This window comes from Salmo salar, chromosome 13 (assembly GCF_965601325.2).
Source record: "Salmo salar chromosome 13, fSalSal1, whole genome shotgun sequence".
In the NCBI taxonomy this organism is placed as follows: Eukaryota; Metazoa; Chordata; class Actinopteri; order Salmoniformes; family Salmonidae; genus Salmo; species Salmo salar.
In genome coordinates, this window is record NC_138303.1 from 10723336 (window position 1) to 10852500 (window position 129165).

At 42.7% G+C, this 129165-nt stretch overlaps 3 protein-coding genes across 5 annotated transcripts in view; 1 reads left to right on the forward strand and 2 right to left on the reverse strand.

The window, feature by feature from the left end:
* Positions 1-201: 201 nt before the first annotated feature.
* Positions 202-28710, forward strand: LOC106566369 (guanine nucleotide-binding protein G(t) subunit alpha-2-like). Of its 3 annotated transcripts, none has more exons than XM_082959816.1 (10): positions 202-481; positions 3132-3268; positions 11319-11361; positions 11628-11769; positions 19618-19778; positions 21698-21826; positions 24925-25054; positions 25353-25506; positions 26826-27030; positions 28123-28710. In XM_082959816.1, the coding sequence occupies exons 2-9, from the start codon at positions 3157-3159 to the stop codon at positions 27011-27013; spliced, it is 1059 nt and encodes a 352-aa protein (XP_082815942.1). In that variant the 5' UTR covers positions 202-481; positions 3132-3156; the 3' UTR covers positions 27014-27030; positions 28123-28710. The 3 variants fall into 3 exon arrangements, with proteins under 3 accessions (XP_082815942.1, XP_082815943.1, XP_082815941.1); XM_082959815.1 differs by lacking the exon at positions 202-481 and adding an exon at positions 2869-3101; XM_082959817.1 differs by lacking the exons at positions 202-481; positions 26826-27030; positions 28123-28710 and adding an exon at positions 25903-25949 and having other exon boundaries at positions 2867-3268.
* Positions 28711-30771: 2061 nt separating this feature from the next.
* Positions 30772-103917, reverse strand: gnai3 (guanine nucleotide binding protein (G protein), alpha inhibiting activity polypeptide 3). The gene is made up of 9 exons (XM_045692881.2): positions 103060-103917; positions 58019-58061; positions 56873-57014; positions 54285-54442; positions 46918-47046; positions 45310-45439; positions 43514-43667; positions 38132-38342; positions 30772-36283 (listed from the first exon to the last, which is right to left on the reverse strand). Exons 1-8 carry the CDS (start codon positions 103175-103177, stop codon positions 38152-38154), a joined length of 1065 nt encoding a protein of 354 aa, XP_045548837.1. The 5' UTR covers positions 103178-103917; the 3' UTR covers positions 30772-36283; positions 38132-38151.
* A 7799-nt stretch (positions 103918-111716) lies between these two features.
* Positions 111717-129165, reverse strand: part of LOC106566362 (G-protein coupled receptor 61-like) — a 19638-nt gene continuing 2189 nt past the window's right edge. Inside the window, exons 2-3 of the mRNA XM_014134296.3 lie at positions 116423-117190; positions 111717-116114 (exon numbers count right to left, since the gene is read on the reverse strand). Of these exons, the coding sequence (XP_013989771.1) occupies positions 114640-116114; positions 116423-116489 (1542 nt within the window). The 5' untranslated portion in view covers positions 116490-117190 and the 3' untranslated portion in view covers positions 111717-114639. The remainder of the gene's footprint in view (positions 116115-116422; positions 117191-129165) is intronic.

Here is a 129165-nt window from a genome sequence, read left to right on the forward strand (position 1 = left end):
GTGTGTATGTCCGTGTGCGCCTGTGTGTGTGAATGTCCACTCGTGCGCCTGTGTGTGTGGTTGGCCTAGTCCAGCCATCCACGCCTTAGAGACGTTCATTGGATTGGCTAGATGATGAGGCCATGATTAGCTGACGATGGAAGCCTTTGGGGATTTGGCTCTGGAGTAAAGTAGCTAGCTGTCACATAGCGTTTCTGTTAGGGGAGATTCAGTGACGTCCATCTGATGCTGACTATCTCAGGAAAGCACTTGAGTCGAAAATGGAGAGATGCAAAATGTAGCCTTGGATCGGGGTTCCCTTCTGCTTTTTAGGGATAAAAGTGTTCTCCCGGAGAGGTTGCTAGGGCTTTTGAACTGCGTCAGGGTTCTGCCAGGGTCCTACCATGGTTCTACCAGGGTTCTGCCAGGGTTTACCAACTCCACTCCTGTAGTTGGCTTTGTCACGGGCGGGAGCTGAACCCTGGTCTAAGGTGTAGCGGAGGTGAGTCAGAATCACACTCTCGTGATGAGGTAGGTTAACCCTGGTCTAAGGTTGTGATGAGGTAGGTTAACCCTGATCTAAGGTCCTGATGAGGTAGGTTAACCCTGGTCTAAGGTCCTGATGAGGTAGGTTAACCCTGATCTAAGGTTGTGATGAGGTAGGTTAACCCTGGTCTAAGGTCGTTATGAGGTAGGTTAACCCTGGTCTAAGGTTGTGATAGGTAGGTTAACCCTGGTCTAAGGTTGTGATGAGGTAGGTTAACCCTGGTCTAAGGTCCTGATGAGGTAGGTTAACCCTGATCTAAGGTCGTGATGAGGTAGGTTAACCCTGGTCTAAGGTCGTGATGAGGTAGGTTAACTCTGGTCTAAGGTTGTGATGAGGTAGGTTAACCCTGGTCTAAGGTCGTGATGAGGTAGGTTAACCCTGGTCTAAGGTCGTGATGAGGTAGGTTAATCCTGGTCTAAGGTCGTGATGAGGTAAGTTAACCCTGGTCTAAGTTTCCTGATGAGGTAGGTTAACCCTGGTCTAAGGTTGTGATGAGGTAGGTTAACCCTGGTCTAAGGTCGTGATGAGGTAGGTTAACCCTGATCTAAGGTCGTGATGAGGTAGGTTAACCCTGGTCTAAGGTCGTGATGAGGTAGGTTAACCCTGGTCTAAGGCCGTGATGAGGTAGGTTAACCCTGGTCTAAGGTCGTGATGAGGTAGGTTAATCCTGGTCTAAGGTCGTGATGAGGTAGGTTAACCCTGGTCTAAGTTTCCTGATGAGGTAGGTTAACCCTGGTCTAAGTTTCCTGATGAGGTAGGTTAACCCTGGTCTAAGGTCCTGATGAGGTAGGTTAACCCTGGTCTAAGGTCGTGATGAGGTAGGTTAATCCTGGTCTAAGGTCGTGATGAGGTAAGTTAACCCTGGTCTAAGTTTCCTGATGAGGTAGGTTAACCCTGGTCTAAGTTTCCTGATGAGGTAGGTTAACCCTGGTCTAAGGTTGTGATGAGGTAGGTTAACCCTGGTCTAAGGTCGTGATGAGGTAGGTTAACCCTGATCTAAGGTCGTGATGAGGTAGGTTAACCCTGGTCTAAGGTCGTGATGAGGTAGGTTAACCCTGGTCTAAGGTCGTGATGAGGTAGGTTAACCCTGGTCTAAGGTCGTGATGAGCTAGGTTAACCCTGGTCTAAGGTCGTGATGAGGTAGGTTAATCCTGGTCTAAGGTCGTGATGAGGTAAGTTAACCCTGGTCTAAGTTTCCTGATGAGGTAGGTTAACCCTGGTCTAAGTTTCCTTATGAGGTAGGTTAACCCTGGTCTAAGGTTGTGATGAGGTAGGTTAACCCTGGTCTAAGGTCGTGATGAGGTAGGTTAACCCTGATCTAAGGTCGTGATGAGGTAGGTTAACCCTGGTCTAAGGTCGTGATGAGGTAGGTTAACCCTGGTCTAAGGTCGTGATGAGGTAGGTTAACCCTGGTCTAAGGCCGTGATGAGGTAGGTTAACCCTGGTCTAAGGTCGTGATGAGGTAGGTTAATCCTGGTCTAAGGTCGTGATGAGGTAGGTTAACCCTGGTCTAAGTTTCCTGATGTGGTAGGTTAACCCTGGTCTAAGTTTCCTGATGAGGTAGGTTAACCCTGGTCTAAGGTCGTGATGAGGTAGGTTTAACCCTGATCTAAGGTTGTGATGAGGTAGGTTAAACCTGATCTAAGGTTGTGATGAGGTAGGCTAAAGCAGTGCTGGATCAAAAGCCTGCACACACCCTTCTCACACAATCGTACCGACCTGAACCATACTGTGCTAGCTCGGAAATGTTTCTTTCACATTGTCCTTTCCAGCATGGTTTATATAGACTATATACAAGAGCTCTTAAAAGGGAAACCTGCAGTTCAAACAATAACAACGCGGTTAAACAGCTGAGGGACGGGGCTGGAGAAATGTAACCACTCTCTGCTAGACAGAGATATGATACAAGGATTGACCATCCATGATATCAACTTTATAGTATGAAACATGTTTTCAGGCCATACAGTGTTTGTTTACATGTACTGTGTTTTACAAACATTGGAGTAAAACAACAAGCTCATAAGGCATTGAGTTATACTCTTCAAGAATCAATGGCTATATATCTATATATATACATATATATATATATATTTCATTTTAAAGTCCTCTAATGGAGGTACAAATGCTCTTTAATAAATAATATACAGTACAAATCCTCTGAAAGATCATTCTCTGGTGTCAAAGTTACAGAAAAACGGAACAGTCAGTGCATCTCTCCATCTCAAATCCCTAACCAACCGTAGAGGAGCCAAATCGGTCGTGTTTTGGTCTCTTCAGTCCAGGCCTGATTAGCTGTGTTAATAGGATTTGGCTTCTGGTTCCATGTTCTATGACATGAGCTTTAAACCACAGAGACTACCCGAGTGACATTTAGCACCTGAACCCGCAGAGGAGCGACACTCTGACTCAACTTTTGAACAGTAGCCTACCTAGCCAACAACGACCTAACGTTCTAACTGATTGTTCCTTTATCTGGACGATCACACATCGTTTAGTGAGTGAAAGGGCTGTTTCTGTGTAACTACCTAACGATCTAACTGATTGTTCCTTTATCTGGACGATCACACATCGTTTAGTGACTGAAAGGCTGTTTCTGTGTAACTAGGCACTCCGGACAACTAAACACCAAAATGTCGATGGACGAGCCTGAGGATCTGGAGATGGAGGGAGAGGAGGGGACAGACTCCAAGGAGCTGAAGAAGCAGCTGGCAGAGTCCAAGGCAGTTAAAGTACTGATGCTGGGTAAGTGAACTGAACTGAACCCATTGGTGTGAATGCATCGGAGGTGATTTGAAAATCATTATGTTATTGTGAAGAGTTAGTTCCTGTCTGAGACTTCTAAGCCAGAAGGATGTCCTTTCGGTCTAACGGCTAAGATGTTAGGATCCTCCATTATATTTTTTCCCTGTTCATAGAGAAACTGAAAGGATATATTTCAACTAAATAACCATGGAATAATGAACAGGATATTTGTTGTGGCATATGATGTGATGTCAGAGGTTTAAAGGGGGGGGGGGGGGCAACATTTAACACAACACATTTGGCCTCCGGATAGCACTACAACTATTTCAAATTAAATTGAGATTACCAGATGTCACCTGTTTGAAAAACATCTGTAATTTGCACATTTAATGTTTCTGCTGTTGAATATAGTCCATCAAATGATATGATACTTTCTCTATGGTCCAATTTCAATCAAACACAGACAATGAAGTCCTGTTTTTGTCTGTGAATTGATTATTCACTTTGTCTGAAGACTGACAGTTAAAAGCAGGGCTGCCCAACCCTCTTCCTGGAGATCTACTGTCCTGTAGGTTTCCCTAATTTAGTGTATCTGATTCAGCTAGTTAAGGTCTGGTTGAGCAGCTAATAAATAGAATCAGGTGTGTTAAATTAGGGTTTGACTGAAAACCTACAGGACGGTAGATCTCCAGGAAGAGGGTTGGACTGAAAACCTACAGGACGGTAGATCTCCAGGAAGAGGGTTGGACTGAAAACCTACCAGACTGTAGATCTCCAGGAAGAGGGTTGGGCTGAAAACCTACAGGACGGTAGATCTCCAGGAAGCAGATTGGGCTGAAAACCTACCGGACTGTAGATCTCCAGGAAGAGGGTTGGGCTGAAAACCTACAGGAAGGTAGATCTCCAGGAAGAGGGTGGGACTGAAAACCTACAGGACGGTAGATCTCCAGGAAGAGGGTTGGACTGAAAACCTACAGGACGGTAGATCTCCAGGAAGAGGGTTGGACTGAAAACCTACAGGACGGTAGATCTCCAGGAAGAGGGTTGGACTGAAAACCTACAGGACGGTAGATCTCCAAGAAGAGGGTTGGACTGAAAACCTACAGGACGGTAGATCTCCAGGAAGAGGGTTGGACTGAAAACCTACAGGACGGTAGATCTCCAGGAAGAGGGTTGGACTGAAAACCTACAGGACGGTAGATCTCCAGGAAGAGGGTTGGACTGAAAACCTACAGGACGGTAGATCTCCAGGAAGAGGGTTGGACAGCCCTGGTTAAGAGCAACACTTTGTCTGAACATTGACAGTTAAGAGCAAACAAACACTGATCAAGGCATAATGTTCTTTCTCTTAGAATGTTTTAAGATATATGTGACTGAACCTAGAAAATAAGGAACATTGTTAAAGTACAGACTAAGAGCTTTAAGGTACATTGAAGTACATTTCTCCCTGAGGTACATTTCTCCCTGAGGTACATTGAAGTACATTTCTCCCTGAGGTACATTTCTCCCTGAGGTACATTGAAGTACATTTCTCCCTGAGGTACATTGCTCCCTCCCAGAAGAGTTGTAGTCTAGGGGATAGTCAGGACACAGTGAGGTGCTGAAATAATCACTACTTTAGGTCCAAGTCAATCATGTTCCCTTGCTGATGAGAGGCCAAGCCTATTACTCTAACTGGCTTAGTCCAGTCTCAGAATCCAGTCCAGATTGGTGTACCCATCCTCTCGTCAGACAGCATTTAACCTTTCACACTATCATGCTGACCCAATCCAAACTGTACTTTCACACAGTGGTGGAAAATGTACCCAAATGTCATACTTGAGTAAAAGTAAAGATACCTGAATAGAAAATGACTCAAGTAAAAGTCACACAGTAAAATACTACTTCAGTAAAAGTCTAAAAGTATTTGGTTTTAAATATATATATATATATATATAAGTATCAAAAGTAAATGTAATTGCTAAATACACTTAAGTATCAAAAGTAAAAGTATAAATAATTTCAAAGACTACTTTTGTGTGTCAGGAAAAATGTATGGAGTAAAAAGTACATTATTTTCTTTAGGAATGTAGTGGAGTAAAAGTAAAAGTTTTCAAAAATATAAATAGTAAAGTACAGAGACCCCCAAAAAACATCTTAAGTAGTACTTTAAAGTATTTTTATTTAAGTACTTTACTCCACTGCTTTCACATCATTCCAACCCAATCCAAACTGTACTGTGCTGGCTCTGACTTACAGTATTCTTTTCACCTAGTTCCTCTTCCAGCACCTATGATGTAGGGGTTCAGATGGGTTCTCAGATCAGCAGGGTTCAGATGGGTTCTCAGATCAGCAGGGTTCAGATGGGTTCTCAGATCAGCAGGGTTCAGATGGGTTCTCAGATCAGCATGGTTCAGATGGGTTCTCAGATCAGCAGGGTTCAGATGGGTTCTCAGATCAGCAGGGTTCAGATGGGTTCTCAGATCAGCAGGGTTCAGATGGGTTCTCAGATCTGCAGGATTCAGATGGGTTCTCAGATCTGCAGGATTCAGATGGGTTCTCAGATCAGCAGGATTCAGATGGGTTCTCAGATCAGCATGGTTCAGATGGGTTCTCAGATCAGCAGGGTTCAGATGGGTTCTCAGATCAGCAGGGTTCAGATGGGTTCTCAGATCAGCAGGGTTCAGATGGGTTCTCAGATCTGCAGGATTCAGATGGGTTCTCAGATCAGCAGGATTCAGATGGGTTCTCAGATCAGCATGGTTCAGATGGGTTCTCAGATCAGCAGGGTTCAGATGGGTTCTCAGATCAGCAGGGTTCAGATGGGTTCTCAGATCAGCAGGGTTCAGATGGGTTCTCAGATCAGCAGGGTTCAGATGGGTTCTCAGATCAGCAGGGTTCAGATGGGTTCTCAGATCAGCAGGGTTCAGATGGGTTCTCAGATCAGCAGGGTTCAGATGGGTTCTCAGATCAGCAGGATTCAGATGGGTTCTCAGATCAGCAGGATTCAGATGGGTTCTCAGATCAGCATGGTTCAGATGGGTTCTCAGATCAGCAGGGTTCAGATGGGTTCTCAGATCAGCAGGGTTCAGATGGGTTCTCAGATCAGCAGGGTTTGACTAGGTTCTCAGGTCAGCAGGGTTCAGATGGGTTCTCAGATCAGCAGGGTTCAGATGGGTTCTCAGATCAGCAGGGTTCAGATGGGTTCTCAGATCAGCAGGGTTCAGATGGGTTCTCAGATCAGCAGGGTTCAGATGGGTTCTCAGATCAGCATGGTTCATGGGTTCTCAGATCAGCAGGGTTCAGATGGGTTCTCAGATCAGCAGGGTTCAGATGGGTTCTCAGATCAGCAGGGTTCAGATGGGTTCTCAGATCAGCATGGTTCAGATGGGTTCTCAGATCAGCAGGGTTTGACTGGGTTCTCAGATCAGCAGGGTTTGACTGGGTTCTCAGATCAGCAGGGTTCAGATGGGTTCTCAGATCAGCAGGGTTTGACTGGGTTCTCAGATCAGCAGGGTTCAGATGGGTTCTCAGATCAGCAGGGTTCAGATGGGTTCTCAGATCAGCAGAGTTCAGATGGGTTCTCAGATCAGCAGGGTTCAGATGGGTTCTCAGATCAGCAGGGTTCAGATGGGTTCTCAGATCAGCAGGGTTCAGATGGGTTCTCAGATCAGCAGGGTTCAGATGGGTTCTCAGATCAGCAGGGTTTGACTAGGTTCTCAGGTCAGCAGGGTTCAGATGGGTTCTCAGATCAGCAGGGTTCAGATGGGTTCTCAGATCAGCAGGGTTCAGATGGGTTCTCAGATCAGCAGGGTTCAGATGGGTTCTCATATCAGCAGGGTTCAGATGGGTTCTCAGATCAGCATGGTTCATGGGTTCTCAGATCAGCAGGGTTCAGATGGGTTCTCAGATCAGCAGGGTTCAGATGGGTTCTCAGATCAGCAGGGTTCAGATGGGTTCTCAGATCAGCAGGGTTCAGATGGGTTCTCAGATCAGCAGGATTCAGATGGGTTCTCAGATCAGCAGAGTTCAGATGGGTTCTCAGATCAGCAGGGTTCAGATGGGTTCTCAGATCAGCAGGGTTCAGATGGGTTCTCAGATCAGCAGGGTTCAGATGGGTTCTCAGATCAGCAGGGTTTGACTAGGTTCTCAGGTCAGCAGGGTTCAGATGGGTTCTCAGATCAGCAGGGTTCAGATGGGTTCTCAGATCAGCAGGGTTCAGATGGGTTCTCAGATCAGCAGGGTTCAGATGGGTTCTCATATCAGCAGGGTTCAGATGGGTTCTCAGATCAGCATGGTTCATGGGTTCTCAGATCAGCAGGGTTCAGATGGGTTCTCAGATCAGCAGGGTTCAGATGGGTTCTCAGATCAGCATGGTTCAGATGGGTTCTCAGATCAGCAGGGTTTGACTGGGTTCTCAGATCAGCAGGGTTTGACTGGGTTCTCAGATCAGCAGGGTTCAGATGGGTTCTCAGATCAGCAGGGTTTGACTTTGTTCTCAGATCAGCATGGTTCAGATGGGTTCTCAGATCAGCAGGGTTCAGATGGGTTCTCAGATCAGCAGGGTTCAGATGGGTTCTCAGATCAGCATGGTTCAGATGGGTTCTCAGATCAGCAGGGTTTGACTGGGTTCTCAGATCAGCAGGGTTTGACTGGGTTCTCAGATCAGCAGGGTTCAGATGGGTTCTCAGATCAGCAGGGTTCAGATGGGTTCTCAGATCAGCAGGGTTCAGATGGGTTCTCAGATCAGCAGGGTTCAGATGGGTTCTCAGATCAGCATGGTTCAGATGGGTTCTCAGATCCGCAGGGTTCAGATGGGTTCTCAGATCAGCAGGGTTTGACTGGGTTCTCAGATCAGCAGGGTTCAGATGGGTTCTCAGATCAGCAGGGTTCAGATGGGTTCTCAGATCAGCAGGGTTCAGATGGGTTCTCAGATCAGCAGGGTTTGACTGGGTTCTCAGATCAGCAGGGTTCAGATGGGTTCTCAGATCAGCAGGGTTTGACTGGGTTCTCAGATCAGCAGGGTTCAGATGGGTTCTCAGATCAGCAGGGTTCAGATGGGTTCTCAGATCAGCAGGGTTCAGATGGGTTCTCAGATCAGCAGGGTTCAGATGGGTTCTCAGATCAGCAGGGTTCAGATGGGTTCTCAGATCAGCATGGTTCAGATGGGTTCTCAGATAGCAGGGTTCAGATGGGTTCTCAGATCAGCAGGGTTCAGATGGGTTCTTAGATCAGCATGGTTCAGATGGGTTCTCAGATAAGCAGGGTTCAGATGGGTTCTCAGATCAGCAGGGTTCAGATGGGTTCTCAGATCAGCAGGGTTTGACTGGGTTCTCAGATCAGCAGGATTCAGATGGGTTCTCAGATCAGCAGGGTTTGACTGGGCTGAGTTTCAGTAGTGTGAAAAGGGTAATTCCCTTAGCCTCTCTGCATGTAGCCACTTAAAGTCTCAATCAAGGTCAAAGATCAGATCCAGAAACAGTCAGTATATACAGTGCCCTCCTTAATCATTGGAACAGTGAAGCATTTTTCTTATTTTGGCTTTATATTCTATACTTGAAATCAAACAATGACATTAAAGTGCAGACTGTCAGCTTTAATTTGAGTGTATTTTCATCCATATAAGTATTTGGTCCCATATTGTTAGCACAGTAATGACTATATCAAGCTTGTGACTCTACAAAGTTGTTGGATGCATTCGTTCTTGGTTTTGGTTGTGTTTCAGATTATTTTGTGCCCAACAGAAATTAATGGTAAATAATGTAGTGTCATTTTGGAGTCACTTTTATTGTAAATAAGAATAGAATATGTTTCTAAACACTTTTACATTAATGTGGATGATACCATGATTACGGATAATCCTGAATTAATCGTGAATAATGAATGAGAAAGACATTCTAACCTCACCATTTCAATAAGGGGAGGTTAGCATTTGTTGCTGGGGTATGATATTTGTGCGTCTAACTTTCTCTTAATCTTAAACACAACCAAAATAATGAGCAAATGCATACCAAGCTTGATGTAGTCAAAAGCTTGATGTAGTCATTGCATGCTAGGAATATGGGAGCAAATACTACACTTTTTACTACACATAAGTGAATTTGTCCCAATACTTTTTTGTTAGCCCTCTGCAGTAAAGCCTAGACATTAGATTGGGGATGCGAAGCTAACACAAGTTTTAAGGTCTCTTTTCTCAGGTTGATTGTTGTTTTATTACGCAGGCAGTGATATCTCTTGATCCACAGTGGCCAAACGAAACGTTTCCAGGCTGACGAGCCGGCTGAGGCATCCACGGTTGCTTCGGCAGCGGCAGTTGGACCTGACGTCACGACCAAATAATTATAATAATAATAATATCCCTTATGCTTCCCCTTGGTGAGGCGTTATTCTGTAACGTGTACGCTGGGAGTCGGGAAGCAAATACAGGGAGTGCAAATTGAATAATAAATAGAACATAGTGCAAAACATGAAAAGCGTACAGACACGAAACAGAAACAGAGTCAATAACGCCTGAGGAAAGAACAAAGCGGAGTGACAGATATAGGGGAGGTAATCAGGAAGGTGATGGAGTCCAGGTGAGTGTCATGAGGCGCAGGTGCGCGTAACGATGAGACAACCGGCCACGTCGAGCTGCGGAGAGGGGCAGCGGGAGTAGACGTGATGGGTAAAAGAGAGACCTGTGGAGAGAGTCTTTAAGCTGAGCTGAGAGCCTGGCACCAGATTGTTTGTGTTGTATAACCAATTCCTATCTATGTCCGTTGTCCTGCCGCTATAGCCATGGCAAGACAGCACAAACAGAACTGGAACCAGGCTAGTGCTGAGCATTATCTACTAACATACAGGCTGGGTGCAGGGTGGGGTCCGTACCATAGTGTTGACTGACTGAATTTATGGGACATTTGAAAGTAGTAGGTTGATCCAGCTGGACACAGCATTACAAACATAAACAGTTAGCGAGGCTAAAAACAATAAAGCCCGAGGGCTTCTTTTAAATATGGTGTTTAAATAAAGGGTTTAAATAAAGGTTTTAAATAAGTGACACCAAGGCCTTTGTCCTGATCTGCCTGAGAGAACCAGGTCGCGTCGCAAACGGAACCCTATTTAAGCAGTAGTGCACTATGTAGGGAAGAGGGATCCATAGGACTCTGGTCAAAAGTAGTGCACTATGTAGGGAAGCGGGTTCCATAGGGCTCTGGTCAAAAGTAGTGCACTATGTAGGGAAGAGGGTTCCATAGAGCTCTGGTCAAAAGTAGTGCACTATGTAGGGAAGAGGGTTCCATAGGGCTCTGGTCAAAAGTAGTGCACTATGTAGGGAAGAGGGTTCCATAGAACTCTGGTCAAAAGTAGTGCACTATGTAGGGAATAAGGGTCCATCTGAGCTCAAAAAACGAGCTGAGCTGTACTGCACTGGTCTGGTTACATGTTGAGGTCTGCACCCATAGTATTTTAGAGGTTTTAAAATAAAGGTTTAAAATAAAGATTTTAGGTGACATCAAGGTCTTTTTATCCTGAAGTCTCTGAGAGATCCAGGCTGCCTCTCAAATGGTATCCTATTAAGCACTGGTCAAACAATAGCGTTTAAAATGAAGGTTTTAAAATGAAGGTTTTTAAGTGACATCCAGACCATTGTCCTGGTGTGTTCTGAGTCCCAGTAAGGAGATGTCATTGATCTCCACACAGCCTGTTCTGTCAAACCGCTCTATTTTCAACCTGTCCCATAGGGCTCTGGTCAAAATTAGGGCACTATATAGGGAAGAGGGTGCCATTTGGGAATAACCCTATGTTTCGTTGGCCACCAGGTCCAGGAGTATTATGATATTTTATTGTCACGTACACAGGATAGTGTAGTAGAATGTGTTGTTTTACAGGGTCAGTCTTAATAATACAACACCCTTGGAGTAAATTAGGGTGAAGTGCTTTGCTCAAGGGGACATCGGCAGGTTTTTCACCTTGTCAGCTCGTTTTTTTTTTGTTGAGCCAGTCACTGATGAAACCCTTGTAATTTAAAATGACATTGTTGACATTTATTTAACTGTTGTAATAAATTGTGTATTTTTGTTTTCTTTTTCAGGTGCTGAGGAGTCTGGGAAAAGCACCATTGTAAAACAAATGAAGTAAGTTAAATTAGAAATTAAGTACGCTTTTGGGTTCTCTCTCACTGTTAATGTGGGGCAGCAGAGCAGTGAGCTGCATTGCCACAGAAATACCACTAGGTGGCAGTTTGGATAATTGAGCCACAGGGAAATTCCATCAGAGTGATACTGAGACAGATGTCACAAAGTTAAACAAACCATACAACTCTATGCACAAGGACTACGTTAAACAATTTTTTAAAAGTGGAATTACTATATACAAACCCAATACTTCTTCTTCTTCTAAGAATCCTCCACCTGGGTGGTTTTAATGAGGAGGAGAAGGTGACATCCAGAGGGGCGATCTTTGGTAACATCTTGCAGTCAGCTCTGTCCATCGTCAGAGGCATGAGCATCCTGGGGATCAAGTACGGATCACCGGCCGTGGAGGTGGGTACTGCAGGCTGGGTGTTTGCGTGTGTGTATAAGTGTGTGATGTGTGCAAAACCATGCTATAATATATAACAATATACTGTACTATATTGACATGTTATACATGTTATACTATACTGTATGAACATGTTATACTATACTATATAGACATGTTATACTATCAGGCATGTTATACCATACTACTGTTATACTATATTATTATACTATACTGTAAAGACATGTTATACTATACTACACTGTTATACTATATAGACATGTTATACTATATAGACATGTTAGACAATACCATATGGTATACTATACTGTTATACTATACTATATAGACATGTTAGACTATACCATATGTTATACTATACTATATAGACATGTTATACTATATGTTATACTATATAGACATGTTATACTGTACTATATAGACACGTTATACTATACTGTTATACTATACTGTATGAACATGTTATACTATACCATATGTTATACTATACTGTTATACTATACTATATAGACATGTTATAATATATGTTATACTATACTGTTATACTATACTGTTATACTATACTGGATGAACATGTTATACTATACTGTTATACTATACTGTATGAACATGTTATACTATACTATATAGACATGTTATACTATACAGGCATGTTATACTATACTGTTATACTATACTATTATACTATAAAGACATGTTATACTATACTACACTGTTATACTATACTATTATACTGTATAGACATGTTATACTATATAGACATGTTAGACATGATATACATGTTATACTATACTATATAGACATGTTATACTATACTATATAGACATGTTATACTATACTATACTGTTCTACTATACTATATAGACATGTTATACTATACTGTTATACTATACTATATAGACATGTTATACTATACTATACTGTTCTACTATACTATATAGACATGTTATACTATACTGTTATACTATACTATATAGACATGTTATACTATATGTTATACTATACTATACTGTTCTACTATACTATATAGACATGTTATAATATATGTTATACTATACTGTTATACTATACTATATATACATGTTATACTATACAGGCATGTTATACTATACTGTTATACTATACTATTATACTGTATAGACATGTTATACTATATAGACATGTTAGACATGATATACATGTTATACTATACTATATAGACATGTTATACTATACTATATAGACATGTTATACTATACTATACTGTTCTACTATACTATATAGACATGTTATACTATACTGTTCTACTATACTATATAGCCATGTTATACTATATGTTATACTATACTATACTGTTCTACTATACTATATAGACATGTTATAATATATGTTATACTATACTATATAGACATGTTATACTATACAGGCATGTTATACTATACTGTTATACTATACTATTATACTATACTGTAAAGACATGTTATACTATACTACACTGTTATACTATACTATTATACTATATAGACATGTTATACTATATAGACATGTTAGACATGATATACTAAACTGTATAAACATGTTATACTATACTTTATAGAAACGTTATACTATACACACACGTTATACTATGCTGTATAGATACAGTATACTATACTATAGCGTATAGACATGTTATACTATACTGTACAGAAACGTTATACTATACAGTATAGACATGTTAGACAGTATAGACATGTTAGACAGTATAGACATGTTATACTATACTGTATAGGCATGTTATACTATACTGTATAGACATGTTATACTATACTGTATAGACATGTTATACTATACTATATAGGCATGTTATACTATACTGTATAGGCATGTTATACTATACTGTAGACATGTTATACTATACTGTATAGGCATGTTATACTATACTGTATAGGCATGTTATACTATACTGTATAGACATGTTATACTATACTGTATAGACATGTTATACTATACTTTATAGAAACGTTATACTATACACACACGTTATACTATGCTGTATAGATACAGTATACTATACTATAGTGTATAGACATGTTATACTATACTGTACAGAAATGTTATACTATACAGTATAGTCATGTTACACTATACTGTATTCACATGTTCTCATATGCTGTATACACACGTTATACTATACTGTATACACACACGTTATAATATATTATACTTTAAAGACATGTTATACTATACTGTATAGACATGTTATACCACACTATACTGTATAAACATGTTACACTATACTGTACAGACATGTTACACTATACTGTATAGACATGTTATAATATATTATACTGTATAAACATGTTATATTATACTATAGTGTATAAACACGTTATACTATACTGAATAAACACGTTATACTGTACTGTATAAACATTATACTATACTGAATAAACATACTATACTATGCTGTATAGACATGTCATACTATACTATATATACATGTGTTTTACTATACTGTATAGACATGTTATACAATATAGACATGTTATACTATACTATATAGACATGTTATACTATACTATATAGACATGTTATACTATACTATATAGACATGTTATACTATACTATACTATACTGTTATAGTATAGGGTATAAACATGTTATTCTAAACTATGTTATACTATACAGACATGCTATACTATATTGTATATACAGGGTATACTATACTATACTGTATAGACATGTTAGATATGTAATACTTAAGACATGTTATACTATACTGTACAGAAATGTAATACTATATTGTATATACATGGTATACTATACTGTATAGACATGTTATACTATACTGTCATACTATACTATATAGACATGTTACAATATACTATATAAACATGTTATACTATACTGTCATACTATATAGACATGTTATACTATAGACATGCTGGGGATCCCGTGTGGCGCAGCGGTCTAAGGCACTTTTTCTCAGTGCTAAAGGCGTCACTACAGACCCTGGTTCGATTCCAGGCTGTATCACAGCCGGCCGTGATTGGGAGTCCCATAGGGCAGCGCACAATTACCACAGCGTTGTCCGGGTTAGAGTTTGCCCAGAGCAGGCCGTCATTGTAAATAAGAATTTATTCTTACCTGACTTGACTACTTATATAAAGGTTAAATAAAAAAAATTAAATAAGCATGTTATACTATACTGTAGACATGTTATACTATAGACATGTTATACTATACTGTAGACATGTCATACTATACTATATAGATATACTATGCTATACTGTTATACTATACTGTAGACATTTTATACTATACTGTACTGTACAGGCATGCTATACTATACTGTAGACACGTTATACTGTAGACATTTTATACAATACTGAATAGACATGTTTTACTATACTGTAGACACTTTATACTATACTATACTGTATAGACATGTTATACTATATAGACATGTTATACTATACTGTAGACACTTTATACTATATTGTATAGACGTGTTATACTGTACTGTAGACACATGTTATACTATACTGTAGACATTTTATACTATACTATAGACATTTTATACTATACCATACTGTATAGACATGTTATACTATACTGCAGACATTTTATACTATACAGGCATGTTATACTATACTGTATAGACATGTTATACTATACTGTAGACACTTTATACTATACTGTATAGACATTTTATACTATACAGGCATGTTATATACTGTAGACACATTATAGTATACCATACTGTATAGAGATGTTATACTATACTTTAGACATGTTATACTGTAGACATTTTATACTATACTGTAGACACTAAATTACACTATACTGTATAGACATGTTATACTATATAGACATGTTATACTATACTGTAGCCACTAAATTATACTATACTGTACAGACATGTTATACTATATAGACATGTTATACTATACTGTAGACACTTTATACTATTCTATACTGTATAGACATGTTATACTATACTGTAGACACTTTATACTATACATACATGTTATACTATACTATATAGACATGTTATACTATACTGTAGACACTTTATACTATACATACATGTTATACTATACTATATAGACATGTTATACTAAACTATATTGACATGTTATACTATACTGTAGACACTTTATACTATACTGTATAGACATGTTATACTATATAGACATGTTATACTATACTGTAGACACTTTATACTATTCTATAATGTATAGACATGTTATACTATACTGTAGACACTTTATACTATACATACATGTTATACTATACTATATAGACATGTTATACTATACTGTAGACACTTTATACTATACATACATGTTATACTATACTATATAGACATGTTATACTAAACTATATTGACATGTTATACTATACTGTAGACACTTTATACTATACTGTATAGACATGTTATACTATATAGACATGTTATACTATATAGACATGTTATACTATACTGTATAGACATGTTATACTATATAGACATGTTATACTATATAGACATGTTATACTATACTGTAGACACTTTATACTATACATACATGTTATACTATACTATATAGACATGTTATACTAAACTATATTGACATGTTATACTATACTGTAGACACTTTATACTATTCTATACTGTATAGACATGTTATTCTATACTGTAGACACTTTATACTATACATACATGTTATACTATACTATACTATATAGACATGTTATACTATGCTGTAGAACTATACTATACTGTATAGACATGTTATACTATAGACATTTTATACTATAGTATACTGTATAGACATGTTATACTATACTGTAGACACTTTATACTATACTGTATAGACATGTTATACTATACTGCAGACATTTTATACTATACAGGCATGTTATACTATACTATATAGGCATGTTATACTATACTGTAGACACTTTATACTATACTGTATAGACATGTTATACTATACTGTATAGGCATGTTATACTATACTGTATAGGCATGTTATACTATACTGTATAGGCATGTTATACTATACTGTATAGGCATGTTATACTATACTGTATAGACATGTTATACTATACTGTATAGACATGTTATACTATACTGTATAGACATGTTATACTATACTGTAGACACTTTATACTATACTGTATAGACATGTTATACTATACTGCAGACATTGTATACTATACAGGCATGTTATACTATACTATATAGGCATGTTATACTATACTGTAGACACTTATACTATACGTATAGACATGTTATACTATAGACATGTTATACTATACTGTATAGGCATGTTATACTATACTGTATAGACATGTTATACTATACTGTATAGGCATGTTATACTATACTGTATGGGCATGTTATACTATACTGTATAGACATGTTATACTATACTGTATAGGCATGTTATACTATACTGTAGACACTTTATACTATACTGTATACACATGTTATACTATACTGTATAGGCATGTTATACTATACTGTATAGGCATGGTATACTATACTGTATAGGCATGTTATACTATACTGTATAGGCATGTTATACTATACTGTATAGGCATGTTATACTATACTGTATAGGCATGTTATACTATACTGTATAGACATGTTATACTATACTGTATAGGCATGTTATACTATAATGTATAGGCATGTTATACTATACTGTATAGGCATGTTATACTATACTGTATAGACATGTTATACTATACTGTATAGGCATGTTATACTATACTGTAGACACTTTATACTATACTGTATAGCCATGTTATACTATACTGTATAGGCATGTTATACTATACCGTATAGGCATGTTATACTATACAGTATAGACATGTTAGACAGTATAGACATGTTATACTATACTGTATAGGCATGTTATACTATACTGTATAGGCATGTTATACTATACTGTATAGGCATGTTATACTATACTGTATAGACATGTTATACTGTATAGGCATGTTATACTATACTGTATAGGCATGTTATACTATACTGTATAGGCATGTTATACTATACTGTATAGACATGTTATACTATACTGTATAGACATGTTATACTATACTGTATAGACATGTTATACTATACTGTATAGACATGTTATACTATACTGTATAGACATGTTATACTATACTGTATAGACATGTTATACTATACTGTATAGGCATGTTATACTATACTGTATAGCCATGTTATACTATACTGTATAGACATGTTATACTATACTGTAGACATGTTATACTATACTGTATAGGCATGTTATACTATACTGTAAAGGCATGTTATACTATACTGTATAGACATGTTATACTATACTGTATAGACATGTTATACTATACTGTATAGGCATGTTATACTATACTGTATAGACATGTTATACTATACTGTAGACATGTTATACTATACTGTATAGGCATGTTATACTATACTGTAGTCATGTTATACTATAATGTATAGGCATGTTATACTATACTGTATAGGCATGTTATACTATACTGTATAGACATGTTATACTATACTGTATAGACATGTTATACTATACTGTAGACATGTTATACTATACTGTATAGGCATGTTATACTATACTGTAGACACTTTATACTATACTGTATAGCCATGTTATACTATACTGTATAGGCATGTTATACTATACCGTATAGGCATGTTATACTATACCGTATAGGCATGTTATACTATACTGTATAGGCATGTTATACTATACAGTATAGACATGTTAGACAGTATAGACATGTTATACTATACTGTATAGGCATGTTATACTATACTGTATAGGCATGTTATACTATACTGTATAGGCATGTTATACTATACCGTATAGGCATGTTATACTATACCGTATAGGCATGTTATACTATACTGTATAGGCATGTTATACTATACTGTATAGACATGTTAGACAGTATAGACATGTTATACTATACTGTATAGGCATGTTATACTATACTGTATAGGCATGTTATACTATACTGTATAGGCATGTTATACTATACTGTATAGACATGTTATACTATACTGTATAGACATGTTATACTATACTGTATAGACATGTTATACTATACTGTATAGGCATGTTATACTATACTGTATAGACATACTATACTGTATAGACATGTTATACTATACTGTAGACATGTTATACTATACTGTATAGGCATGTTATACTATACTGTATAGGCATGTTATACTATACTGTATAGACATTTTATACTATACTGTATAGGCATGTTATACTATACTGTATAGGCATGTTATACTATACTGTATAGGCATGTTATACTATACTGTATAGGCATGTTATACTATACTGTATAGGCATGTTATACTTTACTGTAGACATGTTATACTTTACTGTAGACATGTTATACTATACTGTATAGGCATGTTATACTATACTGTATAGACATGTTATACTATACTGTATAGGCATGTTATACTATACTGTATAGGCATGTTATACTATACTGTATAGGCATGTTATACTATACTGTATAGACATGTTATACTATACTGTATAGGCATGTTATACTATTGCAGAGTTGCTGGAAGTTCCGGTTGTCAGGGGAAATGGAATGAGAGCCTTTGACGGGACTTAATCTTTTTGGATGTTAAGAAGGCGAAACTTCATCTTAACTCTTCCTCCACATTCACTGGATTGGTTGAACAGTGCAGAAGAGAACCCCCCCCCCCCCCCCCCAGTTTTTTTTGTATTCTCTTCAAGACCAGAATGTGTGTAAGGGGGGGGGTCTACATTAGTTTCAGGTGTTTCTTTTATGCCTGGTTATGTTACGTTATACTATACTGATGTATGTATGGGTGTTGTTCTCTGTGTGTCCAGGATGAAGGCACGAAGCTGGAGAACCTATCCAACTCTACTGAGGAGGGAACCATGTCTCCTGAGCTGGCTGAGTGCATCAAGAAGCTGTGGCTGGACCCTGGCATCCAGGAGTGTTTCGAGTCAGCAGCTGAGGGCTACCATCTCCTCGACTCCGCTCACTAGTGAGTCTATGGCATGGCTCAATAACCAGATTCAGACGCGGGCCGTTTTTTTCCTTGATTGGATGGTCAGGGGGCCAGAACATAATTACAAATCATTCGTAGACTGCAAATTGACAGCAAGAAGCCCAAGCAGATATAATATTTGACTGAAAGACAATTATTTCAAATCTTTCTGACATTTGTATAAGATCACATATCTATGTTATGCATGAGAATACTTTGGAACAGATTTCCAAAATGAAAATCACTTTGCTGGTGTTTTTACAGTCTTATACTGAACAAAAATATAAACGCAACATGTAAAGTGTTGGTTTCATGTTTCATGAGCTGAAATAAAAGATCCCAGAAATTGTCCATACGCACAAAAAAAAAAATTATATCAAATTTAGTGCTCACATTTGTTTACATTTCTCATTTGCCAAGATAATCCAGCCACTTGACAGGTGTGGCATATCAAGAAGCTGATTAAACAGCATGATCATTACACAGGTGCACCTTGTATTGGGGACAATAAAAGGCCACTCTAAAATGTGCAGTTTTGTCACACAACACAATGCCACAGCTGTCTCACGTTGAGGGAGCGTGCAATTGGCATGCTGACTACAGGAATGTCCATCAGAGCATTGAATGATAATTTCTCTACCATAAGCCACCTCCATTGCCGTTTTAGAGAATTTGGCAGTACACCCAACCGGCCTCACAACCGTAGACCACGTGTAACCACGCCAGCCCAGGACATCCACATCCGGCTTCTTCACATGCGGGATCGTCTGAGACGAGCCACCCGGACATCTGATGAAACTGTGGGTTTGCACAATGGAAGAATTTCTGTAGAAATTTTCAGAAACCGTCTCAGGGAAGCTCATTTGAGGGCTCGTTGTCCTCACCAGGATCTTGACCTGACTGCAGTTCCCTGTTGTAACCGACTTAAGTGGGCAAATGCTCACCTTCGATGGCCACTGGCACACTGGAGAAGTGTGCTCTTCACGGATGAATCCCGGTGTAGCGTTGTGTAGGCCAGCGGTTTGCTGACGTCAACATTGTGAACAGAGTGCCCCATGGTGGAGGTGGGGTTATGGTATGGCATGCAGGCATAAGCTACAGACAACAAACACAATTGCATTTTATGGATGACAATGAGATATCGTGATGAGATCCTGAGGCCCATTGTTGTGCCATTCATCAGCTGCCATCCCCTTTTCAGCATGATAATGCATGGCCCCGTCTCAAGGATCTGTACACTATTCATGAAAGCTGAAAATGTCCCAGTTCTTCCATGGCCTGCATACTCACCAGACATGTCACCGATTGAGCCTGTTTGGGATGCTCTGGATTGACATGTACGACAGCGTGTTCCAGTTCCTGCCAATATCCAGCAACTTCACACAGCCATTAAAGAGGAGAGGGACAACATTCCACAGCCCACAATCAACAGCCTGATCAACTCTATGTGAAGGAGATATTGTGCTGCATAAGGCTAATGGTGGTCACACCAGATACTGACTGGTTTTCTGATCCACGCCCCTACTTTTTTTAAATTAAGGTATCTGTGATCAACAGATGCATATCTATATTCCCAATCATGTCAAATCCATACATTAGGGCCTAATTTATATGAACTGTAACTCAGTAAAAATCTTTGAAATTGATGCATGTTGCATTTATATTTTTGTTCTGTGTTTTTTTTTGTTGTTCAGAAAAATTGAGGGGCCAAATAAAATCAATCACGGGCCAAAGTTTGGCCTGCGGGCCGCCAGCTGAGGATCCCTGGTCTATGGCCTCTGTGGATGCTAGACAGTGCTGTTGTCTTTGGGTTCTAGTTACTGTAAAGCACTCTGTGATAACTGCTGATCTAAAAAGGGCTTTATAAATACATTTTATCGATTAGTTGATTGATTGACTCTGCCTCTCTCCCACAGCTTCCTCAGTGACCTGGAGCGCATCACCCAGGCTGACTTCACCCCAAATGACCAGGACATCCTTCGGTGCAGGATCAAGACCGGCGGGGTCAATGAGGAGAGGTTTATCTGCAAAGATGTCAATTTCAGGTGATGCTACAGTAGCTAACTACCTGGCTGCTTTGTCACAGTACATTATAGTTCACCCGCAAAGACGTCAAATGAAGGCGAAGTAGTGTAACTGGTGCGATTGAACCAGCGACTTCTTACCCAACACCTTAACCATTAGACCAGGGGTCTCCAACCCTGTTCCTGGAGAACTACTGTCCTGTAGGTTTACACCAGAGCTCTCCAACCCTGTTCCTGGAGAACTACTGTCTTGTAGGTTTACACTAGAGCTCTCCAACCCTGTTCCTGGAGAACTACTGTCCTGTAGGTTTACACCAGGGCTCTCCAACCCTGTTCCTGGAGAACTACTGTCCTGTAGGTTTACACCAGAGCTCTCCAACCCTGTTCCTGGAGAACTACTGTCCTGTAGGTTTACACTAGAGCTCTCCAACCCTGTTCCTGGAGAACTACTGTCCTGTAGGTTTACACCAGAGCTCTCCAACCCTGTTCCTGGAGAACTACTGTCCTGTAGGTTTTCGCTCCAACCCCAGTTGTAACTAACCTGATTCAGTTTATCAACCAGTTAATGATTAGAATCAGGTGCGCTAAATTAGGGTTGGAACAAAAACCTACAGGACGGTAGCTCTCCAGGAACATGGTTGGAGAGCCTTGCATTAGACCAAGAGAAAATCCTTGTGATCTGAAAGCAGCATTTGGGCTTACAAGTCTAAGGCTGTGTTTAGACAGACAGCCCGATTGTGTTATTATTTTTCACTACTTGGTCTTTTGACCAAATCAGATCAGCTCGTTTGCCAATAACTGGGCAAAATATCAGAATTGGGTTGTCTCTGTAAACACAGCCCAACTTAAGGCAGGGCTACGTCTTAACGAGAGCGTGATTCCAAATCGCCTCTGCTTCACTAGCTACTGTTGGGACATGGCTGCTGAAGTAATGTGTTTACTGTAGCAACGTAGCAGTGTTAAATCAAATCAAATGTTATTTGTTACATGCGCTGAATACAACAGGTGTAGACCTTACAGTGAAATGCTTACTTACAAGCCCTTAACCAACAATGCTTTAAGAAGTTAAGAAAAATAAGTGTGAAGTAAAAAAATGTAAAATAAAAGTAACAAATAATTAAACAGCAGCAGTAAAATAACAATAACGAGGCTATATGCAGGGGGTACCGGTACGGAGTCAATGTACGGGGGCACCAGTTAGTCGAGGTAATTGAGGTAATATGTACATGTAGCTAGAGTTAAAGTGACTATGCATAGATAATAAACAGAGATTAGCAGCAGCATAAAAGAGGGGTCTGGGTAGCCCTTTGACTAGCTGTTCAGGAGTCTTATGGCTTGGGGGTAGAAGCTGTTAAGAAGCCTTGTGGACCTAGACTTGGTGCTCCGGTACTGCTTGCCGTGCAGTAGCAGAGATGACAGCCTATGACTAGGGTGGCTGGAGTCTGACAATTTTTATTGCCTTCCTCTGACACCGCCTGGTATAGAGATCCTGGATGGCAGGAAGCTTGGCCCCAGTGATGTACTGGGCTGTACGCAACACCCTCTGTAGTACCTTATAGTACCCGTACGCAACACCCTCTGTAGTACCTTGCGGTCGGAACCCAAGAAGTTGCCATACCAGGCAGTGATGCAACCATTCAGGATGCTCTCGATGGCGCAGCTGTAGAACCTCTTGAGGATCTGAGGACCCATGCCGAATCAGTCTCCTGAGGGGGAATAGGCTTTGACGTGCCGTCTTCACGACTGTCTTGGTGTCCTTGGACCATGTTAGTTTGTTGGTGATGTGGACGCCAAGGAACTTGAAGCTCTCAACCTACTCCACTACAGCCCCGTCGATGAGAATGGGGGCGTGCTCAGTCCTCCTTTTCCATATTTACTGTAGCAACGTAGTAGTGTCTATACCGTAGCAACGTAGTAGTGTCTATACCGTGGCAACATAGTAGTGTCTATACCGTGGCAACATAGTAGTGTCTATACCGTGGCAACATAGTAGTGTCTATACCGTGGCACATAGTAGTGTCTATACCGTGGCAACGTAGTAGTGTCTATACCGTGGCAACGTAGTAGTGTCTGTACCGTGGCAACGTAGTAGTGTCTGTACCGTGGCAACGTAGTAGTGTCTGTACCGTGGCAACGTAGTAGTGTCTGTACCGTGGCAACGTAGTAGTGTCTATACCGTGGCAACGTAGTAGTGTCTTTACCATGGCAACGTAGTAGTGTCTTTACCGTGGCAACGTAGTAGTGTCAGTACCGTGGCAACGTAGTAGTGTCTTTACCGTGGCAACGTACTAGTGTCTATACCGTGGCAACGTAGTAGTGTCTATACCGTGGCAACGTAGTAGTGTCTATACCGTGGCAACGTAGTAGTGTCTATACCGTGGCAACGTAGTAGTGTCTATACCGTGGCAACGTAGTAGTGTCTATACCGTGGCAACGTATTAGTGTCTATACCGTGGCAACGTAGTAGTGTCTATACCGTGGCAACGTAGTAGTGTCTATACCGTGGCAACGTAGTAGTGTCTTTACCGTGGCAACGTAGTAGTGTCTTTACCGTGGCAACGTAGTAGTGTCTGTACCGTGGCAACGTAGTAGTGTCTGTACCGTGGCAACGTAGTAGTGTCTATACCGTGGCAACGTAGTAGTGTCTATACCGTAGCAACGTAGTAGTGTCTGTACCGTGGCAACGTAGTAGTGTCTATACCGTAGCAACGTAGTAGTGTCTTTACCATGGCAACGTAGTAGTGTCTATACCGTAGCAACGTAGTAGTGTCTATACCGTGGCAACGTAGTAGTGTCTATACCGTAGCAACGTAGTAGTGTCTTTACCATGGCAACGTAGTAGTGTCTATACCGTGGCAACGTAGTAGTGTCTATACCGTGGCAACGTAGTAGTGTCTGTACCGTGGCAACGTAGTAGTGTCTGTACCGTATGTGATTCCTGCTGGAGTTGAACCATCCATCTTTGTATTGCAAGTGCCACGCTCTCACCATATACACCAACTATGTGTAAAAAGCACACAGTGGAGGAGCTCATGATACTGTACTGGAGTTACTGACCGCTCCTCTCCTGTAAAAAGGGCTTTATAATTGATTGATTGTTGTGTCTCTCTAACGGACAGGATGTTTGATATGAGTGGCAGAAGAGAAGAGAGGAAGAAGTGGATCCACTGTTTCCAGGGCGTCCATTGCATCCTGTTCTGTAGTTCCCTCAGCGCGTATGACCTGGTGCTGCTGGAGGACGAGGAAATGGTGAGTGCCCCACGTTCCCCCCCACACACACACACGTTCCCTCCACACACACGCACACTCCCCCCACACACACACACACACACCACACACACACACACACACACACACACACACACACACTTCAAAGCTAAACTAAAAGGAGGGTACAGATGAGAGACGCTGATATGGCTCAACCATATTGCACACCTCACCAGCTAGTGTGACCGCAGCTAGCTAGTGGAGGTTGATCTCGACTGTTCAGTAGCCCGACGACGGCTGCGACATCCTTCATTCCTCTTCTGTCCTCTACTCTTTTCAGAACCGCATGCACGAGTCTCTCCATCTATTCAACAGTATCTGCAACCACAGGTTCTTCGAGGACACCATCCACGTGCTCTTCCTCAACAAGAAGGACATCTTCCAGGAGAAGATCAAGAATGTCCACCTCAATGTCTGCTTCCCCGACTACGATGGTGAGTCCTACTCTGAGTCCCAAATGGCAAAAAAATATGTTTTCCATGACCTTTTGACCTTTCAGTTTGAGTTTATTCACCGTGTGTGATGAATGAATACAGGCTGAATTATATCCGGCAGTGATTGGGAGTCCCATAGGGCTGCGCACAATTGGCCCAGCGTCGTCCGGGTTTGGCTGTCATTGTAAATAAGAATTTGTTCTTAAATGACTTGCCTAGTTAAATAAAAGGTTAAATAAAAATAATATACATACTAAAAAAATGAATACATTGAAATCTTTCTCACTCAATTAAAACACATTAAGAAACTCCCTCTTATACCCTCTGTCAAACACATACGAAGACACCAGCAACTAGTCTCTGATCAGTTTTTACAGCTCTCTTATCTCCCTATAGGGCCTAACACATACGAAGACACCAGCAACTAGTCTCTGATCAGTTTTTACAGCTCTCTTATCTCCCTATAGGGCCTAACACATACGAAGACACCAGCAACTAGTCTCTGATCAGTTTTTACAGCTCTCTTATCTCCCTATAGGGCCTAACACATACGAAGACGCCAGCAACTAGTCTCTGATCAGTTTTTACAGCTCTCTTATCTCCCTATAGGGCCTAACACATACGAAGACGCCAGCAACTAGTCTCTGATCAGTTTTTACAGCTCTCTTATCTCCCTATAGGGCCTAACACATACGAAGACGCCAGCAACTAGTCTCTGATCAGTTTTTACAGCTTTCTTATCCCCCTATAGGGCCTAACACATACGAAGACACCAGCAACTAGTCTCTGATCAGTTTTTACAGCTCTCTTATCTCCCTATAGGGCCTAACACATACGAAGACGCCAGCAACTAGTCTCTGATCAGTTTTTACAGCTCTCTTATCTCCCTATAGGGCCTAACACATACGAAGACACCAGCAACTAGTCTCTGATCAGTTTTTACAGCTTTCTTATCTCCCTATAGGGCCTAACACATACGAAGACACCAGCAACTAGTCTCTGATCAGTTTTTACAGCTCTCTTATCTCCCTATAGGGCCTAACACATACGAAGACGCCAGCAACTAGTCTCTGATCAGTTTTTACAGCTCTCTTATCTCCCTATAGGGCCTAACACATACGAAGACGCCAGCAACTAGTCTCTGATCAGTTTTTACAGCTCTCTTATCTCCCTATAGGGCCTAACACATACGAAGACACCAGCAACTAGTCTCTGATCAGTTTTTACAGCTCTCTTATCTCCCTATAGGGCCTAACACATACGAAGACGCCAGCAACTAGTCTCTGATCAGTTTTTACAGCTCTCTTATCTCCCTATAGGGCCTAACACATACGAAGACGCCAGCGACCACGTGAAGATGCAGTTTGAGTCTCTGAACTTGAGGCAGGCGGAGAAACCCATCTACACCCACATCACCTGCGCTGTAGACACACAGGACGTGAACCAGGCCTTCAACACCATCACAGACGTCATCAAAATCAACCTAAAAGACGCCGGGCTGTTCTGAGCAGCTCCTGACTGAAGGTACAGTATGACAGGCCTGTATTACTGCCTGACACACGCACACACCTCAGTGCTGAACAGGAAATCATGTAGGACCGACATTAGTCCTGTGGCCTCACTGAAACAAGGCCCGGCTGCGAACAGACCATCTGCAGACACACTGTAATAAGGCCTGGCTGTGGACAGACCATCTGCTGACACACTGTAATAAGGCCCGGCTGTGGACAGACCATCTGCTGACACGCTGTAATAAGGCCCGGCTGTGGACAGACCATCTGCAGACACACTAATAAGGCCCGGCTGTGGACAGACCATCTGCTGACACACTGTAATAAGGCCTGGTTGTGGACAGACCATCTGCTGACACACTGTAATAAGGCCCGGCTGTGGACAGACCATCTGCTGACACACTGTAATAAGGCCCGGCTGTGGACAGACCATCTGCTGAAACGCTGTAATAAGGCCCGGCTGTGGACAGACCATCTGCTGACACACTGTAATAAGGCCCAGCTGTGGACAGACCATCTGCAGACACACTGTAATAAGGCCCGGCTGTGGACAGACCATCTGCTGACACACTCCATCTCCACCCTATCCCTGTCCCTCCATCTCCACCCTATCCCTGTCCCTCCATCTCGACCTTATCCCTGTCCCCTCCATCTCCACCCTATCCCTGTCCCTCCCTCTCCACCCTATCCCTGTCCCTCCCTCTCCACCCTATCCCTGTCCCTCCCTCCCCATCTCCACCCTATCCCTGTCCCTCCATCACCACCCTATCCCTGTCCCTCTCCACCCTATCCCTCCCCATCTCCACCCTATCCCTGTCCCTCCCTCCCCATCTCCACCCTATCCCTGTCCCTCCCTCCCCATCCCCACCCTATCCCTGTCCCTCCATCTCCACCCTATCCCTGTCCCTCCTATATTAGAGCAGCTGTGAGGCATTGCAGTATTGGAGCGTGTCCTTTTGTTCCAGTTTAGGGGACCAAAACAAAACTGAATGTGCAGACATGATTGGTCTATAACACTCCCAAAAATGTTTTTCCAAAAAATAATGTATGAATGTTAAAAAAGTGACATATTAAATGGACTTCCTTTTTTTCTTCATCTCTCCAGAACTTCCATCACCCAACTCCTTGGTTTTATTTAGGCACTGTGCTGGAGGAGGTGGACAGTTGGTAGACAACTGTTTATCTGCTGTCATCGTCACCACCACCGAGCCCTGGGTTCCTCGGATGCATCCCTCTACTACAACATCATCATCATCATCAAGTCCATTGGGTAGAAAACAGTAGTATCAACATTTAACATTTTTGTTGTAAAAAAAAAATAACAAAAAAAAATGCTCCTTGGCGTGAAGCATTTGGACGGCACTTATATTGTGTAATGTCCCTTTAAAACCCCCTGAAGCTAGTGTATTTGTTTTACCTTCAGTAGTCTCCTGCTGTTTCTCTTTAACTTGTAAAAAGTTACCAAGTTAACAGCAGATATTTGAAAATTGTCATCCATTTCTAATTTAATCTATTTTAATAGCATAAACTGTGTATTGTGAGACACAAGCTTAGACTAAATAAGAATAGACCGAACTCTATTTTGACCAGACCAATATATCTTACTGTGAGAAAGAGAACGTTTTGAATATTACGTTTGTTCTTATTTTTGAGGTGTAGAGACATAAAATAAAGTTGGATAGACTTCTCTGTACTCTTGTTTTTGATAACTGAAGTTTACACCGATTACACCGACAGTACCAGACACCGATTACCCCGACCGTACCAGACACCGATTACACAGACCGTACCAGACACCGTTTACACCGACCGTACCAGACACCAATTACACCGACCGTACCAGACACAGTTTACACCGACCGTACCAGACACCGATTACCCCGACCGTACCAGACACCGATTACACCGACCGTACCAGACACCGATTACACCGACCGTACCAGACACCGATTACCCCGACCGTACCAGACACCGATTACACCGACCGTACCAGACACCGATTACCCCGACCGTACCAGACACCGATTACCCCGACCGTACCAGACACCGATTACACCGACCGTACCAGACACCGATTACACCGACCGTACCAGACACCGATTACACCGACCGTACCAGACACCGATTACAAGGGCCGTACCAGACACCGATTACACCGACCGTACCAGACACCGATTACACCGACAGTACCAGACACCGATTACCCCGACCGTACCAGACACCGATTACACAGACCGTACCAGACACCGTTTACACCGACCGTACCAGACACCAATTACACCGACCGTACCAGACACAGTTTACACCGACCGTACCAGACACCGATTACCCCGACCGTACCAGACACCGATTACACCGACCGTACCAGACACCGATTACACCGACCGTACCAGACACCGATTACCCCGACCGTACCAGACACCGATTACACCGACCGTACCAGACACCGATTACCCCGACCGTACCAGACACCGATTACCCCGACCGTACCAGACACCGATTACACCGACCGTACCAGACACCGATTACACCGACCGTACCAGACACCGATTACACCGACCGTACCAGACACCGATTACAAGGGCCGTACCAGACACCGATTACACCGACCGTACCAGACACCGATTACACCGACCGTACCAGACACCGATTACACCGACCGTACCAGACACCGATTACACCGACCGTACCAGACACCGATTACACCGACCGTACCAGACACCGTTTACACCGACCGTACCAGACACCGATTACACAGACTGTACCAGATACAGATTACACCGACCGTACCAGACACCGATTACACCGACCGTACCAGACACCGTTTACACCGACCGTACCAGACACCGATTACACAGACTGTACCAGATACAGATTACACAGACCGTACCAGACACCGATTTTAGACAGTACTGACACAGAAAAAACAAACTGTTGTTTGCAGCACTATCATTTAGACTTGGGAGTCAATTCCATTTAAATTCCAGTCAATTCATGAAGTTCATTGACATTTCAATTCTAAATCCAATTCTCTTCAAAGAGAAAAATGAGGAATTTTGTTTACTTTCTGAATTGACCTCAACAGTGCTACTATTCCTCTTCTGCTTGACCTGTGATATGAGAGCAGAGTGGACGGACCAAACGCCTTGGATAGATACAATTGAATCAGACTCACACTGTGATGACTACAGTTGAGTTGTACTTAATACTATTACATAGAGAACCTGAACGACTTGTGAACATGGGAATCACATCACACTTTACCATCAGCTGGTGGTTTTATTTATTTTATTTAACTAGTCAAGACAAGTCAGTTGAGAACAAATTCTTATTTACAATGACGGCCTACCCTGGGCCAAACCCCCCCCTTAACACGGAAGACGCTGGGCCAATTGTGCACCGCCCTATGGGACTCCCAATCACGACCGGTTGTGATACAGCCTGGAATCAAACCAGGGTGTCTGTAGTGACGCCTCTAGCACTGAGATGTAGTGACTTAGACCGCTGCACCACTCGGGAGCCCTTGTGTTGTTTATGAAGACAAGGGATGTGTCCCAAATGGCATCATATTCCCTATGGGCCCTGGTCAAAAGGGCATCATATTCCCTATGGGCCCTGGTCAAAAGGGCATCATATTCCCTATGGGCCCTGGTCAAAAGGGCATCATATTCCCTATGGGCCCTGGTCAAAAGTAATACAAGGGAATAGGGTGCCATCTAGGATGCAACCAAGGATAGAAAAATAGAGCAGAGAGTTGAAGTGCCATCATTTAATAGAGTTAATAGTAACACATCTGAACAAAGTCAACCTGAACCAGAAGTATAATGTGACCACCTCATCTGATCCATCTACAGGGTTGTATTCATTAGTGCACACCGTTTCAAAACATAGCAAAACAACATTTGGCAACAGGGGAAAAAAAATTACAAAAAAATAAAATAAAAGAGTGTTTCTTATTGGACAACTTCAGGTAGTCCCTTCCTTCCTGTTTCAGTGTATTTTATTCCGTTTGGTACCTGATGAATATGACCCTGGAATGTAAGGTGACCGAGGCGGAAGCCATGACAGTCTCTAACCCAGATAGTTCGTGGCTATTTGACAAACTGTTTTCTGGACAAAATAAATGCTCAGTGGAGTTCTCCTTGGTTCCGAACCCGTCATGTTTCTTATGTAAACGTAACCCAACCCATAACCTAACCTTTCCAGGAGTTACTTGCTTAGTATCACATTTGTTGCCTAAACTGAACTAAATCACATTTGTTCCTGCCTCCCGTAGAACAAGACGGGATAAGAAAAACTAAATTTCTGCAAGTGAAGAAGGCATGTAGTGGGGTTCTGACCACAGCTTTCCCCTCTGTAAAAAGAAATGTTGTTACACACTTGATCTAGTTCATTGGTCAGTTCATTCTTAATACACTTTGGATAAAATACATCGCTTAATTAATTATAAAGGCTATAAAATATCAAGATGTGAATTCCAAAATTGTCTTTCATTCAGATAAATCAATAAGTATTGTATTATAAAGTGGTGTGATACAAGTATTAATCTCACTTGACAATAATCAATATTCAATGATCAATATTATACAATAATGTGCCGTAGTGAACAAGAGTCCTAACATATAAAAATACTGTTCAATACAAAGTGGTCCATTTGTAATTTAAGTTTTGGAAAATGAAAGAACAAATAAGGACGTAGCCTAGGTAAAATCTCTCATGTTAAAGTTTAGACAGGACTTTAAATAAGAATGTAGCCTAGGAAAAAACGTGATAAAAGATGGCCGATTTAAAACGGAAAGAGTTAGGTGCACGTCAAATCTGTCACATTAATTCCCGATCCATCTTTAGAGCGTGGACACTACTTATAGATGGAATCTGATTTTATAAAGAAATCCCAAATGAAAAAGACAGTTTGAACAACTCCATACAAACAACACGTCATAAAGACATGGTTTTACAGGAAATTAAATGAGATATCTAACTCAGTGAACGAATGCAACAAAGTGTAGATTATATATAAAAAAAAGTTACATTTTGGTCCTTCGCCCTATACTGAGTAGACAAAACATTATGAACACGTGCTCTTTCCACCAGACTGACCAGGTGAAAGTTATAATTGTAGATGAAGGGGAGGATGTCTAAGCCTTGAGATAATTGAGACATGGATTGTGTACGTGTACCATTCAGAGAGTGAATGGGCAAGAGAAAAGATTTAACCACCTAAGGTCGATGTCCACACCCCAGTGGAAAATGAATTAGCATAAGAAAATACAAATATCATTTAAAAACCTGTCAGTTTAAGCTAGGGATATGTTTTTGCTTTGGATGCATCTTAATCCACCGCCGATGTAACACTTCCTCATCTGTGGTGAAAGGTGACAAAGCTAGAGAGGTGTTTGTCAGACCATGAAACATTCTAGAATAATAGCGAAGACATCAAAACTAATGAAATAACACATATGGAATCATGTAGTAACCAAAAAAAGTGTTACATCAAAATATATTTGAGATTCTACAAATTAGCCACCCTTTGCCTTGATGACAGCTTTGCACACTATTGGCATTCTCTCAACCAGCTTCATGAGGTAGTCACCTGGAATGCATTTCAATTAACAGGTGTGCCTTGTTAAAAGTTAATTTGTGGAATTTCTTTCCTTCTTAATGCGTTTGAGCCAATCAGTTGTGTTGTGACAAGGTAGGGGTGGTACACAGAAAATAGCCCTATTTGGTGAAAGACCAAGTCCATATTATGGCAAGAACAGCTCAAATAAGCAGAGAGAAACGACAGTCCATCATTACTTTAAGACATTTTCCCGGTCAATCAATCCGGAAAATGTCAAGAACTTTTCAAGTTTCTTCAAGTGCAGACGCAAAAAACCATAAAGTGCTATGATGAAACTGGCTCTCATGAGGACCGCCACAGGAAAGGAAGACCCAGAGTTACCTCTGCTGCAGAGGATAAATTCATTAGAGTTACCAGCCTCACATTGCAGCCCAAATAAATGCTTCACAGAGTTCAAGTAACAGATACATCTCAACATCAACTGTTCAGAGGAGACTGCGTGAATCAGGACTTCATGGTCGAATTGCTGCAAAGAAACCACTACTAAAAGGACACCAATAAGAGAAGAGACTTGCTTGGGCCAAGAAACACAAGCAATGGACATTAGACCGGTGGAAATCTGTCCTTTGGTCTGATGAGTCCAAATTTGAGACATTTGGTTCCAACCGCCGCGTTTTTGTGAGATGCAGAGTAGGTGAACGGATGATCTCTGCATGTATGGTTCCCACCGTGAAGCATGGAGGAGGATGTGTGGGGGTGCTTTGCTGGTGACACTATCAGCGATTTATTTACAATTCAAGGCACACTTAACCAGCATGGCTACGACAGCATTCTGCAGCGACACACCATCCCATCTGGTTTGCGCTTAGTGGGACTATAATTTGTTTTTCAACAGGACAATGACCCAAAACACACCTCTAGGTTGTGTAAGGGCTATTTGACCAAGAAGGAGAGCGATGGAGTGCTGCATCAGATGACCTGGCCTCAACAATCGCCCAACCTCAACCCAATTGAGATTGTTTTGGATGAGTTGGACCGCAGAGTGCAGGAAAAGCAGCCAACAAGTGCTCAGCATATGTGGAAACTCCTTCAAGACTGTTGGAAAAGCATTCCAGGTGAAGCTGGTTGAGAGAACGCCAAGAATGTGCAAAGCTGTCATCAAGGCAAAGGGTGGCTACCTTGAAGAATCTAAAATCTAAAATATATTTTAATTTGTTTAACACATTTTTTTTTTAGTTACTACATGATTCCATATGTGTTAGTTCATAGTTTTGATGTCTTCACTATTATTCTACAATGTAGAAAATAGTAAAAATAAAGCACTCCTTAAATGAGAAGGTGTGTCCAAACTTTGGGCTGGTACTGTAAATGTTTGCTGATCTTTCTTATATCTCAGATATAAGTAGGTGCCAGGTTTGTGTCAAGAACTGCAACGCTGCTGAGGTTTTTCAAGCTCAACAGTTTCCCGTGTGTATCAAGAATGGTCCACCACCCAAAGGACATCCAGCCAATTTGACACAACTGTGGAAAGCATTGGAGTCAACATGGGCCAACATCCCTGTAGAATGCTTTCGACACCATTCTCCAATAATTTGAGGCTGTTCTGAGGGCAAAAGGGTTGCAACTCAATACCTGGAAGTTGTTCTTAATGTTTTGTACACTCAGTGTATACCAGTATTGTGTCAATCTATAGATGGGAGCACTGGAATGGAGAGAAGGGATGTGTTCCAAAGACACCCTATTCCCCTATATGGTGCACTACTACTCTGGTCAAAGGTAATGCACTATATAGGGGATTGGGTGCCATTTGGGACACAACCAAGGATAATTTCTACTATCTGTGTGATTTGTTGGTTAAATCAACCAAATGCCATAAAAACATCACTCCACTCCATCTACACTGAACAAAAATATAAACGCAACATGCAACAATTTCAAAGATTTTACTGAGTTACAGTTCATATAAGGAAATCAGTCAATATAAATAAATTCATTAGGCCCTAATCTATGGATTTCACATGACTGAGAATACAGATATGCATCTGTTGATCACAGATACCTTAAAAAAAAGGTAGGGGCGTGGATCAGAAAACCAGTCAGTATCTGGTGTGACCACCATTAGCCTCACGCAGCGCGACACATCTCCTTCACATAGAGTTGATCAGGCTGTTGATTGTGGCCTGTGGAATGTTGTCCCTCTCCTCATCAATGGCTGTGTGAAGTTGCTGGATATTGGCGGGAACTGGAACACGCTGTTGTACACGTCGATACATGTCTGGTGAGTATGCAGGCCACGGAAGAACTGGGACATTTTCAGCTTCCAGGAATTGTGTACAGATCCTTGTGACATGGGGCCCGTGCATTATCATGCTGAAACATGAGGTGATGGCGGCAGATGAATGGCACGACAATGGGCCTCAGGATCTCGTCACGGTATCTCTGCATTCAAATTGCCATCGATAAAATGCAATTGTGTTTGTTGTCCGTAGTTAATGCCTGCTCATACCATAACCCCACCGCCACCATGGGGCGCTCTGTTCACAACGTTGACATCAACAAACCGCTCGCCCACAAGACGCTATACTGTCTGGCTGGCTCTGCAATCTGCTCGGTACAGTTGAAACCAGGATTCATCTGTGAAGAGCACACTTCTCCAGTGGGCCAGTGGCCATCGAAGGTAAGCATTTGCCCATTGAAGTTGGTTACAACGCCGAACTGCAGTCAGGTCAAGACTCCGTAGATGAGCTTCCCTGAGAAGGTTGTACAAACCCCCAGTTTCATCAGCTGTCCGGCTGGCTCGTCTCAGACAATCCTGGTGAGGAAGAAGCCAGATGTGGAGGTCCTGGGCTGACGTGGTTCACACGTGGTCTGCGGTTGTGAGGCCGGTTGGACGTATTGGCAAATTCTCTAAAACGACGTTGGAGACAAGAAATTAACATTAAATTCTCTGGCAATAGCTTTGGTGGACATTCCTGCAGTCAGCATGCCAATTGCACAGTCCCCTAAAACTTGGGTCATCTGTGGCATTGTGTTGTGTGACAAAACTGCACATTTTAGACTGATGTTTTATTGTCCCCAGCACAAGGTGCACCTGTGTAATGATCACACTGTTTAATCAGTATCTTGATATGCCGCACCTGTCAGGTGGTTGGATTATCTTGGCAAAGGAGAAATGCTCACTAACAGGGATGTAAACAAAATTCTGCACAAAATTTGAGAGAAATAAGCTTTTTGTGCGTATAGGAAAATGTCTGGGTTCTTTTATTTCAGCTCATGAAACATGGGACCAACACTTTACATGTTGCGTTTATATATTTTTGTTCAGTGTAAATTATCTGGAAGTAAAAACAGAAGTATTCTGTAGTTTGACTTGGCAGTTCCCATAGAAGTCACAGTGACTATATTTCATTTCACTGCTTAAGGTTTACCCCACAGTTCAGTTCTGTCCTGAGCTCAGTGTATCAGAGGGTTGGAGAAAAAACATGGAGAAACATGGAGAAAAAAAAAAAAAAGTGGTAAAAACGGAAACAATCCCAAAATGCAGTATTCATCATCCGCTGTATTCAGCATTGCAACCAACAGTCTCAATCGCTGGTTCTACTTTCCATAATCTTCTTCTACTTCCACGATCATCTAATGCAAATGTCCCAGGTCATCTCATATCTTCATCCCCCTTCCATGAGGCTCACGGTCCACCAGACACCTACAGAAGAGAAAGAGAGAGGATAAAAGTGAACCATTATAAAAAAACTATATCTATGACTGCATCCAATCTGTGCTAACATCCCAATGAAGCACGCCCCCTCATGAATCCAAGTTGTGCTAACATCCCAATGAAGCACACCCCCTCATGAATTTTCATTACAACACCTACACATGCTGCCACTGAATCTAACAATCAAGAGGACAAAGAATCTGTAACATACATCTTGGCATTCTGCGGACTATCCAGTCCTTTCAGATATTACCCAAATGCCCCAAAAAGAATAAAAGCTTCTGCAGCTTTAACCAATAACAGGTGTACATCTACAGTGATTCAGTATGTACAAAGTTCAAAAGGTCACTAACCTGAAGCTCCCTGTCACCTCCTTAGAGGCCAAACCCTAACAGGTCTCACAGCAAGGACATGTTAGAGCCCTCATGGTTGTGGGTTCAATCACCCCGCAAGCCTTTCTGTGGGTTCAATCCCCCCGCTAGCCTTTCTGTGGGTTCAATCCCCCTGCTAGCCTTTCTGTGGGTTCAATCCCCCTGCTAGCCTTTCTGTGGGTTCAATCCCCCCGCTAGCCTTTCTGTGGGTTCAATCCCCCTGCTAGCCTTTCTGTGGGTTCAATCACCCCGCTAGCCTTTCTGTGGGTTCAATCCTCCTGCTAGCCTTTCTGTGGGTTCAATCACCCCGCTAGCCTTTCTGTGGGTTCAATCCCCCTGCTAGCCTTTCTGTGGGTTCAATCCCCCTGCTAGCCTTTCTGTGGGTTCAATCCCCCTGCTAGCCTTTCTGTGGGTTCAATCCCCCTGCTAGCCTTTCTGTGGGTTCAATCCCCCTGCTAGCCTTTCTGTGGGTTCAATCCCCCTGCTAGCCTTTCTGTGGGTTCAATCCCCCTGCTAGCCTTTCTGTGGGTTCAATCACCCCGCTAGCCTTTCTGTGGGTTCAATCCCCCCGCTAGCCTTTCTGTGGGTTCAATTCCCCGCTAGCCTTTCTGTGGGTTCAAACCCCCGCTAGCCTTTCTGTGGGTTCAAGCCCCCCGCTAGCCTTTCTGTGGATTCAATCCCCCCGCTAGCCTTTCTGTGGGTTCAATCCCCCTGCTAGCCTTTCTGTGGGTTCAACCCTCCTGCTAGCCTTTCTGTGGGTTCAATCCTCCTGCTAGCCTTTCTGTGGGTTCAATCCCCCCGCTAGCATTTCTGTGGGTTCAATCCCCTCGCTAGCCTTTCTGTGGGTTCAATCCCCCTGCTAGCCTTTCTGTGGGTTCAACCCCCCCGCTAGCCTTTCTGTGGGTTCAACCCCCCCGCTAGCCTTTCTGTGGGTTCAATCCCCCCGCTAGCATTTCTGTGGGTTCAATCCCCCCGCTAGCATTTCTGTGGGTTCAATCCCCCTGCTAGCCTTTCTGTGGGTTCAATCCCCCTGCTAGCCTTTCTGTGGGTTCAATCCCCCTGCTAGCCTTTCCTATACAGTGGGGCAAAAAAGTATTTAGTCAGCCACCAATTGTGCAAGTTCTCCCACTTAAAAAGATGAGAGAGGCCTGTAATTTTCATCATAGGTACACGTCAACTATGACAGACAAAATGAGAATTTTTTTCTCCAGAAAATCACATTGTAGGAATTTTTATGAATTTATTTGCAAATTATGGTGGAAAATAAGTATTTGGTAATTAACAAAAGTTTCTCAATACTTTGTTATATACCCTTTGTTGGCAATGACACAGGTCAAACGTTTTCTGTAAGTCTTCACAAGGATTGACTAAATACTTTTTTGCCCCACTGTATCTATTTTCCTGCTGTCTCAATAAAGCAAAAAAATACATGAGGGTGGAATTCCACAAGTCAAAGGTCACTGACCTGAAGATTCCTGCTCCCCCTCAGTAGAGTCCACACTCCTTGAGGTTGATCTTGATGATGACATCTGTGACGGCGTCGAACACGAACTGAACGTTCTTGGTGTCGGTGGCACAGGTGAAGTGGGTGTAGATCTCTTTAGTGTCCTTCCTCCTGTTCAGATCCTCAAACTGACACTGGATGTAGGCTGCTGCCTCCTCATATGTACTGGCTCCTGTAGTAATAATAATAGTGCATTATGGGTACTGTAGTACACTGAATGTAGGCTGCTGCCTCCTCATATGTACTGGCTCTTGTCGTAATAATAATAGTGCATTATGGGTACTGTAGTACACTGAATGTAGGCTGCAGCTTCCTCATATTAATCTCCATCTAACTACTTAGGTAAACATATGAATTGCCTGTTGCACAACGTTCGGCGCAGGTGTTGGTAACTAGTTCGCCATACACCTGCGCAGGTAATTCACATGTTTACCTAAGTAGTTAGATGGTTTGTCATTAAATGTATTAGATAGACATGCTTTCAATATCCGTACATTATTGACCCGTGACTGAAAATTTTGAAGTACTTTAGCTAAAACCCTCAAACGAGGTGACGTCAGACCGTCTACTTAAGTAGGCAATAGAACAAAGAAGCCTGTCTATCATGCTCATTGATTGGGTTAAGACGAACTGTCACTCCAACACTAGCGGACCAATGGAGACACATTGTCTACGCCTCCACGTAAACCTTCATGGAAAAATAATGCTACAACTCGCAATCGAAAAGACTGGCAGTGAAAGCAAAGATACGAGTTGCGTAACCAAAAAGGTAGTACATGCAGGCAAGATATATGTATATAATAGGTTTGGTTGCTGTGAAAGTTTAACCGAAAACGATTTATGCATTCGTTTTCAATTATATTTTTTTATCATTTGTCACAGTTTTGCTCTCGCTTTAAAATGATTTGGTTACGAGTTTTGGGGTTTTGCTATTGATGTCTTATTTTTGTTTACAATTCTATACATTTTTCTTTCAATTGTTTGGTTTTTGATTTCAACATCCATTATTTCACCCGTCCTCGAAAATATGTTTACATTCTCAACTTTATTTTTCAAGTTCAAAATTTATTTTATTTGGAATTCAATACATATGGTGTGAAATTGACCCCAATATTAAACTCTGTATCTGGCTCTCTGTCTGTCTGTCTGGTTACCTCGATTGGTAGGCTCACGTCACTGGACAGCTCGCAGCTGGGTTTCCCTTTGTAATCCATGATGGTTTGCAAGCCCTGCCACGTCCGACGTCAGTGTCGGTGTAGTAGGATTTGATCTTGGTCATGTATTGACGCTTTGCTTGTTTGACAGTTCGTCGGAGGGCGTAGCGGAATTTCTTATAATCGTCCGGATTAGTGTCCCGCTCCTTGAAAGCGGCAGCTCTAGCCTTTAGCTCAGTGCGGATGTTGCCTGTAATCCATGGCTTCTGGTTGGAATATGTACGTACGGTCATTGTGGGGACGATGTCGTCGATGTACTTATTAATGAAGCTGGATGTGGTAAATGTGCGCCTACGGAGCTGTGAAGGGAACGGCACCTCCATACCTTCAGGCTCTGATCAGGCCCTACACCCAAACAAGGGCACTGCGTTCATCCACCTCTGGCCTGCTGGCCCCCCTACTTCTGAGGAAGCACAGTTCCCGCTCAGCCCAGTCAAAACTGTTAGCTGCTCTGGCACCCCAATGGTGGAACAAGCTCCCTCACGACGCCAGGACAGCGGAGTCAATCACCACCTTCCGGAGACACCTGAAACCCCACCTCTTTAAGGAATACCTAGGATAGGATAAAGTAATCCTTCTAACCCCCCCCCCCCCCTTAAAAGATTTAGATGCACTATTGTAAAGTGGTTGTTCCACTGGATATCATAAGGTGAATGCACCAATTTGTAAGTCGCTCTGGATAAGAGCGTCTGCTAAATGACTTAAATGTAATGTAATGTAATGTAAATTCCTCAATGCCATCAGACGAATCCCGAAACATATTCAAATCTGTGCTAGCGAAACAGTCCTGTAGCTTAGCATCGGTTTCATCGGACCACTTCCGTACTGAGCGCGTCACTGGTACTTCCTGTTTTAGGTTTTGCTTGTAAGCAGGAATCAGGATAGTTATGGTCAGATTTGGGCGAGGGAGAGCTTTGTTTACATCTCTGTGTGTGGAGTAAAGGTGATCTAAAGTTGTCTCCTCTAGTTGCCCAGGTGACTGGTAGAAATGAGGTAAAACAGATTAAATTTGTCCTGCATTAAAATCACCGGCCACTAGGAGAGCAGCCTCTGGGTGAGCATTTTCCTGTTTGCTTATGGCCGGCCCTACACAGGTCGTTGAGTACGGTTTTAGTGCCAGCATTGGTTTGCGGTGGTAAATAGACAGTTACGAAAAAGATATACTGAACAAAAATATAAAACGCAACATGTAAAGTGTTGGTCCCATGTTTCATGAGCTGAAATTAAAGACCCCAGACATTTTCCATACGCACAAAAAGCTTATTTATCTTACATTTTGTGCACAAATTTGTTTACATTCCTGTTAGTGAGCATTTCTCCTTTGCCAAGATAATCCATCCACCTGACAGGTGTGGCATATCAAGAAGCTGATTTAATGGCATGATCATTACACAAGTGCACCTTGTGCTGGGGACAATAAAAGGCCACTCTAAAATGCAAATTTTTGTCACACAACACAATGCCACAGTCTCAAGTTTTGAGGGAGTGTGCAATTGGCATGCTGACTGCAGGAAACTTCACCAGAGCTGTTGCCAGAGAATTGAATGTTCATTCCTCTACCATAAGCCTCCCTCAACTTTGTTTTAGAGAATTTGGTAGTATGTCCAACCAGCCTCACAACCGCAGACCATGTGTAAACAGGCCAGCCCAGGACCTCCACAAAACTAATTCTGATTGGCTGTGCCTGGCTCCCAAGTGGTAGGCCTTTGTCCTCCCAGGCCCACCCATGGCTGTGCCCCTGCCTAGTCATGTGAAATCAATAGATTACGGCCTAATGAATTTATTTAAATTGACTGATTTCCTTAAAACTCAGTCGTTGAAAAAAAATAATTGTTGATATTGTTGCATGTTGCGTTTATATTTTTTGTTCAGTATAGATGAATAGTCTCTTGGTAAATAGTATGGTCTACAGGTTATCATGTGGTATTTTATCTCAGGCAAGCAGAACCTTGAGATTGAATATTTTATCTTATTGAACCTCTCTTACTGGCACTATAGCAGAGAGCATTGGCCATATCCCCGGTGACTGAAACTTTTTTTTTTCTTAGGACAACAATTTTGTCCTTCAGGCTCGATGGACATCATAGCCTACGTCTCCCCTTTTCATAGGCCGCGATAAATACAGCTTCCTCAAGCTTGAAAGCCACGCGCCGCCTCAAGCTTGAAACCCACGCGCAGCCTCAAGCTTGAAAGCCACGCGCCGCCTCAAGCTTGAAAGCCACGCGCCGCCTCAAGCTTGAAACCCACGCGCCGCCTCAAGCTTGAAACCCACGCGCCGCCTCAAGCTTGAAACCCACGCGCCGCCTCAAGCTTGAAACCCACGCGCCGCCTATGACTCCTTGTATTATATATAGCAGATCAAAACATTTATTTTAAGACTGTCGCAGAGCCAATGCCAACGGATATCGGTAGTAGAAAGGCAAGCCAAAGCAAAACTTTGAGAAGTTCCGAAAAAAGCCAACCATTTAACGATGCTTGATTTAGTTGTCCAGGTAACCATGGAACCAATGGAATGGTCCCAAAATAGGAAACACAACAGGTTTGAACAGCTTTTTCTATAATGCCTTTGTGCTTTAAAAAAAATAAAAAAATACACAAACTAGTTGAATCAGGAACAACTCAACCACTTCCAAGTATTTCATATCATGTATGTGTTGTGTGTATTCTTCACATGCGCACAGGCGTGTGTGTGTTACAGTTGAAGTCGGAAGTTTACATACACCTTAGCCAAATACATTTAAACTCAGTTTTTCACAATTCCTGACATTTAATTCAAAAAAAAAATCCCTGTCTTAGGTCAGATAGGATCACCACTTTATTTTAAGAATGTTAAAGGTTAGAATAATAGTAGAGAGAATGATATATTTCAGCTTTTATTTCTTTCATCACATTCCCAGTGGGTAAGAAGTTTACATACACTCAATTAGTATTTGGTAGCATTGCCTTTAAATTGTTTAACTTTGGTCAAATGTTTTGGGTAGACTTCCACAAGCTTCCCACAATAAGCTGGGTGAATTTTGGCCCATTCCTCCTGACAGAGCTGGTGTAACTGAGTCAGGTTTGTAGGCCTCCTTGCTCACACACACCTTTTCAGTTCTGCCCACAAATGTTCTATAGGATTGAGGTCAGGACTTTGTGATGGCCACTCCAATACCTTGACTTTGTTGTCCTTAAGCCATTTTGCCACAACTTTGGAAGTATGTTTTGGGTCATTGTCCATTTGGAAGACCCATTTGCGACCAAGCTTTTAACTTCCTGACTGATGTCTTGAGATGTTGCTCCAATATATCTATATAATTTCCTTCCTCATAATGCCATCTATTTTGTGAAGTGCACCAGTCCCTCCTGCAGCAAAGCACCCCCACAACATGATGCTGCCACCCCCATGCTTCACAGTTGGGATGGTGTTCTTTGGCTTGCAAGCCTCCCCCTTTTTCCTCCAAACATAACAATGGTCATTATGGCCAAACAGTTTTATTTTTGTTTCATCAGACCAGAGGACATTACTCCAAAAAGTACGATCTTTGTCCCCATGTGCAGTTGCAAACCGTAGTCTGGCTTTTTTATGGCGGTTTTGGAGCAGTGGCTTCTTCCTTGCTGAGCGGCCTTTCAGGTTATGTCGATATAGGACTCGTTTTAGTGTGGATATAGATACTTTTGTACCTGTTTCCTTCAGCATCTTCACAAGGTCCTTCGCTGTTGTTCTGGGATTGATTTGCACTTTTCGCACCAAAGTACGTTCATCTCTAGGAGACAGAACACATCACCTTCCTGACAGGTGTGACGGCTGCGTGGTCCCATGGTGTTTATACTTGCATACTATTGTTTGTACAGATGAATGTGGTACCTTCAGGCATTTGGAAATTGCTCCCAAGGATGAACCAGGCTTGTGGAGGTCTACAAATTTTTTTCTGAGGTATTTGGCTGATTTCTTTTGATTTTCTCATGATGTCAAGCAAAGAGGCACTGAGTTTGAAGGTAGGCCTTGAAATACATCCACAGGTACACCTCCAATTGACTCAAATTATGTCAATTAGCATATCAGAAACTACTAAAGCTGTAATGACTCCAACATAAGTGTAGGTAAACTTCCGACTTCAACAGTACTTGTAGTATGCTTATCACCCACCTGCGTACTCGGGGTAACAGATGGTGAGTGGACTCCTGGCAATCTTCTCCTCAAAGAGATCCTTCTTGTTGAGGAAGAGGATGATGGAGGTGTCTGTGAACCACTTGTTGTTGCAGATGGAGTCAAACAGCTTCATACTCTCATGCATACGGTTCTATAGAGGAGACCCGGAAACACAGTGTGGAATAGATATGGACAAAAATCCATTTGGCAATAAACTGACATTTGTTTGTGCGAAAACGATAAATCTGCAATACATTTTTTTTTGGGGGGGGGGGGTGCTAGAGCTGGGCGATATGGATATAAAGTCAGGTCGTGATAAACTATTTAGCTTGATAACAATAAATACAACAACAACAAAAATGTAAAGTCTAACATATCCAGGGAATGCATAGTTGATATGTAACCTGTCAAAATAGGATCCAGTATGATCAGATTTATTTGGGGCTTTTCAGAGAATTTGCCGACATCTTTGCGCATATTGACTTGAATTGTCTATAATGTTCACCATCTGAGGAAGTGGGAACTCAACACTTTCTAACAATAAATATGATATTGTTGCTACAGTACCTTCAGAAAGTATTCATACCCCTTGACTTATTCCACATTTTGTTGTGTTACAGCCTGAATTCAAAATGGATTAGAAATATCATTTACACACAATACCCGATAATGACAAATTGAAAACATGTTTAGACATTTTGGCTACTGTATTTAAAATGTAATAGAGAAATATGTCATTTATACTAAACAAAAATATAAACGCAACATTGGTCCCAAAGCGTTGGTCCCATGTTTCATGAGCTGAAATAAAAGATCTCAGAAATGTTCCATACGAACAAAAAGCTTATTTCTCTCTAATGTGTTTACATCCCTGTTACTGAGCATTTCTCCTTTGCCAAGGGAATCTATCCATCTGCCAGGTGTGGCATATCAAGAAGCTGATTAAGCAGCATGATCATTACACAGGTGCACCTTGTGCTTGGGACAATAAAAGGCCACTCTAAAATGTGCAGTTTTGTCACACAACACTACAGATGTCTCAAGTTTTGCGAGAGCGTGTAATTGGCATGATGACTGCAGGAATGTCCATCAGAACTGTTGCCATAGAATCTAATGTTTATTTCTCTACCATAAGCTGCCTCCAACGTTGTTTTAGAGAATTTGTCAGTGTGTCCAACTGGCCTCACAATCCAGTCTGTTATAAAGCCCTTTTGTGGGGAAAAACTAATTCCGATTGGCTGGGCCTGGCTTCCAAGTGCCATGGGTGGGCCAATGCCCACCCATGGCTGCGCCCCTGCGATAGATTAGGGCCCAATTTATTTATGTAAATTGACTGATTTGCAAACATTTTTTAAAACATGTTTACACTTCAGCAGATGGGTGAATTTTTTTTTTTTTATCGATTTTGAATTTAGGCTGTAACAACAAAATGTGGAATAAGTCAACGGTATGAATACTTACTGAAGGCTCTGTACTCACAGAAAGCTGTGACTCTCCTATCTGTAACTAGAACAACATTGGTTGTATTTTGAGCAACGGTCATACGCTTTCAGAATGCATCTCTCCCTCCTCTGTGCTCACAGTGGGGAGAGGGGTGAGAGTGGCTCGCGCCTCTCCCTCAACGCCTCTCCCTCAACGCCTCACCGCCTCTCCCTCAACGCCTCACCGCCTCTCCCTCAACGCCTCAACTCCTCTCCCTCAACACCTCAACTCCTCTCCCTCAACACATCTCCTCCAGACTTAACTGAAGACCCCTCACCCTCTCTCCACCCCTCCCTGCTACCCCTCCTCACCATCTCTTCATCCTCTGCCAGCACCAGGTCATAGTCACTGAGCGCCACACAGAAGATGATAGATGTCACGCCCTCAAAGCAGTGGATCCACTTCTTCCTCTCAGACCGCTGGCCGCCCACGTCAAACATCCTGAGGTGAAACAAAGGGACACAGGATAAGAGGGAGGTGACGCAGCAGGATAAGAGGGAGGTGACGCAGCAGGGTGAGGTGACGCAGCAGGGTGAGGTGACGCAGCAGGGTGAGGTGACGCAGCAGGGTGAGGTGACGCAGCAGGGTGAGGTGACGCAGCAGGGTGAGGTGAAGCAGCAGGGTGAGGTGACGCAGCAGGGTGAGGTGACGCAGCAGGGTGAGGTGACGCAGCAGGGTGAGGTGACGCAGCAGGGTGAGGTGACGCAGCAGGGTGAGGGGGCTACGGCTTCTTATTGACAGAAGAGATTTGACAACTGATTACACGCCACACACACACACACACACACACACACACACACACACACACACACACACACACACACACACACACACACACACACACACACACACACACACACACACACACACACACACACACACACACACTTTAGCTCCCTAATACAATTGACATCATGGAGATGACATCACTACTATGGTCATAGACAAGGCTCCTGTCTGTACCTGAGACCCACCCTCACTACTATGGTCATAGACAAGGCTCATGTCTGTACCTGAGACCCACCCTCACTACTATGGTCATAGACAAGGCTCATGTCTGTACCTGAGACCCACCCTCACTACTATGGTCATAGACAAGGCTCCTGTCTGTACCTGAGACCCACCCTCACTACTATGGTCATAGACAAGGCTCATGTCTGTACCTGAGACCCACCCTCACTACTATGGTCATAGACAAGGCTCATGTCTGTACCTGAGACCCACCCTCACTACTATGGTCATAGACAAGGCTCCTGTCTGTACCTGAGACCCACCCTCACTACTATGGTCATAGACAAGGCTCATGTCTGTACCTGAGACCCACCCTCACTACTATGGTCATAGACAAGGATTAGGCTTTTCACCGGACGTGCTACCTTGTCCAGGACCTGCTGTTTTGAACTCTCTGTTTTGAACTCTCCTAGGTTCCTGCCTTTCTTGGGAATTTTTCCTAGCCACCGTGCTTCTACATCTGCATCGCTTGCTGTTTGGGGTTTTAGGCTGGGTTTCTGTACAGCACATTGTGGCATCGGCTGATGTAAGAAGGGCTTTATAAATACATTTGATTGATTGATGGAGCAACTCACTTCAACTTAAATCAGACAGACAGACACCATATGGATGGTACCCCTGCATCCACCCAATCTTTGCTGAACACATACATCTATGAACAGACTGAGTGTCAACACCACTATTTAACTGGCCATTACTTATTTAGCTTTGCTTTCTCTGTGGGGGGGGGGGGGGGGTCAACGCTGGGTTACTCTAAAGCACTTTGTGACATCGGCTGATTGTATTAATTAAGAACTAATGGATTGTATTTGTCTATCGATGGGTATATCGGTGGGTATAAAGACTTGAGGCAGCGCTCCTTGAAGGTGTGTGTGTGTGTGTGTGAGGATAGCAGCAGGTATACTGACTTGAAGTAGAGCTCTTTGAAGGTAAAGTGTGTCTCCACAATGCCGGTAGTCTTGACTCTGGTCCTCAGCACATCTTGCTGGGTGGGGACATAACTCTGTTGGGCAATACGGTCCAGGTCATTCAGATAACTGAGGGAGGAGAGACAACGAGAAACAGGTCAGGAGAGAGAGACAGGGCAGGAGAGAGAGAGAGAGAGAGACAGGTCAGAAGAGCAAAAGAAAGAGAGAGACAGACAGAGGTCAGGAGAGAGTGAAAAAGAGAGACGGGTCAGGAGAGAATTATGGAAGTAATACTGAAGTAGTTTAGTGCCCTAAAAAACGTGTTAAATATGGATAAAAATAAATCTAAATAATATCTCAGATATAGGACAGACACTTTAAAACAAACTTCCTTTTTGATGTATTTTTGGACCATCTGTTTTTCCATGTATGCATCTGTTCAATGTGTTTCTACGGGGGAATAGCATTAAGGCCAAATTCAACGTTTCATCAAATATTTTTGGGGTTGTTTTTTTTTTGTATACCTGAAGGAGTCATAAAATTCCAAATCAAATAGCTAAATTATACTTCCATATGTTCCCTTAGTAGAACTGTTACTGTGGTTTTAATTACTATGCGTTTTACTTTTCTATTATTTCTCCATTTTCTTTCAATCGACATTGTTGGGAAGGGCCCGTCAGCATTTCACTGTTAGTCTACACCTGTTGTTTCTCTCTACATTGTTGGGAAGGGCCCGTCAGCATTTCACTGTTAGTCTACACCTGTTGTTTCTCTCTACATTGTTGGGAAGGGCCCGTCAGCATTTCACTGTTAGTCTACACCTGTTGTTTCTCTCTACATTGTTGGGAAGGGCCCGTCAGCATTTCACTGTTAGTCTACACCTGTTGTTTCTCTCTACATTGTTGGGAAGGGCCCGTCAGCATTTCACTGTTAGTCTACACCTGTTGTTTCTCTCTACATTGTTGGGAAGGGCCCGTCAGCATTTCACTGTTAGTCTACACCTGTTGTTTCTCTCTACATTGTTGGGAAGGGCCCGTCAGCATTTCAATGTTAGTCTACACCTGTTGTTTCTCTACATTGTTGGGAAGGGCCCGTCAGCATTTCACTGTTAGTCTACACCTGTTGTTTCTCTCTACATTGTTGGGAAGGGCCCGTCAGCATTTCACTGTTAGTCTACACCTGTTGTTTCTCTCTACATTGTTGGGAAGGGCCCGTCAGCATTTCACTGTTAGTCTACACCTGTTGTTTCTCTCTACATTGTTGGGAAGGGCCCGTCAGCATTTCACTGTTAGTCTACACCTGTTGTTTCTCTCTACATTGTTGGGAAGGGCCCGTCAGCATTTCACTGTTAGTCTACACCTGTTGTTTCTCTCTACATTGTTGGGAAGGGCCCGTCAGCATTTCACTGTTAGTCTACACCTGTTGTTTCTCTCTACATTGTTGGGAAGGGCCCATCAGCATTTCACTGTTAGTCTACACCTGTTGTTTCTCTCTACATTGTTGGGAAGGGCCCGTCAGCATTTCACTGTTAGTCTACACCTGTTGTTTCTCTCTACATTGTTGGGAAGGGCCCGTCAGAGTCTCACTGTTAGTCTACACCTGTTGTTTCTCTCTACATTGTTGGGAAGGGCCCGTCAGCATTTCACTGTTAGTCTACACCTGTTGTTTCTCTCTACATTGTTGGGAAGGGCCCGTCAGCATTTCACTGTTAGTCTACACCTGTTGTTTCTCTCTACATTGTTGGGAAGGGCCCGTCAGCATTTCACTGTTAGTCTACACCTGTTGTTTCTCTCTACATTGTTGGGAAGGGCCCGTCAGCATTTCACTGTTAGTCTACACCTGTTGTTTCTCTACATTGTTGGGAAGGGCCCGTCAGCATTTCACTGTTAGTCTACACCTGTTGTTTCTCTCTACATTGTTGGGAAGGGCCCGTCAGCATTTCACTGTTAGTCTACACCTGTTGTTTCTCTCTACATTGTTGGGAAGGGCCCGTCAGCATTTCACTGTTAGTCTACACCTGTTGTTTCTCTCTACATTGTTGGGAAGGGCCCGTCAGCATTTCACTGTTAGTCCACACCTGTTGTTTCACTCTACATTGTTGGGAAGGGCCCGTCAGCATTTCACTGTTAGTCTACACCTGTTGTTTCTCTCTACATTGTTGGGAAGGGCCCGTCAGCATTTTACTGTTAGTCTACACCTGTTGTTTCTCTCTACATTGTTGGGAAGGGCCCGTCAGCATTTCACTGTTAGTCTACACCTGTTGTTTCTCTCTACATTGTTGGGAAGGGCCCGTCAGCATTTCACTGTTAGTCTATACCTGTTGTTTCTCTACATTGTTGGGAAGGGCCCGTCAGCATTTCACTGTTAGTCTACACCTGTTGTTTCTCTCTACATTGTTGGGAAGGGCCCGTCAGAAAGCATTTCACTGTTAGTCTACACCTGTTGTTTCTCTACATTGTTGGGAAGGGCCCGTCAGCATTTCACTGTTAGTCTACACCTGTTGTTTCTCTCTACATTGTTGGGAAGGGCCCGTCAGCATTTCACTGTTAGTCTACACCTGTTGTTTCTCTCTACATTGTTGGGAAGGGCCCGTCAGCATTTCACTGTTAGTCTACACCTGTTGTTTCTCTCTACATTGTTGGGAAGGGCCCGTCAGCATTTCACTGTTAGTCTACACCTGTTGTTTCTCTCTACATTGTTGGGAAGGGCCCGTCAGCATTTCACTGTTAGTCTACACCTGTTGTTTCTCTCTACATTGTTGGGAAGGGCCCGTCAGCATTTCACTGTTAGTCTACACCTGTTGTTTCTCTCTACATTGTTGGGAAGGGCCCGTCAGCATTTCACTGTTAGTCTACACCTGTTGTTTCTCTACATTGTTGGGAAGGGCCCGTCAGCATTTCACTGTTAGTCTACACCTGTTGTTTCTCTCTACATTGTTGGGAAGGGCCCGTCAGCATTTCACTGTTAGTCTACACCTGTTGTTTCTCTCTACATTGTTGGGAAGGACCCGTCAGCATTTCACTGTTAGTCTACACCTGTTGTTTCTCTCTACATTGTTGGGAAGGGCCCGTCAGCATTTCACTGTTAGTCTACACCTGTTGTTTCTCTCTACATTGTTGGGAAGGGCCCGTCAGCATTTCACTGTTAGTCTACACCTGTTGTTTCTCTCTACATTGTTGGGAAGGGCCCGTCAGCATTTCACTGTTAGTCTACACCTGTTGTTTCTCTCTACATTGTTGGGAAGGGCCCGTCAGCATTTCACTGTTAGTCTACACCTGTTGTTTCTCTACATTGTTGGGAAGGGCCCGTCAGCATTTCACTGTTAGTCTACACCTGTTGTTTCTCTACATTGTTGGGAAGGGCCCGTCAGCATTTCACTGTTAGTCTACACCTGTTGTTTCTCTCTACATTGTTGGGAAGGGCCCGTCAGCATTTCACTGTTAGTCTACACCTGTTGTTTCTCTCTACATTGTTGGGAAGGGCCCGTCAGAAAGCATTTCACTGTTAGTCTACACCTGTTGTTTCTCTACATTGTTGGGAAGGGCCCGTCAGCATTTCACTGTTAGTCTACACCTGTTGTTTCTCTCTACATTGTTGGGAAGGGCCCGTCAGCATTTCACTGTTAGTCTACACCTGTTGTTTCTCTCTACATTGTTGGGAAGGGCCCGTCAGCATTTCACTGTTAGTCTACACCTGTTGTTTCTCTCTACATTGTTGGGAAGGGCCCGTCAGCATTTCACTGTTAGTCTACACCTGTTGTTTCTCTCTACATTGTTGGGAAGGGCCCGTCAGCATTTCACTGTTAGTCTACACCTGTTGTTTCTCTCTACATTGTTGGGAAGGGCCCGTCAGCATTTCACTGTTAGTCTACACCTGTTGTTTCTCTCTACATTGTTGGGAAGGGCCCGTCAGCATTTCACTGTTAGTCTACACCTGTTGTTTCTCTCTACATTGTTGGGAAGGGCCCGTCAGCATTTCACTGTTAGTCTACACCTGTTGTTTCTCTCTACATTGTTGGGAAGGGCCCGTCAGCATTTCACTGTTAGTCTACACCTGTTGTTTCTCTACATTGTTGGGAAGGGCCCGTCAGCATTTCACTGTTAGTCTACACCTGTTGTTTCTCTCTACATTGTTGGGAAGGGCCCGTCAGCATTTCACTGTTAGTCTACACCTGTTGTTTCTCTCTACATTGTTGGGAAGGGCCCGTCAGCATTTCACTGTTAGTCTACACCTGTTGTTTCTCTCTACATTGTTGGGAAGGGCCCGTCAGCATTTCACTGTTAGTCTACACCTGTTGTTTCTCTCTACATTGTTGGGAAGGGCCCGTCAGCATTTCACTGTTAGTCTACACCTGTTGTTTCTCTCTACATTGTTGGGAAGGGCCCGTCAGCATTTCACTGTTAGTCTACACCTGTTGTTTCTCTCTACATTGTTGGGAAGGGCCCGTCAGCATTTCACTGTTAGTCTACACCTGTTGTTTCTCTCTACATTGTTGGGAAGGGCCCGTCAGAGTCTCACTGTTAGTCTACACCTGTTGTTTCTCTCTACATTGTTGGGAAGGGCCCGTCAGCATTTCACTGTTAGTCTACACCTGTTGTTTCTCTACATTGTTGGGAAGGGCCCGTCAGCATTTCACTGTTAGTCTACACCTGTTGTTTCTCTCTACATTGTTGGGAAGGACCCGTCAGCATTTCACTGTTAGTCCACACCTGTTGTTTACGAAGTATGTGAAGGATAACATTTTATTTTATTTATTTAGACGGCATGTCCAGTCAATCAATCAAAAGGTATGTAAAGCCCTTTTTACAAAGTGAACAACAGTCAAGTGAACGTGACTGGAGGACATATTCTCTGGACAGACAGACAGACAGACAGACAGACAGACAGACAGACAGACAGACAGACAGACAGACAGACAGACAGAGCCGAGGCCAGAGAGACAGAGGCAGACAGAGACAGGCGCAGAGACAGAGGCAGAGACAGGCGCAGACAGACAGAGACAGACAGACAGAGACAGGCGCAGAGACAGGCGCAGAGACAGGCGCAGAGACAGGCGCAGAGACAGGCGCAGAGACAGGCGCAGAGACAGGCGCAGAGACAGGCGCAGAGACAGGCGCAGAGACAGGCGCAGAGACAGGCGCAGAGACAGGCGCAGAGACAGGCGCAGAGACAGGCGCAGAGACAGACAGACAGAGACAGGCGCAGAGACAGAGCAGACAGAGACAGGCGCAGAGACAGGCGCACAGACAGACAGACAGAGACAGACAGACAGACAGACAGACAGACAGAGACAGACAGACAGAGACAGAGACAGACAGACAGACAGAGACAGACAGACAGAGGCTGGACTGGAGTACAGAAAGAAAGACGGAAACAGCCGAGGCCTGTGGAATCCTGTGTGATCCATGTGAATTTAATCTAAATATGTTGATAAATGATAATAAACATTGCCTGCTAGAGGTGTGAGTGAAAACAGAGAGTACAGGCTAGAGCTAGACTGACTCACTCTAGTAGTCTCTCCAACCAAGCAGCTCTGCAACGTGGACAGACAGATGAAGAGCACCTACATACAACCAGACTAAATGGTGAAATACTTTCAGCGTTTGCTCTAGCTTGCCTATATAGTTCCAGGTGGGTGGAGTTGGCACTTTTGGGACTACTCTATTGGTCCATTAAGTCCAGGCGAGTTCAATTAAGCACAGAAAGTACTAGAAATTGTTTTTGAAATACTATTTGAACCCAGGTCTTGCATTGACAGACAGAGAGCTCTGACCTACAACTACCACTACATGTCCTGTGTTGCCAATACAAAGTCAACGTGTCCTTCACACTAACCTACCCCCCCCCCCCAGGCAGGATGTGTGACAGGAACACTAAAGGTTGCCATTACCTTTGCATTTATCATAATGGTAAAATGATACCTTAACTTCCTCTTATTGTGACATCAGGGATCATCAACTAGATTCAGCCGCGGGACGATTTCTTTCTTGAGCTGATGGTCAGGGGTTTGGAACATAATTACAAAATCATTTGTAGACTGCAAATTGACCGTAACAAGCCCAAACACATATAATATGAATATAACATAATAATTTCAAACCTTTGCTTTTGTTTGTATACGATCACATACACACAGTTTACTAGGTACACCCATCTAGTACCAGGTCGGACCCCCAAATTCTTCAGGGCGTGGAAACGTTGCTCAATTGGTATCAATGGACATAACGTGTGATAGGAAAACATTCCCTACACCATTACACCACCACCACCATCCTGTACCGTTGACACCAGGCAGAATTTGGCCTTGGACTCATGCTGCTTACGCCAAATCCTGACTCTGCCATCAGTATGACACAACAGGATCCGGGATTCGTCAGACCAGGCGATGTTTTTCCACTCCTCATTTGTCCAGTGTTGGTGATGGCGTGGCCAACTGGACCTGCCTCTTCTTGTTTTGTAGCTGATAGGAGTGGAACCCGGTGTGGGGGGGGGGGGTCACTAGAGGGCCAGCAGGCCGCCAGTTGGGGAACCCTGGTCTAAATATTCAGTACATGTATAAATAAAGTTAGTTCCCTCTTTTAGATTCTGGTGTACAAGTATCGTATACTGTACTTACACAATCTACTGTACAGCTTGTAGGCTACAGTAAATTACATTACTCTGGTGAAGGCTCTAAATCAACAAATAACTCATTCAAATCATAACTGAAATGGACAAACAGTATACTACAACCGACAGTAACACATGAATTTACACCGTAGAGAAACTCCAATACTTCCTAACTGAAATGGTAACAGCTTTGACAACAGGCTGGGTAAGGTCTGTGACGACGGTGTTTATCTCCCACTGCGTTGAGGAACACCATCAGCTGTATCAGCTAACGAGCGAGGTCTACATTCTGAACAAGCTGTATTCTAAACGACCTTGTACAAGACAGAGGGATCGCAAGACCAGTTTTGTCCCTCTCTACTGTAAGCGTTTTGCATAGCACAAAAAAAAAAAACGTATTCTTGGTCCTTCTGAAATGTAACCTCTCAAGAGATGAAATTCAGAGGAAAGAGGGTTAAGTTTCAGTCGTGTATGACAAGAGGATGTTGTCAGTGAATTAAGAAATCCTGACACAGTCGTTCTTATAGAAGTGAATCTGTCGGCAGCTTACAGGTTTGGGGAGCTGCAATTCAGTTCCAGCACTGTAAACGGACAGGGTGTATCTTTGTGGCACGTATTTGTATTATGTGTAAATAAAACCAGTCTATAAGCATAACAAGTGGAAGTGTACTGCGCGTGTACTGTGTGTGTGTGTGTGTGTGTGTGTGTGCGCGTACTGTGTCCGTCTGTCAGTCTGTGTGTGTGTGTGCGTGTCTTACTAGGATGCTGAGTCGTTGAGCTGGTACTCTCTGGAGCGCAGGAAGCAGGTCTGGACCCCGCTGTCCGTCCACAGTTTCCGTATCACACCGGTTAGATCTGATGAGATCACACCCTCCTCCGTTGTACCAGCCAATACAAACAGCTGACGAGCATCGTCCTGGTAAAATAGACATGCCCATTAGACCAGTGATTCATTGATTGACCAGTGTTTCCCAAATCACATCTGGGACCCATTCTTCCAGATACTTCATATATTCCAGAACGAGCTCACCTGATTCAACTGGTTAACTACAAGTAAGAAAAATGTAAACGCAGCATGTAAAGTGTTGGTCCCACGTTTCATGAGCTGAAATAAAATATCCCAGAAATCTTCCATATGCACAAAAAACATATTTCTCTCTAATGTTGTGCACAAATTTGTTTACATCCCTGTTAGTGAGGATTTCTCCTTTGCCAAGATAATCCATCCACCTGACAGTTGTGGCATATCAAGAAGCTGATTAAACAGCATGATCATTACACAAGTGCACCTTGTGCTGGGGACAATAAAGGCCACTCTAAAATGGGCAGTTTTGTCACACAACACAATACCACAGATGTCTCAGGTTTTGAGGGAGCGTGCAATTGGCATGCTGACTGCAGGAATATCCACCAGAGCTGTTGCCGGATCATTTAATGTTCATTTCTCTACCATAAGCCGCCTCCATTGTCGTTTTAGAGAATTTGGCAGTACGTCCAACCGGCCTCACAACCACAGACCACGTGTAAGCCAGCCCAGGACCTCCACAGAGTGCCCCATGGTGGCGGTGGGGTTATGGTATGGGCAGGCATAAGCTACGGACAACGAACACAATTGCATTTTATCAATGGCAATTTCAATGCAGAGACACCGTGACGAGATCCTGAGGCCCAGTGTCGTGCCAGTCATCCGCCGCCATCACCTCATGTTTCAGCACGATAATGCACGGCCCCGTGTCGCAAGGATCTGTGCACAATTCCTGGAAGCTGAAAATATCCCAGTTCCATGGCCTGCATACTCACCAGACATGTCACCCATTGAGCATGTTTGGGATGCTCTGGATCGATGTGTACGACAGTGTGTTCCAGTTCCCACCAATATCCATTAACTTCGCACAGCCGTTGAAGAGGAGTGGGACAACATTCCACAGGCCACAATCAACAGCCTGATCAACTCTATGGGAAGGAGATGTGTCACGCTGCATGAGGCTAATGGTAGTCACACCAGATACTGACTGGTTCCACGCCCCTACTTATTTAAGTTATCTGTGACCAACAGAAAAATATCTGTATTCCCAGTCATGTGAAATCTATAGATTAGGGCCTAATGAATTTATTTAAATTGACTGATTTCCTTATGTGAATTGTAACTCAGTAAAATCTTTGAAATTGTTGCATGTTGTGGTTATATATTTCTGTTCAGTGTAAAATCCCCAACCCGTTGATAAATTGAATCAGGTGTGCTAGTGTAGAATAAATAGAACAGGTGGAAGAGCTTTGGGAAACACTGCCATAATGTTTATGAAAGACGAACGCCCCCCTCCTCAAGAAAACCCTGGAGGCTGCAAAACCTTCCAACTCTGCTTCCAATAAAGGCTCAGTTTTAAGCGTATACATTCCTACAGGTACATTCACTACAGGTACAGTGCCTACAGGTACAGTGCCTACAGGTAGTATTCACAGCCCTTGACTTTTTTTGTTTTATTTCAGCCTGAATTAAAAATGGATTAAATAGATATTTTGTGTCACTGGTTTACCCACAATACATCATAATGTCAAAGTGGAATTATGTTTTTAGAAATGTTTACTAAATCAATGAAAAGTTGAAAATGTCTTGAGTCAGTACGTTTTCAACCCTTTGGTTATGGAAAGCATAAGCAATTTTTTACTCCTGAACTTATTTAACAAGTCAAAAAAATGTGCCAAAAACTGATTCTAACATATATTGACTCAGGGGTGTAAATACTTATGTAAATTAGATATTTATTTCGTCCAAAATATAAATAGTAAAGTACATTACCCCAAAAAACTACTTGAGTAGTACTTTAAAGTATTTTTACTAAAGTACTTTACACCACTGCACTTGGGGCAATATTCTGTCCTGAGATCCATGCACTTACATCACATTTTTGAACAAGCCTCCCATTAAACCGTGTAAATTATTAAAGTAAAAGTCTTGAGTTTCGTCCACTTTCCTCAACTCTAAATCAGACCCTTGGTGAAAATGTGAGACCTGTTCAGTAGACGACGAGAACTGTAAAGACTCAGCTCATCAAATACAGAAGGGCATGAGTTCTTAAACCTTTTTTCAGCTTGAGACCCAAATGATAAATTGACCGTCCTCTGGTGACACAAATCACCCTCCGAAAGGACCCAAATTAAGATGAAATAGCATGCGATTATAGACGTAGCTCATAACTGGCGACCCACCACTCACATGCCACAGAGACACACTTTGGGTCCCGACCCATAGTTTAAGAAAGTAGGGCATCAAAGACATAATACAAACCACTCATTAAGAAAAAGTTGTTTTGCTAGAACATAAAGTTACGTTGTGTTGTGTGCCTACCGCTCGTGCGGCGTCCCCAAAGTCTATCTTTAGGTGTCCCATGGCTCTGATGACGGCGATGATAGACTGGATAGTGTTGCTGTACACCACCACTCTGTACTGTTTACACTCCTCCTCAGAGTAGCCGGCCTCATGGATGATTCTGAACGGGAAAACATTCAAAACATCATGCTAGTTTAGATTTCAGATAAAGTCACTCGGTCTGTTCCAATATCCACACTTGAATATCATTAATAAAGTTGTCCTCCGAAGGGGTGGATGGTGGCGGTCCCCCCCCAAAAATATCATTTTTAAAAGAAAATACAACTTAATAACACTTGGTATGAATCAATGGATTAGGCATGTATTCTACGTAATCTGGACTGTGGAACATTGTCACTCTGGTCTAAGGGAAATCTAACTGAAGTTTTGAACTTTTCTGTACGTGTGACCATTCAAGACAAGACATTTCCCAAAACCAACCAACTGTTAATAGGACTATTGTGTGAGTAAATAGGCATGATTAATGTGGGAATACAGGGTTGGTAGTCTATTCAGGCCGTGCCAGGCTAGCTGCTGGCCTCTGTGGCCATTGTGTTATGTAATGTGTGCTTCTTCCATGGTCTCTCTGCCTGAGTGCCACGTTAAATGAGGCTAGCATCTCTCTACGCCACACACACACACACACACACAGAAAGAGATGAACTCAGCTGGCAATGGAAATTATCCCTGCACCATTAAACCCTCACAAAAAGACAGTAGTGTACATCAACAGCATATTTTCTGAATGCCAGTTAACGGTTTAACTAATCGGGTTAACTGTTTAAGTTAAAATAATCAGTTATATAACTTATTAAAAATGTCAAAACCAGAAATAGTAACAGTAACCTTTTGCCGTGGTTTATGCAAGTTTGTTCGAATTCAGTTTGGACTGCAACGCGCTACCGTCGTGTTGTACGTGAGTTTGAATGCCATTTTGGCCTGCAACATTTCTACCCATAGAAATGGAATGAATAGAACAGTCAAACCGCTCATCACCAACTCATTCTAGTTCTGTGCTGCAACCATCATGGGGATTGTGTGTTTGACATAATGCAGTTTGGAATGCAAAGTGTTCACATCGTGATGTCCTTGTTATATGTGTGTGTGTGTGACACATTAACTTACTTCATCTGCTTCACTATTGTACTTTTCCCAGACTCCCCAGCACCTGAAAAGAAAAAGAGACTCATCAATTACACGAGAACTAATAATGAAACAAAATAAGCCAGAAAAGTACATTTTGAACTGTAGTCTAAACATTTTCTCTCAATTCAATTTCAATTTAAGGGGCTTTATTGGCAATGGGAAACATATGTTTACATTGCCAAAGCAAGTGAAATAAACACATTTACAGTAAACATTACACTCACAAAAGTTCCAAAAGAATAAAGACATTTCAAATGTCATATGTCTATATACAGTGTTGTAACGATGTGAAAATAATTAAAGTACAAAAGGGAAAATAAATTAACATAAATATGGGTTGTATTTGCAATGGTGTTTGTTCTTCACTGGTTGACCATTTTCTTGTGGCAACAGGTCACAAATCTTGCTGCTGTGATGGCACACTGTGGTATTTCATCCAATAGATATGGGAGTCTATCAAAATTGGTTTTGTTTTCACATTTTTTGTGGGTCTGTGTAATCTGAGGGAAATATGTGTCTCTATTATGGTCATACATTTGGCAGGAGGTTAGGAAGTGCAGCTCAGTTTCCACCTCATTTTGTGGGCAGTGTGCACATAGCCTGTCTTCTCTTGAGAGCCAAGTTTGCCTACAGTGGCCTTTCTCAATAGCAAGGCTATGCTCACTGAGTCTGTACATAGTCAAAGCTTTCCTTAAGTTTGGGTCAGCCACAGTGGTCAGGTATTCTGCCACTGTGTACTCTCTGTTTCAGGCCAAATAGCATTCTAGTTTGCTGACTTTTTTTGCTAATTATTTCCAATGTGTCAAGTAATAACTTTGTTTTCTCATGAATTGGTTGGGTGTAATTGTGTTGCTGTCCTGGGGCTCTGTGGGGTCTGCTTGTGTTTGTGAACAGAGCCCCAGGACCACTCTTCTCCAGGTTCATCTCTCTGTAGTTGATGGCTTTGTTATGGAAGGTTTGGGAATCGCTTGTAGAATTGAACAGCTCTTTTCTGGATTTTGATCATTAGAGGGTATCGGCCTAATTCTGCTCTGCATGCATTATTTGGTGTTTTACGTTGTACACAGAGGATATTTTTGCAGAATTCTGCATGCAGTCTCTCAATTTGGTGTTTGTCCCATTTTGTGAATTATTGGTTGGTGAGCGGACCCCAGACCTCACAACCATGAAGGACAATGGGTTCTATAATTGATTCAAGTATTTTTAGCCAAGGGGCCTCCCGAGTGGCGCAGTGGTCTAAGGCACTCCATCACAGTGGTATGTCGAATTTGATGTTCCATTTGATGGCATAGAAGGCTCGTTCTTGCCTTGTCTCTCAGATCGTTCACAGCTTTGTGGAAGTTACCTGTGGCGCTGACGTTTAGGCCGAGGTATGTACAGTGGTTCTTCCTTAAAAAGTTTTGGAGTTGATGCCGCAACCTTTTATGGTAGATGGTGGCAGATTGCGTCATTCTGTCATTGCAGCGCACTACGACAAGGGGGAGTCAGAACGCTGATCTATCAGTAGTCTAAACTGTGGCACAAATTGACTCTCTATTCTATTCAGAACTTAATGGAGGTGTTTTCAGTCTCTGGCACTAGAGTCCTGCATCAGGCACACACACAAAAAATGCTGGTGGTGGTCCTGGTGTTGAGAGAGAACTTAGGTCAATACAAATGAGGTAATTACACTTGACGTGTACTCACGATTTTCGGAAAATAGGCACGGTGGCCTTTTGGTTTCTCTCCCTCTAAAAACAGAAACAAATCATTCTAAATAACAAACTGGGCTTTATTTACCACAGTGTGAAAGACTGATAGACCCTCTATATAAAGTGAGTTTCTGAAACACGGAGTCCTTTGCTGACGTGAAGAAGAAACTGAATGAAAGAGAGACCAGCGAGGATTTGTCAGCATAAAGCTGAGTGACTCACTCATTCATGGCTTTGGATCAAAATAAATAAGTACCAACATTCTTTCTGAGTCCTTAATAAAGAAATGTTTGGACTGTTTTGACCAAGTTAATCTACTCATGTTGTGTGTGTGTGTGCGCAATTATTTGTGACATTGTGGTTATAATTAAGAATGTAAACAAAAATAAAATCAAACAAATCCTATTCATAATGAATAATCAGATGTGTTTTGCAAGCTTGATTTTTCTTTGTACTCATTTTATATTTTTAGAGACACTACAAAACATACACATCCAAAAGACAACTACATCACACCTGCCCAGACCCACCTGTTCACACCCCCATCTCCAGCGCAAGCATCGCTCTCTGCCACATTGCCTCAAACTGCACCCTTTTGTTTCTCTCTGTCGCCCACATGCACTTTAAACATTTGGATTATAAAGCATTTAAAGGCTGATATTGGTTGATTTTAATACGTCTGACAGCCAAAATTCTAACGCCACCCATCTGTCCAAACAGATCCTCAATGTAGATGGATGATTTTTAATATGTTATTGGACCATGAACAGATATGGCTCATTGACCTATACGGTCCAAATAGTGATGGTCCACACTTCTTTGAAAAAATATATAATAATTGATGAACTCTATAAGCAACACTAAACTCTATTATTATGGTGGGAGATTTTAATACGGTCTTAAATACCTCTATGGACCGGAAAGGAAATCACACTACAAACTATCACCCTCAGGCACTTAAGGAAATCATGAATGTCATGGATATAATGGAATAGTGGATATATAAAGACTTAAATATCCTGACCTAGTGAGATATACATGGCGGGGCTCAATCAAGCTTGTTGTCTTGATTACTTTCTTATGTCATTCTCTCTGGCACCAAAAGTTTGAAAAGTGTTGATAGGGGACAGAATGCTGTCGGAGCATATATGCAGTCGGAATATATATTACTCTTACAGAATTTCCACATGAGTGAGGATATTGGAGATTTAATCAAAATCTATTGGATGATAAAAACAAGTTAACTATGACAGAAGAATCGATAAGACTTTTTCTGACATAACATAGGTACAGCAGATCCCCTTATTGTATAGGACACTTATAAAATGTGTCTTTAGAGGCCATGCAATTCAGTACCAATCTCTAAAACAAAAGCAATTTCGGTCAAAAGAGTCCATATTAACAAAGGAAATGGAATGCTACCAAAAATGATTTACTGAAACTTGTTCGAAATGGAGTCACCCATGATTCACCAAACAATATTTTGAAAGAGGAAGTAAAGTACTTTAAGCATAAATTCTCATTTCAGTCTCCTCCATCTCCACTAACCGAAGATAATTGTATGGATTTTTTCCCTATTAATAATGTAAAATGAACATCTGTACAGAAAGACTCATGTGAAAGCCAAATTACAGAGGAGGAACTTCTTGATGCAATTAAAGCCTTTAAGGCTGGGAAAACTCCTGGGCTGGAATCCATAACAGTGGAAGTATACCAAACCTTTTCAATATACTCAGAGGACTGTTATTAGCATGTTTTAACCACACCTATATAAATGGTAGATTATTGGACACTCAACAAGAAGGTCTGATTTCATTATTACTGAAACAGGATCCAAGTTGTAAATATAAATAAACAAATTTAAAAAAGTAATTTAATAAAAAATAAAAAAAATGGGAGGCCTCTTACACTACAGTACTGTGACGTAGAAATTCTAGCAAAATGCTTAGCACATAGAATTAAAGGTATTGTCTGATATTATTCATCCTAATTAGATTTTTGTTTTTACATGGACAATATGTTGGAGATAATATAAGTACTGGAAACAATAGAACACTATGAAATATCTGGGAAACTAGGCCTGGTATTCATTGCCGACTTTGAAAAGGCCTTTGATAAAATACGACTAGAGTTTAAATATAAATGCCTGGAATATTTCAATTTTGGAGAATCTCTTATAAAAATGTTATTATGTATAGTAACCCTAGGTGTAAAATAGTAAAAAATGGCTACATCTCTGAAAGTTTTAAACTGTCAAGAGAAGTAAAACAAGGTTGTCCACTATCGGCATATCTATTTATTATTGCCACCAAAATGTTAGCTGTTAAAATCAGATCCAACAACAATATTAAGGGATAAGAAATCCAGGGCTTAAAAACAAAGGTTTCATTGTACGTTGTTATCTTTTTAAAACCACAATTATAATTCCTCCACAGCCTCAGAGGATCTAGATACTCTTTCTGACCTGTCTGGATTAAAACCAAATTATGATATGTGTACTATATTACATATTGGATCACTAAAAAATACAACTTTTACATTACCGTGTAGTTTACCAATAAAAATGGTCTGACGGGGATGTGGACATACTCGGTATACATATCCCAAAATAATGAAATGATCTCATTCCAATACATTTTAATAGAAAGTTAGCAAAAATAGATAAGATTTTGCTACCATGGAAAGGAACTTTGTCTATTTGTGGAAAAATCACCTTGATTAACTCTTTAGTCATATCACAGTTTACCTATTTGCTTATAGTTTTGCCTACACCTAGTGAATTATATGAATTATATTATGATTCAAAACTTAGCATTTTTTTATTTAAATTATTAAAAATTCTAGCAACCAATAGAATGTTATATATGGGGGATACAACCTTCCCAGCTCTGCAGATTTTGCTGTGAGGAGGCAGAGTCATAAGATCATTTGTTTTGGTACTGTCCATATGTAGCTCGTTTTTGGTTACAGGTCCAGGAATGGCTAAAGAATTGCAACATTTACCTGGAGCTAACCATGCAGATGACAATACTGGGTGATTTGAAAAGTCATAGCCAAATCAATCAATAATATAATAATACTTTTAGCAAAAATGTCATCTTTAACTTACAATCTGTAGAAACTATGAGAATAGAAACCACAGTTGAAAAATATATGGCAAATAGAAATCCTATATGGATGGTGTTAAGAGATAGATGGGAGGGGTTGAATGGAGCTGAAGGGTGGGACTAATAACAACAATATAACAAATGTAAAATATACCTCACGCAACTGCAAAATGTCAGATAAAGCATATAAATGTACAGCATTTGATCATCAACATCTTTATGCTTTCATTAATAAAATAATGATAAAAATACTCAAAATGCAGATGTTTATTTCAACAACTGTACATTTCAGCTACATTTTAGTAGCTCCACGACCACAGGTAAAACCTTGCTGAGATGATCAATGTATTTGTTGCATTGTTGTATGGTCAGGTTCTCAAGCCAAAACGGCTTGATGGCCTTCACCAGTTAATTTTTGCTTGTAGGTTTGGCAGAGTCACGGATTAATGTTTTCAGTTGATTCCAAACAGGTTGTATTGGGTTTAAAATCAGGAGACCTACATGTAGAGATGAAACAAATATTTGTAGATATACTGTAGGCCTACCGTAGGCAAGGTAATGAGTAATGTGCTGTTTAAAGTGCTGAGTCTCACTAGTGGTGAGTAATGTGCTGTTAAAAGTGGTGAGTAAAGTGCTGTTAAAAGTGGTGAGTCTCACTAGTGTTAAGTAATGTGCTGTTAACCTGTCTGGGCTAGGGGGCAGTATTTTCACGGCCGGATGAAAAACGTACCCAATTTAAACAGGTTACTACTCTGGCCCAGAAACTAGAATATGCATATTATTAGTAGATTTGGATAGAAAACATTCTGAAGTTTCTAAAACTGTTTGAATGGTGTCTGTGAGTATAACAGAACTCATATGGCAGACAAAAACCAGAGAAAAATACAACCAGGAAATGAAAAATCTGGTGCCTGTAGGTTTTTCAAGTCATTGCCAATCGAACACACAGTGACTAAGGATTCATTTTGCACTTCCTAAGGCTTCCACTAGATGTCAACAGTCTTTAGAAAGTTGTTTGAGGCGTCTATGATGAACAGAGACCGAATGAGAAGGCTGGGAAGTTGGTAACCCAGGGAAGGATGTCAGTTCATTGGCGCGCATTCACGAGAGAGGAAGCTCTGTTCCAAAACGTTTTTCAAGACAATGCATGAGTCCGGTTGGAATATTACTGAATCTTCACATTCTAAAGGCCCTAAAGATTGATGCTATACAACGTTTGACATGTTTCAACGAACGTAAATAGATTATTTTTTTTTTTTTACTTTTCGTCGTGACATTTTCCTCACGCGTCCTACATTTTGAGTAGCTTACTGAATGCGCAAACAACATGGAGTTATTTGGACATAAATTATGAACTTTATCGAACAAAACAACAGTTGTTGTGGACCTGGGAATTCCTGGAAGTGCCTTCTGATGAAGATAATTAAAAGGTAAGTGAATATTTATAATGCTATTTATGCATTTAGATGACTCCAAAATGGCGGCTATCTGTATTGCGTAGTGTATTTTTCTGAGCACAGTACTCAGATTATTGTAAAGTGTGCTTTCCCAGTAAAGTTATTTTGAAATCTGTCAATGCGGTTGCATTCAGGAGATGTTAATCTATAATTCTTGAATAACAGTTTAATATTTTATCAACATTTATGACGAGTATTTTTGTAAATTGCAGTACTGATTCACCGGAAGTTTGGGGAAATACATTTTCTGAACGTCACGCGCCAATGTAAAATGCTGTTTTTGGATATAAATATGAACTTGATAGAACAAAAAATGCATGTATTGTCTAACAATGTCCTAGGAGTGTCATCTGATGAAGATTGTCAAAGGTTAGTGCATAATTTTAGCTGGTTTTCTGCTTTTGGTGACGCCTGTCCTTGCATTGAAAATGGCTGTGTGTAATTTTTTGTCTATGTACTGTCCTAACATAATGTTACTTTATGCTTTCGCCGTAAAGCCTTTTTTAAAATCGGACAACGTGGTTGGATTAAGGAGATGTTTATCTTTCAAAAATGGTGTAAAATAGTTGATTGTTTGAGAAATTGAAATTTAGATTTTTGCTATCTTGTCAAGCAATCCCGTTACCGGGATGAGAACGGGAAGAGGGTCCCATAGAGGTTAAAAGTGGCGAGTCTCACTAGCGTTGAGTAATGTGCGGTTTAAAGTGGTGAGTCTCACTAGCGTTGCGTAATGTGCTGTTTAAACAGGTGTAGGTCTACTTACTCTGCTGGCGCGGTTTTTTCTGTAGCAAGGGCCACGGTTGACTCGTCTGTGAAGATGACATCATTGAATATCTCGCCAGCTTTGATCCATGCCTGGGCCATGCAAAAGGTCTTTGTCAGACAAAAAAAAAAACTATATAAAATGTCTTACCAAGTCCACTGTCAGTGTTTAATTATTCAAGACTCCTTTCTCTTCTCTGAGCTGGAGTTCTTTTAAGAATAAACAAGAAGCCATCCACCCTTAATGGGCTATCAGCAGGACAATAGACTCTTGCTGAGTTTAGGGAACTTAAATGTATTAATGGATGTTTGCGAGGCGTGTCACTTCTCCCATCTCTTTTGCATAGACCCCCAAATGCATTGTTTCCTAACCATATCTGTCTGGATCCAGAAATTACTATGGGAATAAATATCACTGAATGACAGAGCTTGGGGACTGGTCTTTATAAATCAATCCGATTTTTATGTGGAATGTTAGGATTATTTTGCTCTTCGCTCGCAGTCACTTAGTAGCCTAGGTCTACTGACGACCGGTCACGTTGTACAGCATCGTATTTTCCTAACGGAAACACTTAGGCCTACATCGGCTACAGTAAGAAATGCATTTTCGTTTTTTTCTTGGAATAGAAACACCATAATATTCATCAAATTAATTAAGCTACATTTCTAAAAATCCATCCCATATGGTCTGTTCTATTCAAGGCTCCCTTTAACTCAGGCCTACAGCTCCATGTCATTTCAATAACTTAGTTTCTCAAAGATGCCCTCTGGTGGGCAGACTAGCACTAACTAACATTAACGGCAACAATGGCTGACACTTAAATAACATGCCATAGAATGACAACTTATAAAGGAAGAACCACATAGTTTTTTTTGTGTGCTCTGGGGCAACGGTGTCTAGATGGAATATGTATTTGTGGTCCTGGCAACTGGACCTTTTTGGAACACCATTATTTTTGTCTTACTGAGATTTACTGTCAGAGCCCAGGTCTGGCAGAATCTGTGCAGAATAGCTAGGTGCTGCTGTAGGCCCTCCTTGGTTGGGTACAGAAGCACCAGATCGTCAGAAAACAGTAGACATTTGATTTCAGATTCTAGTAGAGTGAGGCCAGGTGCTGCAGACTGTTCTAGTGCCCTCGCCAATTCGTTTATATATACAGTACCAGTCAAAAGTGTGGATTCTATATTGTAGAATGTTAGTGAAGACATCACAACTGAAATAACACACATGTAGTAACCAAAACATTTAAAAAATGTTAATTCAAAATATATTTTATATTTAAGATTCTTCGAAGTAGCCACCCTTTGCCTTGATGACAGCTTTGCACACGCTTGGCATTCTCTCAACCTGCTTCATGGGGAATGGTTTTCCAACAGTCTTGAAGGAGTTCCCACATATGCTGAGCACTTGTTGGCTGCTTTTCCTTCACTGTGCAGTCCAACTCATCCCAAACCACCTCAATTGGGTTGAGGTTGGGTGATTGTGGAGGCCAGGTCATCTGATGCAGCACTCCATCACTCTCCTTGGTCAAATAGCCCTTACACAGCTTGGAGGTGTATTTTGGGTCATTTTCCGGTTGAAAAACAAAATGATAGTCCCACTAAGCGCAAACCACATGGGATGGCCTATCACTGCAGACTGCTGTGGTAGTCATGTTGGTTAAGTGTGCCTTGAATTCTAAATAAATCACTGACAGTGTCACCAGAAAAGCACCGCCACACTATCACACCTCCTCCATGCTTCACGGTGGGAACCACACAAGTGGAGATCATCCGTTCACCTACTCTGCGTCTCACAAAGATTGGATAAAAAATCTCATATTTGGATTCATCATATCAAAGGACAGATTTCTACCGCTCTAATGTCCATTGCTTGAATGTCTTGGCCCAAGCAAGTCTTCATTTCATTGGTGTCCTTTAGTTGTAGTTTCTTTGCAGCAATTCGACCATGAAGTCCTGATTCATGCAGTCTCCTCTGAACAGTTGATTTTGAGATGTATCTGTTACTTGAACTCTGTGAAGCATTTATTTGGGCTGCAATTTCTGAGGGTGGTAACTCTAAATGAACTTATCCTCTGCAGCAGTTAACTGGGTCATCCTTTCCTGTGGCGGTCCTCATGAGAGCCAGTTTCATCATAGCACTTGATGGTTTTTGCGACTGAAATTTTCCAGATTGACTGACCTTCATGTCTCTTGAAGTAATGATGGACTGTCATTTCTCTTTGTTTATTTGCTTAACCTCTTGGGGCTATGTGGGACGCTAGCGTGCCACCCGTGGTGCACCCTATCAACAGCAGGTGCATTTCAAGAGCGGCAAATTTGAAACCAAATAAATGTCAAAATTCAAATTTTTCAAACATACACTCTTTGAAAGATAAACATCTCCTTAATCTAACCACGTTGTCCGATTTCAAAAAGGCTTTACAGCGAAAGCAAAACATTAGATAATGTCAGCAGAGTACCAAGCCAGAAATAATCAGACACCCATTTTTCAAGCTAGCATATAATGTCACATAAACCCAGAAGACAGCTAAATGCAGCACTAACCTTTTACAAACTTCATCAGATGACACACCTAGGACATCATGTTACACACAGCATGCATTCTTTTGTTCAATAAAGGTCATATTTATATATAAAAACAGCATTTTACATCGGCGTCTGACGTTGACTAACTATTTTCCCCTCAAATGCGTCCCGGGAAACAGTGCATAATTCCCGTTATTACTATTCGAAAACAATTTTTTAAATTTATATTGTCAATCTAACATTTATAGATGAATATCTCTTGAGAACACCTGTCATACCAGATTTTAAATTAACTTTACTGGGTAATCACACTTTGCGATACTCAGAAAATGAGCCTGGAAAACTAGCGCCGCGCCATCTTGGAACAATCGCAAGTCACATCTGATCTTGTATAATGTTGTCAATAATCGCCTACCTTTAGTTGTCTTCATCAGAAAGCACTTCCAGGAATCCCAGGTCCACAACAGATGTATTTTCGGTCGAAAAAGTCCATCATTCATGTTCCATTAGCCTGCTGTTGGTAGCGTGTCCTAGGGCTGTCTCCCAATGCTCCGACGTGCGCGGGACAGTAGTTTAGGAAAATCTTTTTTTTTCTCCTCTAGGTTCGTTCAAACATGTCAAACGTTGTAAAACATTAATCTTCAGGGCCTGTAACACCAAGAGAGCCAATAAGATTCGACGGGGACGATTGCAGAGTGTTTTGAAACGTTTCCAAAGGTGGGGGTAGACAGGGCCGCCGGCGTCATAATGGTGATGGCCCATCCCCTGTGACCAATTTCCAATGCCTCTCATTCACTGAGTTTCGACTGTATAAGGCTCAAACCACTGTGAAAAGACTGGGGACATCTAGTGGAAGCAATAGGAAGTGCTCAGTGAACCATTGCTCACGGTGTGATTAATAGGCAAAGTGATGAAGTCGAGTCCACAATTCAGAATGACACTTCCTGTTTCAATCGGTCTCGGGGTTTTGACTGCCATATGAGTTCTGTTATACTCACAGACACCATTCAAACAGTTTTAGAAACTTTAGGGTGTTTTCTATCCATATATAATAAGTATATGCATGTCCTAGCTTCTGAGTTTGATTAGTAGGCCGTTGAAAATGGGAACTAATTTTTTTCAAAATGCGCTGTGGCGCCCCCTATCCTACGGTATCCCCAAGAGGTTTTAAAGAAATATACGTATACATGTATACATCAATGATGTTGCTCTTGCTGCAGGTGATTCTCTGATCCACCTCTACGCAGACGACACCATTCTGTATACTTCTGGCCCCTCTTTGGACACTTAACTAACCTCCAGACGAGCTTCAATGCCATACAACTCTCCTTCCGTGGCCTCCAACTGCTCTTAAACGCAACTAAATGCATGCTATTCAATCGATCACCTCGCTTCATACTCGTCGCCAAACCCACTGGTTACAGGTTATCTACAAGTCTCCGCTAGGTAAAGCCCCGCCTTATCTCAGCTCACTGGTCACCATAGCTGCATCCACTCGTAGCACGCGCTCCAGCAGGTATATCTCACTGGTCACCCCCAAAAGCAAATTCCTCCTTTGGTCATCTTTCCTTCCAGTTCTCTGCTGCCAATGACTGGAACGAACTGCAAAAATCTCTGAGGCTGCAGACACATTCTCCCTCACTAGCTTTAAGCACCAGCTGTCAGAGCAGCTCACAGATCACTGCACCTGTACATAGCCCATCTGTAAATAACCCATCCAACTACCTCATCCCCATACTGTATTTATTTGTTTATTTATCTTGCTCCTTTGCACCCCAGAATCTCTACTTGCACATTCATCTTCTGCACATCTACCATTCCAGTATTTAATTGCTATATTGTAATTACTTTGCCACCATGGCCTATTTATTGCCTTAACTTACCTCATTTGCACTCACTGTATATAGACTTTTTGTTTTCTTTTGTTCTACTGTATGTTTTGTTTATTCCATGTGTAACTCTGTGTTGTTGTATGTGTCAAATTGCTGTGCTTTATCTTGGCCAGGTCGCAGTTGCAATTGAGAACTTGTTCTCAACTAGCCTACCTGGTTAAATAAAGGTGAAATACATTTTTAAAAAACAAGGCACACCAGGTGACTACCTCATGAAGCTGACTGTGAGAATGCCAAGAGTGTGTAAAGCTGTCATCAAGGCAAAGGGTGGCTACTTTGAAGAATCTCAAATATAGAATATCTATATTTTGATTTGTTTAACACTTTTTTGATTACTACATGACTCCATACGTGCTATTTCCGAGTTGTGATGTCTTCACTATTATTCTACAATGTAGAAAACTGTAAAAATAAAATAAAGAAAAACCCTGGAATGAGTAGGTGTGTCCAAATTTTTGCTTGGTACTGTATGTTGAAGAGGGTGGGGCTTAAGCTTCATCTCTGTCTCACCTCCCGGCCTGTGGAAAGAAATATGTGCGTTTTGACAGTTTTAACCGCACACTTGTTTGTGTAGATGGATTTTATAATGGTCTTATGTTTTTCACCCAACACCACTTTTCATCAATTTGTAAAGTGCCAAAATGAGAAAAGCTTTTTGAAATCAACAATGCATGAGAAGACTTTGCCTTTGTTTGTTTGTCAATTAGGGTGTGCAGGGTGAATACGTGGTCTGTCGTACGGTAATTTGGTAAAAAGCCAATTTGACATGTGCTCAGTACGTTGTTTTCACTGAGGACATGTACGAGTCTGCTGTTAATGATAATGCAAAGGATTTTCCTAAGGTTGATGTTGATGCATATCCCACGGTAGTTAATGGAATCAAATTTGTCTCCACTTTTGTGGCTTGGGGTGATCAGTCCTTGGTTCCAAATATTGGGGAAGATGCCAGAGCTGAGGATGTTAAAAGAGTTTAAGTATAGCCAATTGGAATCTGTGGTCTGCATATTTTATTTCATTTAGGATAACATCAACCCCACAGGCCTTTTTGATTTGGAGGGTTTGTATTTTGTTATGTAGTTCATTCAACGTAATTGGAGAATCCAGTGGGTGCTGGTCGTCTCATGTATATGTTTTTGCTGTTTGTTCTTTGTTATAGAGCCAAAAAGATTTGTTTATCCATGCATTTCCATTTTGGATAGATAACTCATGTTTGTTTAGTGTGTTCAAATTTTCCCAGAAGTGGTTAGATTCTATGAATTCTTCAATTACATTGAGCTGATTTCTGACGTGCTGTTCCTTCTTTTTCCTTAGTGTATCTACTCTATCGTTTAAGGCACAGGCTCAGGTTTTCTGGGTCTGTTTTTGGTTGGATAGGTTTCTCAATTTCTTTTAGGTTTTTGCATTCATCAAACATTTTGTCACTGTTGTTAATTTTTTAAGGTTGTCTACTTAAATGTTTAGATTTGATAGGCAAACAGGAGGTCAAATATACGGTTTCGATTTTCTACTTCCAAGGTTACACCATTATTACAGTGAAACATTTTGTCCAGGAAGTTGTCTAAAAGGGATTGAATTTGTTTTTTTGGCAGGGTTCCAGACTTCTTTCCTTCCTTCTATAGCATTTCTTAATACTATTCAGTTCCTTTGATGCCTCGTGATTGAGTATTGCTCTGTTCAAGTAGACTGTGATCTGATAGGGGTGTCAGCGGGCTGACTGAACGCTCTGACTCTGGGTTGAGATCTGCGTCTCGCTCTCTCTCTCTGTCTATTTTAAGTCTTCTGAAGAGAGATGAAATACAGATGAAAGGTTAGGCTTGGAACCTCTAACTCTGGCATTTTGACTGGTAAAAACTCATGGGTACACTCACAATGGCTGCCTGGTATTGTGATGCATCTAGAGGCGAAAGAAACGCACACCAATTTAGGCAAGGTGCTGGGCTAGCGGAGTAGAACACTTGAAAAATTAAAAGGAGAGCCGCACAATCTAGGAGCTCAGATGCAATAATTGAGTATCCAACGTTTCGACAGACAAGCTGTCTTCATCAGGGTATTGTGATGCAATCATTTCCATTGTGATGTAGAATGTTCCTTCAAATGATATTATCCTTTTCACACGTACCAACAAACGGGTGTGACTCTACAGTGGTCCCTGCAGCGTACACTCAAACCGATGTGATTAGAACACTTATTTACAATATCCAGTTTCGATTGACGCAACAGTCAACATTTGAGCTAGGCACACTGTTTTTTTCAAAGAAACATTATTGCACAAACACAGTCCTTACAAAGTTATGTTCTGAATGTGACCAGTTTATTTTGGGATGGAACGTTCAGACATTCACAGAGGTAGCAACAGCATAACACAATCATCCAAACCGGAAAATATAGGCTACGTTAGTCCTAGCTTTAACTGAGGAAAGATTTATGTAACACAAGCTGTCATATTAAGATAACTCTCAGCTGACAGAAATCACAATATGAATTAGCTAATAGCAATTACTATTTATAATACATCACGGGTGAGCTCAACATTCATCGAAATAATTGAGTAAAACAGTTTAAAATCGAAAGTAATCGGACGATGGGTAGTTTTCGTGCGCGTTGCCATGTTTGTTTTTCGCGTCAACCAAAGATAATAAGAGGAGACAAGATGAGTTTGGTCTGTTTGCAGTATGCATGTTGAAGGGGGTGTCGTCTACCGTCATTCACTTCCGGAAGTTTACCCGAAAGATGAGTGAACCATTCCTTTGCCTCATAGCATCTTTGGTCTGACAGACATTTACGTTTTTTTTTTTTACATTTTAGTCATTTAGCAGACGCTTTTATCCAGAGCGACTTACAGTAGTGAATGAATACATTTCATACATTTTTTTCTCCGTACTGGTCCCCCGTGGGAATCGAACCCACAACCCTGGCGTTGCAAACACCATGCTCTACCAACTGAGCCATACAGGACCGTGACATGCATTGTATAATGTCAACAAACATGGTGCCACACATAGCTGGTAAATAGCTTAGCATTAGCTCATTATAAATCACTACAACCTTCAAAAAAGTATTTTACACACATCATAGGTGTCCAGTACAATCTATGCAATAATCGGAATGCATTATTTGTCCCCAGAACTTGAAAACATGTGAATAAAACTGTATATACATTATGCTCCATACATTACATACATACATACATACATACATACATACATACATACATACATACACTTCATGCTAGAGTAGAAATGACGACAGGATATACAGAAAATAAGGCCCTTACTTTGATAGGAACGCACATGTCCAAAGTTAGTATTTGTAAAGAAAACAACAATGGAGGCAATGCGAGCGCCAGCCCAAAAAATTGCCAGTTCGAACAAGACTGCGCCTTCTAATTGCAGTCGCTGTATTCATCATATATTATTATACCTTTATTTCAACAAGGAACACAGACTGAGACCAATGACTTTTTTTACAGCTGGGCCCTGAGTATACATGTTTACACATACAGTTTAGGTACAATGATTAAGAAACTACACAAGACAAACAAAACGATCACAGATAACACAAAAAAAATACAGCAACAAATTTCACATGCACACAGGTTATTCTACTAACAGCACAAGAACTTGCAATACCCGAAACAGTTACAAGCAATACAAAAATAAAAATGCTACAATAAATATTTAAAATGAGCAAGTGTCCCCCTTGCTCATTTTAAATATTTATTGTAGCATTTTTATTTTGTTTGTTTTTCGCGTCAACCGAAGATAATAAAATAAAAATGCTACAATAAATATTTAAAATGAGCAAGGGGGACAAGAGTCTGAAGTTTAAGTTCAGTCTGCAGGCTATTCCATAGGCAAGGAGCATAACAGGAAAAGGCAGCCACACCCAAGTCTGTGGAAATCGCATGGGCCTCAAGTGTAATCCATATACAGGATCCAAAATACAATCCCCAAAAAATATTTTTGATACTGTAGTAAAGCTAAGTAAAAAGCAGCATTCCCCAAGAGAGGATGGCTTCCACTTCAGCAGTGAAAAATGAATTAACTTCTTTGATGAAAAGATCATGATCATTAGAAAGCAAACTACGGACTCCTCTTTAAATCTGCACATTTCTCCAAAGCTCAATTGTTCCGAGTCTGCACAACACTGCCAGGATCTAGGATCAAGGGAGACACTCAAGTTTTTTAACACTATATCTCTTGACACATTGATGAAAATAATCATGGCCTCTAAACCGTCAAGCTGCATACTGGACCCTATTCCAACTAAACTACTGAAAGAGCTGCTTCCTGTGCTTCGCCCTCATATGTTAAACATTTGACTATCCACCAGATGTGTACCTAACTCACTAAAAGTGGCAGTAATAAAGCCTCTCTTGAAAAAGCCAAACCTTGACCCTGAAAATATTTTAAAAAACTAATCAGCCTATAGAGAATCTCCCATTCCTAATCAAACATTATTGAAAAAGCTGTTGCGCAGCAACTCACTGCCTTCCTGAAGACAAACAATGTATATGAAATGCTTCAGTCTGGGTTTAGACCCCATCATAGCACTGAGACTGCACTTGTGAAGGTGGTAAATGACCTTTCATTGGCGTCAGACCGAAGTTCTGCATCTGTCCTCATGCTCCTAGACCTTAGTGCTGTTTTTGATACCATTGATCACCACATTCTTTTGGAGAGAATAGAAACCCAAATTGGTCTACACGGACAAGTCCTGGCCTGGTTTAGATCTTATCTGTCGTAAAGATATCAGTTTGTCTCTGTAGATGGTTTGTCCTCTGACAAATGAACTGTACATTTCGGTGTTCTTCAAGGCTCCGTTTTAGGACCACTATTGTTTTCACTATATATTTTACCTACCTCTTGGTGATGTCATTCGGAAACATAAATGTCAACTTTCACTGCTATGCGGACGACACACAGCTGTACATTTCGATGAAACATGGCAAAGCCCCAAAATTGCCCTCCATGGAAGCCTGTGTTGCAGACATAAGGAAGTGGATGGCGGCAAATGTTCTACTTTTAATCTCGGATAAAACAGAGATGCTAGTTCTATGTCCCAAGAAACAAAGAGATCTTCTGTTGTATCTGACAATTAATATTAATGGCTATAGTCGTCTCAAATAAAACTGAAGGACCTCGGTGTTACTCTGGACCCTGATCTCTCTTTTGACAAACATGTCAAGACTGTTTCAAGGACAGCTTTTTTCCATCTACGTAACAAAAATCTAACTTTCTGTCCAAAAATTCAGAAAAATGTATCCATGCTTTTGTCACTAATAGGTTAGACTATTGCAATGCTCTACTTTCCGGCTACCCGGATAAAGCCCTAAATAAACTTCAGTTAGTGCTAAACACGGCTGCTAGAATCTTGACTAGAAGCAATTTTTTTAAATTAGATTACTCCAGTGCTAGCCTCTCTAAACTGGCTTCCTGTTAAGGCTAGGACTGATTAAGGTTTTACTGCTAACCTACAAAGCATTACATGGGCTTTCTCCTACCCATCTTTCTGATTTGGTCCTGCCGTACATACCTATACGTACGCTACGGTCACAAGACGCAGGCCTCCTTACTGTCCCTAGAATTTCTAAGCAAACAGCTGGAGGCAGGGCTTTCTCCTACAGAGCTCCATTTTTATAGAACGGTCTGCCTATCCATGTGAGAGACACAGACTCGGTCTCGACCTTTAAGTCTTTATTGAAGACTCATCTCTTCAGTAGATCCTATGATTGAGTGTAGTCTGGCCCAGGAGTGTGAAGGTGAACGGAAAGGCACTGGAGCAACGAACCACCCTTGCTGTCTCTGCCTGGCCGGTTCCCCTCTCTCGACTGGGATTCTCTGCCTCAAACCCTATTACAGGGGCTGAGGCACTGGCTTACTGGTGCTCTTCCATGCCGTCCCTAGGAGGGGTGCGTCACTTGAGTGGGTTGAGTCACTGACGTGATCTTCCTGTCCGGGTTTGCACCCCCCTTTGGGTTCGTGTCGTGGGGGAGATCGTCGTGGGCTATTCTCAGTCTTGTCTCAGGATAGTAAGTTGGTGGTTGAAGATATCCCTCTAGTGGTGTGGGGGCTGTGCTTTGGCAAAGTGGGTAGGGTTATATCCTGCCTGTTTGGCCCTGTCCGGGGGTATCATCTCAGCCTCCAGTATTTTATGTGTCGGGGGGGCTAGGGTCAGTCTGTTATATCTGGAGTATTTCTCCTGTGTGAATTTTAGTCTCTCTCTCTCCCTCCCTCCCTCCCTCCCTCCCTCCCTCCCTCCCTCCCTCCCTCCCTCCCTCCCTCCCTCACTCACTCCCTCCCCTAGGACCATGCCTCAGGACTACCTGGCCTGATGACGCCTTGCTGTCCCCAGTCCACGTGGCGTTGCTGCTGCTCCAGTTTCAACTGTTCTGCCTGTGGCTATGGAACCCTGACCTGTTCACAGGACACTGCTACCTGTCCCAGACCTGCGGTTTTCAACTCTCTAGAGACAGCAGGAGTGGTAGAGATACTCTGAATGATCAGCTATGAAAAGCCAACTGACATTTACTCCTGAGGTGCTGACCTGTTGCACCCTCTACAAACACTGATGATTATTTGACCCTGCTGGTCATTTATGAACGTTTAAACATCTTGACCATGTTCTGTTATAATCTCCACACGGCACAACCAGAAGAGGACTGGCCACCCCTCATAGCCTGGTTCCTCTCTAGGTTTCTTCCTAAGGTTCTGGCCTTTCTAGGAGGTTTTTCTTAGCCACCGTGCTTCTACACCTGCATTGCTGGTTGTTTGGGGTTTTAGGCTGGGTTTCTGTACGGCACTTTGTGACATCAGCTGATGTAAGAAGGGCTTTATAAATAAATCTGATTGATTGATTGATGTGCGGAAAAAATGGGGAAGGGCTCTCCTTGAAGAGGTTAGTTTGTCCGGCTCAGTAAAGCCTCAAACATAAATTGTCCGCAACACCGAAATGGGCCACTTCTATGTGAATTAATGAGGCACCTCACACCTCAATTCAAACTGTTGTTAGAAAATACAACTTGTTAGAAAATTATTTGGAATTGGCTAGTTGAAACATAGCCTATAGATAATTAACAGGCAGCGAGCCTTAACCTGTTGGGGCTAGGGGGCAGCATTTGCACGTCTGGATAAAAAAAATGTACCCGATTTAATCTGGTTACTAATCCTACCCAGTAACTAGAATATGCATATACTTATTATATATGGATAGAAAACACCCTAAAGTTTCTAAAACTGTTTGAATGGTGTCTGTGAGTATAACAGAACTCATTTGGCAGGCAAAACCCTGAGACATTTTCTGACAGGAAGTGGATACCTGATGTGTTGTATTGACTTTAAACCTATCCCATTGAAAAACACAGGGGCTTAGGAATATTTTGGCACTTCCTATTGCTTCCACTAGATGTCACCAGCCTTTACAAAGTGTTTTGAGTCTTCTGGAGGGAGATCTGACCGAACAAGAGCCATGGAACGATGATGTCCCATTAGACACCTGGCGCGCGAGTTCATGTTGGGTACCCTCGTTCCAATACGTTATAAAAGAGTATGCATTCGTCCACCTTGAATATTATTCATGTTCTGGTTAAAAAAGGCCCTAATGATTTATGCTATACAACGTTTGACATGTTTGAACGAACGGAAATATATTTTTTCCCCTCGTTCATGACGAGAAGTCCGGCTGGCTTACATCATGTGCTAACAAGACGGAGACTTTTGGACATAAATGATGAGCTTTTTTGAACAAAACTACATTCGTTATGGACCTGTGATACCTGGAAGTGACATCTGATGAAGAGAATCAAAGGTAATGGATTATTTACATAGTATTTTCGATTTTAGATCTCCCCAACATGACGTCTAGTCTGTATCGCAACGCGTATTTTTCTGGGCGCAGTGCTCAGATTATTGCAAAGTGTGATTTCCCAGTAAGGTTATTTTTAAATCTGGCAAGTTGATTGCGTTCAAGAGATGTAAATCTATAATTCTTTAAATGACAATATAATATTTTACCAATGTTTTCTAATTTTAATTATTTAATTTGTGACGCTGACTTGACTGCCGGTTATTGGAGGGAAACGATTTCCTCAACATCAATGCCATAGTAAAACGCTGTTTTTGGATATAAATATGAACTTGATAGAACTAAAAATGCATGCATTGTCTAACATAATGTCCTAGGAGTGTCATCTGATGGAGATTGTAAAAGGTTAGTGCATCATTTTAGCTGGTTTTATGGTTTTGGTGACCCTGTCTTTGACTTGACAAAACATTACACACAACTCTTGTAAATGTACTGTCCTAACATACTCTAAATTTATGCTTTCGCCGTAAAACCTTTTTGAAATCGTAAAACGTGGTTAGATTAAGGAGATGTTTATCTTTCAAATGGTGTAAAATAGTTGTATTTTTGAAAAATTTGAATTTTGACATTTATTTGGATTCAAATTTGCCGCTCTTGAAATGCACCTGCTGTTGATGGAGTGCACCACGGGTGGCACGCTAGCGTCCCACCTAGCCCCTAGAGGTTAACTGTCCTGTTGCGTAACAATCACATTTTGGAACAGTGAGTGCATTCTGACATCACGAGCATAAAAACTCACGCTGGGGCGACTCACATGTCAAAAGATTAAATGTAGCTCATGCAATGGAATGTATTTTTTGTAATGTCAGTTGAATCAACAAATCAGCATATATTTTACTTCCTGCTTTGCTCCTATGGATACAATAGCAATGGCCACCAGTCCACCCATTATGCCAGCATTGACTTGAATGGGGACGCCCGTTTTATTCATTCTATGGCAGGACATGCAGTCAGGAGAGGAGAAAACGTGCATCTATTCGAATGGTTATTACGGTGACCACGGTTATTTGGCTGGCCAATTACAGTCTTCTAAAATTCGTAGTTAGGCCGCTGTCATCAACATGACTGGCTACCCAATAAGATGGTGGGGAAGCTTGTGGGCTTTAGACTCAAAGAAATGACCAATAATATTATACCAAGATTGTACACAGTCTCTCAGTGGACCTGATGCCACTCTTAGTGTAGCTGTTTGTATGACTGTAGGTCTACTATTAACCTGTTAGGGCTAGGGGGCAGCATTGACACGGCTGGATAAAAAACATACCCGATTTAATCTGGTTACCACTCCTACTCAGTAACTAGAATATGCATATACTTATTACATATGGATAGAAAACACCCTAAATTTTCTAAAACTGTTTGAATGGTGTCTGTGAGTATAACAGAACTCAAATGGCAGGTCAAAACCTGAGAGATTCCTTTACAGGAAGTGGCCTGTCTGACCATTTCTGGAACTTCTTTGCCATCTCTATCATTTACTAAGGATCTCTGCTCTAACGTGACACTTCCCACGTCGTCCATAGGCTCTCAGAGCCCGGGAAAAAAGAGAATGTCGTCATTCCAGCCCCAGGCTGAAACACATTATCGCCTTTCTCAAGTGGCCCATCAAGAGACACTAGCTTATGCGCGTGACCCCGACCGCCCCCGCCTTTGGGATTTTTTCCTCTGTTTGCCGAAAAGGAGATTCCCTGTCGGAATTTTATCGCTTTTCTACGAGAAAAATGACGTAAAAATTGATTTTAAACAGCGGTTGACATGCTTCGACGTACGGCAATTGAATACTTTGAATTTTATTGTCAGGAATTGCGCCAAGCGCGCGACACTTCTTTACTATTTCGGATAGTGTCTGGAACGCACGAACAAAACGCCGCTATTCGGATATAACGATGGATTATTTTGGACCAAACCAACATTTGTTATTGAAGTAGACGTCCTGGGTGTGCATTCTGACGAAGACAACAAAAGGTAATGACATTTTTATAATAGTAAATATGATTATGGTGAGTGCTAAACTTGCCGGGTGTCTAAATAGCGAGCCCGTGATGCCTGGGCTATGTACTTAGAATATTGCAAAATGTGCTTTCACCAAAAAGCTATTTTAAAATCGGACATATCGAGTGCATAGAGGAGGTCTGTATCTATAATTCTTAAAATAATTGTTATGCTTTTTGTGAACGTTTATCGTGAGTAATTTAGTAAAATGTTAGCGAATTCCCCGTAAGTTTGCGGGGGGTATGCTAGTTCTGAACGTCACATGCTAATGTAAAAAGCTGGTTTTTGATATAAATATGAACTTGATTGAACAAAACATGCATGTATTGTATAACATAATGTCCTAGGGTTGTCATCTGATGAAGATCATCAAAGGTGAGTGCTGCATTTAGCTGTCTTCTGGGTTTTGGTGACATTATATGCTGGCTTGAAAAATGGGTGTCTGATTATTTCTGGCTTGGTACTCTGCTGACATAATCTAATGTTTTGCTTTCGTTGTAAAGCCTTTTTGAAATCGGACAGTGTGGTTAGATTAACGAGAGTCTTATCTTTAAATGGCTGTAAAATAGTCATATGTTTGAGAAATTGAAGTAATATGATTTTGAAGATTTTGAAAATCGCGCCACAGGATGGCAGTGGCTGTTACGTAGGTGGGACGAATTCGTCCCGCCGGTCCCATAGAGGTTAAGAAAACGTCATGGTCCATTACATTTTCATAACCCTCCCTCGCATCCTTTTGCATTCAGCAGAGGAACTAGTAGGTGCCAGCTGGCCCGAGCTTTGTTCGATGTGTGAGGAAGAGAAGGTAGCTAGATTCTGCCTCTGAAAATCAGTCTCTCATTGGCCCATATTTATAGCACAGTGTGTGTGGGCTATAGAAAGGGACATGGGCACTAGTATCATGTAGAAGAATCCTCATTGACAGTACTGTAGTATGATGCAGCCTGGGATGTGACACTGCAGTAGAGAGCTGCCAGGCACTAAGGGAATACTTGGATAGTGTCAGATACCAATGGTGCATCCCTAAACAAGGAGACAGTCAGATACTAATGGGGAGAATGGGACAATTTCTGTATACCATGAACTAATGAATGTAAGACAGATAACAGTAATGAGAAGTAGCACATTCATTCACTATACTGTAGCTTGTAGGGTGTCCAATTAAAAACTCATATTTTGACCATTGGATAAAATAATAGTGCAGATAATTCTCTAAGAAAACCAATGGTCCAAACATCATGTCTCGATTATAATTCATTCAAAAGTTATTGGAGTTTTTAAGTAGGATGAAGGAAAAAAGGAAACCGCACACTGCTCTTGATAGTATCACTGATATTTAATAAGCTTACGTATCGGCCCTTGTAGGATGGCCAGAATTAGAGTGACTAAATCAATGGAGGTCAGTAGGGGTTTAACAATACATGTACTCATACCGAACTGTTCGGATTGGGGACCTCGGTTCGGTCCACACTGTGAAGCTGAACGAATACATGAAAAAACATTTCAGGCTATTCCGTTAAATGACTAGGCCTGTCCTATCGCACGTCATAATCAAAATTCTAATTTCAATCTTAATTGGTGCATTTCAAACTGTTATTTTGTGAGGCGCAGACGGGAACTAGTTCTGTTAGATGGCGAGTGGTGGGGCCGTCTCCCCTCTGCACTCAAGCAGCCCTTGGCAGCTTATTCTGACAGGGACAAAGAAATGACAAGAGCATTAGGTATATTTTAGGATTTCCATTATGAAAATGTGGTGTCGGACATTTGACCGGCAGCATTTTAATTTACCAAACATATGAGACATTTACCAGACCCATATGCATTGGGGGCGTAACCTGATTAGGGCGTCCACCCACGGTGCTCAGGGGCGTCCACCCACGGTGCTCAGGGGCGTCCACCCACGGTGCTCAGAATGACAGAAATCACTTTATATTAACAGAACATGCAGGTGAAGGAGGCAACGCCGCATGTCCTTCTTGCCGAACTCAGATGGACACGTTGAAGATGAACCGCTGCCACTGTTCTTCAGCCAACAAGAAGATTAACAAACAGCTACATCACTAGTCTATATATGAGGCAAGTGAGTTTCAATTTGGGGAAGTGCCTGTTTGCTTTTCAATCATGCTAGATAGGCTACTCCAGATGTTTCACTCCATGTATCAACCACTGTTTGAGAAGCACGCAGCCTCTCGCTGAGCGACAGGTAATATTCCGCCCAATCTCTGTATGCCATTGGCTCTCCAACCCTGGTCCTGCAGCTACCCAGTGCTTCATTTGGGAAACCAAGTGAAATCTTTTCGGGAATGTTTTCACAACTAAACATATTTCATTAAACGGTTGACAGCCCCTCTGTGTGCTTGAGAAAGGAATGAAGGAGTAAGGGGAGGAGATGGAAACGCCCAGTGGTGAGATATTTTGTACCTAAAGGTAATATGTCAGCCTATTAATTGTGAAAGTATACAAATTCACTATAATTGTAGGATAACTCTGTAAAGTGCCCTGAACAAATCAGGGCCTACAGTGGTTCTTCCCTTAAAAGTTTAGTGTTTATGTCGCGACCGTTTGAGGTAGATTGCGCCATTCTGTCATTGCACCACACTATCACAAGTTAGAACGCTGATCTATCGGTAGTCTAAACTGTGGCACAAATTGACTATCTTTTCCTAAATGAATGGAGGCGTTTTCAGTCGGAGAATCTCTCTTCTCTGGCACTAGTCCTGCATCAGGCAAAAAATGTTTTAAAAAATGAAACACGCTGGAGGTGGTCCTGGAGTTGAGTGAGAACTTGGGTAAATCCAAAATGATTTTCAAAAATAGGCACGGTGGCCTTTTGGTTTCTCTCCCTCTAAAAACAGAAATAAATCATTCTAAAGAACAAATGGGCTTTATTTACCACAGTGTGAAAGACTGATAGCCGATGAGTTCCGAGAGCCAATCGGTTACAACAGAAATAATATCCATTTATTTTAGCCTAATTGTTTTTAGGACTACAGGCAGTAGGCTATTATTACTCTTTTCCTCCATGCATTCATTTACATTTAAGTCATTTAGCAGACGCTCTTATCCAGAGCGACTTACAGTAGTGAATGCATACATTTCATTTATTTTTGTACTGGCCCCCCGTGGGAATCGAACCCACAACCCTGGCGTTGCACACACCATGCTGGCATTGCAAACACCATGCTCTACCAACTGAGCCACAGTTGGCTATAAAGAAACCACGCCATGAATTAAGAACCAATATATATATATTTCTCTCTCTCTAAAAGGTTTTACATTTCTAACTCAATACCACAGACCAGATTTGCCATAACGAAAAATGCATCAACCCCTACAAATATATACATTTATTATTAACCTTGCATTATAATCGTATAAAAGCCCCTTAGATGTTAATTTAGAATCCTCCAATCCTTTACATTTAATTAGATAAGGACATTTTATTGATCTGCCAGTATTACATTTAGAAGGCACCTCAATGAGTTCCGAGAGCCATGTCATACCAATTATTATTGGATTATTCACCAAGGCAACCACTAGTTAGTATAAAAAATAAAAACCTATTTCTCAGTTCGGTTGGCTTTCGTGGAGATCAGACCATTTTTAATTTGCAGGGATATATTTTTATCAAATTCGATAATATATTTGTACCACTTGTAGATGCTGTGTTTTTTTTATTTACAGTAGTGATGGACAGCTGGAGGCATTTTGAAAACATGTTTTCAAACACTTGTTTTTCCCACAAGTGTAGTAGGTTGTGAACTCTGCAAACAACGTTTCCATGATGGGCTATTAGCAGGATAATCGGCTCTTCATTTAAAAAAAGGACAGTCTAATAGCTCACTTTAGGTGTGAAACCCCCCCCCCCCCCCAACTTGCATTAAGTACTCTAAAGTCTTACATTTCTAACTCAATACCTCACGGCTACCGCAAAATGTCAAATAAAGCATATCAGTATTTGATCTACAACATCTTTATGCTTTCGTTAATAAAATGATAAAAATACTCAAAATGCAGATGTTTATTTCAACAACTGTACATTTCAGCTACATTTTAGTAGCTCCACGACCACAGGTAAAACCTTGCTGAGATGATCAATGTATTTGTTGCATTGTTGTATGGTCAGGTTCTCAAGCCAAAACGTCTTGATGGCCTTCACCAGTTTATCTTTGCTTGTAGGTTTGGCAGAGTCACGGATTAATGTTTTCAGTTGATGCCAAACAGGTTAGATTGGGTTTAAATTAGGAGAACTACATGTAGAGATGAAACAAATATTTGTAGATATACTGAAGATATACTATATTGAAGTAGGCCTTCATGCCAATAAGTAAGTTATGCTAAAACAGATACAGTAAAAAAAAATTTAAAAAATGCATTTCAGTTTCTTGGAATAGAAAAACCATAATATTAATAAAATTAATTAACCTGTTAGGCCTAAGGGGCCGTATTGACACGGCCAGATAAAAAACATACCCGATTTAATCTGGTTACTACTCCTGCCCAGTAACTAGAATATGCATATAATTATTGGCTTTGGATAGAAAACACCCTAAAGTTTCTAAAACTGTTTGAATGGTGTCTGCGAGTATAACAGAACTCAAATGGCAGGCCAAAACCTGAGAAGATTCCATGCAGGAAGTGGCCTGTCTGACAAGTTGTGTTTCATCTGGGCTCTTTTTATTGAAGACTGAGGATCTTTGCTCTAATGTGACACTTCCTACGGCTCCCATAGGCTCTCAGAGCCCGGGAAAAAGCTGAACGATATCGAGGCAGCCTCTGGCTGAAACACTATCGCGTTTGGCAAGTGGCCGATCAGAGTACTATGGGCTTAGGCGCGTGCCCGAGTCAACCGAATGCTTTATTTTCTTTCATCTGTTTACCTAAACGCAGATTCCCGGTCGGAATATTATCGCTTTTTTATGAGAAAAATGGCATAAAAATGGATTTTAAACAGCGGTTGACATGCTTCGAAGTACGGTAATGGAATATTTAGACATTTTTTGTCACGAATTGCGCCATGCTCGTCACCCTTATTTACCCTTTCGGATAGTGTCTTGAACGCACGAACAAAACGCCGCTGTTTGGATATAACAATGGATTATTTTGAACCAAACCAACATTTGTTATTGAAGTAGAAGTCCTGGGAGTGCATTCTGACAAAGACAGCAAAGGTAATACAATTTTTCTTATAGTAAATCTGACTTTGGTGAGTGCTAAACTTGCTGGGTGTCTAAATAGCTAGCCCTGTGATGCCGGGCTATCTACTGAGAATATTGCAAAATGTACTTTCACCGAAAAGCTATTTTAAAATCGGACATATCGAGTGCATAGAGGAGTTCTGTATCTATAATTCTTAAAATAATTGTGCTTTTTGTGAACGTTTATCGTGAGTAATTTAGTAAATTCACCGGCAGTGTTCGGTGGGAATGCTAGTCACATGCTAGTCACATGCTAATGTAAAAAGCTGTTTTTTGATATAAATATGAACTTGATTGAACAAAACATGCATGTATTGTATAACACAATGTCCTAGGGTTGTCATCTGATGAAGATCATCAAAGGTTAGTGCTGCATTTAGCTGTGGTTTGGGTTTATGTGACATTATATGCTAGCTTGAAAAATGGGTGTCTGATTATTTCTGGCTGGGTACTCTGCTGACATAATCTAATGTTTTGCTTTCGTTGTAAAGCCTTTTTGAAATCGGACAGTGTGGTTAGATTAACGAGAGTCTTGTCTTTAAAATGGTGTAAAATAGTCATATGTTTGAAAAATTGAAGTTTTTGCATTTTTTAGGTTTTTGAATAACGCGCCACGGGATTACACTGGCTGTTACGTAGGTGGGACGATTTGGTGCCACCTACCCTAGAGAGGTTAAGCTACATTTAAAAAAATAAATCCCATATAGTCTGTTCTAACAAAAAAAGGTTTTAAAAAGTCTCTAGTACAGCCAATATTAAAAACTGTCAAATGCATTCATGAATTAAAATCGCTTTAGCCGCCATGTTGCGGTTTATTGATTGTTTAATTATTCAATGCTCCCTTTGTTATTTAGTTTTATAACTAAAATGCTTGACTGTATTTAATGGATGACTTGTATGCTGTGTGATGGATGACATGCACAAATGAATGATTGATGGATGTACTGCATATTGAAGTAGGCCTTTTTATGCCAATAAGTTATGCTAAAACAGCTACAGTAAGAAATGCATGTTAGTTTTTCTTGGAATAGAAACACCATAATATTCATCAAATTAATTAAGCTACATTTCTAAAAATCCATCCCATATGGTCTGTTCTATTCAAGGCTCCCTTTGACTCAGGCCTACAGCTCCATGTCATTTCAATAACATAGTTTCTCAAAGATGCCCTCTGGTGGGCAGACAAGCACTAACTAACATTAACGACAACAATGGCAGACACTTAAATAACATGACAGAGAATTTTGCGGCAGCCCGCAAGCTATGCTGCAGTATGACGCAACTTTTAAAGGAAGAACCCACGTAGGCCTATTGTTCTCTCCCAGAATCATAAATGGAAAGTTTGGAGCATAAGGTAACCAGTCCATCTAGTGTGCATAATAATACAGTCTACACTCAAAGGCAATCACTCCAATTTGTTTAAGTTTACAATTTGTTATAGGCTAGACCAATTATGTACCAAAAGACATCTTATAAATCAGTTTTGTGTCATGTTTTTCTGCCATGTAAATATGCAGTAGGCTATTTATTGTATAACGGCACAATCATTATTTTAATTCATGTTTTTTTTTTGGGGGGGGGGGGGGGGGGACTTGGGCTCATATACAGTACCAGTAAAAAGTTTGACACACCTACTCAAACAACAAAGAATATCTAGTTAACAGAAGAAAAGAAAGAGAAAATCAGGACAGAAGAAAAAGGATATCAAAGTGAAACAGTTCTCTAAAGACACAAGAGACAATAATACAAGAAACAACACTTCTGTAGCTTGTCAACTATGTGTCTGTCTATCCCTGTTCTCTCCCCTCTGCACAGGCCATACAAACGCTTCACACCGCGTGGCCGCTGCCACTCTAACCTGGTGGTCCCAGCGCGCACGACCCACGTGGAGTTCCAGGTCTCCGGCAGCCTCTGGAACTGCCGGTCTGCAGCCAACAAGGCTGAGTTCATCTCAGCCTATGCTACCCTCCAGTCCCTAGACTTCCTGGCGCTGACGGAAACATGGATTACCACAGATAACACTGCTACTCCTACTGCTCTCTCTTCGTCTGCCCACGTGTTCTCGCATACCCCTAGAGCATCGAGCCAGCGGGGTGGTGGCACTGGAATCCTCATCTCTCCCAAGTGGACATTCTCTCTTTCTCCCCTGACCCATCTGTCTATCTCCTCATTTGAATTCCATGCTGTCACAGTTACCAGCCCTTTCAAGCTTAACATCCTTATCATTTATCGCCCTCCAGGTTCCCTTGGAGAGTTCATCAATGAGCTTGACGCCTTGATAAGTTCCTTTCCTGAGGATGGCTCACCTCTCACAGTTCTGGGTGACTTTAACCTCCCCACGTCTACCTTTGACTCATTCCTCTCTGCCTCCTTCTTTCCACTCCTCTCCTCTTTTGACCTCACCCTCTCACCTTCCCCCCCTACTCACAAGGCAGGCAATACGCTTGACCTCATCTTTACTAGATGCTGTTCTTCCACTAATCTCATTGCAACTCCCCTCCAAATCTCCGACCACTACCTTGTATCCTTTTCCCTCTTGCTCTCATCCAACACTTCTCACTCTGCCCCTACTCGGATGGTATTGCGCCGTCCCAACCTTCGCTCTCTCTCTCCCGCTACTCTCTCCTCTTCCATCCTATCATCTCTTCCCTCTGCTCAAACCTTCTCCAACCTATCTCCTGATTCTGCCTCCTCAACCCTCCTCTCCTCCTTTTTGCATCCTTTGATTTTCTCTGTCCCCTATCCTCCAGGCCGGCTCGGTCCTCCCCTCCTGCTCCGTGGCTCGACGACTCACTACGAGCTCACAGAACAGGGCTCCGGGCAGCCGAGCGGAAATGGAGGAAAACTCGCCTCCCTGCGGACTTGGCATCCTTTCACTCCCTCCTCTCTACATTCTCCTCTTCTGTCTCTGCTGCTAAAGCCACTTTCTACCACTCTAAATTCCAAGCATCTGCCTCTAACCCTAGGAAGCTCTTTGCTACCTTCTCCTCCCTCCTGAATCCTCCTCCGCCTCCCCCCCCCTCCTCCCTCTCTGCGGATGACTTCGTCAACCATTTTGAAAAGAAGGTTGACGATATCCGATCCTCGTTTGCTAAGTCAAACGACACCGCTGGTCCTGCTCACACTGCCCTACCCTGTGCTTTGACCTCTTTCTCCCCTCTCTCTCCAGATGAAATCTTGCGTCTTGTGACGGCCGGCCGCCCAACAACCTGCCCACTTGACCCTATCCCCTCCTCTCTTCTCCAGACCATTTCCGGAGACCTTCTCCCCTTCCTCACCTCGCTCATCAACTCATCCTTGACCGCTGGCTACGTCCCTTCCGTCTTCAAGAGAGCGAGAGTTGCACCCTTTCTGAAAAAACCTACACTCGATCCCTCCGATGTCAACAACTACAGACCAGTATGCCTTCTTTCTTTTCTCTCCAAAACTCTTGAACGTGCCGTCCTTGGCCAGCTCTCCTGCTATCTCTCTCAGAATGACCTTCTTGATCCTAATCAGTCAGGTTTCAAGACTGGGCATTCAACTGAGACTGCTCTTTTCTGTGTCACGGAGGCTCTCCGCACTGCTAAAGCTAACTCTCTCTCCTCTCATCCTTCTAGACCTATCTGCTGCCTTTGATACTGTGAACCATCAGATCCTCCTCTCCACCCTCTCCGAGTTGGGCATCTCCGGCGCGGCCCACGCTTGGATTGCGTCCTACCTGACAGGACGCTCCTACCAGGTGGCGTGGCGAGAATCTGTCTCCGCACCATGCGCTCTCACCACTGGTGTCCCCCAGGGCTCTGTTCTAGGCCCTCTCCTATTCTCGCTATACACCAAGTCACTTGGCTCTGTCATATCCTCACATGGTCTCTCCTATCATTGCTATGCAGACGACACACAATTAATCTTCTCCTTTCCCCCTTCTGATAACCAGGCGGCGAATCGCATCTCTGCATGTCTGTCAGACATATCAGTGTGGATGACGGATCACCACCTCAAGCTGAACCTCGGCAAGACGGAGCTGCTCTTCCTCCCGGGGAAGGACTGCCCGTTCCATGATCTCGCCATCACGGTTGACAACTCCCTTGTGTCCTCCTCCCAGAGTGCTAAGAACCTTGGCGTGATCCTGGACAACACCCTGTCGTTCTCCACTGACATCAAGGCGGTGACCCGATCCTGTAGGTTCATGCTCTACAACATTCGCAGAGTACGACCCTGCCTCACACAGGAAGCGGCGCAGGTCCTAATCCAGGCACTTGTCATCTCCCATCTGGATTACTGCAACTCGCTGTTGGCTGGGCTCCCTGCCTGTGCCATTAAACCCCTACAACTCATCCAGAACGCCGCAGCCCGTCTGGTGTTCAACCTTCCCAAGTTCTCTCACGTCACCCCGCTCCTCCGCTCTCTCCACTGGCTTCCAGTTGAAGCTCGCATCCGCTACAAGACCATGGTGATCGCCTACGGAGCTGTGAAAGGAACGGCACCTCCATACCTTCAGGCTCTGATCAGGCCCTACACCCAAAAAAGGGCACTGCGTTCATCCACCTCTGGCCTGCTGGCCCCCCTACCTCTGAGGAAGCACAGTTCCCGCTCAGCCCAGTCAAAACTGTTCGCTGCTCTGACACCCCAATGGTGGAACAAGCTCCCTCACGACGCCAGGACAGCGGAGTCAATCACCACCTTCCGGAGACACCTGAAACCCCACCTCTTTAAGGAATACCTAGGATAGGATAAAGTAATCCTTCTAACCCCCTTAAAAGATTTAGATGCACTATTGTAAAGTGGTTGTTCCACTGGATATCATAAGGTGAATGCACCAATTTGTAAGTCGCTCTGGATAAGAGCGTCTGCTAAATGACTTAAATGTAAATACTCATTACAGGGGTTTTCTTTTTGTACTATTTTCTACATTGTAGAATAATAGTGAAGACATCAACACTATGAAATGAAGATTAGCTGTCCTGCATGCAACTTTTGACAGTAGCTATGCCTGCGCATTCTGAGAAGGACAAATAGCGTATCTAAACCGGGAAAGGTATGAATTGTACCACCAACTGTGTCTTTTTGCCATAGTGTTTCTTTGTCATAACCCAAGGTTGCACGCCAAATTGTTACTGAACTAAAAAAAGACAGTTTAATTTAAGATTCAAAAACACACGATCTAGCAGCGATGGCCTCCGCAGCTCGAGCCTGCCTCTACGCTTGACTTTACAACGGTCGTTGTGAGAGTCAGTCAGTTGGTTAACAGTGGAGGCCAGCCGGAGAAGGTACCAAAAAGTTCAAAACAAGTCATTGTAGCTATTGTATTTGTAGTAGTATATTTCGTTGCAGTAGCTAATTTGTTTGCGACATTTTATCTAGCTTCATTTCTGGACTGTTCGCGGTTATTGTCAAAGTTTCTCCATTAACGTAAGCTAACGTTCATGTTAGCTCGCTAGCAAGCTTAGCTAACTGTTAGAGCAGAGGTAGCTAGCTAAGTCAATAAGTTTAGGGTCTAGCCTATGTGATATTTAGATAGCTAATTGAGCTAGCTAGTGTTTTTGTTTGTAAAACATTGGTAGTCTAGCTAAGACTAGGCAAGAAAGCACCTGGTTAACATAGCTAGCTAGCTAACAGTCACAGTTAAGGGCTCTCGATGGTGCAGCTGTAAAACTTTGAGGCTCTGGGGACCCGTGCGAAACATTTTTTCAGTCTCCTGATGGGGAATAGGCATTGTAGAGTCCTCTTCACGACTGTCTTGGTGTGTTTGGACCACGATAGTTTGTTGGTGATGTGGACACCAAAGAACTTGAAACTCTCGACCCGCTCCACTACAGCCCCGTTGATGAGAATTCGGCCTTCCTTTTCCTATAGTCCACAATCAGCTCCTTTGTCTTGCTGACGTTGAGGGAGAGGTTGTTGTCCTGGCACCACACTGTCAGGTCTCTGACCTCCTCTCTTTTGGCTGTCTCATCGTTGTCGGTAATCAGGCCTACCATCGTCGTGTCGTCAGAAAACTTAATGATGGTGTTGGAGTCGTGCTTGGCCACGCAGTCGTGGGTGAACAGGGAGTACAGGAGGGGACTAAGCACATACCCCTGAGGGGCCTTCGATGTGATTTGAGTGAGAGTAGTAATGAAGGAACATAATGTGATCTGAGCAGTGTTGTAAAGTACTTAAGTAAAAATACCCCAAAAAACTACTCAAGTAGTTCTTTAACATATCTGTACTTTACTATTTACATTTTTGGCGATTTTCATTTCACTACCTTCCTAAAGAAAATAATGTACTTTTTACGCCATACATTTTTCCTGACACCCAAAAGTACTTTGCTAGTACTTTTACTTTACATTTTGACAGGAAAATGGTCCAATTCACACACTTATCAAGAGAAAATCCCTGGTCAGTGTTGTAGTGTGCCTCTGGCTATCCGTTAATAAAAAATAAAAACAATTGTACAGTCTGGTTTGCTTAATATAAGGAATTTGAAATGATTTATACTTTTACTTGATACTTAAATAGTATTTACTAGGTGACTTTTAATAGTCATTTTCTATTAAGGTATCTTTACTTTTACTCAAGTATGAGTATGTAGTACTATTCCCACCACTGGATTGACAGAGCAGTAATGAAGGAACATAACCATGTGATCTGAGTGATGGAGCAGTAATGAAGGAACATAACCATGTGATCTGAGTGATGGAGCAGTAATGAAGGAACATAACTATAGAATAACTATCTTCAAAGTAATGACTCGTGACGTCGGGTTGTGAAATGAAAGCTTCTTTTAATAATAATACTTGTTCACGTTACATTTAAACAACTTTAAATTCTACAAACAATAATAGAAAGTTGCTACCGAAAGTCAGGATAATCACTTGTACATAACTGGCACGTTCTCCTTTTTTCTACTTCCTGTCGCAAGGCATTCTGGTACTTGCAGTCAATACCGTAAATCCAATACTAACCAATACAGCAGAAATATGTATGTAGTTCACTCAATCTCCATCACACGAATTCTACTACAATTACATATGTAAATAACTGTAAAGTAAATATCTTTAGATACAGCTCAATGAATTAACTGTAAACATTAACTCTGTAACCCATTAAAAGTTACAACATCCTCCCACCCGATGAACAACTGTGTTCATCTAAATCGCTGAACAGGTCTTCTCAACAAAGTCCCTGAAGCAGTACGAACTGAACATGACCTAACTAGGCCATCTCGGCCTGGAAACAGTTCCTCAATCTTTCCTAGCTTCCAGGTTTGTCTGGGTGTGTTATCTTCGCCGATGAGTGCAACATCACCTGCTTTCAGTGGGGTGGGCTGTGGTGTCACAGCGGTGTGTTGACTTTAGATCCAGCAAGTAGTCTCTTCGCCAGCTGTTCCAAAAGCTGGTCACAAGTCTCTGCCTGTACTTCCATCTGTGTGTCATTTCCTCCTTGTTTAGCGTTGGGTGCTGAGTGTCAGCCGGAAATGGATTGGGTGGCAAAGATGTTCATCTTTTACCCACCAGGAAGTGTGCTGGGGTCAGGGGTTGTAGTTCATCCAGCTCATTGTGCATGAAGAGGCCTAGAATTTAGGATAGCTTCAATCTCTGTCAGGACTGTGCACATCTCTTCAAAGTTGAGTGAAGCTCTCCCAAGAACCTCTCTCAGGCATGTTTTCACTGACCTGACGAGTCTTTCCCAGAATCCGCCCCACCAGGCTGCTCGCTTGGTGATGAACGTCCAGGTGATGCCCCTTTCTGAGAAGAGCACCAAGAGTTGGGGCTCTTCGATTGCCTTTCACAGCTCTTTCAAGTCCTGATCAGCTCTCTTGAACATTTTTGCATTGTCTGAGTAGATTACCTTGCATAATCCTCTCCTTGAGATGAATATTTTCAGAGCTAACAGGAATGTCTCTGTTGACTGATCTGAGACCAGTTCCAAATGCACTGCTCTGGTTCTTCACAGAACCATTTTCTTTCATGTAAAGCGGTCCTGCAAAATCCACACCTGTGACTTTGAATGGTGGAGATTCAGTTATTCTGTCTTTTGGTAAAGGCGCAGTGACCTGGTGTCCGGCCCTTGCCTTGAATCTCTTGCTCACTATACATGTTGTCACTGTGCTCTTGACTAGCTGCCTAGCACGCAAGATCCAGTATCGCTCTCTGATTTGTACTAGAGTGTGTCTTGCTCCAGAATGCATCAGCTTCTCATGATGGTACTGTATCATTTGAGTATCTGTGCTTGTTGGGCAGAACCCATGGGTGCTGCTCTCTGAATGTGAAGTTGGACTTTTGCAGTCTTCCTCCTACACTGAGTAGTTTGTGTTCGCCCAGGAACGGTTTCAGTTCTCTGATTTTACAGTTATTGTTTAGGCCTTTTCCTGCCTTCAGTAGTTTGATATCCTGACTGAAACTCTTGTGTTCCTTGATCCTGTACTTTTGTGCTTCAGTTCGTCAGCAGTCGGTTCACCTTGATCTTTATGTTTGTACGAGCATTGCCTATGGATCTCATCATCCAGGCGGTCACTCTGAACACTCTTTTCAGTTTGCTGTACCTTTCAAGCTCCAACACGGGTTCAGTGATGTCTGTGTTTGCTGTGAGCTGTACAGTAACCTGGCGTCTGGACTTGAGTTCTGTATTCACCTCTTCTGGAACCTTGTTATCATCCATCTCCCCGGACTGATTGGATGATGTCAGAATGCTGGGTCCATTCCGACATAGCTAGCTCTGTGTTAAGTTTCAAACAGTTTGTCCTCTTGTAGGGAGGTCGGCTGGATTCGTTTTCCCTTCAATATGTGACCATGACTCTGGATTGGTCAAGGACTGGATCTCTGTCACTCTGTTCGCGACAAACTGTTTCCATTTCTGAGCTGAGTTGCAAATCCAATGCAGCACGATCATCGAGTCTGTCCACATTTTGATCTGTTTTTGTTCCATTTTCAGTGTGGTCATCAGGTTGTTTGCTAGTCTCGCTCCAATCACAGCTCCCATGAGCTTTAGGCGTGGCAGCGTCATTTTCTTGAGTGGGGATACCCTGGACTTGGATGCAACTAGACTTGTTGTTGTTTCCCTGTCTTGTGATTCACTTTGCAAGTAAGCTACTGCATCGCCTTTCACTTGCGTCACAGAACATGTGTAGTTCTGTGGCCGCATATCTACGCTGTACCACCTTGGTATGGTGAGCTGGTGTAACTGGGGTAGTTCTGAACACCACTGTTGCCATTCTCGTGTCAGATCAGGTGGTAATTATTTGTCCCAGCTGAGTCCCCTCTCTCACATTTCCTGGAACATGTACTTGATCCTTATGGTGAAGGTGGCCAGGAAGCCGAGAGGGTCGAAGATACGTGCAGACGACTGCGGAACACTTCTCTTTGTGTTTTCCTTTTGCTTTAGAATGCTCAGTAGCGGCTTGAGGTCAAACAAATACATCTGTTCCCGGTCTCCATACTAAACCTAAAACCTTCAGCACTACTCCATGTGTTTCTAGCGTCAATGGGTGGTGAGTTGTCGTACTTTCCTCCCATTTTGTTTTCAGTTGAGGAGAGTTGGTCATCCACTTGCAGAGGTCCATGCCTGAAATCGACAGTATTCGCTTTGCAGTTGTCACAAAGTAAGCCTCTTCAACATTGCGTGAACTTGCAATGAAGTCATCTACATAAGAGTGACTTTCTCAATATCTCTACAACTTCTGGTTGTTCTGTTTCATATTGTTTCAGGTGCTTCCTGATTGTAGCTGCCAGCAAGAATGGACTTGAGGAAGCTCCAAATAACACTCTTTTCATCCTCAGCATGCGCAGCTCCTCTGCATTTTCTCCCCTTGGTGGGCCTGTGAGCCATAGGAATCTCACGGCGTCTCTGTCTCTCTCTGCTACGGATATCTGCAAGAAAGCCTTCTTGATGTCTGCCATGAATGCGATCTCATGTAGTCTGACCATTACCAGAATGCTGAGCAGATCCGGATTCAGGTTCGGTCCTGTGAGAAGACAGTCATTGAGGGATGGACAGCCATCTTCATGGGACGAGGCATTAAACACCACTCTCAGATTTGTCGTCACCTTATCTTCTCAGAGTACTGCGTGGTGAGGTAAGTAGTATTTTACGTTGTCTGCACTTGATGCGTTGTCCTTGGGCACGTCCTCTGCCATATCCTGTTCTAAGTAGTCCTCTACTACTTCATTGTATCTGCTGTACAACATCACATCCTTCTTCAGTCTTTTCTTCAGACCTTCAAACCGTTTCTTGGCGATTCCATAGCTGTCTTGGAGTTCTGGAATTTCTCGTTTCCATGGCAACTCCACATGGTATCATCCATCTTTGAAGGTGGTTGTTTTCTCGAACCTCTGTAGAGCCTCGTTTTCCTCTGGGTTCTGTGTTTTCTCACATATAATACCCAGAGACTCAAGCGCCCAAAATGCATGCAGTTGTTTGGAGACTAGTGTGTCTTCATCAAGTGGGATGAACATGCATGTTGCCTCGGCGACACGATATGGACACTGGTCCCTGCACCAACCATCCAAAACTGCTCTCTAAAGCAACCAGCGTCTTTGTCAGTCGCTCCACTCTAAGTGATACTATCTGCCAGTATTAAATCTGCTCCTATCAGGACAGAGAGTTTAGGATCATTGTCATCTCCTGGAAAGTCTGCGAGCTGCAGTCCCTTTCTTTTGAGCTCATGTTGAATCTGTTCACCAGGAACCTTCATCACAGCTGTGCACCACTTGTGGGGTTTCAATTGCCTCTCACGCTATTCTCTGCTGTTTGTCCCAGACATTCTCCAAGATGACTTTCACTGTGTTGTGTTGGGACGTTGCTAGAAACACAGTGTTCCGTCCGTCTGGTTTCATCTTCACTGAATGGAGAATAACTGAGGAAACAATCATCTGCAGAAACAGTAGAGGGGTTGAACCTCACTCCTCTTAGCAGTACACACAGCAATGTGACATATGCTTCAGAAACAGTAGAGGGGTTGAACCTCACTCCTCTTAGCAGTACACACAGCAATGTGATATATGCTTCAGAAACAGTAGGGGGTTGAACCTCACTCCTCTTACCAGTACACACAGCAATGTGATATATGCTTCAGAAACAGTAGAGGGGTTGAACCTCACTCCTCTTACCAGTACACACAGCAATGTGATATATGCTTCAGAAACAGTAGAGGGGTTGAACCTCACTCCTCTTACCAGTACACACAGCAATGTGATATATGCTTCAGAAACAGTAGAGGGGTTGAACCTCACTCCTCTTACCAGTACACACAGCAATGTGATATATGCTTCAGAAACAGTAGAGGGGTTGAACCTCACTCCTCTTACCAGTACACACAGCAATGTGATATATGCTTCAGAAACAGTAGGGGGTTGCACCTCACTCCTCTTACCAGTACACACAGCAATGTGATGTATGCTTCAGAAACAGTAGGGGGTTGAACCTCACTCCTCTTACCAGTACACACAGCAATGTGACTCCATATGCCCCTCTCACCGCACACACAGCTCCAGAGGGGGTTGAACCTCACTCCTCTTACCAGTACACACAGCAATGTGACATATGCTTCAGAAACAGTAGAGGGGTTGAACCTCACTCCTCTTACCAGTACACACAGCAATGTGATATATGCTTCAGAAACAGTAGAGGGGTTGCACCTCACTCCTCTTACCAGTACACACAGCAATGTGATGTATGCTTCAGAAACAGTAGGGGGTTGCACCTCACTCCTCTTACCAGTACACACAGCAATGTGATATATGCTTCAGAAACAGTAGAGGGGTTGAACCTCACTCCTCTTACCAGTACACACAGCAATGTGATATATGCTTCAGAAACAGTAGAGGGGTTGAACCTCACTCCTCTTACCAGTACACACAGCAATGTGATGTCTGCTTCCACATGACACATCTTTGACTTTACAGAATTTTGCTGTCTGTTTCTGTCCTGAACATAAAAAGCATCTTCCCATTGTCTTTAGTTTCTCTTTGCGTGTAGCAATATTGTGGTCAGGGCAGTTTTCTGATTTGTGGTCTGCACGGTCACAGAATAGACAGTTTTGTTCCTTCTGGCTGGCTGTATGCAGTGCTGTAGCAGATGGCATGTTGGGTCTTTTTGTTTTCATTTCATTGGAGTAGCATGACTTGTTCCATGCTTTGCTCTCTTTCTGTTGGTTGCATGATCTTGTCATTTGTAGTGCTCTCTCCCTGCTCTGAACCAACCCCCTTCTGTAGGAAACTGACGATTTCAGCCACTTTCCATTCATCATCTACTCCCCTCTGACGACTATAGTCAAGAGCTATGTTCTCTGGAATCATCTGCAGTAAGATTGGGCATAGTAGGCTTCAGACACTACACCCAGTGATTCCAAGCTCCTAATCTGAATTTCACATTCATCATATAGCTGCCTCAATGCATTTAGGTCAGAGGATTTCTTCACAGGAGTGAGATTCGGCAGCTTTGACATGTGAGAACTAATCACAAGATCTTACCTTCCAGATCTGCTCTCGAACAGAGCAATTGCATCATCATCATAGTTACTGTCTGTTAACATCAGTATTGCTACTGCCTTTGCAGCTGATCCAGTGAGATGTGTTTTCAGAGAAGTAAACGTCTCTTTATTACACAGTGAATCATTGCTGTGAATAGCAGTCTCATACTGGCTCCAAATCTCCTGCCACATACTGACATCTCCATAGAATTTCTCAATCAACTTTGGTAGCCTTACTGATTGTCTCTGTGATCTGTTTGAGTGAGGATCACTCACCCGTGCTGGTAGTGGATTGAGGTCCTTTTTTAAAAATCTTTATCAGTCGTTGTGCACGGCTCTTCAGCATGATAACACGCTCTTTGTAATCATCCGTGCATAACTGTTCAATTCCATGATCAAGTTCAAACAAGCTGTCCTCCCTCCTTAGCTGGTAGCAATTCCAACAATGTACTCAAGTGATCGGTATCCGGATTTGACTAGGTTATCTCCACATCAATCTGATTCAAAATCCGTGTTGTGGAACCTCGAATGGTTCCCCGCTTTGGTCTCATTCTCTCTGCTTCATGCCGACGTTCCTCCTCAACCATTTCAGTCGCCCCCTATGATCTTCGTAGCAGCTCATACTTTTCCCAGGTTCCGGCACCAAAAATATAGAATAACCATCTTCAAAGTAATGACTCGGGACGTCAGGTTGTGAAATGAAAGCTTATTTTAGTAATAATACTAGTTCACGTTACATTTAAACAACTTTAGATTCTACAAACAATAATAGAAAGTTGCTAGTGAAAGTCAGGATAATCACCTGTACATAACTGGCACGTTCTCCTCTTTTCTACTTCCTGTCGCAAGGCATTCTGGTACTTGCAGTCAATAGCGTAATCCAATACTAACCAATACAGCAGAAATATGTATGTAGTTCTCTCCATCTCACAAATTATAATACAATTACATAAGTAAATAACTAAAGAAAATATCTTTAGATACAGCTCAATGAATGAACTGTAAACATTAACTGTAACACATTAAAAGTTACAACAATAACGGTGATCTGAGTGATGGAGCAGTAATGCACACTTGAGGTATAGAATTTAGCAGCATTTAAAGCACACTGCTGGGTTTTCCGATCACAACCGATAACGAGTACCAAGTTGAGATCTTCAAGGTCCTTGGGGTCTAGATCACCAACAAACTAGGTAGCCTAGTGGTTAGAGCGTTGGGCCAGTAACCTTAAGGTTGCTAGTTCGAATCCCCAAGCTGACAAGGTAAAAATCTGTCGTTCTGCCCCTGAACAACTCACTGTTCCTAGGCCGTCATTGTAAATAAGAATTTGTTCTTAACTGACTTGCCTAGCTAACTTCTTTTGGCTTGGGGGCGCTATTTTCACGTCCGGATGAAAAGTGTGCCCAAAGTAAACTGCCTGCTACTCAGGCCCTGAAGCAAGGACATGCATATAATTGGTAGATTTGGATAGAAAACAATCTAAAGTTTCTAAAACGGTTTGAATAATGTCTGAGTATAACAGAACTGATTTGACAGGCGAAACCCTGAGCACAATCCATCCAGGGATTTAGTTTTTTTGAGGCCAATCTGTTTCCCATTGGTTTTCTATGGTAAGCCCATTTTAATAGAAATATGTTTGCAGTTCCTATAGCTTCCACTAGATGTCAACAGTCTTTAAAAATTGGTTGATGTTTTTCTTTAGAGAAATGAAGAAGTACGGCTTTTCAGAATGAGGGTCCAGTCTAGGGCTCTCTAATGTTTGATGCGCGCGACCTGGAACGCACTTTCTTTGTTTTCCTCCGGTATTGAACACAGTTTATCCCGTCTTAAATTTTATCGATTATTTATGTTAAATACCTAAAGTTGTATTAGGAAAGTTGTTTGAAATGTTTGGATCAAGATTACAGGTAATTTATAAGATATTTTGGAGTCATGTTGCGTGAGTTGGAACCGTTTTTTTTTTTTATCAAACGAGCCAAATAAATGGACATTTTGGAGATATAACGACGGAATTAATCGAACAAAAGGACCATTTGTGATGTTTATGGGACATATTGGAGTGCCAACAGAAGAAGTTCTTCAAAGGTAAGGCATGAATTAAATCGTTATTTCTGACTTTTGTGTCGCGCCTGGCGGGTTGAAATCTGATTTTCATGTGTTGGTATGCTGGGCGCTGTCCTCAGATTATCGCATGGTTTGCTTCGCCGTAAAGCCTTTTTGAAATCTGACATGGTGGCTAGATTAACAAGAAGTTCAGCTTTAATTTGGTGTATTGCACTTGTGAATGTATGAAAGTTTAATATTTTTTATAAAAAAATATATATATTTGGCGCTCTGCCATTTCACCGGATGATGTCAAATCGATCCTGTTAACGGGATTTGAGCCATAAGAAGTTAACCAACAATGCTTTAAGAAGTTAAGGTTTGTAAGTAAGCATTTCACTGTAATTTCTACACCTTTTATATTCGGTGTATGTGACAAATAAAATTTGATTTTAAGTGTGATAAAACTGATACGATTACGAGAATGACAAGATTGGCACACCCCTAGTTAACACGCTGTTCTGATAGAACAATCTGTTGTCTGCATTTGACCTAAAGAAGAACAATGCTGCTTCCCACTTTGCTTCACAACCTAGTACGGAATCGCTCCGTCCACGACTGCAAGGCCCTGCAGCGGGTGGTGAAGACGGCCCAGTACTGTTTCTTATTGTTGTTTCATTGTCCAGAAGGAACCTGCAAGTAAGCATTTCATTGGATGGTGTATACCATGTGTATCCTGTACATACGACTAATAAAACTTGAAACTATGAGCGAGACGACTGCTACAGTATAACTAATTTACAATAGGCCTACAGGGTGTGAACACTGCATATTAACAAAACATGTGAGTGTGGTGCGAGTGAGCACTCCTGTGTGTGTATGCATGTAGGTCTACAGGTCTGTATGTGTGTGTGTGCACACACACACACACACACCACACACGCACACACGTGTCTCCTAAATGGAGCCCAAATCACCACAGAGAGTCATTAAGTTCAATAAAACATGCATGGATGTTTGAATCAGCATTTGTACTGTAGCACCACACGAATTAGTCTAGCTTAGACAGTGAGGCCCTGCTGGAACAATGGTCACTATTTAGAGGTTCGACTGGTTACTAGACTATTTAGAGGTTGGACTAGGAATCCATAATAATAATAAGCACTTGTTTTTCAGCTAAGGAATCTACATCTGAATGATCCAAACAGTGTAAAGATAAAGCATATCATCTAAAGTGTTCTAGACTCCATTTCTACGTGTTCTGACTGACGACATCATGGATGGGAGTCAGGACAACTCTGACGCGACTAGAACAGACAACAAGCTTTAGTCAGGGATGGATTGTTCCGAGAGGAAAAGATGGGAGGGAACAGTTACTTTATGTTCTGCTCTGGATCAGGTAAACCGATAACACCTGACAGGTTTTCCTATCATCTTTAAAACATCTGAAACGTGTTACCTTACCCCCTCCCCCATAAAGCATGTGGTTGCCAATGGAGCCATAGAGTACAACTACAGCCAGGATATGGACAGACTATGTTCCATGTGAGAGATCACATCATTAGCTTTGTCTCTCTCTGTCTCTGTGTGTGTGTGTCTCTGTGTGTGTGTGTGTGTGTGTGTGTGTGTGTGTGTGTGTGTGTGTGTGTGTGTGTGTGTGTGTGTGTGAGAGTGAGAGTGAGAGAGAGAGCGAGAGAGAAACAGCACTATGCAGATTGGTGTTAAATAGGCTTACACATCTAGTGGGAGAACCTTCCAAAAGGACAACCATTTCTGTAGCACTCCACCAATCTTGCCTTTACGGTAGTGGCCAGACTGAAGCCACTCCTCAGTAAAAGGCACATGACAGCCCGCTTGGAGTTTGCCAAAAGGCACCTAATGACTCTCAGACCATGAGAAACAAGGTTCTCTGGTCTGATGAAACCAAGATTGAACTATTTGGCCTGAATGCCAAGTGTCACATCTGGAGGAAACCTGGCACCATCCCTACAGTGAAGCATGGTGGTGGCAGCATCATGCTGTGGGGATGTTTTTCAGCGGCAGGGCCTGGGAGACTAGTCAGGATTGAGGCAAAGATGAACAGAGCAAAGTACAGAGAGATCCTTGATGAAAACCTGCTCCAGAGCGCTCAGGACCTCAGACTGGGGTGAAGGGAAACGGGAAAACAACCCTAAGCACACAGCCAAAACAACACAGGAGTGGCTTCGGGACAAGTCTCTGAATGTCCTTGAGTGGCACGGATTTGACCCCGATCGAACATCTCTGGAGAGACCTGAAAATAGCTGTGCAGCGACGCTCCCCATCCAACCTGACAGAGCTTGAGAGGATATGCAGAGAAGAATGGGAGAAACTCCCCAAATACAGGTGCCAAGCTTATAGTGTCATACCCAAAAAGCCAAAGGTGCTTCAACAAAGTACTGAGGAAAGGGTCTGAATACTTATGTAAATGTGATTTGTAAAAACCTGTGATAACTTGTGATATTTTTTTTTATACATTTGCAAAAAGTTTGAAAAACCTGTTTTTGCTTTGTTATTATGGGGTATTGTGATGTCATTATGGGGTATTGGGTGTAGATTGCTGAGGAAAAACTACTCATTCCATTTTAGAATACGGCTGTAACATAACAAAATGTCTAAGAAGTCAAGGGGTCTGAATACTTTCTGAATGCACTCTAAGTGATTCATTTACAATATTAATATAATTACAATAATATTGTTAAATGGGACAATCAGTAACAACAATAATGAAGGATAAAAATAACTATACAATGGACAATAATCTTACCGCACACACTCAGGGGTCTGATTACTTTCCGAATGCACTGTAATTCCAAAGTACACTCTGGCGAAATGTACATTGTTTGGTTAATAAAGCAATTTGAATTGAGAGAGAGAGTGTCCAGAGCTTAATAAGAGTTAATTCAACAAGTGGAGAAAGATCCTAAACTACATTCAGATGTCACCTACATACATACATAATGTTGCATAAAGTAATCAATTGAGATCCGATCACACTAAAGAAAGCAATGGAAGGGAAATTAACCCTATGTAGCTACAAGTGATGCCAGGACAACCTCTCCCTCAACGTGAGCAAGACAAAGGAGCTGATCGTGGACTACAGGAAAAGGGGGGCCGAACACACCCCCATTCACATCGGTTGGGCTGTAGTGGAGTGGGTCGAGAGCTTTAAGTTCATTGGTGTCCACATTACTAACAAACTATCATGGTCCAAACACACCAAGACAGTCTTGAAGCTGGCACGAGAATGCCTATTCCCCCTCAGGAAACTAAAAAGATTTGGCATGGATCCCTAGATCCTCAAAAAGTTCTATAGCTGCACCATCGAGAGCATCTTGCCCGGTTGCATCACCGCCTGGTATGGCAACTGCTCGGCTACAGAGGGTAGTGCATAGGGCCAAGTACATCCCTGGGGCCAAGCTTCCTGCCATCCAGGACCTCTATACCAGGCTGTGTCAGAGGAAGACTCAAAGAATTGTCAGACTCCAGCCACCCTAGTCATAGACTGTTCTCTCTGCTACTGCACAGCAAGCGGTACCGGAGCACCATGTCTAGGTCCAAAAGGCTTAACAGCTTTCACCCCCAACCACAAGACTGCTGAACAGCTAATCAAATAGCTACCTGGACTATTTGCAGTGAATCCCCCCCTACACACACATTTTTTTTGTCACTTTACCCTACCTACATGTACATATTACCTCAATTACTTCGACTAACCTGTACCCCCGCACTTTGACTCGGTACCCCCTGTATGGCCTCGTTATTTTATTGCGTTACTTTTTAAAACTTTAGTAATTATTTTCTTAAAACTGCATTGTTGGTTAAGCATTTCACAGTAAGTTCTACACCTGTTTTATTCGGCGCATGTGACAAATAAAATGTGATTCAATTTGAAGCGATGTCTAACTACAATTGTACCACTGTTACGAAACAGCAAACAAAAGCATTTTCTTCCTCTAGATGTTGGTGCAATTGTTACTCCTTTTTTTTTGGTTACTGGGGAAATAGCAAGCTTTCTACTGTAAAATGACTTACCAAGTAGTAGTAGTTTCACTTCCCTGGACGCTTTGTCTCGGTCTTCTCGTAGGTTCCTATCAATCATTTTACTCCTTTCCATCGCTGCTTTATCCTCTTGGCTGATCGTACAACCCATTTTCAATCTCTTAGTTTGCTACTTGCGGCTTCTTCAATATCTGGTTTGAATGGCAGCTACCGCTCAGAAATAGTTGGGGGGGGAAATAGAAAACGTTCGGGTGATTTGGCGATTAGTTTCGCCCAGTCAGAGCCAGAAACAGAGCCAGAAAAAGGCGTTGGCACTCCACCAGTCTCGACCACTATTGCTGCTATCTATCCCACATGGGAAAGAAACAGAGATGCTGACAAACTCACGCCACCAAACAAGTGTGGTTTAGCGCTGAAAGAACTACGGATGCTGCCGAACTAGTAGAAACTGCGTTTTCTGAACGTAAAAGTCGATCCCTGCGACCTACAGGCTAGCTTAGGAAGAAAGTAGCTACACCAAAAAAAAAATGGCTTTCCTATTACAAATGTTAACGTAGTAAAAAAATTAACTGGTGAGTAGCTCCCTCGTCCCGAATTCTTTCAAAACTACTGGCTCTCTAGCTCGTAATACCACTCAAAGCTACTGCGTAATTGATTCATACAAAATATCTACCTACAAATGTCAAGTCTCCTTGATTTTTGCCAATGTTGTCGCATATGGCGAGCGTGTACGCATCTGCCAGCTGCGCTCACGTACGTCACAACAGGCTAAAAAGACAATCTATATTTGGGGGATGGATGGACAAGGATGTGCCTCTCCGACACTAAAATAATATCGGCCTACACATTACTCTGGTCTCAGTAGTAGATGCTCACTAGATGTTAATGCTCACCCTTTGACTATGATTGTTGCAGCAATCCAAAAGCCTCTATTTGAGGAAATACAATACATCATTTCTTTTTTTTGGGGGGGGGGGGGGGTCGGTCAGAGGAACTTTTTTCTTTGGTATGAGCTCCCCCAGTGGAAATCTATCGTCATTACAGGCAGCTCAGATTTATGAGGGCACATCTGCATCCAGTCAAGACCTGATGAGACAGACATCGTCACATGTAAGTTTTATTGACAATTGCCTAATTTAATTGGCAAATTAGATCAACATAGCCTATTGATTATAAAAGACAGCCACAGGATTTTAGAAGATGGGTATGTAATTTGATATGAGCAAAATGTCCTCTCTCCTAAAAAAGAAGGATGTTGAAATAAATCCCTATGTATTGTCATATATATATATATATACATAGGCTGATAGTTTAGGTCCCTCAGTGGTATATGTCTATTGAGCATGAGAGTGACTGACTCAATAGATCCTCTGTAGAGGGGGATGGTGGGATGAGAGAGGGACGAGGGAGGAGAAGGAGAGAGCATATCAGAATCCTTTTCTCCCCTCGTCCTCTTGCTCCTCCTACCCCGCTTCCTCCAAAATGTCATTGGTGACAAGTTGCCATGGAAACAGTGGATGGATTTCATCAGGGGAATGGACTCTCTAAAAGGTGTCGAAAGCGTTCTATAGGGATAATGGCCCATGTTGACTCCAATGCTTTCCACAGTTGTGTCAAGTTGGCTGGATGTCCTTTGGGTGGTGGACCATTCTTGGTACACCCGGGAAACTGATGAGTGTGGAAAAACCCAGCAGCGTTGCAGTTCTTGACACACTCAAACCGGTGTGCCTGACACCTACTACCATACCCCGTTCAATCTTTTGTCTTGCCCTGAATGGCACACATACACAATCCATGTCTCAATTGTCTCAAGGCTTAAAAATCTTTTTCTAACCTGTCTCTTCCCCTTCATCTATCTACACTGATTGAAGTGGATTTAACAAATGACATCAATAAGGGATCATAGCTTTCACCTGAATTCACCTGGTCAGTCTATGTCATGGAAAGAGCACGTGTTCCTAATGTTTTGTACACTCACTGTATAATCCACAGCATAATTATTAACTTGACCATGCTTAAAGAGATATTCAATGTCCAATTTGTTAAAATATAACCACTATATTTTAGTTATGCATGTTGTATTTATCTTTAAAAATATATAATTTGTCTTCCATTTTGACATTAGAGTATTTTGTGTAGATTGTTGACAAAAAAAGACAATTCAATCCATTTTAATCCCACTTTGTAACACAATAACATGTGAGGTGTGGGGTCTGAATACTTATGCAAGGCACTGTAGATTACTCTGGATTTCATCAGAGAAGTCAGGAATAAAGTGAAAAAAGCACACGTTGACTGGATTCACCCCAGCCAGTGAGGACTGGATTCACCCCAGCCAGTGAGGACTGGATTCACCCCAGCCAGTGAGGACTGGATTCACCCCAGCCAGTGAGGACTGGATTCACCCCAACCAGTGAGGACTGGATTCACCCCAGCCAGTGAGGACTGGATTCACCCCAGCCAGTGAGGACTGGATTCACCCCAGCCAGTGAGGACTGGATTCACCCCAGCCAGTGAGGACTGGATTCACCCCAACCAGTGAGGACTGGATTCACCCCAGCCAGTGAGGACTGAATTCACCCCAACCAGTGAGGACTGGATTCACCCCAACCAGTGAGGACTGGATTCACCCCAACCAGTGAGGACTGGATTCACCCCAACCAGTGAGGACTGGATTCACCCCAACCAGTGAGGACTGGATTCACCCCAGCCAGTGAGGACTGGATTCACCCCAACCAGTGAGGACTGGATTCACCCCAACCAGTGAGGACTGGATTCACCCCAGCCAGTGAGGACTGGATTCAGTGACCTAAACTATCAGCCTACACTCCAGTACAAGGTAAAACATTGTCTTACTAGTATGCACATGCAGAGAAGAACCATATCAGAGGTCAGTTATATGTGCCTCGTCCAGCCTATAACTTCAAATTGAACCTTGCCGATGATTACCCGGTTTGGATCTTGGGTCTCACAAGCAACCACATCAAGGGGAAACATTTGCATTGATTGACATCATTCTTTACCTGACAAGCAGGTATAAGCTATAATGGCCTCATTCCTTACCTCAATCATCAAGTTTGCAGACGACACTACAGTGGTAGGCTTGATTACCAACAACGAGGAGACGGCCTACAGGGAGGAGGTGAGGGCCCTCGGAGTGTGGTGTCAGGAAAATAACCTCATACTCAATGTCAACAAAACAAAGGAGATGATCGTGGACTTCAGGAAACAGCAGAGGGAGCAGCCCCCTATCTACACTGACGGGACAGTAGTGGAGAGGGTGGAAAGTTTTAAGTTCCTCTGTGTACATATCACGGACAAACTGAAACGGTCCACCCACACAGATAGTGTGGTGAAGAAGGTGCAGCAGCGCCTCTTCAACCTCAGGAGGCTGGAAAAATGTGGCTTGTCACCGAAAACCCTCACTAACTTTTACAGATGCACAATTGAGAGCATCCTGTCGGGCTGTATCATTGCCTGGTATGGCAACTGCTTCGCCCACAACCATAAGGCTCTCCAGAGGGTAGTGAGGTCTGCACAACGCATCACCGGGGACAAACTACCTGCCCTCCAGGACACCTACAGCACCCGATGTCACAGGAAGGCCAAACAGATCATCAAGGACAACAACCACCCGAGCCACTGCCTGTTCACCCCGCTATCATCCAGAAGGCGAGGTCAGTACAGGTGCATCAAAGCTGGGACAGAGAGACTGAAAAACAGCTTCTATCTCAAGGCCATCAGACTGTTAAATAGCCATGACTATCACAGAGAGGTGGCTGCCTACCTACAGACTTGATATCATTGGCCACTTTAATAAATGGAACACTAGTCACTTTAATGAATGTTTACATATCTTACATTACTCATCTCATATGTATATACTGTATCCTTTACTATCTATTCTTTACTATCTATTGCATCTTAGCTGCTCTGTCACTGCTCATCCATATAGTATATACTTATATATTCTCATCCCTTTACTAGATTGTGTGTATTAGGGTTTGTTGTGGAATTGTTAGATATTACCTGTTAGATACTGCTGCACTGTCAGATCTAGAAGCATTTCACTACACTCACAATAACATCTGCTAACCATGTGTATATGACCAGTAACATCTGCTAACCATGTGTATATGACCAATAACATCTGCTAACCATGTGTATATGACCAATAACATCTGCTAACCATGTGTATATGACCAGTAACATCTGCTAACCATGTGTATATGACCAATAACATCTGCTAACCATGTGTATATGACCAGTAACATCTGCTAACCATGTGTATATGACCAATAACATCTGCTAACCATGTGTATATGACCAGTAACATCTGCTAACCATGTGTATATGACCAGTAACATCTGCTAACCATGTGTATATGACCAATAAAATTTGATTTGATTTACCTGACAACCAGGTATAAGCTATAATGACATCATTCCTTACATGACAACCAGGTGTGAGTATAAAGGCATCATTCCTTACCTGACAACCAGGTATAAGCTATAATGACATCATTCCTTACATGACAACCAGGTATAAGCTATAATGACATCATTCCTTACATGACAACCAGGTATGAGCCATAATGACATCATTGCAGCCAGTTGCCTCCCATCTCCTCCTACTAATCCTCCCCTAGCCTGGCTCCTCTAGCCTGGCTCCTCTAGCCTGGCTCCTCTAGCCTGGCTCCTCTAGCCTGGCTCCCCTAGCCTGGCTCCTCTAGCCTGGCTCCCCTAGCCTGGCTCCTCTAGCCTGGCTCCTCTAGCCTGGCTCCCCTGGCTCCTCTAGCCTGGCTCCCCTGGCTCCTCTAGCCTGGCTCCCCTAGCCTGGCTCCTCTAGCCTGGCTCCTCTGGCTCCTCTAGCCTGGCTCCTCCAGCCTGGCTCCTCCAGCCTGGCTCCTCTAGCCTGGCTCCCCTGGCTCCCCTGGCTCCTCTAGCCTGGCTCCTCTAGCCTGGCTCCCCTGGCTCCTCTAGCCTGGCTGCCCTAACTTGGCTCCTCTAGCCTGGCTCCTCCTGCCTGGCTCCCCTGGCTCGTCTAGCCTGGCTCCTCCAGCCTGGCTCCTCTAGCCTGGCTCCTCTAGCCTGACTCCCCTGGCTCCTCTAGCCTGGCTCCCCTAGCCTGGCTCCCCTGGCTCCTCTAGCCTGGCTCCCCTGGCTCCTCTAGCCTGGCTCCTCTAGCCTAGCTCCTCCAGCCTGGCTCCTCTAGCCTGGCTCCTCTAGCCTGGCTCCCCTGGCTCCTCTAGCCTGGCTCCTCTAGCCTAGCTCCTCCAGCCTGGCTCCTCTAGCCTGGCTCCTCTAGCCTGGCTCCTCTAGCCTGGCTCCCCTAGCTTGGCTCCTCTAGCCTGGCTCCTCTAGCCTGGCTCCCCTGGCTCCCCTAGCCTGGCTCCCCTAGCCTGGCTCCTCTAGCCTGGCTCCTCTAGCCTGGCTCCCCTGGCTCCTCTAGCCTGGCTCCCCTAGCTTGGCTCCTCTAGCCTGGCTCCTCTAGCCTGGCTCCCCTGGCTCCTCTAGCCTGGCTCCTCCAGCCTGGCTCCTCTAGCCTGGCTCCCCTGGCTCCTCTAGCCTGGCTCCCCTGGCTCCCCTAACCTGGCTCCTACAGCCTGGCTCCCCTGGCTCCTCTAGCCTGGCTCCTCCAGCCTGGCTCCTCTAGCCTGGCTCCCCTGGCTCCTCTAGCCTGGCTCCTCTAGCCTGGCTCCTCTAGCCTGGTTCCCCTGGCCTCTCTAGCCTGGCTCCTCTAGCCTGGCTCCCCTGGCTCCTCTAGCCTGGCTCCCCTGGCTCCTCTAGCCTGGCTCCCCTAGCTTGGCTCCTCTAGCCTGGCTCCTCTAGCCTGGCTCCCCTGGCTCCTCTAGCCTGGCTCCTCCAGCCTGGCTCATCTAGCCTGGCTCCCCTGGCTCCTCTAGCCTGGCTCCCCTGGCTCCTCTAGCCTGGCTCCTCCAGCCTGGCTCCTCTAGCCTGGCTCCTCCAGCCTGGCTCCTCTAGCCTGGCTCCCCTGGCTCCTCTAGCCTGGCTCCTCTAGCCTGGCTCCTCTAGCCTGGCTCCCCTAGCCTGGCTCCTCTAGCCTGGCTCCTCTAGCCTGGCTCCTCTAGCCTGGCTCCTCTAGCCTGGCTCCCCTAGCCTGGCTCCCCTAGCCTGGCTCCCCTGGCTCCTCTAGCCTGGCTCCCCTGGCTCCTCTAGCCTGGCTCCTCCCTCTAGCCTGACTCCTCCCTCTAGCCTGGCTCCTCCCTCTAGCCTGGCTCCTCCCTCTAGCCTGGCTCCTCAATGGAGTAGACACATGTACAAACAGACCTGGAACAAGGCTATTCAACAGCCCCCTAAACTGACCTGGAACAAGGCTATTCAACAGCTCCCTAAACTGACCTGGGACCAGGCTATTTAACAGCCCCCTAAACAGACCTGAGACCAGGTTATTCAACAGCCCCCTAAACAGACCTGGGACCAGGCTATTCAACAGCCCCCTAAACTGACCTGGAACAAGGCTATTCAACAGCTCCCTAAACTGACCTGGGACCAGGCTATTTAACAGCCCCCTAAACAGACCTGAGACCAGGTTATTCAACAGCCCCCTAAACAGACCTGGACCAGGCTATTCAACAGCCCCCTAAACTGACCTGGAACAAGGCTATTCAACAGCCCCCTAAACAGACCTGGGACCAGGCTATTCAACAGCCCCCTAAACTGACCTGGAACAAGGCTATTCAACAGCCTCCTAAACAGACCTGGGACCAGGCTATTTAACAGCCCCCTAAACAGACCTGAGACCAGGCTATTCAACAGCCCCCTAAACAGACCTGAGAGCAGGTTATTCAACAGCCCCCTAAACAGACCTGGGAGCAGGCTATTCAACAGCCCCCTAAACTGAGCTGGGACCAGGCTATTCAACAGCCCCCTAAACTGACCTGGGTCCAAGCTATTCAACAGCCCCCTAAACAGACCTGGGTCCAAGCTATTCAACAGCCCCCTAAACTGATCTGGGTCCAAGCTATTCAACAGCCCCCTAAACAGACCTGGGACCAGGCTATTCAACAGCCCCCTAAACAGACCTGAGACCAGGTTATTCAACAGCCCCCTAAACAGACCTGGGACCAGGCTATTCAACAGCCCCCTAAACAGACCTGAGACCAGGTTATTCAACAGCCCCCTAAACAGACCTGGGACCAGGCTATTCAACAGCCCCCTAAACAGACCTGGGACCAGGCTATTCAACAGCCCCCTAAACAGACCTGGGACCAGGCTATTCAACAGCCCCCTAAACAGACCTGGGACCAGGCTATTCAACAGCCCCCTAAACTGAGACAGAAGCCGCTTCACCACTCTTTGATCCCACTGCAGTTGAAAGGTCAGAGAGCGTTTGAACCACTGCACCAACCTCCAGGAGGCTCTCCCTCCCTCCCTCCCTCCCTCCCTCCCTCTCCAGCCCAACATCAAAACACTGAGTCACTCCGTTGACAACGGCTCAATCCATAATTTGAAAAACAACAAAAACGGCAGCCCCCGCCACTTGGTTTGCTATGACGTTGATGATCAGAAACAGCTGTACATGTCGCAGATTGGCCCCTTTAAGCTGCAGCACAGGAGAGAAGAATTTATCAGTTAACAGATAAGAGGGAGCGAATGAGAGGAGGTGAACGCCGCCTAGGAGAGACAACCACTGTCGAGGTCAGTGAGGATGGAGGTCATAGGTTCATAGAGGAAGAAGGAGGGTTCTAGATTACCTGATTTAAAGCAGTCAACTGGGTGGGGATTCTTATGGGTTGCGAGCGATCGAGCCAATGATCAGAGCTAGGACCGTGACAGTTATGGAATTTTTGGATTAAGGTTATTGGTCAACCAGTCACCGTTATAATCATTTGAATAGCAAAACTATTTTATTTTTATTTTTTTAGGTGGAAAAACAATTGTTTCCCTCTCCTCCGCTCTTGACTGCATGTGCTGTGCTGCTGGAAGGAGGGGGGCGTTGCCTTGGCAACCAAAGACACGTTTGCTATAACACCTAGCTTGTTTTAGCATGTCGTAAAGAGTCCAAGTAACGACAGAAACGGACTCAACCGGCACGAATGCCCGGCCGTCCCGTCGTCAGTCAGCTGCTTGTACCACAAAAAAAAAACAGTTAGAATGACAGATTTTTACCTTGTCAGCTCGGGGATTCGATCACGCAACCTTTCGGTTACTGGACCAACGCTCTAACCACTAGTCTACCTAACCCCCAGTAGAGTCAATTTAACCCCCCCCAAAAAATGTAACACTGTGATTTCAACTATCCTCGATTTACTGTGTGACAATCTTCCTTCATATTATAGAGCCTGTCAGTCAGTGCTGCTGTTAATGCTGCTACTCCAAATGTCAGACCACTTTTATCGTGTTCTTATGGCTTCATCTTACCTCTGTAACATCATCCAATGACACCATCACTTTCAATGCCTCCCGCCAATAGAACCTACAGAGATACATGTTGAATGTTCGCGCAGACATGCGCACACACACACACACACTCACACACGCACATGCACACACAAAAGCATGCATGATGATTAATGGGCATAATTTAACTAATGTCACTTAAACATTTGTAATTGACATTATTTATCTACATTTGTTGTCAGGCAATTTGACAGCATGAAAAATAGGGGTCCTACTACTGGTCACATTTGACAGCGTATTAAAGGTCATGAAAAAGACAGAGGTTCATCTAGTCTATATCTTTAATTCATACTGTGATTGGTAACCAATACAGAAGAGATGTCAAAATAGAAAGAGATAAAATAAAACAGACAGATCTAAAAACCCAAACAGTCAATTTAATTTCTAGGCACAAAATAAATGATTAAATACAAAAGAATGAATAACTGAATAAATAAATATACTGTCAATCTTTTTATTAACCATCTGGCTATATAGCCAAACATTTTCATGTTCTCCATTTTAGGATACCCTCCATGGGATTCAAGGTTAGTGTTGAAGGAGAAAACATGCCACAATATGGTCTGAAATACCAATTGAAGGTTGTTCTCTGGGCGAGAACGGATATTCCCGGCTAGTTCACAAGCGAAGACCGTACTAAGCTGCAACCAGTTGAAAGACAACTCAGGATGACATTGATTTTGCTTGTCATTAATCCAGTTTTGACTAATTTGGGAGTTTGCCTCACCATCCCATTTTCTTTTCATGCAAAATAAATGTGCTAGAAATAGAAACGGTCCCATTGAAAAACAACAGTCAGCACTGAAGTCATTACACAAGGTTGTGTCCCAAATGGCATTCTATTCCCTATATAGTGGACCAGGGTCAATATGGACACAAGAAAATTAGGAACGTTTATATTTCTTCTCTCCAAAAACTTTTCACCCAAATCTAAAACTTCCCAGAGTGCTTGGTGTTTTGCATCTTGTGATCATGCCGATGGACTTGTACCTCTCGAAAAGAGAGGGAAGGGAAGGCGACATTAGCGTGATTTGAAGTTTACACATTTGCTTTGGCAATGTCTGTGTTTAACACTTTTCATGTCCATAAAGCCTTTTTAATGGAATTGAATTGAGAGAGAGAGACAGAGAGAGAGAGAGACAGAGCGAGACAGACAGAGAGAGAGAGACAGACAGACAGAGAGAGAGAGAGAGAGAGATCGAGACAGAGAGAGACACAGAGAGAGACAGAGCAAGAGAGCGAGAGACAGAGAGAGAGACAGAGAGAGAGACAGAGAGCGACAGAGAGACAGAAACAGAGAGAGAGAGGGAGGGAGAGAGACAGAGAGAGAGAGAATACAGCTTGTAGGGAGAAGGGCGAAGGTAAAAGCGTGCCATGTGTAAGAATCATTCATCACTCCTGTCTGTCTGTCACCTTTACTGTGTAGCCACAACAAGCCGTGGGTGTTTCTAGGTAAACACCACAGAACACTTAGCCTGTACTGTTAGGCACTCGCCAGCGTTTACCTGTAAACACAAGGGACATTGTTGGAGGTTGGCAATTGGTTTCGTCTAAAATGGCACTCTATTCCCTACTTAGTGCAAAACTTTTGACCAGGGCCCATAGGGTTCTGGTAAAAAAGAATTGTGTGCTATATAGGGAACAGGGTGCCATTTGGAACTCAGCCCAAATCTTTTGAATCTGTCCCCATTGTCCCCATTTTATAAGTGGCTTCAACAGCTGTCTGCTGCTGTCCATCTCTAAACTGACATTTTGAATGAAGTTGACATTTGAACACACTGAAACTCCACGCTTCCCTTCCGTGACAGAGAGAGAGGGCTCAAATTGAGCATGGAGCTGTGGAAAATATGAAAAAAAAAGAAAAAGCTAGATTTGTCATTATACACTATCTATTCTATACAGTAATTATTGCCTAACCATTTGTTAATCGTGCCAAATAATCTGCATCAACATTCTCTTGGAAAATAAGATAAGATAATATCAGTAGTTAAGAAGTTGTTGTCTGTGAGATATCACAGTGACACACCAATGTGGGTTTCTGCTCAAATAAATAGACCAAATAATAGCATTAATGGATTGAGAGTCTAAAATAACCCAACGTGCCAGCTTGCTATAAATACCACTGGCAAAGAACCAGCTGTGAAATGATCCTGTTAACACATTGGCTGCATCCAAAATGGCACCCTATTCCTCATATAGTGCACTTCTTTTGACCAGGGCCCATAGAGCTTCAAATTGAGATGCAGTCAGAAATGGAAAATGACTAAATCTGTATTCATTTCTTGGTTGCATTAGGAAGTGGAGAATGAGACTGGAATGTGGAATAAACACGCTTTTCATACAAATTGATTCTGCCCCCTTTTTTCTGTGATCTGTGTTTTGACCTGGTTCTTAACCCTTTGTCTGCTACTGTATGTATGTCTATAGGATTGGAGTTTTGCATTTGTCTAACTGATTGTCTTGGGGGGGGGGGGGGGGGGGGGGTGTTCATCCACACTAAAACAAAGATTGTCAAGTGGTAATATGCTAGATGTTCTCTCACTCTCCTTGACCAGAATATAAATCAGTAGGAAGATTGACAGGAAACAGGGGAGGTAGATAGACTGGCTGTATGTATTTGATGTAATGGGTTTTGGTCTTAATGGTAAATGGGTACCAATGTTATTAAACCAGGGTTAGGGTCAATTACATTTAAATTCAGTCTTTTTTGGAAGTAAACCTCATTAGAAAAGCATTGAGGATGATTGGAATTGGAATTTTAGTTTATTTCTTGATTTTACTGGAATTGAAATGGAATTTCCCCGAACCCTTCATCATACCTCCTAAAGGAACCCTGATTCTAGTGACAGTCCCAAAAAATGCACATAATAATAACAACCCGAATTCTTCAAAAGAAGATACCAAGTCTATATGATAGCTTCACTGTAACTGTAGCTCAAGAGCAATGTCTCACGTACTAGGTACTTGTATGTACCATAATCCAACTGTAGCAAAGGTGGACAACAAAATCGTCAAACAGCATCAAATAGAATACCCCAGATGTTCTAAATAACAGGTCATCTACTTGCCGTTTCCACCATAGGACTTCTACGGCGGTGTTTGGCCTGCAGACTAAGGCTTTAGTGCTTCTACCTCTGACGCCTGGTCCAAAAACAGGCCTACTGTACAGATGAACATCCAGTACAAGAGTTCAGGCACTGTCCAGCACTGTCCTGTTTACTCGGCAGCAATTTTCCGCTAGGTTGATGTCATCGTTCAGATTCAGATCCTGCTGCTCCAAGAACTCCGAGGTCTTCTCGATAATCTGTCCAGGGATGTGGAAGTCAACAGGCGTGTGTTCCTGGACCAGCGTGTTCTCCTGACCTGGTCCATCTCGAAGACGGCCCCTCTCCCCCGCCTCCTCCTCGGTCCTGCTGGCCCTGCTGTGTGCCTGGGTGGAGGGCTCCAGATTACACCCTGTCCCCTGGAGGAACTGGAGGAAGTTCTCCTCGATGGAGGCCTCTCGGCTGGCCAGCTGATCCCCATCGCCCGGCCCCGCCCGCTTAAAGAGACAGGCCAGGCTTCGGCCCAGCTCTGTTCGGATCTGCCGATTCAGACAGCCATAGAAGAAAGGGTTGGAGGTGAAGCAGAAGTAACCGATCCAGGTCACGACTTCTTCCAGCTGGGCCGAAGCCAGGGAGGCCTGGGGGGTAGAGACCAGGGCGGCGTACAGGTGGAAGGAGAAGTAAGGCAGCCAGCAGCATAGGAACTGGCCTCCAACCGCCACCAGGACTGCCGCGGCTTTACCCCCATTGAAGGTCCTCTGACTGGGGGAGCGGAGTGGAGGACATGGGCCCCCCAAGCTGACAGCCATGGTAGAGTGGCTGCTGAGGGACTCGGAGCGGTGAGGGCTGGGACCAGGTGTGTCCATCAACATAGGTAAGGGGCCATGCTGCATGGCTGCCACCCGGGCTACTTTAAACATGTTACAGTACACAATCAGAATGATCAGTACTGTACACAGGAAGTAGACAAAGGTGAAGAAGACCATGAAGATTAATCGTGTGGTCCCTCCTCCTCCAGTCCAGTGTAGGGAGCAACGTCTCTGGTTTGGAGGACCCGGGATCACGGGACTCCCTAGTCCTCTTCCAAGTCCGACACCTACCCCCTGGTTTCCCTGGGGCACCCAGCCCAGTAGAGGCAGAGCTGACATCAAAATAGCTTTGACCCAGATCCCGACTAACACTGCCACAACCACCCCTACTGTCATTTTCACCTCATGGCGCATCGGGTGGACGATGTAGTAATACCTCTCCACGTTGATGGCTGAGATAGACAAAATGGCGGCACTGACCAGCCCTACACTCAGGCAGAGGTAGCTCTGGCAGAGTGCCTCATCATGCACCAAGATCCGGTCCGACAGCATCCCCAGAGGCATCAGAACCAGAGCCGCCAGCAGGTCAACCAGACACAGATGGAACACGAAGGCGAACTTCCTCAGCTGCAGCGTCTTGGTGATGACAGCCATGACGGCTAGGTTGCCAACGACGGCCAGGAGGTCCATGAGGAGCATGGCAACCAGAGCCAGGGAGTGGGTCAGGGACAGGGGGGCTCCGCTAGCGCCGATGCCCACAGGAAAACTCACGTTGGGGTGCAGCGAGACTGGGAGGGCTGGGAGCCATGGCCCTGAATGAAATAAATAATTCATATTATTAGGCATATTTAAAATACATGTAGAGTTGCCTCAGCCATTTGAGTACAACAATACATACACAAACAATTATCAAAGATCATAAACACAAAGTCTACCAAGTCAGTACAAAATTAGGATAACTTTCCGCAAATTCCCAGGTTTTCCAGAAATCCGTGTTGGAGGATTCCAGATTTCCTGCTTATTCCTTCCTGATTCCTAGAATCTTCTAAACAGCATTTCTGGAAAACCATGGGAATTTTGGGAAGGTTACCAGAATTTTGCAACCTTAGTGGATACCAACCTGGAGGTCTAGAGATGGAGGTGGATGTGTTCCAGGGGGAACTGGAGGTGTCAGAAGGAGGCTCCATGCAAGGATGAGAAAGACGGAAGGAGAGAGGCCAGGGAGACTCAAAGGCCCATCACCCATCCTCCCCTGCAGTGGGATTGGGCTGAGGAACTGGGGACTGGGTTGGGGATTAGCAACAGATGTTCAGGTGGTAATGGTACTGTCTTTTTTGGGCAGGTAGAGCTGGACAGGGCATGGACAGGCCACCCTTGGCTGGTGGAAGTCTGGCAAAGTCCCACTTTTAATTCAAGAGACAAAGTCCGGTCGTGCACCAGGTAACCCAACACTAGATGCTGGAAGTCTGGACTGTAGATGAGATGGGCCTCTGTAGTGGTAGGAGAAGGGATGGGATGGGATGGACCCTCTGGATTGGTAGGAGAAGAGATTGGACGGGCCTCTGGAGTGGTAGGAGAAGATTGGATGGGCCTCTGGAGTGGTAGGAGAAGAGATTGGATGGGCCTCTGGAGTGGTAGGAGAAGAGATTGGATGGACCTCTGGAGTAGTAGAGGAAGGGATGGGATGGGATGGACCCTCTGGAGTGGTAGGAGAAGAGATTGGATGGACCCTCTGGAGTGGTAGAAGAGATTAGATGGGCCTCTGGAGTGGTAGGAGAACGCTTTACCCAATGACGATCCCGATAGGTACAGCTCTTTATATTGCTGCTCATAAGGAACGCTGCATCCTTAGTGATGTTGAGAGGTTTCTAGTTGGAGAGGTTGGACTCTGAAACAAAAGTGAAGAAACATTATTGGTTAAAAACAGGCATTCAAATGCAGGCATTGTAAAATGAGCCAAAACACAGCTGTTATGAGCTGCATTCTGTTTCTGTCAGAGATTAACCTTTTGTTGAGATCAACGATGTCTCCATATGCTTGAATAAAAAAGAAAGAGCTTCAGTACAGTAAAGCTTTGAATGTCATTCACTGTCTGACCTACTTCAAATAATGTCATTTAAACATTACAAAGCCACATCAACAGCTTTCTAAGAAATCAAAGAGGGATGTATGAAGCTGGGTCAAAAAATACAGCATCCTCCTTTTCTGTTTATATTTATGAGATTTCGAACAAGGCATTTTAACACTCAACACTCACATGTTAACGCTCAACACTCACATTTTAACGCTCAACACTCACATTTTAACGCTCAACACTCACATTTTAACACTCTTTTATGTCATTCCAAAAACAAACATTTTCAAACAATGTTATTATGGCTGTCACAGTAATCCTTGCCTCCATTTCACCACTGTGTTTGTAATTATGCCACAGACCGCAGTCCTCGTGTACAGCCACATATATACATCCATCTGCGTCTTCTAAAGCGTGTTTTTCAGGACAGCCAGCCCTGCCGGGGAGAAGCTATAAGCACGGAGGATGCAGCCCACCATATGTCTCAGAGACAGAAAATCCATAGTGTTGAGAGAATGTGTCAGCTGTGGTCATGCTACTGATTTCCTAGTTTATAGTGATGTAAATGGAGCAGTAATGTAATCTTAAAGTATAACATTTTAAGAGTATAATATGTACCAAATAGACATTTTATATAAATATAAAGAGATGACCGAGTCACTGGCAAAGATAGGAGCGAAGCATCCATCCATGGGAGTTTTGCGAATTTAACCTATGCTATTTGGAATTGTCAGGCCACATTATCTATCAGTAATCAAATGTTGTCGTTCTGGGTTAGACTACTCCGATTAAAGTGGGCCAACGAGTAGTCTAAAGGGAGGAGCTTCGATGAAACGTGTTGTAATGTTAGTCTAGGAGGAGTAGCTCTAATGAAACATGGTGTTGTAATGTTAGTCTAGGGGGAGTAGCTGTAATGAAACATGGTGTTGTAATGTTAGTCTAGGGGGAGTAGCTGTAATTAAACATGGTGTTGTAATGTTAGTCTAGGAGGAGTAGCTGTAATGAAACATGGTGTTGTAATGTTAGTCTAGGAGGAGTAGCTGTAATGTTAGTCTAGAGGGAGTAGCTGTAATGAAACATGGTGTTGTAATGTTAGTCTAGAGGGAGTAGCTGTAATGTTAGTCTAGGAGGAGTAGCTGTAATGAAACATGGTGTTGTAATGTTAGTCTAGGAGGAGTAGCTGTAATGTTAGTCTATGGGGAGTAGCTGTAATGTTAGTCTAGAAGGAGTAGCTGTAATGTTAGTCTAGGAGGACTAGCTGTAATGAAACATGGTGTTGTAATGTTAGTCTAGAGGGAGTAGCTGTAATGAAACATGGTGTTGTAATGTTAGTCTAGGGGCAGTAGCTGTAATGAAACATGGTGTTGTAATGTTAGTCTAGAGGGAGTAGCTGTAATGTTAGTCTAGAGGGAGTAGCGGTAATGAAACATGGTGTTGTAATGTTAGTCTAGGAGGAGTAGCTGTAATGTTAGTCTAGAGGGAGTAGCTGTAATGAAACATGGTGTTGTAATGTTAGTCTAGAGGGAGTAGCTGTAATGTCAGTCTAGGAGGAGTAGCTGTAATGAAACATGGTGTTGTAATGTTAGTCTAGGAGGAGTAGCTGTAATGTTAGTCTAAGGGGAGTAGCTGTAATGTTAGTCTAGGAGGAGTAGCTGTAATGTTAGTCTAGGAGGAGTAGCTGTAATGTTAGTCTAGGGGGAGTAGCTGGATGTGTTAGTCTAGGGGGAGTAGCTGTAATGAAACATGGTGTTGTAATGTTAGTCTAGGAGGAGTAGCTGTAATGTTAGTCTAGGGGGAGTAGCTGTAATGAAACATGGTGTTGTAATGTTAGTCTAGGAGGAGTAGCTGTAATGTTAGTCTATGGGGAGTAGCTGTAATGTTAGTCTAGAAGGAGTAGCTGTAATGTTAGTCTAGGAGGAGTAGCTGTAATGAAACATGGTGTTGTAATGTTAGTCTAGTGGGAGTAGCTGTAATGAAACATGGTGTTGTAATGTTAGTCTAGAGGGAGTAGCTGTAATGTTAGTCTAGAGGGAGTAGCTGTAATGAAAAATGGTGTTGTAATGTTAGTCTAGAGGGAGTAGCTGTAATGAAACATGGTGTTGTAATGTTAGTCTAGGAGGAGTAGCTGTAATGTTAGTCTAGGGGGAGTAGCTGTAATGTTAGTCTAGGAGGAGTAGCTGTAATGTTAGCCTAGGAGGAGTAGCTGTAATGTTAGTCTAGGGGGAGTAGCTGTAATGAAACATGGTGTTGTAATGTTAGTCTAGAGGGAGTAGCTGTAATGTTAGTCTAGAGGGAGTAGCTGTAATGAAACATGGTGTTGTAATGTTAGTCTAGAGGGAGTAGCTGTAATGAAACATGGTGTTGTAATGTTAGTCTAGGAGGAGTAGCTGTAATGTTAGTCTAGGGGGAGTAGCTGTAATGTTAGTCTAGGAGGAGTAGCTGTAATGTTAGTCTAGGGGCAGTAGCTGTAATGTTAGTCTAGGGGGAGTAGCTGTAATGAAACGGTGTTGTAATGTTAGTCTAGGGGGAGTAGCTGTAATGTTAGTCTAGAGGGAGTAGCTGTAATGAAACATGGTGTTGTAATGTTAGTCTAGGAGGAGTAGCTGTAATGTTAGTCTAGAGGGAGTAGCTGTAATGAAACATGATGTTGTAATGTTAGTCTAGAGGGAGTAGCTGTAATGAAACATGGTGTTGTAATGTTAGTCTAGAGGGAGTAGCTGTAATGAAACATGGTGTTGTAATGTTAGTCTAGGAGGAGTAGCTGTAATGTTAGTCTAGGGGGAGTAGCTGTAATGAAACATGGTGTTGTAATGTTAGTCTAGGGGGAGGAGCTGTAATGAAACATGGTGTTGTAATGTTAGTCTAGAGGGAGTAACTGTAATGAAACTTGGTGTTGTAATGTTAGTCTAGGGGGAGGAGCTGTAATGAAACATGGTGTTGCAATGTTAGTCTAAAGGGAGTAGCTGTAATGAAACATGGTGTTGTAATGTTAGTCTAGGAGGAGTAGCTGTAATGTTAGTCTAAGGGGAGTAGCTGTAATGTTAGTCTAGGAGGAGTAGCTGTAATGTTAGTCTAGGGGGAGTACCTGGATTGTTAGTCTAGAGGGAGTAGCTGTAATGAAACATGGTGTTGTAATGTTAGTCTAGGAGGAGTAGCTGTAATGTTAGTCTAAGGGGAGTAGCTGTAATGTTAGTCTAGGAGGAGTAGCTGTAATGTTAGTCTAAGGGGAGTAGCTGTAATGTTAGTCTAGGAGGAGTAGCTGTAATGTTAGTCTAAGGGGAGTAGCTGTAATGTTACTCTAGGAGGAGTAGCTGTAATGTTAGTCTAGGAGGAGTAGCTGTAATGTTAGTCTAGGGGGAGTAGCTGGATGTGTTAGTCTAGGGGGAGTAGCTGTAATGAAACATGGTGTTGTAATGTTAGTCTAGAGGGAGTAGCTGTAATGAAACATGGTGTTGTAATGTTAGTCTAGGAGGAGTAGCTGTAATGTTAGTCTATGGGGAGTAGCTGTAATGTTAGTCTAGAAGGAGTAGCTGTAATGTTAGTCTAGGAGGAGTAGCTGTAATGAAACATGGTGTTGTAATGTTAGTCTAGAGGGAGTAGCTGTAATGAAACATGGTGTTGTAATGTTAGTCTAGGGGCAGTAGCTGTAATGAAACATGTTGTTGTAATGTTAGTCTAGAGGGAGTAGCTGTAATGTTAGTCTAGAGGGAGTAGCTGTAATGAAAAATGGTGTTGTAATGTTATTCTAGAGGGAGTAGCTGTAATGAAACATGGTGTTGTAATGTTAGTCTAAGGGGAGTAGCTGTAATGTTAGTCTAGGAGGAGTAGCTGTAATGTTAGTCTAGGGGGAGTACCTGGATTGTTAGTCTAGGGGGAGTAGCTGTAATGAAACATGGTGTTGTAATGTTAGTCTAGGAGGAGTAGCTGTAATGTTAGTCTAAGGGGAGTAGCTGTAATGTTAGTCTAGGAGGAGTAGCTGTAATGTTAGTCTAGGAGGAGTAGCTGTAATGTTAGTCTAGGGGGAGTAGCTGGATGTGTTAGTCTAGGGGGAGTAGCTGTAATGAAACATGGTGTTGTAATGTTAGTCTAGGAGTAGCTGTAATGTTAGTCTAGGGGGAGTAGCTGTAATGAAACATGGTGTTGTAATGTTAGTCTAGGGGGAGTAGCTGTAATAAAACATGGTGCTGTAATGTTAGTCTAGGGGGAGTAGCTGTAATGAAACATGGTGTTGTAACGTTAGTCTAGGAGGAGTAGCTGTAATGTTAGTCTATGGGGAGTAGCTGTAATGTTAGTCTAGAAGGAGTAGCTGTAATGTTAGTCTAGGAGGAGTAGCTGTAATGAAACATGGTGTTGTAATGTTAGTCTAGTGGGAGTAGCTGTAATGAAACATGGTGTTGTAATGTTAGTCTAGAGGGAGTAGCTGTAATGTTAGTCTAGAGGGAGTAGCTGTAATGAAAAATGGTGTTGTAATGTTAGTCTAGAGGGAGTAGCTGTAATGAAACATGGTGTTGTAATGTTAGTCTAGGAGGAGTAGCTGTAATGTTAGTCTAGGGGGAGTAGCTGTAATGTTAGTCTAGGAGGAGTAGCTGTAATGTTAGTCTAGGAGGAGTAGCTGTAATGTTAGTCTAGGGGGAGTAGCTGTAATGAAACATGGTGTTGTAATGTTAGTCTAGAGGGAGTAGCTGTAATGAAACATGGTATTGTAATGTTAGTCTAGGGGGAGTAGCTGTAATGAAACATGGTGTTGTAATGTTAGTCTAGAGGGAGTAGCTGTAATGTTAGTCTAGAGGGAGTAGCTGTAATGAAACATGGTGTTGTAATGTTAGTCTAGAGGGAGTAGCTGTAATGAAACATGGTGTTGTAATGTTAGTCTAGGAGGAGTAGCTGTAATGTTAGTCTAGGGGGAGTAGCTGTAATGTTAGTCTAGGAGGAGTAGCTGTAATGTTAGTCTAGGGGGAGTAGCTGTAATGAAACGGTGTTGAAATGTTAGTCTAGGGGGAGTAGCTATAATGTTAGTCTAGAGGGAGTAGCTGTAATGAAACATGGTGTTGTAATGTTAGTCTAGAGGGAGTAGCTGTAATGAAACATGGTGTTGTAATGTTAGTCTAGAGGGAGTAGCTGTAATGAAACATGGTGTTGTAATGTTAGTCTAGGAGGAGTAGCTGTAATGTTAGTCTAGGGGGAGTAGCTGTAATGAAACATGGTGTTGTAATGTTAGTCTAGGGGGAGGAGCTGTAATGAAACATGGTGTTGTAATGTTAGTCTAGAGGGAGTAGCTGTAATGAAACTTGGTGTTGTAATGTTAGTCTAGGGGGAGGAGCTGTAATGAAACATGGTGTTGCAATGTTAGTCTAAAGGGAGTAGCTGTAATGAAACATGGTGTTGTAATGTTAGTCTAGGAGGAGTAGCTGTAATGTTAGTCTAAGGGGAGTAGCTGTAATGTTAGTCTAGGAGGAGTTGCTGTAATGTTAGTCTAGGGGGAGTACCTGGATTGTTAGTCTAGGGGGAGTAGCTGTAATGAAACATGGTGTTGTAATGTTAGTCTAGGAGGAGTAGCTGTAATGTTAGTCTAAGGGGAGTAGCTGTAATGTTAGTCTAGGAGGAGTAGCTGTAATGTTAGTCTAGGAGGAGTAGCTGTAATGTTAGTCTAGGGGGAGTAGCTGGATGTGTTAGTCTAGGGGGAGTAGCTGTAATGAAACATGATGTTGTAATGTTAGTCTAGGGGGAGTAGTGGTGTCACAGCCCTTACTGTCGCTCCAGCCCTCTGAGGGGGGGGGGGGGGGGGGGGGGGTGTGTGTGTGTGTGTGTGTGTGTGTGTGTGTGTGTGTGTGTGTGTGTGTGTGTGTGTGTGTGTGGTGTGTGTGTGTGTGTGTGTGTGTGTGTGTGTGTGTAGAACCAGGAGGCTAGTTCTGTTTACTGTCATAACCTCACCTGCCCACAACCCCACACTGTCACAGTGATGGAACACACACACACACTCTGTCACAGGGATTGAACACACACACACTCTGTCACAGGGATTGAACACACACTGTCACAGTGATGGAACACACACACACACACTGTCACAGTGATGGAACACACACACACACTGTCACAGTGATGGAACACACACACTGTCACAGTGATGGAACACACACACACACACACACTGTCACAGTGATGGAACACACACACTGTCACAGTGATGGACACACACACACACACACACACACACACACACACACACACACACACACACACACACACACACACACACACACACACACACACACACACACACACACACACACACACACACACACACACTGTCACAGTGATGGAACACACACACTGTCACAGTGATGGAACACACACACACTGTCACAGTGATGGAACACACACACACACTGTCACAGTGATGGAACACACACACTGCCACAGTGATGGAACACACACACTGTCACAGTGATGGAACAACCAACCGCCCATGCTGTTGGTACATTTCCATACTTGTTCAGTCGTGATGAAGGTACACTTTCAAATCAAAGTTTATTGGTCGCGTACACAGATTTGCAGATGTTATCGCAGGTGCAGTGAAATGCTTGTGTTTCTAGCTCCAACAGTGCAGTAAAACCTAGCAATAAACAATAAATATACACATAATCCCCCCAAAATGAAAAAACAAATTAAGAAATAACAGAAAAAGCTGGAATATAAATATACAATGCCTTCGGAAAGAATTCAGACCCCTTGACACAACCCAATGTCATGGTAACATCACTGAGAGACACAACCTAATGTCATGGTAACATCACTGAAGGAGACACAACCTAATGTCATGGTAACATCACTGAGAGACAACCTAATGTCATGGTAACATCACTGAGACACAACCTAATGTCATGGTAACATCACTGAGAGACAACCTAATGTCATGGTAACATCACTGAGAGACACAACCTAATGACATGGTGACATCACTGAGAGACACAGCCTAATGTCATGGTAACATCACTGAGACACAACCTAATGTCATGGTAACATCACTGAGAGACACAACCCAATGTCATGGTAACGTCACTGAGAGACACAACCTAATGTCATGGTAACATCACTGAGAGACACAACCCAATGTCATGATAACATCACTGAGAGACAACCTAATGTCATGGTAACGTCACTGAGAGACACAACCTAATGACATGGTGACATCACTGAGAGACACAGCCTAATGTCATGGTAACATCACTGAGACACAACCTAATGTCATGGTAACATCACTGAGAGACACAACCCAATGTCATGATAACATCACTGAGAGACACAACCCAATGTCATGGTAACATCACTGAGACACAACCTAATGTCATGGTAACATCACTGAGAGACACAACCTAATGTCATGGTAACATCACTGAGACACAACCTAATGTCATGGTAACATCACTGAGAGACACAACCTAATGTCATGATAACATCACTGAGACACAACCTAATGTCATGGTAACATCACTGAGAGACACAACCTAATGTCATGGTAACATCACTGAGAGACACAACCTAATGTCATGGTAACATCACTGAGAGACACAACCCAATGTCATGGTAACATCACTGAGAGACACAACCTAATGTCATGGTAACATCACTGAGAGACACAACCTAATGTCATGGTAACATCACTGAAGGAGACACAACCTAATGTCATGGTAACATCACTGAGAGACACAACCCAATGTCATGGTAACATCACTGAAGGAGACACAACCTAATGTCATGGTAACATCACTGAGAGACACAACCTAATGTCATGGTAACATCACTGAGACACAACCTAATGTCATGGTAACATCACTGAGAGACACAACCCAATGTCATGGTAACATCACTGAGAGACAACCTAATGTCATGGTAACGTCACTGAGAGACACAACCTAATGACATGGTGACATCACTGAAGGAGACACAACCTAATGTCATGGTAACATCACTGAGAGACACAACCTAATGTCATGGTAACATCACTGAAGGAGACACAACCTAATGTCATGGTAACATCACTGAGAGACACAACCTAATGTCATGGTAACATCACTGAAGGAGACACAACCTAATGTCATGGTAACATCACTGAGAGACAACCTAATGTCATGGTAACATCACTGAGAGACACAACCTAATGTCATGGTAACATCACTGAGAGACACAACCTAATGTCATGGTAACATCACTGAGAGACAACCTAATGTCATGGTAACATCACTGAGAGACACAACCTAATGTCATGGTAACATCACTGAGAGACACAACCTAATGTCATGGTAACATCACTGAAGGAGACACAACCTAATGTCATGGTAACATCACAGAGACACAACCTAATGTCATGGTAACATCACTGAGAGACACAACCTAATGTCATGGTAACATCACTGAGAGACACAACCCAATGTCATGGTAACATCACTGAGAGACACAACCTAATGTCATGGTAACATCACTGAGAGACACAACCTAATGTCATGGTAACATCACTGAGAGACACAACCTAATGTCATGGTAACATCACTGAGAGACACAACCTAATGTCATGGTAACATCACTGAGAGACACAACCCAATGTCATGGTAACATCACAGAGACACAACCTAATGTCATGGTAACATCACTGAGAGACACAACCTAATGTCATGGTAACGTCACTGAGAGACACAACCTAATGTCATGGTAACATCACTGAGAGACACAACCTAATGTCATGGTAACATCACTGAGAGACACAACCTAATGTCATGGTAACATCACTGAGAGACACAACCCAATGTCATGGTAACATCACTGAAGGAGACACAACCTAATGTCATGGTAACATCACTGAAGGAGACACAACCTAATGTCATGGTAACATCACTGAGAGACACATCCCAATGTCATGGTAACATCACTGAGAGACACAACCTAATGTCATGGTAACATCACTGAAGGAGACACAACCTAATGACATGGTAACATCACTGAAGGATACACAACCTAATGTCATGGTAACATCACTGAAGGAGACACAACCTAATGTCATGGTAACATCACTGAGAGACAACCCAATGTCATGGTAACGTCACTGAGAGACACAACCTAATGACATGGTAACATCACTGAAGGAGACACAACCCAATGTCATGGTAACATCACAGAGACACAACCTAATGACATGGTAACATCACTGAGAGACACAACCTAATGTCATGGTAACATCACTGAGACACAACCTAATGTCATGGTAACATCACTGAGAGACAACCTAATGTCATGGTAACGTCACTGAGAGACACAACCCAATGTCATGGTAACATCACTGAGAGACACAACCTAATGTCATGGTAACGTCACTGAGAGACACAACCCAATGTCATGGTAACATCACTGAGAGACACAACCTAATGTCATGGTAACATCACTGAAGGAGACACAACCTAATGTCATGGTAACATCACTGAGAGACAACCTAATGTCATGGTAACATCACAGAAGGAGACACAACCTAATGTCATGGTAACATCACTGAGAGACAACCTAATGTCATGGTAACATCACTGAAGGAGACACAACCCAATGTCATGGTAACATCACTGAGAGACACAACCCAATGTCATGGTAACATCACTGAGAGACAACCCAATGTCATGGTAACGTCACTGAAGGAGACACAACCTAATGTCATGGTAACATCACTGAAGGAGACACAACCTAATGTCATGGTAACATCACTGAAGGAGACACAACCCAATGTCATGGTAACATCACTGAAGGAGACACAACCTAATGACATGGTAACATCACAGAGACACAACCTAATGTCATGGTAACATCACAGAGACACAACCCAATGTCATGGTAACGTCACTGAGAGACACAACCTAATGTCATGGTAACATCACTGAGAGACACAACCCAATGTCATGGTAACATCACTGAGAGACACAACCTAATGTCATGGTAACATCACTGAAGGAGACACAACCTAATGTCATGGTAACATCACTGAAGGAGACACAACCTAATGTCATGGTAACATCACTGAGAGACACAACCCAATGTCATGGTAACATCACTGAGAGACACAACCTAATGTCATGGTAACATCACTGAGAGACACAACCTAATGTCATGGTAACATCACTGAGAGACACAACCCAATGTCATGGTAACATCACTGAGACACAACCTAATGTCATGGTAACATCACTGAAGGAGACACAACCTAATGTCATGGTAACATCACTGAGAGACACAACCTAATGTCATGGTAACATCACTGAGAGACACAACCTAATGTCATGGTAACATCACTGAGAGACACAACCCAATGTCATGGTAACATCACTGAGAGAAAAAACCTAATGTCATGGTAACATCACTGAGAGCTCACAGCTCCAATGTCATGGTAACATCACTGAGAGACACAACCCAATGTCATGGTAACATCACTGAGACACAACCTAATGTCATGGTAACATCACTGAGAGACACAACCTAATGTCATGGTAACATCACTGAAGGAGACACAACCCAATGTCATGGTAACATCACTGAGAGACACAACCTAATGTCATGGTAACATCACTGAGACACAACCTAATGTCATGGTAACATCACTGAAGGAGACACAACCTAATGTCATGGTAACATCACTGAGAGACACAACCTAATGTCATGGTAACATCACAGAGACACAACCTAATGACATGGTAACATCACTGAGAGACACAACCTAATGTCATGGTAACATCACAGAGACACAACCTAATGTCATGGTAACATCACTGAGAGACACAACCCAATGTCATGGTAACATCACTGAGAGACACAACCTAATGTCATGGTAACATCACTGAGAGACACAACCTAATGTCATGGTAACATCACTGAGAGACACAACCTAATGTCATGGTAACGTCACTGAGAGACACAACCTAATGTCATGGTAACATCACTGAGAGACACAACCTAATGTCATGGTAACATCACAGAGACACAACCTAATGTCATGGTAACGTCACTGAGAGACACAACCTAATGTCATGGTAACATCACTGAGAGACACAACCCAATGTCATGGTAACATCACTGAGAGACACAACCTAATGTCATGGTAACATCACTGAAGGAGACACAACCTAATGTCATGGTAACATCACTGAGAGACAACCTAATGTCATGGTAACATCACTGAGACACAACCTAATGTCATGGTAACATCACTGAGAGACAACCTAATGTCATGGTAACATCACTGAGAGACACAACCTAATGTCATGGTAACATCACTGAGAGACACAACCTAATGTCATGGTAACATCACTGAGAGACACAACCTAATGTCATGGTAACATCACTGAGACACAACCTAATGTCATGGTAACATCACTGAAGGAGACACAACCTAATGTCATGGTAACATCACTGAGAGACACAACCTAATGTCATGGTAACATCACTGAGAGACACAACCTAATGTCATGGTAACATCACTGAGAGACACAACCTAATGTCATGGTAACATCACTGAGAGACACAACCCAATGTCATGGTAACATCACTGAAGGAGACACAACCTAATGTCATGGTAACATCACTGAAGGAGACACAACCTAATGTCATGGTAACATCACTGAGAGACACAACCTAATGTCATGGTAACATCACTGAGACACAACCTAATGTCATGGTAACATCACTGAGAGACACAACCTAATGTCATGGTAACATCACTGAGAGACACAACCTAATGTCATGGTAACATCACTGAG

Coding starts and splice junctions, on each gene's coding strand:
- LOC106566369 (XM_082959816.1), top strand. CDS start 3,157: ATGTCGATGGACGAGCCTGAGGATCTGGAGATGGAGGGAGAGGAGGGG. Junction 11,770..19,617: donor ACGGATCACCGGCCGTGGAG/GTGGGTACTGCA, acceptor CTGTGTGTCCAG/GATGAAGGCACGAAGCTGGA. Junction 25,055..25,352: donor TGCTGGAGGACGAGGAAATG/GTGAGTGCCCCA, acceptor TACTCTTTTCAG/AACCGCATGCACGAGTCTCT.
- gnai3 (XM_045692881.2), bottom strand. CDS start 103,177: ATGGGTTGTACGATCAGCCAAGAGGATAAAGCAGCGATGGAAAGGAGT. Junction 45,440..46,917: donor TTCAAAGAGCTCTACTTCAA/GTCAGTATACCT, acceptor GTTTCACCTCAG/GATGTTTGACGTGGGCGGCC. Junction 43,668..45,309: donor TGGCAGAGGATGAAGAGATG/GTGAGGAGGGGT, acceptor TCTCCTCTATAG/AACCGTATGCATGAGAGTAT.